The sequence below is a fragment of the Gavia stellata genome, chromosome 27 (genome assembly GCF_030936135.1).
Source record: "Gavia stellata isolate bGavSte3 chromosome 27, bGavSte3.hap2, whole genome shotgun sequence".
NCBI classification, from domain to species: domain Eukaryota; kingdom Metazoa; phylum Chordata; class Aves; order Gaviiformes; family Gaviidae; genus Gavia; species Gavia stellata.
Window position 1 is genome coordinate 7,659,085 of NC_082620.1, and position 121,896 is coordinate 7,780,980.

Consider the following 121,896-nt stretch of genomic DNA (forward strand, 5'->3'; position numbering starts at 1 on the left):
TTGGGCAATTGCTTTCATTCCATGATACAATTAGCACACAATTATGGTTATGTGAAAAATTGTTCCCTCCCTTCCAATTTGTGCCTGCTTAATCTAAGTAGAGAACCTATCTTTTTTGCTACATTACCAGTAGATCTACTTTATCCTTACTGATCAGCTGCAATAACAGTGCCTCTTACCTGACCAATGTAATGATCAAATATTCAAGACAGGAATTGAAATCATGCTATTTGTATAAAATATTTGCTCTTCTTATTTTTTTCCACATCCTAAAAATATACATACTGCTGCGACAACATAAAGTTAGGTGACTCATAGCACAAGCACCAGTAATGAATGCAGCCAAAACTGCAGTAGAATTTATATGCCGCAAGCGCACTGCCTGTGCTCTCTATTCAAGGCTACGCTATAAAGGCCAGTTTGGGCTACAGCGCCTTTTTCTGAGGGCTAGCGAGCAACCAGCAGTGATTCGCTGTGAAGCAATGTGCAAAAAATTTGGGGCTCCGAATGCCAGAAATCTCACCTGATACACTGATTTCACACTGTTTCTGCTATCTCAGTGCGTGAAAGTCTTTCAAGAGCAACTCTTCTATTTCCATCACATCTTCCCTCTACTTTGAGCGAAATACAAAAGACAAGCTGTATTGCTACTGCAGACTGATACAGCACTAGAGGTAGTATGTGCCAGAACTGAAGTTGAAACTCAGAGCTCCTAGGTTCCAGCAAAACACGCCACAAAATTATCTTTCCTCCAAAATGCAAATGTTTTCATCAGCCTTGTGAAAAGCATGTGTTTTTAAATCAACAAACTATGCCCAAGTTACGGCACATACATTATATCCTTGCTTATTTATATTTGGGAAAAAGGCATATTCCATTGTTAGTCTGAAGATAAGTTGTCTCTGAAAACTCTCACTTGATTCACTACCTCAGACCCTACTCCTGAGTGGGGTTTGGTTTCTGTATTACTGCTGTCAGCAGAGGATCAGAGCTCGGCTGCGCACCTCAGCCAGCACGCAGTGCAGACACCAATCTTGAGCTCTAATGCAGTTATCGTCTATTTCCTGCAGCTTGAAAGAAATCCTGAGAGTCCTTCAGTGTGTGGAACTCACCTCTCCAATTGCCTCAGAAGGAATTTTTATCTTTAGTAGAACTGGCTGGATTACTCTTAATCAAATCTTAAAGGAAAAAATTCCGAGTGTGTCTGTTCATACTTCAGAAGAGATTAATGCGAGGACTTCTTGGACTTCGCTATGCAGGAGGGAGGGTCAGGTTATTACCCGATTATAGTGCTGAAGCGATATATCTGTGTCACGGTACTATTTGATATCTACTATCTCCCCCTCTGGTTTTGGTACCATGGTCTAAATTCTAAACGTGTAGAATTTGGAATATGATCTTAAAAGTACAGCGTAAATGCTGCAGGACAAATACTGCAATCCATACTCAAGTAAAATTCCTTCAGAGAAGTCTGGGGCACAACAGAAAGAAAAAGGGCAAGCTAAAAAAAATGATCTTTTAATTTAGTTGTGTTTATTGACAAAAAGAAAGCAACAAAATTCCGCATCATTAAAATGTAATTAATGAAAAGCGTTGAAGAAAAAAAAATGTCGTGGTTGGGAAAAAATACTTACATTTTAAAAATACTTTTAACTGTTTCTTTTTTCTTTAACTATCCCTAATTCTCAAGAGTGCTAGATGGAGACAATATGAACAGATCTCCCACTAAATTGTATCCCAGCTGCCAAGCTATTAAGTCTAGTCTTCATTTTTTTACTGCCCAACCTCTTCAAGTTGTTAACACTCACAGAGTGATCATCAGTCACAAAGAAAGGGCAACTGGCTGGGCAAAAAGGCCCCCGTACGCTTCTGTACACCCAGATCCAAGCTACCCTATGTTTCACACTGTGAAATGGCTGGGATATACCTTCTTACGTCTGTTTGCTAACAGAGAAAAGTTTAAATCCTCTGAGAAATATGAGTTTATAGAGATATCTGTGGACTTTGATAAAAAGAAAACTTATGACACTTCTAAGGCAATTTTGTTTTGTAACTTAAAGGGGTTAAATAATTCACGTCACAATCCAAATGTATAGATGCTACGCCAAACTGAAGAAGATCCTGTGAGAACGCTTGTCCTCTCGTACTGATGAAAAGACACCTCTGACTTTCTGGAGATTTAAAAGTACATCTCCACTGATATTTGCAATTCCACAGTGACATAAAAAAAGAAGCATCGTTGCAAAGCACTAAGTAAATTAACTGAAACCCGTATGATTGTATACAGGGTATAGATGTTAACTGGGATAAGAATCAGACCAGTATAGATCAGAATCTTTGGGTACACACATACTTTTACCCACTCCCATTGCTCATATACACAAACAAGTCTTTCTCCACAATGCACTATCCACAGATATTCCCCAAACTATCCTGTCTCTGCAAACACCTATGTATCTATCACTAGACACTCCTTTTCTCCCTCTAACAGTTACTTCCCACATGTATCCATCAGGAGGGGGCAGGCATGTACATAAATTTAAGGGGGGAAAATGCATTGCAGATGGGAAACAACAACAACAACAACCACCTCTCACATTCTCTATAGTCAATCCTGTGGGAGATATTTTTCTATGGGAAAACCTTTACAAACTCTAAGTAAATGAAAAAAAAAATATTTTCATAACATTTGGGAGGAAATGCATCTTAATGGAAAATAGCTAGAGAAAAATAATAGCAGCTAGTGAGTTGAAGGAACTATATTCTCACTAACATGCAACAACAATAGAAGCTAATGCGAGTCATTTGTAGAAGGAAAAGTGAATAGCTGTGGCATATTTGCAAAGAATATATGGCAGTTTACCAAAGGCAAAGCTCCAAGGAATACCAGCTGGGACATAAGAAGGGAGCTATCAAAAGAGGAGGGAGGTATAACAGCATCATGGAATGGTTGGCACCATTCCTTTAAAGCATTTCATGAAATGAGACATAGCTGCTCAGAGACAGTAAACCAAGGTGTCGGTGTCCCTAGCTATGGCTCATGGCAGGGGGCCAAGGAGTGTACAAAAGACAAACACACACGTGTGTGTTTTTAGCGTGTTTCCACTTGGCAAATTCACCAGTTATTAAACCAAAGTAGTGAATTAGATTTTATTAAAAACTTGTCTCCTATTTTGATCAGAAAGCATTTACTTCAAATAGTATTTAAAAAATCAAATCTTTCTGATTAGAACACATTCCATTTCTGGAAAATTACATCCTACTGACTTTGTACTTTGACCCTATTATCTGAAGACAAGGATGGCCTCTGGTTTTGTACATCAGCCTTGCATCTTAGCAACACAGGGCTAAAAAGCTTAGTAAATAAGCAGGCACCCAAAACGCCATAGTAACATACCATTTATCCTGATGCTTGCAAAAAGTTGATTTCCATGTTTGGATTTGTCTAACTAAGGAAGCTGCTTCTGCAATAAAAAGAAGTACATCCTAAATTTTGAAAAAAAGATCAATAAACTTATTTCTATCTGAATGCAGATTTTAAGCAACGCAAAACAAACTGTGCATGATTTTCGTACCCCAAATAGCATTATATTTCAATTCATCAGTATTTTGTTTTCTCCATGAGATAACTACTGCAGTTATTAATAATTCAGGATTCAGAAAGAGAGCTGCTTGGATTTGCAGGAGAAATTTCTCATTCATTTATGCAAATTGTGAGAAAATACTGGATAACAGTTAGCATCCAGGTGATTTCATCTTTAGTTTCACTTCGAAATAAACAGGCTGTCCTAATAAACAGAAGAGCTCTTGAACTCCTGCCTATATCCTTGGAGGCCAATTTGTCCAGATTTAATACACCACCTGTAAAGGGCGAGGGCATCGTGAGGACAAGTCCGAAGGGCTGGTATCACCACCTGTTGAAGAGCTCCTGAATTAAATTTACAGCAAGACAAACTTGAAGTGTCTTACAGTCAATCCACTGCCCTATATTCTTCATGACTGCGCCTTCATTACAGAGCAGCACAGAATCTGGCCCAGGGACAGCAGCTATCAAAACTCAGACCATGAACACACTCAAGTCCACTTTCAGAAGTACTGAGGGTCTGGCTTTTATACACCAGGACCTCAGTGGCCGTATTTTTTGTCACTTCTTAAAGAACATTTGGCTACGGCTCTAGGATTCCTCTTTTTTAAAGTTTCACTAAGGGGCTCAAAAATTGCAACAAATAGCTTAGAAAAAAGAACCCTGTCGCTCTGCTTCTGGTAGTTAGGGTGCAGTTCAGTATAATGTGATAATTAGTCTCCTGGAAATCATTCCTCAAGTTCATACTGTGATATACCATGACATAAATCTGAGCCAACCATACAGTTCTAATTCCAGTGCGCTGTCGTCAACTGGTATGTTAATTTGATTAAAATGAGCTTGTTGGTAAGAACAGAAGTTACGCTGGTGGGGGGAAAAAGAAGGGGGTAAATTTCATCAGTATTAGTAGAATCCACTTCACATTCACATCAACAGCTCTCTAAATTACAGATACAAGATCTTTGTTCAAATTACTGACAAGGTTACCAGCTGGAACTTTACACTCAATTCAATTATTTTATATTGTACCTTCAGGCTCCATTCCAAAGTGACTCTTAAAGAATAATCAGACTTATTCAATAGGCAATCAAAATGACATTACTTTATGTAAGTACAACAAGGTTACAGACTTGGTGCAGTCTGTAAGTTATATGCTACTAATTTTCAGTGCTTTGAAATTTTTACTCTGATTATCTGTGATGTACAGGCACCAGCAACCAGGACAGAATTTCCTTACAACTTCAGCTTAACCTCTTTACTGTCTCTACCGTGTCTTGGATAAATAGGTAGAAGCCAACAGTGCAAACAAAGAAATGACAAAGCAGCTGAAAGTCATGCTTTATATTGTAACTACCCGTAGAAGCAGTCCTTGATGGACAGCCCTTCTCGCGATAGGCATTCTACAAACCTAACCCATACCTGTAATTCACAAAAAAAGTCAGAGTAATCGTTCTTTAGCTTAAACTTCCAGATACTGCAATAATTTGAATAAAAATATAAAAATGAATTAGTTTTAATACGACATTAAGGTTCAAGTCTTCAGAGTTTGATTTTGAGCCTTTTCAACTGATGTCTATGGTAAAACTCCCACAGAGACTGCTTAAGGGAACTTCCATGAGCACACAAATTGTTATATTGTAGTAATAAACACTTGCTAATATGACTTTATGTATTAAAACCCTTCTGTCTCTTTTTGAGACAATGGAGGATGGGACGCCTTTAGATCTACATTCAATTTGTGAAATATAGAGGAAATAAGTCTATGAAAGAAAAGAAAGTACAAAACTCAAGTGCGTCAAGATTAAAAGGTGGTATATTGATAATAACATTTGAATTTGAGCTGGATTAATAAAAATATTTTTAAAATCTGCTTGATTTTATTTGACACTAAACGGATCTCCAGAGATCCCATTTTCTTTCAGCTTAACGCCATTACTACTATAACTTCTGACTTCTATAAGCTGCAGTTCATTTGCTGCAACTGGCACCATGACCGAACGCATTTGTTTCCAGCCTTGGACAACTGAACCTGTTTTCCGGACAGAATATGAAATCCTTAGGTGCTGTAAATTGAGAAGACGGTGTGGAATTTTAACAGAGCTTCACAGGCGAACCATAGATGATGTTCTGGTCTCTGTATCGCATTTGTATCAATATGAGACCAACACATTCCAGTGCACATTCTGATGTGGTCAGACCCACTGAGACACATTACAAACACATTATACATCCTCCACACAACATTCATTTAGCCCATGCATCACATCCAACTGCTATAGTCACCTGTATTTCTACATCTGCAAGACGGTGCCATGACCACACTCCTGCTGTAACCTCAGTCACCAGAGACAAATACTGAGCCTGTCTTAAACCTGGTGGGCAGTGGCACCTGGCAGGAGAGCTTATCGAGCAGGGTGGATGCTGTGGTGTAATGAAGGAACAACTCCACATTGCGCTAACTAGAGGGGGGCTCACGCAGAGTCCTTGCTGGATGTAGCCTGTTGATGCAGCTATGACAGGTCACACCTGTAGCCTGGCTGCATGAATGTGCCCACCCCTGGCACATGATGACCTATGTAAAGTCTCAGGAACTGAAAGACGAGGATGTTATCACGTGCATGTCACACCACTTCTGCTGTTCACAGCTCTGGGAATGGTTTTTAGAACAGTCCTTGCCTGTGTATGGGTAAATGAGAGGTTTACCTCTCAGCAAAGAGGTACAGCATAGCCTTTAATCACTACCAGTAAAGTCTGTACCCATGTATTTGCAGAGGGTAACCACGTCATCTAGGGTCTATTAAGAGTGGACCACCAGCCACTTTACACTGAGAACAGGGACATTTAACCATGCTGAGAATATAGAACTCCCTATTTTTTCCCTAAGCAGCACGTATAACCGTGGCCCACAAGACCTTCTGCAAGGTACTCGAGATACATAAGTAAAACACTTGCAGAATGAGAGTTCTTTCAAAGTTCTCTATACGTACGTTGTAGCCCAGAAATCTGTCTCTTGGAAACAGAACAACTTCTAACACTATATTTCATGGATGATTCTGAAGCAATCATAGGCCCTACAAAATTCTGAAATGGAACAACCAGTTATGTTTCGTATACTGAACAGCAAGTAGAAATCTAACAATTCTCTGTAGTGTGTGCTCCTTCCCATTTAAAATAGAACCTTTGAAATAAAATAACAAACATAACAACCCACACTCAGTTTTCTAAGATACAGCCCCATCAGACTTTTGAGATGCATGCAGCTGATGACATATCTTCCCCTACGTACGAAAAGGACAGCGTGTAAAATCACACGATGACAGTCAGACATAGCCTCAATTGGCTTTTGTCTCAGGAATTTTCTTCCTGGTTTAGCTGGCTCCACTTCTAGAAGATACCAATCTAAACTCCGAAGTCTGACTTGAGCCCCACCACACTCGAGAAGTCTGGAACGTATCCAGACTTTAACAGTGAAAGCCATCACTTAGGATGCTTGAGCTAAGAGCACCTAAGCATCACAACAGCAGCACATGATGTCTGCATAAGCTGGACAAGCAAAGGTCCAAATGTAGGAGCTATGTAGTATCTTACTCAGTGCTCCTGACGGCTTTTGCTGCAGCTTTCTTTACAGGAATGTAAACAGTTCTCTTCGCAATGTCTATGTTATGTCTCTGGTTTGTTACAATTTCCTGAAAAGCCCTGCTGCCAAGAGCCCAAGGAGTGAAGCCATCAAAAGGAGTGGCTCTTTCCCTACTATGGGAGCAGATTCCCTGGGAGTCCAGGATCACTAATCCTGCAGGACTCGAGCCGTTACTGGAGACACAGTGGGGTTTTAGGCGGTTGTTATTTCTGCTGCAATTTATGTAAAAATTGTGTGGTAGGCTTTTCAGGCTGGTGATTCTTAAACACATTCAGAAAATTCTTCAGATGAGACAGAGCATCACTCTGGGAGAGGCTGCGTGACACGGCGTGGCACACTTCACTGTACATCTCTCCCCATGGGCTTTGACTACAGACTAAAGCTGTGCGAAATTAGCAGATCTGCTTTGTTGGGCTGGCACAAATACAGGGTTGCACAGTATTTTGCCATACACTTTGTTTCATCATTCTCAATTGCACAAAAGGGATATAAGAAATTAATAGTAAAAATGTGAATTCATATTAGAAGTGGCATTTTGCATTTACTTTGACTAAAAAAATAGGACTACAAAAGATATGCCATAAAAAAGTTCTTCATTTTTGGATTAGTGGGATTAGAGGTCTGAATTTTTGTGAAACTTAGTAGTTTAAATGCACTGTAAAATTATAATGTAACATTCGATTAAATCCATGAAGCTTTATTAAAGCTCTCATGGCACTGAGACGCAACTATTCCCTTTGAAGGCCCCAGGATATGCAAACCCAGAGCTTGATATGGTTGTTATTTCTAACCAATCTACAAGGATAATGAAAAATTATTAATTGTGTATCATTTTGATATAAAATCATTAATCTGACTTTGACAGGGGCCGTAAATAGGCTGAACAGTTTTCAGAGACATTGCCTGTCCTCCTACACAGTGCTTTCCCTCATGACAGCAGCTGAAAAAACCAAACTCATCTTCCTAATACATTTAGTCTTTGGAAATGCATTTTCAATTATGTAACTCATTCTTCCTGTTCGTCCACTGGTAATCAAGTTTACTGATAGTGAACGATCCACTTTTTCATCCAACTGGTTGCCTGCAAAGAGATGGATGAAGCTGGGTCAATGAACTGGAGAATCTGATTCTTGGCTGTAGGAAATGTGAGGATTTGCCTGAGGGCAGGTAGATGCCGATGTTGCAGACAAGATTTGGTTGAGATATAGTTCCACCGGTGAAAGCAGAAAGCAATCTCTCTGTCATGGTTCCAGAGTGCAGTTTACAATGCAGCTGAGAACGAGAACGGGAAAAAATACCTCAGAGCACTCCGACGACAACACTGCTCTTCAGCAGCACAAGCCAGTACTGTACAGATTACACAGCAGGAAAGCAATGGGGATTGAAGGCAAAAAAAAGGTTTGAGCAAGCAATGTGTCCTCTGTAATCATGGAAGACAAAGAAAGCAGTCTGTTTTAATGGAAAGCAGAGATAAAAGTATGTAATAATGAATGAAACTGATTGGCTGAGATAAAACATCCTACGGTCTTCATTCTCATCTTCTCCTTTTTGCTGGACCTTCCTTGGCCTCAGAAGGTTTATTCCAGCTTCACATCACTTTGAGAACTTGCTCTGGCTCTCCTTTTTACCATTTTATGCAAATACCAGATCAGTTCTCTATCCTCTTGTACCAAATCACTTGGCTGCTGCTTCTGATTGTAATATTTGGTCTATAAAAGAGAGTTCTCCTTAAAGACCTTGCTTCTGTCTTTTAACAGCTATTAGATAGAATCTCAGAATTCTATCTTTTGCCATTTCGCTACCTCCACAATGGTGCTTCCATCAATGGAGCGGGTACTTCCCATGGCAACAACTTTTAAAATTGTGGATTTTATGATTTTATGTATGCAAGCTGATTTAGCAGGAGAATAGCAACAAATGAGAAATGGCAATTAACACTCCCCGAGTGAAGCCTGTTATTTCTCATGTTCTTCAACCCTTCTCTCATAAAATGCTTTCAGAAAGAAGGCAGCTGATTCTAGCAAACAAGACTACACATTTCATAATTCCACTCCTTTGCTTTTCCAAAAACAAAAATATGTAGGAAGAACATTTCAGCATAACTAATTAGCAGGCTCTGTGTCCTCATCGCTGTTAATTCAAGGGACATCTCTAAAACACTCCTCTGGGAGAGCTTCTGCTGTTACGATTTTACCCCCCTGCTCGAGTCCAGACATCTACTTTGAAGTTCTGCAAGGAATAATCCCCATGAGCACAAAGGGTGAATATCCAGGTGTGATTTGAGAAATTGCCCTTGTCTTCATAGTGGAATTTAGCACATACTCTAAATAATAGTTCAGGGTACGGAGAGTTGCAAAGAATTGGAAAGAAACGTTCCCATCAGTCTGTTCAGAACTAGCAATCTCAATGTTGTTGTGGCTTCATTCTTATAAACCCCAGCTCTTGTGTAATGGCCACAGCAACTGCGCCACTCAGCAACTTTATCCCTAATTCTCCCTCAACATGTCCCTGAGTCATCACATAACAACTCTGTGTGTTGAGTGTCATCAACTCAGCTATTGTGCAGCGACAGGGAAACTGAGGTACGCGCTCCCTGACGGTTCTCAGAGAATACTGAAAAGACCTCCCTTAGCTGTGGGCATCAGCAGTGGGGAGAGCCTTCAGATATTGCCACAGAATAGAGGGAAAGAATTTCCCACTTTTGGAAAGAAGTTCCTTCTGGAAGGCTTCGATAGCAAGATCTGTCAACATGCAAGAAAAGGGGGAGAGCTGCCCAATTCACTAGTTTTCTCTGTTCGGGAGGCTAGAGCCTGACACAGAAACAAACTAAAAGAGCATCTTCCCTGTCAATGATGCAAACTGCTTCCTGATTAAAATATATGCAAGAATCACGCACAATTCACTTCTTTATGTGCTTCTCGCTATGTAAACTTCACTTTCCATATGGTTTTATTACTTTCAAATACGTTTTATTCCCTGATAGTAGGAAAGGGTCTTCAGCAGGTGTAGTGTACATACTTACTTTAAAATGACTGGTTAAAAAAAACATGTTAGTTTTCCAAAGAAGGATTTTTAATAAAAAAGCATCAAAATTTCGCTGAATTTCCTTGTATCTTCTCAACAGAAAAGAGAGATTTTTCCTGACTTTTTGGTAAGGTCACTCACCTGAAAAATCCAGTAGTCATCCAAGTCTACTTCAGGTAATAAAATGACAATGTTTAAAAGATTAAATTGCGAATTTTTATCCACTAAATCAGAACCAAATTGATTCTGGAAAATGAGCACATGTTCCTAGAGAACATAATTCTCTGAAACAGTTTCCCTCCATAGAAGTCACAGAAGTGATTTCCTTTTCTTTATGTGCTTGACTCACTGTATCCCTTCTGCGCTGGCAGCGGGGTGAGGGCTCCCTTTGCTGTTTCACTCATCTTTGGCTGTTAGTACAGATGCACTATGTACAGCGAGTTGTGATAAGATCCAAAGAAGCGTCACTGTTGTGGGAGTTCCTCCAAATCAATTATCTGCAAATTTCAAACCTTTTGAAACTTGTCCATCATTAATCTCTGGGATAACACAGCATGGAATAATATCTGCTTCACGTAGATCGCACAAACGGGGGAAACATCTGTGACTGTGTGACTAAACAGTCTTTCTTCACTGCTACTTTGAACAGAGCTATGAACACATTTGGGTAGGAAAGAAGAGCTTAGTTAAAAAAAAATGAAAATCTTTGGTAATGCAGAGAATTTCTGTAAGCTCCAAATCACTAGAGAGTTCTGGGGCCATTGCTGTCTACTGTCAAACAAGCCAAATACTCGTTTTTGCGTGCAGTTTATCCATGCTGTCATAGGCAGGCCAGCCACCAGATGCTCAGAAATACTCATTCCTCTGCAAATTAGTTCACCTCATTTCATGGCCAAATCATTCACTTGTCGATTTCCCCTTTGGCCTTTGCAGTTAATGGGATCTGCTATTAGTCAGTCTGGGGGGATTTCTTACTCCCATTATGAAAAAAAAATCACTCTGCATTCAAATGGAATTCATTTTCCTAAATACACGACCACAAGTTGCCACTCTTTTGTTTCAGACTAGTAGATTCGGCAGTGGTTTGAGTTGATTACAAATGAAAGATGACTTTAAAACTCAAAATGAAAAATGTGCTGGATTTCATTCAAGTACGTCCTGAAAAGAAATACCATTTTTTTTGCAATTTTTTTGCTTTTATCCCTCCCCTCTATATCCAGGGTTAAAAAAGTATTGTGTAGTGTGGCAGACAGCTAGCAAATGAAAATGCAGTCTTATAGCCATTTGTGACAGTAGGCAAAGCTCAAACCTTTATACTGGTGCAATATATCACACTCCAGTGGCTACAGCTGGACGCTATAAGCCAAGAGGTCTGAGCCCTACAGCTGGCACTATCAATGCAAATGACCTTGAAGGAGTTACTTCCAAGTACTGAAAGAACCTCTGATAGAGGTTCCTTCTGTTTTCTGGGCACATTACACCGATCGCCTAATCTAGCACGCGGTCACCTGGTTCTCACTTTCCAGCTGTGTAAAATGTGACATTTGCCTTGTAAATAGAAGCCTCAAGGGCTTCTTCCAGTGGCACAGCAGCCTGCGCTCTACTGAGAAACTCCGCTACAACCTGTGGCCAAGGGATCCCCTCATTTTAAACTTTATATATACGCTTTTGAACTATTTTATGAATCGGGCCCTGTGTTTCATGCCAGGCATCTTGCCATGTGCCTCATTTAGGTTATATAAACCTCTAGGGCTGGCTTTAGTCCGCTTTCCCAGAGTCCCTAGGTTGGAAAATGTATATACCAGGAAGAAAGAGAGGGGAAGGAAAAAGAGGAAAGAAATCAAGGCACAAAGCGAGTTCACTTCTGTAAATCTTCGTCAACACTGATAGGAGGGCTTATTTAGTTTTGCAGTCCTCACCCCTTCACCTCAGATGCTGGGATTAATGGGGGACTGTTTTTCCCCTTTTGATTGCGTAAATGAGGAAGCTGTTGACTCGCATGGTACTGGAAAGACATATGTGCTTCATTATCTGGATTCCTTGTATTGTTTCAGCTTGTCGTTGCTGGCTGGGAACACGCAGCCTTGAGCTGTTCCCATTTTTAAAATGCACTTTTTTCTGCCCCGGATTATTGCCAAGTGGAGATTTAAGTACACTATTACTTTTATGGAGGACTATTAAGAGTTATTAGATCCCATTAGAGCAGACTATGCTCTTTAAAAAAAGAATCCTTTCCTTTATTTTTGAACAGCCATTTATATTCATTTAAATCTGACAGAATGTTTGTATCAATGCAAACCCAGTTAATTATATCTTAGATCAGTGAGAACATTCCTTGTTTATTTTTAAAAAACGTTTTACTAGTCTCCCCTGAAGACTGTGTTTTACTTATGAGGCTTTAAAGCAAGTCTGAACCATCACGGGTGCTAGGTGCACTGGGTGTTCTGGCATGGATGGCATGAAAAGAGTGGGAGAAAAGTGATCGGAAACTGAACCCCAGCACAATCTGTACCTGTTTTTTTATTAGGTTCAGACGAAGTCCTCAGCTCATGGACACTAAAATATCAAGGGGAATCTTTCTATCAGTAGAAGCAGGATCAGACCCTAAATTACAGTAGGAATATGACCTAATATTATTGGCAGGAGTCACTACCAGTAAGAACTGCACACAGCACCCGTTCCTGGGTGGTTGTGATTTTTTGAAAGACAGGATGAATGCTTGGATTAATTGCTGGTCTGCTCCAAGTTTACTTCATGCCTACTCCTTTCTTTACAGTTGAGATCCAGTTCTCCAAATTTCAGTGCATTACTAGTTTGTCTCAAGCCAATGTCAAATAAAATGAAGGAAACATGTCTCAAAGGAGTAAAGAACTACATGTGCTGACACGGTATTTTCTGAAAAACATCTGAGAGATTAGCTCTGACTTTATCCCTTCCCTTATAGCTGCATTTGTTGTAAGCAACATGCTCAGTCGCCCAGACCTATGGGTTTGATCTGCTTAAGTTGTAATTTGTACAACCCACTCTGGGAAGAAAGATATGTCTTCCTGGAAAACACTCCATTTGTCTCCCTTCCCTTCCTGAAGACACACTGTGAGGAGATGACTAAATGCTGCCACAGGAGGGAGAAAAACAAACAGGAAAGAATTAAAAGGGCCTTGGATAGGGCTGTAAAGCAAAAGGCATAAATTATTCAGCTCTTCCCCTCCCTGAACTCTCTTGCAGCCAGCACATGCACACCACCTCCCTTCTGGATGAGACTTTGGCACGAACGGCGGATCACATTAATGCTCCATCATGTTACCACAGCAGAGCATCGCTTGGCAAGATGATGCAGGATACTCCCTCAAGAAAACTTTGAAAGAACAGTGCTGCACGGCTGAACTAGGTAGAGGAGGGGAGGGAGGGAGGGAGAAAGTGGGAAGGGGGAGAAACATCCTGGTTATGTGGGGAATCATGTTTGAAATGGCTTCTCAGAGCATAAAGCAAGTCCAGGATTAGAAGTAATTGTTTAAAAAACATATATGCTCCTGGAAAACTACCTGGGGAGAGTTTGTGCAGGAAAGAATGCGGTTCCTATTTTTCCTTTCCTTTCCAAGATTGGCTTAACAAAACAATCAGCCACATGAAAAAGCAAAGAGCAGAATTCTCACATATGTTGTTTGACTTTTTTTCATTATTATTCTTAAGGCATGCTCTAAGGAAAGCAGTTGGAAGCACAGTAGTTACGCCTGAATCATAGCTGTCCTGCCTTAATTTTGTCCTGTCTTAACTTGGTCCTTTTGTGCTTGGTTTTTAAAGCCCTTAGGTTTTGTCTAGACTAGGAAAAAGGTGGGTTTTTTCAAGAATTATAGTTCAATTGAACTTGTTTAACTAAACAAAAGCCAACACTTGAACAACGTTAGGATTGTGGTTTAGCAGCTTTAGCTCAGTTCAAGAGGTGGAATAGAACTAAATTAGGTGAACTGTACTAACTGCTTCAGCTTTTCTCCTAATTAGACAGGCTGTATAAGTTTGCTACAAGTGACAGATTGAAAACCTCAGGAAGCTTCTGAGCACAGATCGGGCTGAGCATCAGCAGCCTCCTTCCACCTAGTTCTGTCTGGAAGGAGAAGAAGGGAAGCTCGACCTTAGTGGACCATTCAACCTTAATCTACCCAGCTATCTGTCTAGATATTTGGCTTTTATGATACAGTATTTGGACACTGCCTGACTGAAAAGCCACAGAGGAAGTGGTAATATTTTTCCAGGTGATTACAAAATATACTGGCAACAGGGCTAAGACCCACTTGACTTCTGTTCTGCTGGAGTCCTAGATCTGTGAATCATTCCATTCTTCCCACAAGGAGGGACAATGCAATAGGATTAGCCTTTCCTCCACTGCTCATTTTCGTTTTGAAACCTCCTCTCAGAAAATGTACTGAGTAGATAATAAATTATTCTTCTTATGCCAGGAATTTTCCATTTTGAGTTTTATCTGTTGCTGGGTTTTGGCACCATTAAATTGTTAAGGGTAAATTTAAAAAGAATTGAGAAACTGGCTTCCTGGATTGTAGTTTTGGGCTTTCCTGCAAAATAGGAAAGCTTTTTGATTCAGAAAAGCTCTTTGATTTTTTATGAACCTCGCAAGTATCTGTTGTCACATGCAGATAACTAGCTCTACCTGGCTACCGATGATCCTTCCTCTGCCTTTCCCTCTCTGCATTACCTAAGTTTGCCAGTAAGACTGCTAAGAAAACTTGACTGCTTTACTGTGTTTGGTTTTACACCTTTGTTACTTTAGATCTTTCCTTGGCAGTTGCATCTACCTACACAGATAATTGCTCTTATTAAAAAGCTTAGTCACGGTCTGAAGTAAGTGTAACCTACTGTTATCAGTCCATATACATGTACTTTGAATTTCACCACAGAAAATTGGGGTGTGTGTGAGTTTTTTGCTTGAGTGCCTTTTCATTTAGTACAAACTGGAAGACTCTTGTTTTTAGACTGGAGCAACCTCCAGTATTGATCAACTTGGCAGTATTTGCATAATAGGAGTAGAACTTGGCTTGGATCAAAATCCATCCAACATTACCTGAATCAAAACTTGATTTTTGTTCAAATCAATACTGTATTAAGGGTTCTGCTCAACACAAAGCAGTGAAGAGAAGAAAATGCAGTCTCTGCTCCAAGAAGCCTGCCATCTGAACTGGAGTGATTCCAGGGTAGCTCATCACACAGAAACTATCAGTGAAATATTTTTTATGGGTTAATTTAGTTGGCTTTGTAAAACTAGAAGATTTACACATAGATTGTGACTGTTAGAGGAGTAAGGTTTAGGAGACTGTTTTAAGTAGTATGGTAGAGTACTTCTGGAAGGGTTTCGGAAAGGCAGAGAAGAATTAACACGGAAAACAGTTTGAGGAGAAAGAAAAAAGCAAGGAGCCTTCCGCATTCTGCTGAAAATCTTGAAACTGATGTTAGATAGCAAATGGATGCTAATAAGAAGACACTATGTAACCTAGTTGAAAAGCTGTGGGAAAAGAAAGAGAACAAGGACTTAACACAGAGGTCAAGAATAAGATTTGGGAGAGTCACCAGGTCTGGAAAGAACGTTGGATGAAGTGGAAAGAGATAAAAAATATATTTATTTTGTGTTCTAATGGAGTCTGGAAGTGAATATATCACTGTGTTTTGACAGTGTGCACACACATGACAAGAAAATTGGTTTTGCTGCAGAAAAGATCAAAAAATTATCATCTAATATCAGACTACAGCAAGATAAAACAAGCTATAGTAGAAATCCAGCAGGAAAATAACATGGCTCTAAGGCAGGCGCACCACTGTTTTCATCTGTCCCCCAAATTGTACAATATAGATTTTTACTGAGTTTAAGCTTCAAATTCTTTACTTTCCTGACTAAGTATGTGTGAGCTAAGAGGAACACCATCTGGACAGGTCAATTCAGCAGGAGTGGTAGTTTACAGAAACTGGAACAAATATCGGAATTCTAGTCGTTCTTTTTTTCCAAGGGAAGGAGAGGAATGGAAATGGAAAAATGTCAGTGAAGAAAACCATACAGGGTCCAAAATTTAGAGCTGAGGAAGTCTGCAATGGAGAATCTAGTTGAGACAGCTGTGCTGAGGCTTACCTAACCCAGGGCTGACCAAGCAACTTCCATGATGTCATATTTTACTCTGATGGGCCATTAAATTAGTTTGTTGCTCCAGTCCTTGCTCCTGACACCTATTAAATCTACAGCTTTTGAGTTTGGAGTTGTCAAGGTAGCACTGCATCGGACACTAGCAGAATCTGTGTGGATTTTTGGGAGTGAGACAATTCTACAATGTTTATATTATTAAAAGGCCACATAGAGGATTAATTCCTATTCACAATAGTCACAAGAACTTGCAAGTATTTAGTGTCTTTCATGCCAAAGGAACCCACAGTTACCTACTCTACATTTGCACTGTAGATAACAGAGATCTTATACAACATTCCGAATCCCAAGCTACTTGCAAGACATAGCACTTATTGGATACAGATCCCATCTGCTTTTCTTGCAGCAGGCAATCGTAGGATCTTCTTAAGGATGTTGGAATCCTCACAACGACAGGCCCAACACTGTCCTGTCTACTTCAGAGAAACTGTTCCCAAGGAATATTATGAGTCAAGAGAGTCAGTGATGCAACTATCCTTTTAAATTAATCCAAAATGGTTGGTCAAATGCGCACTTTTGATTTTTATTTTTATTATCCTCAGTAAAGTTTTCTTTGGGGATCCTCTGAATATCTCCTTACCCCTCACTGAGTTTCTCAATGTCTCTCATTTCTAGTCATCAAGAGAACAGCTACATGCTCCCTTCTGTTTACTTCTTCCCACAAATCCAAGCTAAATGTGGAGGATGTGCACCCTACACTCCTTTATCTACCACCAATCTTTAAAGTCCCTGCATCTATTTCCAGTGGCACATCCAGATAATGCAACCTGCTACTTTATGTGGCTGGAGAAGTAGAGATGCAATCTTCAATACTCATTCTTCTCGACAAAGGTCAATTATTTTGAGTAAGTCTTTTAATGAAATAAAAACTGACTAGCAACTAAGAGACTGACTAAGAAGTTGCTTCTCACTTCCACCAGGAGCCTTGAAGTTCAGGACAGAATCCAGGAAAAGATTTTCTGGAAAACAAAGAGAGACCCAATACAGTCTCTAAGCCTGGGCAAGTCAATAAACTGTCACAGTTGCCCAGAAGGAATTGGCTTGTCTTAGATAAACTTACAAAAGGCCCTGAAAAAACAGAACTTTTTTAAATGGCAGAGATTAATTTTCTGACTTCAAAGTAGTATTAATGCAGAGCTTGGCTAAGGTTTCCTGTGCAAGCAGTTTCCCCCCGAGCAATGATTTCAGAATCCGCCTTGTTTTAAGGCTGGCATTTACTGCAGCTGCAGACCTGGAGTATTTTCGATCCCCTCTGAGTGCTGGAACACTATTCAACAATTAAACCACAACCCAAAAACAATCAAACATCTGTTTGGAGGCAGGCTGCTCAGTGACTGACATTCCCCTGCCAGCATAAACACTATAGCTGCTGAGTGATTCCTGTCTTTTGTGTATGCATGTGTATGTATGTGCTGCTTGTGTGCTTTTTCGTTCCTGCAAGCAGTAAGATTTTGTATGTGCAAATATGCTGAAGAGCAATAGGTGAATGTGCTCATATAGTTTATTTGTGGAAGTATTTTTGTTGACAAGAACACACATGTTTGAGTGTCAGCTTGAGATTTGGTTATTTGCGTGATGGAGGTGGCTTTGCAGAAAGCAAATGAGGATGTGGACTGTGAGCCTGGAATCAGGTATGTGTTTATGCAGTGCTGTGTGTGTTGGTGTATGTTCATTTACAGATTTGTACTTGTTTTCATTTGGGCAAAATTAGCATTATAGCTGCATGTAGTTTTATGTAGAGACAAGTATTGTGAAGTGTATGCATGTGTGTGTACATGTGGAACTGTATCTGTTAAAGGGTTTGTGCTTTTTGATGGACACCTATTCTACACTTGGTCTTCAAGTTCTGCCATTGAACTAATCAGCTGCTTGGGCTGCAGGAGCTGATGTCCCTTATTGTAGGCCCAGGAAGGGAGATAACAAACTGCTGGAAGCAATTCAGAATTGGGTTCAAAAGAACAGCTAGGTCTGGCCCTGATGTAATCTCAGTCTCTCTAAATCTAAACCCCCTGATTTCAAGAACGGACTTGGGACTATGGCAGGGAATCCGAGGATGATTTGACTCAAGGGCTTTGGGAATAGGGATGGGTTGATGAATACTGATGTTAGGTCTGTCTGCCTAGAGGACAAATTATGCTCCTTCCTAAAAGCACTTGCAGACTCCATGCAGGTAGCTGCTTTTATCCTATTTTATTTATAGACTTCAAATAACCACGGACTGTTGATGGCCAGGGTAAAGTAGCATGCAAATGGCATTCATTCCCAACAGGAACTCCCTCCCTATAAAACTAAGACCAGCTTTCAGAAAATGCAATTGTTCCCACTCCCAGCCAAATGACAGCTTGTGCTGCTCCTACCAGTTCTCCCTGAACCCCCAAGGTCTAGAGACTGCTGCGTGCCATTTGTGGTGTCGTTATATACCTAGCAATAGATGAGTCACCACAGTAGGTGCTAGCCATAGCCTGCCTGCTTGCACACATCAGTATCGCAAGTGACAGAATCTGGGCCACCCACTGTATTTCTGGAGCATTCCTCTGTCTAGCAGAGAGCGGCTGGAGGTTTTTGCTGTAGACCATTTCCCAAATATCCTATTGCTGAAGTATAAGAACATGCTGTCACAGGAAAGAAAGATTTGATGATCTTCCCACCGTGAGCCCCACAGCTTAACGTATTGTTATAATTACCTATTCTCTTGCACCAGCCTTATTTTTCTTTTTACCAGTTTAAGCTAAGAAAGTTTACTAGAAAACAGATTTGCCTCAGAAATCATAGGAGGTTCTATTGCTTAGCAGAGGGCAGCGTACAGAGCATAGAGTGTAGTAGCAAAGCACAAGGAATCAGTATTCTTCTGCAATGTCTGCTACCCAGGTGCTGTAGAACATGAAAACCATTTTAACTTTGTTCAACAAAATTTCCCCATCTGTCAAATGGCAAAAGGATTTACTGTGGTGGGAGAGAGACTTGTACAACATAATGTTTACTACTTTGAGATATTGAACTCAAAAAAAGCTACAGAAGAACGCTATTGCTATTACATACTGTACTGACTACAGTGAATAAATGACAGAGAAAGCCGACTCTGTTCACAACCGAACGCAGTATCGTGTAAGTTCCAGGATCTGCCTCTACCTCTGACTCCACAATGGTTGGCCTCCACACTTTAGTTAGAGCCATTAAGATTCTTTGAAGTACGGAGCTTGTGGTTAGTCATAGTCTGGAACCGTACCCCTATTTCTGGCTAGAACAAGCTGCACGGTCACTGAATCGTGAAGCTCCTGCAGGTGAAGGTGTTACATGCTCAAGCCACACGTTGCACGAGACATGTCCATGTGCTTGGGGCCAACAGAAAGACTGCTCTGTAACGTGCAACGCAATCTTCATTCCGCACTTTTTCTAACACAAGACCCCTCAATAGGGTATAACATGATGATCAAGACAAAAGGCCCTTCGTCAGCATTAGCAGCTGCTCAATTTCTAACTCTTGTTTTCCCACAAACTCCAGAAAAATATAAAGTGCAACTTAAGGAAGCTCTCAGCTGTCTACCACTTCATTCATTTCCAAAACAGATGTGAAATAAATTTTGGTCTCTCTTCTATTCCTGTCTGGTCTGTCTCTAAATTCTGATTGTGAGACCTTGAAATTTTGAACTGTTCCCTTAAAATTTATTCCTTATTTGTTGCAGGAATTTTGAGTGATATTTGAAGCTCTTTTACTTTTTGGATTAACATATTTGCCCTTCCACTAATTAGTCCAAATCTCAGAAAGCCCCAAACTTTAACTTTTGGCTCACTATTCAGCCAACCAATAAATAATGTGAGAGACGTGAAAACAAACAGTAAGATATAAACTTAGTAAGTGTGTAATGTCTTAAAAAAAAGGAGTGGTATTGCTCAGTGAAAAGAGAACAGGATAAATTCAGGAGCAATGAAATGAAACAAAGCGATACGAAATCTTGGTATGACTGCTGGGAATAATGTATCTGAAGCTAGTAGAATAGTCTCCCATTGGAAAGGACAAAGAAGTAGTCAGCTGAACAACTACAGACAAACTAATAAATGCTAGAAATCTTATAGTTGTGTGCAGAAGTTACTTTCATAAAAACAGGCTGAAGATGCCAAGTGTGGTTCCTGGAGTCAAGAAAAACAAGTAGAAGTCACATGTGCTACCAGCCATTTGCTTATCCAAACTCTCTGATTTGTGCATACATCCTCAGCCACAACTGCTTGCATTGTTCTGTCCATGTTATATAAAATTTTTCTTTTTAGTCAATAACCTGGATCAAAGATCTGACATACATTTCTTTTGGCAGTAACTTGTATAAAAGAGCACCTGACTATCTCTCTGAGAAAGTGAAGGTTATTCAGATCTGGAAAGGTATTTGCTGTGCAAAGTCTCATCTAGGCTGACAACAGCAGCTTCCCATACTCTGTCCTGGGGGGGAAAGGGGGTGGCAAATCCTCACATCTGCCATCCTAGTGCACAGCTGTGAGTTGTTCAGGGAGAACCATCCCTGCTTGCCCAGCTGCCCTTCCATTCACTGTCACTCAACAAGTAACTATTTCACAGTCCTTACTGAAAACAATAGGACCTTTCAGGAATGAAATCAGATCTTGACTCTGATAGGAAGGCAGCTGTGAGACACATGAAAGCTTCTGCTTGTGGTCTCTTCCTTGTCTCACAAGGTTCAGATTCAAAGAATCCTAGTAAAACATCCACAGCCCCTTCAGAAAGGTCAGTGTTGCAAAGGAGATTCTAAACGTTTGGTACCCTGCAGAAAGATATATAGACAAACAGATAAGTAGGTCACTAACAATTTAGATGGGTAGAGGAGGGGGATGAGTGTACACGGAAACAGATAGAATACAAAAAGAAAAAATAGACCAAGAGCGAGCATTGAATTTCACTGCTTTTTTGATTCCAAAAGAATACCCCATGCTTTATAAACCTGAGGTATCATTTCTCCCATTACTGGTATTTTGTCACCTCTGGGGCAGAAGGCAGAAGCTTTTAGCAGCACTCAGTTGTGCTACACACCAGTCTGCCACAAACTCCCCCCAAATTCCTTAGGGTGTTTACTACTTTATAACCTTGGAGGGAAGAGTATCACCTGCTAAAATGGCACCGTTATCAATAATCTCTGCAGTTTCCCTTGAAGGCTGTTTTCTCATCTAAGAACTGATGAGGTCCAACACTATTTTAACTTTCTAATTATTCTAATTTCAGGACATTACTGCTGCTGATTATGAAATACACTGCACCCAGAAAATGGGTGAATTTCATTCCTAAGGGTGTGTCAATGCTGCAAAACAGCACACTTGGAGTTCAGCGTACAAGCACAGCATTGAGAAGGTAGGAAAATTAACCCCTGTGGAGCTTTGTGGTGATGTGGCTAGATATCTCCCAGCACCTAAACTCACTTATTTACAAGCACATTGAGGGTTTACGCTTCACTGCAGCCTGTAGCATAAATTATTCTGAGAAAACCAAGTGTAGGGGAAGAGCTGCTGTTCACACAGAACTACGGTCAATAAAAAGGCTGGTTTTTTTTTTATTTCAAGAGAATATCCAGACTGCTCTTCAGAATGGTACAACACCGATACATACACTGTTTTATCAGGGACTGGCCAGCCTACGGTCTCTTTTTCTCTTTAAATACACTGAGCTGTTTCCAAGCACAGGGCCAGTTCCGTGCTCATGCAGCAGCACGCAATACATGCTTGACTAGCCTATACATTACCCTCCCCTACTGCTATTTCTTCACCTCATCCTTATTCTTGCAGTCTCTCTTGCTATTCTCTTTTTCTCCCATTTCCTGCTTACGTTCTGTCTTCAGTGTGATCCTTCTTCCTTTATTCATTACATTCACCTGCCTCCACCAGCTAAGCCCCATTTTGAACGAACAAAGGAACAAAGAGAAAACTCAACAGAAGTTTTCCGTTCCAGGCAACAACATGGCTTTAGCAAGTAGCCATCTCTTTAGCATGAAATGCCTTCGTCCCCTTCTTTAGGATGCCTGTTTGCCTATCATGCCTACAGAAGTAACGTCTTCATGACAGGGTAGGCAGTAAAGCAGAACGGAGCTGTGATTTACTGCGGTCCTTCAGGACCTGCCTGACGGAGCAGCACGGAGGTCAGTCCCTGGAGCCAGCAGGAAGGTGCCTTGCAGACTGCAGGTCCAATGCAAGTGTGTACACAGGGGAAGGAGATCTAAGGCCGTGAACAGAATTTCTGCTGTACCACATGCAAATATCACAGCCATCCAAAGAAACCGTGAGGCTATTTCCTCCCTTATAACTGGACCACTTCTTCCCTTCATAGCAAAACCCAAAATACACACTTTTCAATTCAAAATATCTTATTTTAGACTAAGAAAAATAATGACAGTAAAGTAGACATAAAGTCTCCAGAGAGATCTCAGTAGCACTTTGTAGGAGAGTGACCATATATGTTTTGCTTTTGTAAGAACCTACAAGGAAGTTATGGAAATGAACCAATTATCCACAAGTGCAGTATTCAGCTGTGATATACAGAAAACAAAACATACGCTGTGTCTACAGCCATATACAAACAGTTCTTGACTGAGATCATTCTGAGCAGTGCTAAGTGAAAAGAATAGAAATGATCCAGCCGAATGCTGATGGCACCTTTATAAGTAAGCTGTGTTTGGCAGTGAGGCACTGAACAAAAAACACACATTACAAAGGTGATATTGCTGACTCTTCTATGGTACTTTCAAGGATATTGGACAAAATTCAGAAGCCACTTATATGCTTTCTCTGTTTAGAATATTATCCTGCCTGTAGAGCTAGTAGGTCATATTTCAAGGCTTATGCAGTGTGACACCAGTTCTGAACTCACATTTTCGTATTGTCTTCCTTCTTTTACCACAGCAACTGCCAGCTCCTACACTCATCCTGGAGCGCTCCTCCACTTTTCCCCCCGCTTCCTCTGGTGCCCACTTTGGACTTAACTACGAGTAAGTCTGCTTATGCAAACACGCCTGCTCTGAGTAGTTACTTATATGACAAATAACACAGATTGTGTGTTCCTTTGTCTTTCCCCTCTTTCATTTCTCTATTTCGTATTTCAGTTTTGATTTGCTCGTACGTTTTGAACAGATTCCTATTTTCTATTCTTGAATACCACTCCTGAAAAAGCATCCTGTTCGTATAAATGCTACCTGCTCTAGTACAACGTGCATCCTGTAGTTACCTTACCAATACTTCGCTGATGGGGGGTAAGATTTTGCTGCTGATACTGGAGGCAAGAGTTCTTCAATTCATGAGGTAAGGATTTAGGTTTGCAGCTCTGAAGCTCAAGAGCTCAATCCCATTTATGACCCAAGGGAGGAGCTGTTATACAGGATCCCATCACTGATTTCCATCATGCTAGCATTGCCTTCTCATCATCATGTATTTGAATTGTTACCCCGTATATCATATTTCCCCACCCTAGAGAACTCACAGGTCCTCACACCAGAGAAATAAACATCCACTTCTTAATAATTTGTATGAAACGGGTAGGAAAAATGTATTACAGTGAGTTATTTCAATCTTTGTACTGTCTGCTGAAGGTTTCACGCTACCAGAAACACACAAAAAATTATTCCTGTTTACAAATGATACTAATCTTTTTCTCCCTCAAAAACTATTGTATCTGGCATAGTGGAATTTTGGAGAAGTGAAAAGAAATTTATTTAATAACAAAAAATTAGTGGTGTTGGAATATTATTTGATTGTATTTGTTCTGATAAAATAAAGGTTGAATCAATAATACACACACCTGCTGCTTTAAAGTGGACAATTTCACTATGACAAAAACAATTATAAAACAAAAAAGCTTAGAGGGAATACAAGAAGAATGTGAATAATATTTGCAAACTATATAAAAGCATTTACTTCTTGGGAAAAAAAGCAATCTCACTAAGAGTAAAGAACACTAAGTTAGTTAAAAAGAGATAAAACCATCTATAAAACAGTAGGGATGCAAAAGTAATCATACAGCTAATTCTAGAAAAAGCATAAATGATATAAGAGAAACTGATAGCAACAACTATAAATTAGAATTAGAAAGTGTAGAGAATTTCGAATAGAAACAAAAGGAAACAAGGAGAATAATGAACAGTACTTATCACCTATAAAAAAAAAATAGGAGTTGCTCTGTAAGGTTTATACAGAAAAATATTTTTCATTGTATTCAAGTATAAGCTTATATATTTGGAAACAATGAGAAACAGCAAAAGATGAGCTCTTAATGCAATACCACATTCCACTTCCAGCACCACTACCGAATCTGAGGCAGGAATGAATAGAGAGAAATTACACCACAGATCATAGTAGATGATGACAACAGCCTTTTCTTGTCTTAAAATTCATATATCTATTAATCACTAGGTAGCTAGCCCGACTATGCTGCTGCTAGCAAAAGTGCAGCTGCATCGTTACCAGAAAATGGGACGAGCTATGTACACAAATAGTGCTAGCGTTCAAGCACGCTTGCCCAAATCCTCTCTGCTAGTCCATTTAGTGCATTCTGCAGCCTTCATCATTCAAAAGGCTGCACTAAAATCTGCTGAGCTTCACTGTGCTCTGGATCAGGGTTAATGCAATACCTCAGTTCTAATGGCAATTCAGCACAGCACTCTTTTTTTTTTTTTATTCCATGTCACACATCTGAAACATAGCATGCTGTAGTAACCCCACTCACAAGAAAACATCTCTCCCGCATTGTTCATGGCTACACTATGGTTGATAGGAGCACTGTAAGAGCCCTTGAAAACCAGCTTGACTGTAAGACAGTAATTAACTTTGCATTTCACTCCTTTGGCTACAGTTCATTCTATAGAACTACTCCACAACAGTAATTTATCTTTGCTCTTCTTAAGCATTAGTGAGAATGAGGCAGATGAGAAGGTGGTTACTTGATTTCTAAGTGAGGAAGAATTAGAGAGCAATATGATTCAATAAAAAGGCCATACTGGGGTCTCAAATATCCTTCAGAGAAACTGATTAAACATGATTTTCAGTAGGTGAAAAAAAATAAACAGCAGTCCCACTGACATAAGTTGTTCTTATTTATTCACTTCCTGAAATTATTCAGGCTATTGTCACTAGATACAGATTTGCCTTTATGACTTGCAAGGTATGGGTGTTGGGGTAGGATTTGGGCAGTGGAGTATCACCGAGAGATGAAACCAGAAAGACCTAAACCTTTCTCTAGGGACTGCAATAAAAGGGCAGAAGGCAGATGTGAAAGTGAAATTCTTTCAATCCTGTATAACAGAAACAAATCTCTTTATTTTAAGAAAATTGTTTTAGACCATTTCGTTATAGCAGAGGAAAAAGATTTTCTTAGAAGACCTAAGCTTTTTTTTTCCCCCCAAAACTGCAAACTTGCCAAAGTGCAATAACTCCCAAGTGTTTTTAGCCTAATTCACAGGGAAAACTTGGCCTTCCCAAGACCACAGCCTTATGCCTTGCTTGCAGTTTGCTCCTTTGGGCTTGATTGCTATGCTAGTTAAACAAGACATTGGTCAGGTTTTAACACACCATCTTATGATTTTTTTATTTTTCTTCCAGCTTTTTGAAAGGTTTCCAAGAGTACCAGGCAAGGAAATGAAATCTTCATCCCAAGGAAAAGATCCCTTTCCAAAACTGTTAATCTTTCCTTATGACATGTTTTGGAATACAAACGTATCCAGAGGGGGTTTATTCAGCAATATGCTGTGTTCATGTAAGTGATCAAACTGGGGGTTTCTTACAGTGGTACATATGTTAACAATAACTCAGACTTTTATTCACCCTGTTTCACCACCACAGCTGCTCTTGGTTTTCCTTACGGCCCCACCCAGTGACACTTGGAACACAAGCAGATACACGTATGTATTACAGGGAGCGATGCTTCACATTGTTATTAGAGAACTAGGCTTCCTTTAGCGTGCAGTATTATTGTAACAAACTCATGACTACACGCTTTCTAACTGTCACTATAATACATTCCATATATGCTGGAATCAGCAGAATTGGAAAGCAGATCTGGTTTCTACATATCACTTCTGATTAATTCTTGCATTGCAGAGACTGAAGACAATTACCGAGCCGCTGGATGATCCAGATTCCAGCCATTTCTAGGTTTGTCCCACCGGCACGTTCAGTGAAGCCATTTAAGGGTTCTGAATAACTGAATGCATGGATAAGTGAAGACAGCAGGGACTTACTGAGTTTAATATTAAAGTGACTTATAAGTGATGAGTATTTTCTGCAAAAAGTCTTAAATAAAATTCAAAATTTCATTTCTCAGGACACGTTGATAAAGATTAAATGGAAAATACTTGTTGCACTTTCCTTTTCAGTCCTTTCCCATGTCTTTTTACTCTAACAAAACATCAGCAAACACAGCTAATGGGATTATTGCATGTATAAATACAGAAATAGGCAGTAGAAGGATGATTTTAACTTCGCACGGAGCACTGGTAATACTAGCGTATCTTACAAAACTTTGCAATAACCATATTTGAAAAATTAGAAATAACACAAAGAACTAACACAGGATGAAATTATTTGAGGTCTGGAGAAAATAGCTTGTACTAAGATAATTATTAGACCAAGAAAACTATTTAATATATCAAAAAAGATTGACAGGTAACTTAAATACAGCATGCAAGATGAAAAGATTAAGCATCAGATGACTCTTGAGCCGAGGAAGAAGCAATGGCTTTAAGCTGAAGCCAGAAAAATTCAGAATTTGAAATACAGTGTTTGGATTAAGCCCCTAGGCTTACCTCTTACCCACAGAGATACACACTTCTCCCGAGCTAAATGCTGAAATACAGGATGTTACTTCCTCTAGTCCTTCACCTGCTCTTTGAGCCTGACTTTCCTACTGGGTAAGCCCTTCATTATAGTAAATAGTTTAGGATTCAGCACTTGGCTGATGGCTCACGCTTGCTTGTGTATCCAGGCTTACGTTCAAACTTCCTCCCACTACCATTTCCTCAGCTGAAATCCCCAAAGAAACATCAAAGGAGGGAAATCTTTTTTTATTCATTCAGAAAGAGAAAGCCTCAAATGGCACTTGTTTTCTGCTTGGAAAAGTAAAAAAATGAAACTTATTACATGGCCAAGCATCTCCTGATGGCTCCCATGCTTTCCACAGTCTCGTCACCAAACTTCTGCTCTCTCTCCCTGCTCCCTCCTCATTGGGCACACGCCTTCAAACAACTGAAATGCACTTGCTTTGCATCCATGTAACATTGCCCCATCCATAACGTTAATGGCTCAGAAATGGAATCCAGAAACTAGGCAACACGCCAGCGGCTGAGTCATCTTCACTGTTTGTCATGAGATAACTGGGCTGCACTGTACCGCAGGATGGTAGGTGCGTTAATAGAGAACGAACTATGACGTACACGTCAAGGAGGGCATGTTTTACCCGAGTCTTGATTCTACGAATGCTTGAGCAGTGCACAGAAGCAAGCACAGAGCTGAATGGAAGTTGTGCTAGGAGCCCTCTGTATTTAACCTCAGCTTCTCTTTTCTCCCTATGACCACATGTCCACCGTCTTACAAGCATGTTGAATGAAACATAAACAGAATATGGATGGAAAAGAGATGTCCCTGCAGTAACTGAGCTATATGTGATTCTGAAGAAATCAAGTACTTCTGAATTCACTCCACATTTTTGCTTTGCTTCTTGCCCTCACTGTCCATGAGGCAAAACAGGATCAGGACACTAATATAAAGGCAGCCAGTTCCCTGGCTTTGAGTTAGAGTTGGGAGAGTCTGCAAAGATGCCATACTTTTCCTGCAGATCTGAGCAAATCAGTTTTCATTTGCCCAGGGTCACTTCTCATTTACTCCAGAATTAAGGAAAAATCGGGACTATTTCTGGTGGTTACCAGTTAAGCGTCTGGTCAGAGCACTGGTAAGGGCAGGAAATCACCAGCAACATCAGAAACAGAATGCAGTTCCCTTACGTCCTCCAGTTCATTTTGGCAACAGTGGTCTCCATATGTACATCACATTAATTTTTTCCTGTATATTTTGAAATGTAAAATAAAAACTATGTTCCTGCCCTTCCTGTATCATAAAAAAAAAAAGTGGGGGGAGAGACACACACTAGCTAAGATAAATGTCATTGCTTTCATCTTCTGGATTGGAAGAAAGATGCTGCTCTCCAGAATAGTCATGGAATTCAGGTTCTTGATTCCTGTCTCTACAGCTGCAATGCTGCCTAAACAAAAAAAAATTAAAGCCTATATTATTTGGTGCTGTACAAGTATGTAAGATGACAGAAGATATGAGATAAAAATGATTTTTATTCCAAAAATTAGATGCTAACTTGATCTTCTCCAACATTAAATGATGCCTTTTATTATCTTCATATAATCTAGCAACAGGTTGTTTTCATCTGTGTTCATTATAAAGAGGATGCAGATCCAAAATGTTAATGTTTTTTATATCTTAATATGAATTGAAATATCTATGAATTCGAGAGCTGAATTATTATAAGCATATGGGCCTTTGCAACATGAACAAAATACTATACTCACTATCGGGCTGACATAGGTCCTGATTACTAATAGAAAATACAGAATGTGTTACAAGTCCCAGAGGAGGAGAAGCTCCCACAGGTTTCAAGACTCTCTTGCTAGATGAAGCAAAACCAAAGAGGGAGTCAATACTACCTGTAAAATCTGTGACTCTGCATCAGCAACTCGATGGACATAGTGCCTGGCAAACCACTATTTGTTGTGTGTGCAATTTATTACAATAATCCCATTGGTTTTGTTGAAAATGAAATTTGGCAATGGGTACAACATGTGTCAAGCTCCTCTGGGTCTTTTAATCTTTGACACATATATATATAATATATGTAATAACAGAATAAGATGATACCACCCCATGAAGAGAGGGGAGTGTCCATTGGTTTGCATGCTAGCTTGTGGTTCAGAAAAAATGCTTCTGTCACAGGGATCCTGAGTGACTTTTTGGAAGCCACTTGGTGAGTCTTGACAGGGACTTAACAAAGAAAAAAGCCCTCTCAGATGTAACAGTATTCTGACACAACAGCAGTTAGACTGTATGTACAGATAGCTGCGGTAGATAGTAGTAAGTTGGAGAAAGAGCCAAACAAGCTTGAAAGTTCTTCCACAAGTATTAGTCATCGACAGTAAAGGAAAAGGAAAATGGAAAGATTGTCAGGCTAAGTAAGTAGCTTTTTGCTTAAATACTCTCGTTTGTCATCCCATCAATGCCCCTCACCAAAATTAATTCAAATAGCTGGGGCTCACAGCACATGTTATGGCAAGATAAATTAAAAGCAAAAATGTTAATACAGATTAACATTTCCTGTTGGAGTCCACTCTATTAGTCAACGTTTAGCCTTGATTTCACTTCTGGTGAAACGTCTTCTGGTCTGAGATTTAAATTATATAAAAAAAAAAGGGGGGGGGAAGGCAGGAAATCTATGGCTAAATCATCCTTTTATTTAACAGATTTATTCAGCTTTGAACAGCTCCCCTCTTTGTCAGTTGGGCTGCCTTGTAACTAATTAAGATGTTGTTTGGCCTCAGTGTAATTGCTGCTGTCTGCTGACAGGGCACTTCTGCCAACCAGATGTTTTTTATTTTGAGGCATGGCTATTTGATAAAACTGTTCTTAAATCATAAATAAAGGAAGAAACTGTTGCATGGGTTCTATTTTTCCCCTTAGCAATTTAGATTATTGTTAATAAAAAAGGTCATGGATTGAATTTGACATTAATGTAAAAGAATGAACACAACACCCTATGCATCAGTTACAGCCTTTCTGTACTTTGGTGGATCTTGCAGATTCCCTTAATAAGCACTTATTTCTTGTTAGATGGCAAAATGGACATCTCATGGATCAAGAACTTGGTGAAAAAACATCTGTTAGGGGCAGAAACTGTTTTCGTAAGTATGCAGTATAATTACAGCTATATGAACTTCAAAATCCTTACGGGTTTAATCAACAGTGAAAAACCCAAGATCTTAATGTTTCTCTCATTCTCCCGAATGTCTGTCTTCTTCAGTGTTATTTTCTCTATTTCTTGGTTTTGCCTTATGCTGGAAACAGGCTTATACGCTCCATAAGATCTTAACTCTTAGCTTCCTATCCATATATATATATATATATTCCTATCCATATATATCCTATCCATAAGATACTAATTCTTAGTTTCTAGGGGCACATGACCTCCATATGCGCAAAAGTTAAACAGAAGATCAACTAAATAATTTCAAAATTAAAATGGCCAATACTGATTTGACATTTTGTCAGTATTCAAATTTGAATGAAATAAATATTCTAATCTGGCACCAGATGATGAAACTGGAGTTTATTATTTTACATTTGCATTTGCCTATTAAAAATGTTTTTATCACCCTGTTGCCATGTGAAAGACTCACACAAAGAATGCTGAAAAGCAACAACCCAGAAGAAATGCTAGGTGGCTGTTCCTAAAATGTTTCTACAAGCAGAGGGCAAATTTTTCTCTACCTACACACAACTTCCTTTTTGCTCTAAGCCTTTTCAAAATACTACTTGACAAACTAATAGGTAAAAAGAATCTTAGACACTGGATAACTGTACCTTTCAGAACCAAACAAGGAATGTTAAAAATTCCCGAGCAGCTGGCTTTGGCAGTATGAATTCTGAGAATACCACTGATTTTTCTTTTATTCCCTCAGCCCAGAAGCAAAAGACATTTTAAACCAGAACCTTAACTGTTTGCTGATGACCGGGTCGCAGACAGTTCAAAAAGACACTTTAAAAACATCAACTTTCTGATAAAGCTAATATTCTAAATAAAGAGGAAAGGAAAGTGCCATGAAAGACAGAACATCATCTTCAAACACAACCTTAAAAGCCAGGCTTTTGAACATGCATGAAATCCGAACTCCCAAATGAAACTGCTTGCTTTTCTCCTGCAATAAAGAACAGCATCGAGCTGAACAATATTTGCAGGCCTTAGTAAGAAACATCAACCTAGGCCATTTCAAAACTTCAGAAACAATAGTTGGTGAGAACGTTGCTAATGAAAGCCAGAGGATGTATCATCCTAGTTACGTACGGGGATAACGTGAAGTATTTTAAAACACGATCGAGACTGTCTGTCTTCCTGAGAACGAAAGGTTCAAGACATCAGAGAGGCACTAAGTGAGTAAGCTTCCCACTTTCTCCATATCTGGACACGTACAGCACAAGGCCAACGCTGAGGACAGAGCAGATACTCGCTCAGTTTTTGTAAGTGCTTAGAAAATACTTGAAGTTGGGATTGTGTTGCGTGCAAATGAAAAATGGCAAGAGCAGACACATTGTGCACGGTTTATACACCCACACACAAAGAAAAATTTTATATCCGTGACAGTTTAAGGAGGGTATATAATGCCTTCATTCTAAAAGAGCAAGAAAAAGTCTTCCAAGATATCCTGAAGGAGCCAGGATACCTACTGGGTGCCGAGAAAGATGCATTACCCCTATTTTTTTCTGCAAATATTTACTCATTATTCTAAGGGAATATGACTTCATTGAAACCTCATTTCATGACGTACAGTATCTCGTTTGTTTTTGTATTACGTTAATGGAGAAATGCAAGAAAACTGTTTCTTATTATGCAATTTTCCAGTGTGTAAGAGATCGGGTCCTGATCTCACTCAGGGTCCTAGGCTGCTACAAGTAAACAATGTAATGAAACCAATTACACGCGTTCTGGTGCAGGCATTTTACTTTTTAATTCTTAGTATCAATAACCTAAACTTCTGGAAGTAAATCAGACACAAGCTTATTTGTTTACTGCCCACGAATTTACTTACAGTCTATCCCATGGTAACTTGCACATGCAGGCTGGCCTTTGCTGTTAGAGGAGGCAGCTATGCCTGTGGAGCCACAAAGGACATTTAATTTTATTTGGTTTATTCCAACTTCGGTATTCTCCAGACAAAAATTAATTATGCACTTGATTGGTCGACCGTGCATTTCCTTAAATCATCTTACAGACAATAATTCCAAGAAGAGAGAAAATGAAAACTAATTGGACTCATGAATCGTAATTGCTTTGGCAAGGGCAGGCAGCTTATTACCACAGACAGTAAGGAGGCAAAGTCCTCTGAGTAACCAGCATGGCATTATTACTACAGACATGCTCCTTAACCAGTGGAGGGGAACTTCTTGCTTTTCTAGCCTACCCATTCAGGCCAACCCGTGCTATCCCGAAGCCCAAACTCATTTAAGTAGCCTTTATTCACAGGGGTAATTGCATACAAGCAGGACTATTTCCTCATGCAACACTGTTTCTAGGCTGCTTCTCATCCAGCTCATAACTGTATGCCAAACCTAGTTCACAGACCTTCATTTCAGAGCCTGTTCTCCCTTTCTGCGTATACAACTTCAATTTACACGTGCATTAGCACAGTAGCACTGACCTGTTGTGATGGCGGCAGGTATGTTGTATTACAAAAATAGGACAGCAAATATGTAGAAACATGCAGTATTTTCAAACAGAAAATACTACTGCAGAGAATAAAGATAAATTAATGGGCTGTAGATTTAGAAAGCCTCTGAAAAGAGGATTTGGAAAGAAACGTAAAGCATCAGGTGTCAAAGTGCAATTTTGCAGTGACTAAAGACATCCGGGGAGGCTCCCTGCTACATGCTTGCTTCATAAAACGCAGGACTTTCTCCTAGGAGACAACCAGCAGTAGCATTCCAACTAAACACCTTACTGATAGCATAGCACAGGCTTCTATTATAATTAGATCTGTATGTCTAAAAAAATATTCTTTCACAAATTAAATAATTTAAGTTAAACTGAAGTAGAAATAACACACCAAAAGTGTCTGCAAATGCTTGCCACTTAAAAAAAAAAGTACCCCGGAGGTTTCACAAAACTCTGAATATTCCCCAAATGGTGTAATTATTCTAATGAATTTGCCTACAGAATAAACAGCTGCTCAGTAGGAACTAGTGAAGCATATCATTGTGAAAAAGGCGTTTTGCAAGTATGGTTGTAACTTCATGATGCCAGCTATGGAAGATTTTGCAGGTATACAGAAGGACTGTATCATTGCATTGCCAAGTTGCTGTCCAGGCAAATTACACATGCATGTGTGCTGCTGGTTGTTAGAGAGGGTCACCACCACAGGAGGCAGGATACATTGGCAGACAGAGGCTGAGCAAACTCCCATTTGCACAAACCCATATATAATGGAAGAAAAGTTAACCAACAGCAAGAGGACCTTTTTCTGTAAGTGCAAGACCATGCATCTGAACAGTAAGAAAGCTTTTCACAAAGAACTATAAAATGAAATGGGATGTTTATAGGAATATTCAGGTATAGGATAAGAATGACCAGTTCCCGACTTGGTAGTCAAATCTTTTAGCCAATAAAAGAAACATGCAGAAAGTATGATGGGCATCAGTACTCTCACAATGCTCTATATTCCCCTAGCATACTGATGAATATGCTTTAGGAAAGTCTTACCATTCACGAAGACGACCCAAAAATCTATCATCCCAACATCAGTATTTTCCACCTATAAACCAGTACTATTGCACAATGACAAGTGACGAATGACGCTGGTCATTTTTAATGAATTCTGATAAAAGAATCTACTCCTCTTGCCCAGATTCCTATTCATCAAATATCTTCCTAATTGATTCTGTACCTAGGTATAAATCTCTGGCCTGTGCTTTGCAGAAAGTCAAACCAGATGATGATAAATCTGTCCTGTAGTTATGGATCTATAAATTTGAGCTTCAGAGCCACATTTACTACAGCAAAAGGCAAAGAACTAATTAACGTATAGTGGGTTAAACTATGTCTGTCTGCAATGTACAAGTACTGCGAGAGTACAGTAAAAGAAGTAGAAAGCACCCCTTCCAGTGAAGAAATTCTGAATATTAGTCTGAAGTTAGGAGCAGAGTTTGCTGACTGAGATACGAAGCAAGCTCATTTGAAGTATTTCCAGAATGATCTACATAAAGCATGTAGCTTGTCTAACAACATCTGATGAGCTACAAAAACAGCCAAAAGTTACAACAGCTCAGAGACAGGAGTCCCACTGAGTCTGGACGAAATCATTACAAATGAGGAGAGCAATGTTTGTGCTAGAGGGAAGGATGGAATTCATTAGAAGTGCAATGACAGTTCATATTCCTGACAATGAGTAACCAGTAAAACGGGGGTTTTGTTTGTTCATTCATTTGCTAGAAAGATATTATAGCAAAATAAACACTGAAAATTGAGAAATAGCTTACAGTGATGAACTCTGGTAAATCCAACCTCTTTTACAAGGGAATACCAAAGCAGATTTTAAACATTTGGCAGCTTATCAGAAGCCAGAGGAAGATTAACTATGTGAGTGCAAAATCAGGCCAAGAAACCAAAACCAGCTTTTCACAACAAAGGAAAGCCAAGGAGGAACAGAGTCTAAGAAGCACTTGGAAAGAAATGTTAAGATCATTTCACTCATTTCCTCAAGAGGAATTTGAATTCCTTTTGGAAGTGTGCAGGTATTTATTAAGTTACTTGTAAGACTTGGAGAGAGTGTCAAAGTACTAACAGTATCAAGACTCTGTCAAACAGACTACAGTCGCTCAGAAACAGTAACAAGTGTACTAGTACTAGTACTGTGGCTAATGTTACTCACAGACAGCACAAAGACTGAGATGGTTTATACAAAAATCACCAAAATGGAATGCCTGACTGACGCTCCCAACCTCCTTGCATGATTTGGCAAATCTATACTGAAGTTCCTAACATTTGAAATGATCTCTGAACGCCAGCACCAGGTCTGCTACTGACTCCCTCTGCGGCCTCGGACATACCATGTTGTACCTCCTGTGCTGTGTTCCATGTTTATGAGAGCTACATAATATTCCTTTGTACAGACTCAAATAGCTTACTGTATCGACAGCACACTGATGATAAGAAATGCAACTTCAAGGTTGAGGATTATTTTGTTTGGAGTGGAATACTATGTGGGGCAGTTCCCTACTGGTATTTAACTCTGTTTCCAAGTTATATATATACCCCTTGCTTTTTGTAGGTTGCTAAAATTGTGACCACCACATCTTAAAAGTGTATGTGCATGTAGGTGAAGGAGAAAATGAGAGCAGTAGCTTTTTCAAGGTGCTAGCAATAGGATTAGTTAAAAAACATGTAATGACTTAAATAAAACTCACATTACAAAACAAATCCCATACAAAATTGGTCTATATCTCAATACTTCTACTGCTATCTCAAAGCTGAAGAAAAGGCACTGTGGGATGCAATATCACTGTATATCTATTTTAACTGATTTTTTATTAAGCAACAGCAGAGACTACCATCTTCTGCTCCCAGAACAAGCCAAGTAACAGTGTAACCCTCCAAGCATCTCATAGCTACAGAACTTTAAACAGCACAGCTACAGAGATTACCAGCTAAAGAAACAGAGGGATATTTGGGCAAGTAAAAAGAGACATTTTTTAAAATACAGTTTGGAGGAAGAGGAGCAGTTGCTGTGGTCTCTTCTCTGCTTGAGACATTTCCAATAAGGCTGTCCCTTCCTTACCAGTGAAACCCCATTATACACCTCAGACGATTCTCCCTTTCCAGGAATATAATGATGACTGAGAATCCCCAAACATAACTTTCAGAAATATTCAGAGTTCTGTGCCTTCTACATTCCAACAACTTTATATGCCAACCACAAAGAGGGCAAAAATTGCAACAAAGTTGAGTCTGGGGCAGCAAAAATTCTCTGTGCGGAAAGAATATACACTGGAGGACTGCACCAAAAGGTAGCATGAAAAAGACTGCCATCAAGAATCAGTACAGTACGTTGCACTCTGAAAATAACAACTGAGTAACCATGACTAATGGAACACTGGCTTCTCTCTAGCAGAGAAGGCACCAAAAGTGTGTTTAGACTGAACAAGACACGGTATTATTAAATAGAGGCCACTCTTTCTTGCTGTGGTATGTCATACTCACAGCAACTTAGGTTAGGAAAGGCTTCCTTCGGGGTGCAACAAAGAACAAAAAATTCATTACCACTTGATGTTATTAAAGAAGTGACAGCATGAAAAGTTTTGGTTTCCAGCTCAGTATTCAATTCCAAATGTAACAAACTTATTCCATTTCCCATATTCCCATGGAAATTCCAAAGCCCATAGACTCTTCACTGTTTTAAACATTTGTGTTTGAAGTTATAAAGTGCTTGCCTTCCCCTTCAGCGGTGGATGATCCCTGCATACCTCTCATACACTTTCCTAGAGGACTGTGACTCGTAAGTGGAGTTCACAACATGCTTCATGTTTTCAGATCTGAATTGCTACAGACACTAAACTATATTACTATGTCGCTAAGACAGTATGGTGTAATAGCTTTTAGACTCCCAAAGATAAACAAAGGTTCCTAGTGAAACCTTGAACTTGCTGTATTCCTTTTAAGGAATTTTAGATTTTTCAGTGGAGTAAGACTAGGCATTACACAAATTTCAGATACACTTCTTCACATGTTAGAAAAAAGAGAGAGAAGGGAAGTGAAGCCAAAACCTCTCTGACTTTTTTCTGGCTGATATCAAATTGTAGGAATTCCCCAATCATGAAAATGCTCTGTTCTAGCTAAGGAAATGATGTTGATTAGAAAAAAAAAGTTCCAGATGTTAACCAAAAGCAATTTCAAGATGAAGGAAAAGTGGAGGAGAGAGAAGGCATGAGAGGTGACCCCATCCTAGGCAGGAAACACAGCTAGAGCCTTGTACCCTGTGTTGGGATGCAGCCAAATGCCAGACAGCACTCACACACACTCACACTAGCCTGTTCTCCTTCCCCCTCCAGGCAGTAATTAAGAGTGTTTCCAGTTTAACCCCATCAATTCTTTAAATCCTTTTAATCTGCATTATTAGGTAAACATATAAATCAATCAGAATTAAAGTTATGGTAGGAAGAAGGGGTTTGTGTTTGTTCTATTTTTTTTCTTCCAGAAGCAGCAGAACCACCCATTTTTCTTCACAATTCCCATGCCATTTCTTCCTTACATCCTTATTAGGGTAGTGTCCCTGATTGAGATCCGGAGGTATCTCAGAGAAAGGGTTAAAATAGTAAGTCCTTCATGAGAAGACACTGCAGTCATAGTGAAGACAAATGTCTTAGTTCTTTGCAAAGTTAGTTAATGCAATTTAACTCTTTGTGGGTTTTGGAAAATGGCCAAAGTAAATCAGCTGTTCATTTCTCTGGGGGTGAACTCCCAGTGCTCATTTAGAGTTCTTCTATTTGTGACGTTTGTACTTTACTACCTATCAGAATAATGCTACTTAAGTTAGATATTTAGGGAAAAGAAAGGAAAGGGAAGGGAAAAAAAATTAAAGCACTCCAGCCAGAAAAGCCTACATGTGTTCGTAAGACTGAGACTTGTCTTATTGTCTTCCTACTGGAAAAATGTTCATTATGCAAAAAAACCTGTTTCCTTTGCAGAGACTATTGCACTGACATTAAGCCCAACCAGAAGCTAAGCTCCTGGGGCAAGCTCTCACCTACTTAGTTATCATTTCACAATGCCCTATAGGAGCGCTTTTTTTTTTAAACAGTGAAATTCTCCTCTTTCCAACAGACCATGAAGACTGTATGACATTATTATTATATAAATGTCCCTCAAAACCTTCTAAATCTGATAATTTACTGCTTCAAAATGACTGCTTAATGAGAACATAAAGGATTTTTAATGAAATAAATATTTACTTTATATATTGCCTTGCGTTCTGCAAGGTGCTAAAGCATCCTACAATGGACACACAAGCTTTATGAAAATGCCGCTGAGCAGCAGCATGGGTTTGGATTTATTATTCCTCCTTCACTTTCTTACTATGTACATGTGGTTTCACAGAAAGAAAGATGATGTTGATTACGGTCTCTTATGCCTGGTGAGACCACCGGAGAGCAGGCTCCTGTAGAGTAACAATTACTCAGCAACCCTGAGGGTCTTCTTGAGAAACGAGTGGCTATTACAAGGACAACCGAGGTTCACTGCAGCCCTGTGTTGGCAGTGCCTGATTCTTTTATCTAGAAATTTAAAGGAAACTTATGAAATTAGGATCAGGAGTGGCAATGACGCGGTTTCATGATGAGACTGAAGAGTAAAAACAATGTAATTGTTTATTTGAAATCCCAAATTTTCATTTAGGACTTCGTCAGATAATTCTGTCCCTTTGCAAGAGAAAAATCCCTGTTTTTCCAAGTTTGGGGCCTTTGTGATAATCACAAAATCATAGGAACATTGTGGTTGGAAAGGACCTCGAGTTCTAGTCCAACCTCCCTGCTCAAAGCAGGATCAAACAGGGGAGGTTGCTCGGGGCCTTGTCTGGTCATATTTTCAGTATCTGCGAGGACAGACGCTTCATAAGCAAGCTGTCTGGGCAAACTGTTCCACTGTTCGATGACACTCACAGTAAAAACACAGGAAATTCTACTTACACATAAGAATAAAGTATTTCAGTTTGTGTCCATTGCCTCTCAAAAGCATAAGCTATTTTTTTTTCCTGTCTGAAAAATTCTGACAGATGAACCCTACATTCACAGAAGTGATGCACAAAGATCCCTAGGAAGGAAATTAGCATACCCTATGAAGAAGGCATTTCTGCCCTACTCACAGAATATGTGAAAATTAACATATGGCTGCAGATTGAAACAAGGGAATTCATAGGCCTGTCTTCTCCAAGTCACAAAACCCAACTCCTCCATGTCTTACAGAAATCTGCTACATTTGAGTCTTCTCACACAGTCTGCTTGTTTCTAATATGCAATTGCTACACTGGAACCAAGCTCTACAAAATTTTATCCGTTCTTGCTTGAGCACAGTGCCCTATATATTTGTACGGACAGCTGTCAAGTATTGCAAAGTCTAATTTAACAACGATGTCTAGCTGTTTGCACTGCAGTCCTTTGCTGGCCTCCTCTCACACTCTTGTTTTCCCTTCCAGTGGATGGGAGGGACTGTGCAATTCTACACTCTGCTCTCTGACCTCGACATGGTCAACACAATACAATAATGCAAACACATTGCTTAATGCAAAGGCGGAGAGAGGCAGTTCAATACAAGGGCACATTTGCATAATGGACAACTCTCATTTGTCAGTCTGGGGAGCAGCAGTACTCACACAACTGATTATAAAAATCTTTCCTCTGGCACTTAAGCAGCAGAGTGGAATGTGGAGATGAAATTTTCAAATCCAAATGAGTTTATGTTATTAAATAATCCTCACAGACAATGGTGATGATCACCGTTCTTCTTTAGCACCATCTATCCAGGAATTTCAGTCTCCCATACCTTCACAAAGGCTTACTGAGAAAGGCAACTTCACTGTCATTTCATCCTCTGACAGTACTTCCATATTGCAAGCTGAGGCACAAAGTGATGAAATTACTTATGATTCAATAGTGTGGCCAGGGTTAAAAATGAAACTTGCCTCCTGCATTAGCTGCCAGACACTCTTTCCCTGCTGCCATGTTTGTCACTTAAACTGGGTTAATTTTAACCTATCCAGGCATATAAAATGTCACATGGTCACTACTTAACCAAACCAGTTGTCATTTCAGTTCTGGGTCACTTGAAGCTGAAAGAACCATAGACCAAGAACTATTCCTAGAAACAATTCAGCAAAATGCCAGTAAATATGCAGAAATAATGAACTTTTTGTAGAAGATACCAGAACAGGTGAAATTTACTGCAGAAATTCTTAGCTGACATTTATTTCCTCAGCCAGTTACCAAAACCAGAAGATGTGATGTAGGCTTGGTCCTAAAACCCAATTTATTCAATAAAACTGCCCATCACTCTTATTGTTATTAATATTTGCATTACAGGAGCAATACAGATACAGTCTGGCCCTGTCATACAAGACTAAAAACAGACAAGTGAAAAATACTTGCTGAGAATCATAGGAAAGGCTTTGCAGTCCTTTCAAAAGAACCGTCCAGAACTAAGCGAAACAACTCACTGGAGAACATACTGCAGGGAGTCATCATGAACTGGCAGAAGAGATGGACAAGATGACCTAATAGGTTTTTTCCATCTCTGATTTCTGTGATTACATAATTCCATCTTGAGATGGGACCAGAGGAGTTGACAGTTACATCTGCAGTCTCTCTTAAAAGTTATTGACTCTACCCATGGAATAGATCAAAAATTTAAGGGGAAAACATCACACGTGTATTAGGAATTGAGGGTGTGTATCAAATTTGGGTTAACAGTACATCTTAAAAGCCATAAATGGGAATGAAGACGCAATGAAAGCAAAGATTGGTCTTGGTTTAAAAGCACAGTGAAGATGTGACCAGAAGATATTAAGCAGAAAGATGGCTTATTAAGTAAAGTTTAGCACTGCTACAAAGCCACAAATAAAGGTTTTGAAATTTTGTGTTTTCTTTAGCATATAAAAGAAAATGTCTCTTTCCAAAGCAGAATTAGTTTCCAAAATTTCAGAATTTTTCTGCTCCTGCAGGTGTCCTTGTGTAATATATTTTCTAAAGCATTTTTAAAATTAAAAATAATAAAATCTCTAATGGTGCTTTCTTGGCTATGGAAATCAGAACAGTTATGAAAGAGCAATAAAGCAGCCTTTCTCTTTTAGCTGCCAACAACTCCAGAAACATGTTTGCTGGAACTCTGACCCCTCACATAGAAAACATTAAAACAACTGCAACTTGATACAATTAACTGGTATTAGATTCAAAGTTTGTGAGGCCAACTGGCTTTTATGATATATTTCTTGGTACTTACATACTAATGGAAACACTCCAAACTTTTGAAAAATACATTCCAGATAGGCTGACTGTTAACTCATTTTTTAAAGCAACTGCTCTAGCAACTGCTCTTCCTGTCTGCAAAGAATGAAAGACAGACAGACATAGCATTCCTACTGCTGTACACCCAAGAAACTTTTTCTATCTGCCTTCAACTCTCCCTCAGAATATATTAACAATGGCAATATTTGAAGTGTTACGGATAAAGCTTTCATTGCACTTCTCAAAATGCTAATACCATGGTTGTAACACTTCCCAATCCTCCTCTTCATTCCCTAGCTTAATATTAACAGGGGTACATAAATCTCATTCTAAACCAGAAAGCCTTCAGCTATAGCCTGTTCTACATGATACACTCTCTCTTTCTGTATGACAGAAAAAGGGGCCATGGGCCAAAGTAATAACTGTGGCAGAAGGATGATGGCTCCAGATTATGAAGCTCCTAAAACTGTAATTCCTGCGCGTTCCTTGCACCTGTGTTAGAAAGGGGACTGCTGTTGGTAGCCACAGAATTAAAGGAGGCAGAATGTTGACTTGGATCCTACTAACCAAAGGACTAAAAGAATCATATAATAAATATCACTGCTGGTTAACCAAAGAGATTCAGTAACAATTGAAATTGATTGGCTTCTGCTGGATATTCAGAGGATTGTTTACAATGATTTGGAAAACTCAACCCAGCTGCTAATTAAGAGGTATTTAAACCACACTGGCACTGGTAAGCAGTCCGGCTAGCAGTCTCAACAGCAAAAACAATGGGACCTTTCCAAGGCAGAAATGACAAGTTTATTCTACTTCTGCTCTTGAAATATGTCATAAAAGTGTCCAGAGCTGTCACTCCAGCATTACCCGAGAGCACGCATCATGTAACGCCGCTAAGCACTCCTGCAATTACAAATCCATGAACAATTAAGACCATTTCTGTGAACAGGTGTGTGCATTCGTATTTCAATTGTTTCCTGTGCTTTCAGCTTCTTCAGGCTAAGTCCATATAGTTGAAAAATGTTGATTAATTTTCTGTATTGCTATAAACATCAGAAGTTTCACGTGATGTTGGTTTATTTTGAAATAAATTGAAAGGAAGCCAAGGAAATCAGTAAAGCAATAATCTGACCATAGTATGGGAACAATACCAAATACTTTGACAAATAAGAAAAAGTCACTTACCTCATTGAGACACACAGCACCGAAGAGAAAAATGAGAGAGACTACTGCTTGGGGATATTTATCTTAGGTACACTATTGCCACAGCATACGACTGCAAAGCTGCTAACAATGTCCGATCTACATGCCTATTTCTATAAGGAGTTAATCTGTCCATGCATCTTATTTTCAGTTAGTAAATTCTCCACCATTGTAGTGAAGTGTAAAAACTCCTCTCACTACAGGCAGATTTTCAGCATGGCTCATCAGAATGAGAAATACCACTAGAAAATTTCACTAGGCTAGAAAGTGAGTGCTGGTGAATGCTTCAGAACCTTTTTAAATCTGGGCTGCTCTGGCCTCTGCAAGGTTTTTCTGATTTAGCTGTTAATTATCTCACTCAGCTGTTAATTATCTCACCTTTCCTTCAGCAAGGTCCCCAGGAATCACACACAGCTCCATTTTCCTTAACTTTGTACATATATTGTTTTGTAATAGTAAGGCAGCCAAGACACTATGCAGTCACTGCTCCTACAGGAATGCAAATATCCCTTCAGCCTTAGCTCATCACTTGAGCTCTATGTTGAGCACCCAGCAACTGACAGCTTGCGAGGAAGGCTTTCATTTTTTAGTAATTATTATGCTGAATCACAGGGAATTGTTTTATATGTAACTTTCCTTTACAGTAATGGAAAAGAATTTCTTACAACTCTGGACTGTGCTCTCTGATACTAAATGACAGCCCAACAGACAATGGAGTTACTTCAGAATTAAAGGTGGTGTAATTGAGAAAATGTGTATTTAGGAATTTCCCCCCCCTCCCGGTTTTCCAAAGTACCCCACAAATCATCAAAAAGGGTTAATTTTACACCAAGTTCACTAGCACTTAAAGAGGACATAGTCTTTCCATGTGGGTTTTCTACTAAGCACGTGCTTTTGTAGCAGCAATTCAATTACTGAGAGCAGGATACCTCTCCTGGTATTGCAATGTCATGCATTAAGAGGCAGGCTGGTTTCTTAGCTTTTCAAAAATTTTACAGGAATGATTAGGCAAATGTTTCCATAACAAACATTTACAGAATTTCCTACAGATGTTGTAGCACTGACATAACAGACAGAAAATCCAGGTCTGCCTTGTTTCTGAATGACGGGAAAACTTAGGAGAAGCTGTAATTGGGGAACAGCGGGTTGGGATGGGAGTGGGTTTCTAAATTTTTTAAAAAATTTTTACCATCATCCTCTTTCAGTCCTGAAAAATTCCTCCCACTAGGTTGAGGTGATGCCAAATTTAAAAAAAAATTGACTGAATTACACAGGAAAACTGATACAATTCTTTATACTCAAAGAAGTGTGGCTATAGCATAAGGCAATGTAACAGTGTTGTGAAAGGCTCACTCTGCAATTCTGCCATTGCTTAGAACAATCAAACTGCAGTGTTGTGTGCCATTTGTTAGCATGAGTGAATTTGGAATTACTCTGACAACTGTTCCTTTTAAAGTGCAGTTCAACTTGCATATAACTTTGAAAAAATCCTGGTTTAACCCTTTTATTTGCACTACTATAAAACCTCACTTGTACACAATGACAAAGAGAGTCCAAATGCACAGTATCAAAAAGTGCCATAGTAATGTTTTGCATTCTTCACCCAAAGATCTCAAACATTGCTGACTTCAGCTTTTCCATCTCAATACGGAAGATATTCTACCCTTTTCTACTGCTTTTGCTTCTCAAATATAGAGAATTACTCAACAGCAGCAGATCTGTGTACAAAGCTCTTATATTCTAAATTTCAGTTCTGGTCTGTGTACATCTACCCAGCAGTCTATACTCCCTAGGTCAGAGATACAGTCTGTGAGTCAGAATGTTGGAAATACAACACCAAAATCTCATTCACAGTCACTTAAAATTAGAAGTTCAGAAGTAGTTACGATTTATGAGAGAATGACTACATATGTGGTAGATACTTCCATCACAGAAATGCACAGATTGTTGTCTTTATGCCCATTTAACTTACCATGTAAATCATCACATAAGGCTTTGTGACCATGATCAAAACTCACAATAAATACAACCAGAGCAGGATCTTCGCTTACGCTTTTGTCCAATGATTTGACTATTTATAGCATTTATAACAAAACGTGTACCTTACCATGGCAACCACAGCACCCATGTGCTACCACTGAGACAAGCACTGCCTTACAGAAAAGCCCTAACCAGTCTCAAATCATGCTTCCGGAACAATTTGTTTCCCAGTTTCCGAGCGCATATTCCTCATCATTGATCGTTACGGAACACTATTTATTGCCTTTCTCTGTTACACATTTGTCTCTTATTTTTATTTACTTCATAGAAGCAGAAAAGAAAGGATGGCAGTTTCCATTTGGCAAGCCAAGTATTCCAATCTTGTATATAATTTCCAAATAGGAATTAACAAGGTTATCTGTTCTTGGAAGCCTAATAAGAGAGGCTTATATTTTGAAACTTTTGTGCTATAGCCTCATCTCTACTAAAGTCAACTGAACTATGCCAACATAATCAGCTGCAGTATTGGACATTCATCTTCAGCTATTTTTCTATTTTCTTCTATTAGGTTGTTTTAACCTTAGGGTTTTTTAGAATTTGCTTTTGTAATCTGAGATGTCTCTAAATATTTGACATTCAGGTTCATAGTATTATGTAGTTCTGGATGTCAGAATTTGGCGAAGATAGAACTTTGGTATTTCTCCCCACCCAGAATAAAACAAAAAGTTTATGACTTTTGATGACAAAAGTAATCAAATTCACTGTATTTCCTTACCTTCTTCAAGACTTCTGAAGAAGTTATTATTTAGGTAAGTACTTGAAACTCAGAAAACATTCACAAAACCCCATGGATAAAAAATTCTATTCAACCAAACAGCCAGAAGACAGTGATAATTTCCTCATCAAGGATTTGCCTTGTGATCTGGGTGAGACAGAAGCTGTTCTGGGGCCTGAGTATATCCTTGCAGCGAAAGCAACACAATCAGAAATGCCATTCCAGACTTAGCCCCAATTTCTACAGTCCCGCTGTTGACTGCAACCAGAAGGGGAAGAATAAAATGAGACAATCCTGCCACAAAGCGTCTTGGCAGATCGAGCATCCAAATACTTTGCAAACTCTTCTTTGATGATAAAAGTGAGACAGAGAATGTGTCTGTCCACTGGCAACTCCCCTTTGTTTGTCCTGCTCCACTCGTACCTTTGTTTCCCTCTTGCTTCTTACCTCTGTGGTGGCTGGCTGTAATTCAAACAGCATGCTAAAGGTTCCCTATATGTTTAAATTGATTAATAGTTTAGGCTATTGTAGGAGAGCGGTAGCATGCTAACACTGTCTTTTACAGTCCATAAGGAATTTAAGGATGAACAATCTCTGTTTCAGTTGAAAGATTCTATGCTTCTTGAATGGGTGCCTAATAAAACAACAAAAACCAGCTACGGTGCTTTCAGCTAGTACCATTCAGTCAGCACCACCTATTCACTCCTGATTTATATTTTCTATTATTCCACTGAGATCATTGGGATTTCATTAAAAAAATCTGACCGTTTCTACAAGCACCAGAATGGATTAAGATACCGTATCTCCCACACGTATTAGTGCCCGGATAACTATTCATGCTCATCTCTAAGTAATGGAGGACTCCAGCATTTAGGTACCACCAGAACAGAACAGCCTAACTTGTTTGTATCTATAAAATGAAAAATTACCGAACAGATTTAATATACTGGTTCCTGAGTCTTAAGCAACAATTGTATTATCTATGTTCTAATTCAATGGCATTGGACAAAATCTTATTCTGCAGGTGCAATGCACCAGTACTTCTTAGCTAAAGGCTTCACTCCAACTCTTCAAAAATGTCTTCCAATCCTGTGTACCTTAAAGGGGTAAAGAGGCAATTATTATGTCTATGCTTCCTATCATCTTTCTGGATTATATGCACATCGTGGCTGGGTACATAGATGCTGTCAGTTAATTCAAAAATTGTGGACTGTATCATTGTTTAATACGTCACCCTGCTGGAACGTAAGATTCTCAAATCAACAACCATCTTGTCATATATGGAAATCTGTCTTCTAGATATACTATAGGACTCTCAGTATTCAATAAATTCTGCAGGACTAAAGAAAATTGAGGAAGAGTTAAGCTTTCCTTTACAGATTTTACTACCATAATGAAGCTCATTGATGAAACAGTATTTTATTCTGAAGTGACAGTGACAGGTCCAAAGACTACAGGGAAGATGCATAGACATTCAGAGAAAAAACAGCTTCATAAAAAGATGCTGTAATTTCTTGGCTTGTATGCTCTTCCCTCTGGCTCTGGGATTGTAATGAAAGGAGCTGGGGTTCTTCTGGTCCTAAGTTTTTCTTGGTCAAAAAAGAGGACTGCTTCTGATACCATATGTTAACAACATGCAGAAGACCTCTGATGCAATATCAAGGGAATCTCTCTCAAGAGACATTTAAATTAAGACTTTATCCTTAAAGAAGTGTCCAAGTAGCAGATAAACTGCTCAATGGAGTCACATTCTCAGTAGCCTATGGTTGCCAAGGGGAGGAAAGAGGCAAAAGTTTTATTGAAATACTGTGGAAATCACTGAATGGGAATGGAAGGTTTTGCCAGAGGAAAAAAAAAATGGCCTATTCTCTTGTAAATCATTTCTGTATAGATTTGCATTTTAATTGGCTTTATTTCCTGAATTAACTGCCATCTGACTCCTATCTTGATCAAGATTTTCAGAATAAGTTACCCATTTTCCTTTCTTCCATGACAGATATATTAGTCAATTGTATCTACTCTGACCTGATGGCTTGAAGTGCTATCGAGAGTTGCCACTGTGTCTTACCCACACGGCCAGGAAAGACAGGTATCTGCACACTCAAACTCCTTCTACTTTCCAAATTAACTCATTTGAGATTTCCAGTCATTGACTGCAGAGCTACAGATGGAATCACCCCCCATACTGGGCCACTGTAAGTCCATTTATAGACTAACAGACTACTTTTGAAACTAGGTGATTGCAGATCAAATGAGGTCTCTTATTTAGGTATTTTCATACTCCTAGACATGATTTATCATGCAAGCCAAACCATGTCATCTGTTCCTTATGTCTCTGCTGGGACCTACAATTAGGGAGAGACTGGCTACAGAATACATTTCTATTATAGAAGAAAAATAACTGTATTTCATTAAACTACTAAGAAAATCTTAAATCAAGATCTTGTAAAAAACCTGAACAATGTTACCTGCTGGCCTTTTCAAAGACTGAAGAATCAAATGGAATCCAAGCAACTGGAATTCTAAACATATCAGAATTGGTCACCTTGATAGCTAGGGGGTGAGTTGTACATATCTGTAATAAAATAAGGACATTCCTCCACAGAAGTTTCGTTTGAAAGAGTAAAAATCAACATCTGGAAGAAGCCAGGAAAACTTTAAACATAACTTTCTGGGTTCACTTTCATTACAACACATGTACACAAGAAAACAAAGAGAACTGCTGCTTTCTTACTACCTTTTCTTTTCTTCCACTCCTGAGTCCCATAGTGATGGGGAAAATACTTATAAAAATGCAGAAAGACTTCAAATTCCAGGTCAGCTTCATCACAATTTCCTGCTAGAATCCCTCTTTCTTCTTCTGTTGCAAATCTATACAGCACCCACTAAAAATTAAAGAGCACAAAGAAATACTGTCCTAGATGTGACTGATTTCTCCAAATAGTACTTTAAAACAGTAGACAGACCAACCAAATTGCAGTGTCATGAAGTACACGCATACAGCCAGTTACTGATTCACTTTAAGATTAAACATAGATTATTGCATCTCCCACAGAGTACTTCTATTAATGAACTGGTACTAGCTTTGCTGGAATTGAAAAAATATCCAGTATCTGGCATGTATTAGCTTGGATAACTTCCAGTAGCATGCCATAATTCCTTGCCTTTCTATTTGCTTAACAGAACAATTTTTGTGCTGAGAACACAAAATGGAGCCAATTTCAACTCTATTGAAGAAAAACAAACAAAAAGATAAAGATAAAAGAAAAAGAAATTAAAAGTTCTAGGAATAGAAGTAGAAAATGATTAAAAAACCCCAAAAAGCACCCTTTATAGCTATCTGTTTCAGTTTTACCGTTTTTATATTTTTATCCATCAAAAAATTATTAATCTTTCTCCTTGCCTCAGTTTTTTCATCTGAGGTTGAAAAAGCATTTCTGAGTTAGAAGACATGGATGTTGCATGAATTTAAGATAGGTAGGTCAGATCCTCAGCAGATGTAAACTGCTGTAGTTCCAACTAAATACCATATACTAGGAACTTACTACATAAGAGCCAAATCCTTGCTCCAAATATAAAAGATTTCATACAATGCCAAAAACTTCAGTTTAATCAACTGAGGAAGCATGTGCATTCTGAAACCAAATTCCTTATGCCTACTTCAATATTTGATCAATATAGAATATACAGATACATTTTTAAAATTTATCACAAAAAGTATCTGTTCAAAGTGTGCACACTGAAGTTACCAATTCTCTTCAAAATATTTGAAAATCATCTGTGAGGAGTGTTTATGGGATAGAATGGGAACAGAGATATATTCAAGTACACTGAAGAGCACTCTTCACATTAAGAGTACAATTTATGTTGGTAAAAACAGTAGAAGTTAGAAACAGTAGAACAGTCAAACACTGTTTGTAGTACTGTAGGATTTAGAGACTCAAATTAAGAATGAAGATCCCATTTTAAGTAGCATAATCATATACAGAAATACAGAATTCCAAGTGGGGAACTAAGTAGACAACATGAACAAAAAGCAAAAGCAATGAGATGAAAGGTCATTTAAGCTGTCTCTAAAAATATGCTAGCTCCCTGAGGACTGCATATTTAAGGTTTCACCTATGTCTATACAAATATAATTACTGACATGAGAAACAGATTACTTAGATAATGTAAAACATCTGCTTTCTATTATAAAAAAAATATCTGGGAGGAATTTAACAGATTTCATTGACATCAGGATTTGGCCCAGTACATTTTAATAAACTATAAACCTGCAGTACAGTTCACACAGAAATCATTGTCTGGAGAATTTATATCAAATACTCTAGACAATGTAATAAACTTTCTTTTAAAGGTATAACAATGCAGCTAATACAACCTATGATTTCTGGACCACCACAGCCCATGAGTGTTTTACAAGATTAGAATAAATGATTCTCTCACTAGTTGTGGTCTGTTATTTTGCCACCGCTGGGGTGTGCACATGAAAGGAGGCTTTGGCTTCAATTGCACATTCTGTAATCCTATAAAATCACTATGAAATGGGAAGGTCATTGATTTTTTTAAAGATCACAGAGTATTTGTTGTACAACCTCCTCAGCCCAACTTTGCATTAATTTATGACAAACTAAGAAAGAGGAATAAAAACAATACTTAGTTGTACATAAAAAACTGTATATTGATGCTAAGAGACACGTTGACTGTTTGCATTACAATGCTCTAAAGGACATTTTAAAATGTGATGTAGCTGTGTCTCCTATGTATCTTCACTAGCAATTTCATCCTGAGTCTTAAAGCATACTGCGTGATAAAGATCCATTTTGCACATCTGCCACACTAAGGAGAGACTTGCTACTTGTAAGTATTGTTAATATCAAAAAAGATGGTAGTCAGCAGGAGATTCAGAAATTTCAATTTAAAATGTGTCTTGATTTAGGACGAACAGCTAGCAATTGCTTCCCACCACGGACTCTCTTGAGACATTACTCTAAGCCAAGTGCCTAAGCTTTACATGAAACCAAAATCCAAATCTTGTCACTAAAATTGTCTGGATGTTAGTAATTTTCAAAAAAAGAGGTTTTACAAAGTGCCATATAGTCAATTAGTATCTGAAAGGCCAAGCCACTAAATATTCTCATCTTGTAGAACTTGTTACTCCCTCTACACCCTCAAACTAAGTGTTCAAACTTAACACATAGCAGCATGCAGTTTCCGCAAGGAGGAAACCCATATGGAAATACTACAAAATACCAAAACGACTCACTTATTGTTACATTTTGAGATCTTGGCCCTTATATCCAGGCTCCTTAATCCTAACACACGATCCAACAAATGTCACTGGGGAAAGAATTATCAGGAATTTTTGTTTTCTTTGTTTTACTGAGCCGGTGTCTGCAAGGTAGCAGGGAAAGGGATACTGATTTAGTTGGGTTAAAGAACATATTTGAAAATTAGACCTCTAAACAGATAGCCTGAGAAAAAGAGAAACCTGCTTTTCTAAGAGACATAATTTGTGTAGTTTTTATTGTCCCAAGAGACACGATGTTAGAGCATGTCGTTGTTCAAAATTAGCTAACCTAGAAAAGGCCTACTGTTAAAACTTGTTTAAGTGAACTGAAAGCACAAGACTGATTCTTCATAGTGAAAGCTGCCATTACATCAATAGCAAATGTAGCTCATTATTCTGGAGTCTAAAAAGAATTCACAAATGGCTGGTTAACAAGGTGCACTGGTACAAAGACTTCATACTCCAGGCTTTCTGCTCATTCAAAAGCGTATTTCAGAGAGCAAATGAAGAGATAAAATCTAGAAAGTCCAGAGAAGGATGAAGCCTTTTTGACGACAGAATTTGATGTATCTTTTGGTCAATACACAGCAGTTGATCGTGTATTTGACAAAGGACACAGTACATCTTAGCTCTGGCTAATAATAAAGAAGTTGGCAGCTGTATATTTACTTGGGGACAAAGCAGCAAGACACCTATGATACTAAGGAGCTCACACATTTACAATACTTGCAGATAAATTACCTTTTTCATAGTGAGGGGCTTTTACTTATCGTTAAGAAAGGCATGCAATAACACTCAATCAATGAAGATCTCATGAAAATGAGATGTAAAATAACAGAACTATCATTCAGTTGCATTGCAGAGGACTACCGAAGTCAGGATTTCTGTCATCCCTTGTATTTAACCAAGTTTCTGTTTCTCCATCTGTAGAACTACAAAACCATCCTTACAGGGAGATTAAAGCGTTAACAACTTCAGAGACATAAATTATCATGGGGTTATCACGAACTTACCGGTTATCACCTCAGCTGATTCACTAAGCAGGTGGTAAAATGCTAGATAATTCAACTGATCTCATTTATCCTTCATTCAGTTCATTAGAGTAAGGTCTGAAAGATCTACTGTGATAACTGAGTCATGCATAATGCAGCTGCATCAAACCTGGGACTTCTTAGTGAACTAGTGGATCTTGGTGTGGAATTTTGGCCTTAACTTCAAGGAACAGAAGGTCTGAGATTCTTGAATGAAGACTGAGGAAAAGTGCCAAATACTGCTGTTATTTGTAACTGCTAATACTAATCAAACAAAATGATTGCATTGTAAGAAAACATGGAGGAAATAATAAAGTTCATCTCTAAAGAAGGAGCAAAGAAGATGATGACGAATCAGATGTAGTCTGAAGGTAAAAAAGTCAAGATATTACAAGTTATGGAATGCCACGGGCATGCCTTGCAATGCCACATCGGCATTTCCAAAGCTGATTTCTACCCTAAGAGGCTCTCGAGGGAGAACTTCGAGTTAAATTTCACGTGATTTATCCGCTTTTACTTTGAATTTTTCTATTCTCCTCAACAACGAACATCTAAGATAAAGCCTAGTTACGGATTTTGATTCAGTGATGTGAATTAACTCTAGCCCTCGCCTTTACAGATATTGTCAACCTCTGATCCACACGCAAAAGCACTGGACTTAAAGTTAGGAGGCTTTCAGAGGATTCCTACCTTATTCTGCAAGTGAAAATTTCTTCATACAGTGAATACATGGGCATTAATATATATAAGCAGATAAGTACATCAGCACAATTTTCCTAATGAAAATGTTCTCTGTTGCTTGCAATCATTAGATAAATTTGAACAAAAATCAGTAAGATTTAAAGTTGATAAATAATTATTTTGAAAACTGGTTGTTTAAAGCTGGTAGATTCTCTACCAGTTTGAGAAGAGTTACTTGGCTGTCCTCATGCAATAGAGGTACTTTATGAATAAGAATTGCCTGAAACAATCTCAACACAATATTAGAGATGTGATTACAATTGTCATGAAAATTAATTTACTGTATTATTTGATCAGAATTCTTCAAAACAAACAGACCCCCAAACATATATTGAAAAACAGAACTGATAAAATTTTTTAATCTGTATCTCAAATCTCTACAGAGAATGTATCTTTTTTTTCTTTTAAAATATTAATAGTAAGACAACGACCATGACGTGGATCTCTAAATCAATTATTTTCTTGGCTATTAGAAGACTGTAATTTTCAAAACTGAAGCCCCATTCCTGCATGAAAAACCTTACAAGGGTGACTGGGATGCAAAGACTGAATCCAGCTTCCACTGCATTCAATGGGAAAAATTCCATTGACTTCAGTGTGCCTTGGATAAGAGCCCTGGCTGTGGGGTTTGATCCTTTTTACTTGCTGGTGACTTTGAAAGAATCTTTGTTCTTGGTTTTGGTTTTCTCTGGAAAAATTCAAGAGTTTGAAGGCAGGTGGGAGAGTCTGGCCCGAGAATGGGGGCATGGTCACTTCATGGACCATGAGCACATACTGGCCTGAAAAAGATAAGGGAAAGTTGGGAATTAAACATTTCAAAATGGGGAAAGAATAAAGCAAAACCTCCCCCAAACACAACAGTTTCAAGTACACAAACAGGGAGAAGTGACAGGAAAAAAATTTACTATCATCACAAGTATTAAAACAAAGTATGAAAAAAATTATACTATTCCAATGCCAAATGCTGTTATAGCTGCTAAATCACGAATAGAAGACAACTGTAATCATTGAGTAGACAGCATGACAATTTGTGCTACCAATTAGGACAATCATTCATTAGCATATACAATAATCTCCCAAGACAGTATACAGTTAAAATAGCAAACACACCTCAATGGTAATTTAAACAGTGATTTAGGATAATATAGGATTTTAGTAATAGCTAGTGTATCTGTAGGATGATTTCTATCAAAAGATCTCAGGTAATAAAATAAACAACAGGGCAAGACCCATAAGCATGTATAGATGTACTCTGCTTTATGCATATGAACGTTAATAGCTCTATGGGACTATTCATATATGTAAAATTGGATGAGTACCAATATATATACAACTCCCATGAAAAGCTGCCATGACTGTGCAAGACTAACACAAACAGGCCACCAATCCACTACAAGATTGGTAATAATAAGAAAAGTACTGAATAGAGAAAGTTCGGCTGAGGACTCTTATGGAAACGGCCCTAGAATCTGTAGTGTCCATGCATACCAGATGTATGAGTTCAAAATCTTCTAGAAAATAATGACAGCCTTCACAACACTGACAAATAGACGAGAAGACAATCGTTGTTCTGCCTTAGCAGATGGAAGGCTAAACTCAAATAATAGAAATGCACGGTGGTTGTGTAAAAAGCCATAGCTGGAAAGTCTGAAAATATTAAAGTAAATATTACACAATGGAAATAATTTTAAAGGAATACTGCTTTCCCCCACAGAATGAGATTGAAAAACAAGAAATAGTGCAACATTTCTGAAAGAAATATTTTAAAGATACGACATACGTTGCATTGCCACCAGAAAAAAAATCCTAACTTATAGATTGATCAATCCCTGACCCTGAAGTCTCTTCACATGCAAATCTTTAATGAGACTTCAGGCTGCACCTTTTGGTGCTAGTTCTGAATTATGAATAGAAAAGGCATTTCTTAAAAGAACCTACGAATCACTAGGATGCCAAGTAAAACAATCTAACATCTCCCAAAACTCTCATCTTCTGCCTGTATCACATGTTTCTTTGCCTTACTCTGTGCATGTAAAAAGGATCAAAATATAGGGTATTTACTATGCACCTTACGGAAAATATCTGCTAGCTGCTCTATTTCTGGTGTATTACATTATCCAGACAAAAATTCTTTTTAAGTATCTGTACGCCATGTACAATATAGATCTTAAACTACCATATATTCTGTATATTCCAGAGATATAAACAGAAGTGCAGATTGGTTTTGCTCCAGTATTTTTTAGAGATAACACAGTAATTTAACTTTTTAATCTGAACGGTTTCTAATTACAGGGTTGTTGGGTTTTTTGTTTGCTTGTGTGTGTGTTTGTGCGTTTTTTTAAGAGTACAAAAGCTCCTGTAACCAGTAAGCAGACAGGCAAAAAGAAATTAGGATCCCTCAGATTAGAGAGAAACATTTGAAACCCTTAAAGAAGTAAAACTGAATGGAATTCATGAATGAATTACTACAGCTCTTTGAGTAATCAATTCCAATCACTATTAATAATATAAATTTCCTGTCAAAGAATTACTTTCACCTTATAAAGTCAAAGCTTGTAACCTCCTTAATCTTTAATAGAGCCTGCAACAATTACTGTAAGACAGAGAAGATTATCTCTTTTTCCAACAGACTCTTTTGACGATCATAAATAACAGTAAAATTACCATAAAAATTAATAGTACTACAGTTAAAGAAAATCATTATGTAAAGGTTTATGAATTTTGCAGCCATTAATAGACATAAGTTAATGAGCCATAGGCTTTCCAGAATATGATATCAGATATTTTTCCACCAATGAAACTTTCAGAGTTCCAAATCCTTCAGAGGTCACCAACTTCAAAAATAGAATAGAAAGTTACCGTGTAATACTACTGTGAGTAAAAATGAAACAGAAGTATTAGAGCAAGTATCATGTATGGTAATTTGAACAGTTTAATAAAACAAGCTAAGGAACTCTACCTTGTCAATAACTTGGAATGAAGAAAGACAAAACTAGAATATTCAAGATTAATAAGATGCATTTTGAAAACACTCTGTATATTTTAAATTCACACGTACGCAGATTCATAGCTTTAAGCTAGAAGGGACAGTTAGAATCGGGGCATACAGACACCAAGGGATGGAGAAATTTATCATGCCCCTTGGAAATACGTTCCAAAAAAGGTTATTGTAAAGCATGACAACAGCAAATAAAGCTGATCTTCCATTCCATTATTCTTATGCTGCATGCATGGGATGCTTCAAGCTCACAGTAACAAAAATACCAAGGAAGCACGACTCCTACAATAACAACGGCCTTTGGTTTTGTCAGTCACATTTTTAAAGAAACGGCAAATATCTGAGTTTTTAAAATGACTAATAAAACTCGCTACAGCACAAAAAACAAGCATACATCATCCCTTTTAAGGAAATAAAAGGGGATTTTTTTAATCTTTTCCCTCCAGTCAGGAGATAATACTACTTCACCTTGGACAGTAACGACCAATTTTGTGACTTAAACAAGTAGGTACAACCTCACCAGCATAATTCAGTGACATTATTTGACATGAACTGATGGTCCGGACTCAGTGGGTAGCATGTAGCACTGCTTCTCCTATTCCTCTGTAGCCTTAAGAACAAGCATTTGTTCATACTTTCTTATGCCATTGCCACATACTTATTTTCAAAGTAAACTTCAATGAAAGCTTCCTTCCATATGTGACTTTGCTTTTTGGTGTCATAAGAGCAGGACACTGAAGGCTCCCACAATCTTGTTTATAATCATGTACAAGATAAATATAATGGTTTTAGAGAGTATCAGAAACAACAGAATCCTAATTAAAAGTAGCACCCAAAATTGTCAGATACATGACATATTTGACACTTATCAAGACACTGAAGGTAAATGTTTTGAAAGAAAAATTCTAGGAAAATTTGACTGGCTTTCTTTGCTAATCCTAGAAGTCATTTAAGAATTAACATAATCTTCATGATCAGTAAGTTCGGTCCTGAAATTATACTATAAACCAGCTTCTACAGCTTTTCAGCTGCTGAATATGATAATACAGACAGGGAAAAAGATCTTTACCTTGTAATGTCTTAGAATTCTTTATGAGGTGCTGATCGTTTTGTAGCTTGTATTCTTTGGAGGTCATGTGAGATCTAAAGATTAGAATAAAGATATTGTCACTACCAATAATGATGCTTGCTTACATGCTGATGAGAGCTTGTTATTAGCTCATGAGACAGTTCAAGACTCTTCCTCCTGTAAAATGTTTTGTACTGTTCACTTTAACGTGAAATACTTGGCCACTTTCAAAGCAATATAATAACAAGCTTCAAATCCTTTAGGCTGGATTTTCAAAAGCATTCAGTATCCTGAGGCCATGGTGCCTTCTTTGTCAAAATACGCCAAATATTACCAATTGATGTAACAATTTAAAAAGGTGTAAAGATATTTGTGAGATTAAAAAACAAGACTTTGAAAAATATAAATAAGGAAGTGTCTAAGAAGTACTAGCTGAGTCACAGTCACAACCAGGTAACACTGTAGATTACAAAGCCACTTATATTAAAATAGTGTACATATTATTCACATTTTATAGTATATGTTGATACTTTAGTGTATGAAAGTCCTTGTAGATAAGAAAGCTTAAAACATATTGAAAAAGCTAGTATTTAAATAGTTATCCTTGTATTTTGTAAAAATAAACACTTCTTACTACTGATGAGCTATGAAAAAGGTTATCTCTTCTTCTACCATTTATTCGCTTTGTGGGAAACTGGATTTAAAGGAGATTATGTGCTTAACTTCCTATTTTACCAGCATTTCAACATCATCATTGAAAAACTCTTGGCAATTAAAAGATTTTGAACCTAGAGGAGAAAGCCAAGACTATTCTATGACACATGATATAAGATTGCATAGGAATGCTATTTTAAAAAGACATAAATCAATTTGAGATCCACTATTGAATGCGGGTGATGAGTAAGAATCATATACAAGTAAACATAAAATGGTTTATGTGACAAAGTTACCTTGTTACACTTAGAATTACAATTACAAAAAAATCAGATACCGCATGTTAAACATACTTATACATTAAAACTTTACATGTACATTTTTGTATGGTAAAACACTAAAGACAAAAGATAAAAATGGCTCCACTTTAAAGGGGGGGAAAAAAAAAAAAAAGAAGATAGATCCCAAGAGTCAAGTTAAAGATTCAGAAGTCAGGGCTAGGAGGGAAAAGGAAGATAAATAATTTAGCACTAAGCATAACTAAAGCCTGTCAGTCTGCCAACTTTAGGAGAAATAAAAAGGTTTACAAGGATCCTGAGAGTTTTTATAGAACCTCTAGGGTTTTGAAAAAACACACCCAGAACAAGAAAAGAGTTCTGAAGTATTACGCATAAACAGATTTTAAAGACACTGATTAGACTGTGAGAATAATGGTATGGGAAGATTCCTCTAGTTCAGAATTAGACTGTTCTCTGGTGTTATGTTTGCCCTCCTGTATCATCATCAACTGCATCATCAGCAGGGCTGTCTTTTTTCACAGATGCATCGCCTCGTCAAAAGCCAGGGAAGATGTGCTTATGGGAGACCAAACATACCAGTATCATTTTAAATAATATGGATAAGCCTATGTTTGGCATTAAATCTACAGGCACTGCACACATATACACAGTTATTCTTTTAAGATAAACCACATGTTCATGCTTAAATACCAATTCTGACTGCCTTTGAGTTATTTCTGTGTTTTGGAGTGTCAATATTCATGGCTTAACATAATGGAACTAAGCAAATGAAAATCTTAGTAAGCCTTGGCCACTCACTCTTTTTATGGGAGGAGGGTAGTGCAGAGGGGAAGAAAGGGGAAGCTTCACATTATTTTCTTCTACTTTAAATTTTTTTTTTGCTCTTACTGTTTTTTTGCAGTAAGAATATATAGCAAGGTCCTTTGAATTGCATAAAAACAGGAGTTAAACTGCAAAACCTGCACCTATGTAAATAATTTTAATTCCATATCATCAACACTTTCTAACTTCAAACTAAGATGTAACCTTGTACTTCATTGCTCAGACAATGTTAACTGTAGGAGAATCACAGAAAGGAACCAAGTTCATTTAAGACATAAAGCAATTTTGAATTGCATTGATTACAGTGATCAGTCTATCACTTTAATGTCATCTCAGCTGGCACTTATTAAAAAGACATACATGTGACAACCCATTGATCCTTAACACTGCAGCTGAGATAAAAAGTCTATTTGCAAAGGAAAATTACTTCTTTAATTAGAAATGGAGTATCATTTTCTCTTTTCTTTGTTAGAACTTTAGCAGCCACGAATCCAATATATCATGGGAGGGGTTGTAGAATCTGCCATCTAGTTTGATTTAAAAGTCTTCATAGTTAATAATTCAAAGTTGTACAAGTGAGCACTTGAGATGGGAAAGAAAACAGGTATATTCCACCTGTATGAAGGCACTCCAACTCACTATTGCTTAGGAAGGGTCTCAAAAGGGAGTGCTTTACTTCCTGGTGGACTCCACTGTAAGACTGAAGTGCAGGGGAGGGGGTCGCTACTGCTTCAAGTCCCTCTCTAGCAAACAAAAATTGCTCCGCAGGCTTTCTCTAAGATTTTCGATGAGTTAACTATGGCTAGGCATATACCTCTCCTAATGACAAGCTATTTAATAAAGTATTTGCTGAAAAAGAATCCAGGAAATATTTGCCAAAGAATATATTGTAGAAATGACTGAATCTTGCCAGTCATTTAATGTACACAGAAAAACTAAAGCTCAGTCTACCAAAAGATATTCCACAAGCAGATAAAATGATAAATGTGTCCGATACACTGTGAATGACATGCTGTTCTATAAATTCCAGGAGGATTCCTTGTTAGTGAACAGAATTTTGAAGCAATTTAATCTGTGGACCTATAAAATCCTGGTTTTAACATTCTCTTTTCTCTTTGTACAAATCCAAAGTTACATACTTGGAAAACCTTACATTTCATACAGTGTCTCTTTTAGTTCTAGGGATAGCCAGTCTGATTCTGTTAGCGGTGAATCTCTCTATCAATTAATTGAATTGCCTTCTTTTTATAAACTGTATTCATGATTTCCTATCAATCTCTCTCAGAAATGCAGGGGCATCTCCACACTCTACAGACATGCATTCCACCACTCCTTCTACTCTTCTGTCAGCATCAGGACCTTCGTGAAACAAAGACGATGGCAAGTTTGCATGACTCACTACAAACTGCTATTCTGGTTTCAACTTTGCTGCTATCTTAGTGCTACACTACTAGTTTTATTTTATACTCTACTCAAAAAGCATGTAATTCAACAGATAGGGGGTTAATTTCTCTAAGTTTTCAGGATGAAAATCACAAACTAATACTAAGGTGGACTACACAATTAAATCTATATACTCTAGTGGCAGTAGGCTTTGTATATCAAGTGGAATTAATTCTGGATAATTAACTCATATTCCATTTTCCCCATCAATTAAAATCAGAAAAATTCAATGCACTGCTGATTTCTTAGCTGAATAAAGAGTCTGTATGGTAAAAAATGTCCAGGCTGAATGATTATTTACAACAAAGGTCTTCAAAACCTTGAATTATTTAGATTCTTTTGTGCAGTATGTAACCGTTGGGATTTACTTAAATTGCTGCCTACAAATAAGCTACCAGTAACTCATCATCTAGTCATAAAAATAACTTAATTGGATTGCTATTAGATGTTTAATTGCCTTCACAATGTTTGTACAGTATTTGCCTATAAAGCTTTAGATAATATTGCCTTACTTCATCTGAGTAAACTATCAATTCCCTTACAACAATAGACAAAAATCTGCATTCCTGATTTAACTTTCCCCACGCTACAAATTAAAACTTTCAGGTGGCAGACCTTTACTTTATTTTGCTATAAACTCTTTTTATGGCAATGCAAGTTGTCACAGATGATGGCTACTGAAACACTTAAGTGTGTATCTCCAGCCATTATGTAGGGAACAGGAACTGTGCAAAAACTCCGTACAAGCTCTGAAAATTTAGCTCTCAAATATCTAGAAATGCAGAATTGGTTCGCTGTGCTCATTCTTCATAGCAAATAATTTTCATCTTTAACCAGACTCAACTGGTGAAACAGTCAGCTGTTACCAATCAGTATAAGTAATTTCAATATGACTACGGCTATTTTACACAAGATACAAATTTGGCCCAAATTCTGTAGTTCTGTTTCAAATAGCTCTGTATGAACATGTACAAATATAAATTAATAATTTACCTGTTGCAGGGTAAGGAAAGGAACCAGCACATGTAGAATTTGGGGTTTAATCTCTCAAACTGGGCAGGAATATCTGAACTGGGATACTAGAATAACGATTGTTCAGCTGAAACAGAGAATCTGGGCTCACAAGGTTAGGTTGAGATTAAGGAGAATTCCTAGTCTTCGTACGTCTTACTGTTTAAGCGGTGTTTTGACACAGAGCTGTGTATTTACAAATATAAGTAAAGAGCCTAAATTACCAAATTCTAAGTAAAGATATCACTTTACGTCTAGAACTTGATGAAATGATTCCTAATACTTCAGAAGTAGGAAGACATTTATATTCAGGATAGTGGACCGATTTGAGTTGAGTGATTTTTATATTACTAGTTTACAAAAAGTGAATTATGTATAGGAGACTAGTTCCATACAATATAACAACAGAAACCAAGAGTCTCAGCATCCAGAACTACTGCTCTAAATACAGGATACAGTTGCTGTACAGAAAGAATGACTTAAATGAAAAAAATTAATGGATGGAATTCATATCTGCTCCAATTCCAGAATCTAGTGTAGGATGATGCTAATATCATCTAATAATATCAGGATCAAAGATGAGTGGAATAAAACTTCCAATTTTAGACGCTCTTTATCTGCAGGTGTGAATGTATAATGCATTCTCGCCACTGGCTCCCTATTATAAATCCAATGATTTTGTACTCTATGACAGCAGTTTCTACAATTTTCTTTTGGCACAACCTGCTTGGAATATATGACAAAACAGCAGGGTGCCAAAACGTTTTTCTAAATGATCTACTTTGCAACACAGCTTCCAAGTGTGGCCCTGATGAATCTTATCATTACTCTTGGAATAGAATAAACATGAAAGAAAGAACACACATATCGTTTACTTAAGTGGGCGTTTCTTTGTTTCTTTTACATATTACTTCGCATCCATGCCAAAGTATTCATTCCAACATACAAAGCATTTTAAACCCAGGTTAAATAAAAAAACATTATTGGGTAGGATAGAATTGCACGATGCCTATTTTTGAATCCTGCTGTCTCAGACAAGTGTAATGAATCACTTGATGTCATCTCAATTACCATGTTAGCTCTAATGAACTGAATTGCTCATCCTATCCATTCCTTGTATGGAACTCTCTAAATTAGATGGCAGAGTTTTTCTAGTGGACAAACACATCCTCTGGCAGCCTACAAGGGTCAGGATTTGACATGATTCAAGCTACAGAATAAGGCTAGATGATTCCATGCTTTAATTGAATATCAGATCATTTTAACGGTCCAGAGAGGCATTTCATTGCAATTCATACTGATGGTTCAGTGTTTACTTTAATTAGGAAGAAGCACTTACGTGCAAAAGCTACGTCAAAAACAAGGAGGGGATCATTATACATCTTCAAAAATATAGCTCTGGATTAAGGCAGATTCCAGTTGGAACACAAATGTCCAAAGGCTTCTAGTTCTCTTGTCTTAGCATGACATGCATTGCTGCAAACACCAAGAAACTGACAATAAGGATTAGTAGAATCCATTAAGAAAGGTTGCTGAGGTATACATATACAAGGAAAAGTGAGCATAAAGAGAGTTAACTGTGGTTTGTTCCCTCCTCCTTTCTCAGTTTAGGAACCCTTCCATATGCTGTGTTCTATTTATTATTTCTGCATTGCATCAGGAGGGAAATATTCACACTGAGCCACAGGGATTAAAGACTGAAGCTCTAGAGAAGTCAGATCATATCCGTCATATCCAGCTGTTTTCAATTCCAACACCTCACACCTGCTTTTATTTATTATTCCTGGGCTAGACAAGACAGGGCTCATTTTTCAATCTTTAAAAGCTTTAAGACACAAATAAATCTATTTCTTTCCCTTTTGCCTCTGCAATAGCCCACCAAGACAACATTAAAACAAGCTACCAACATGGTGAGGATCTGACCCAACGGGAAGCCGCTCAGACATCGAGGCTGGACAGCTCCCTCTTATCTCCCAGCACGGTGACAACACAAAATGGAACAGAAACACCAGCAACTGCAAAACTCTGCTGTTAGCAGAGACTCTTAACCCCATTTACTCCCACAGATTTCAATTGCCTTATTTTTAATTTACACTGGAAATGGACTCAAGAGGTTTGGGCAGCAGTGAATTCACAAACTAATCCATGTACTACTTTATGCAGCGGGATCTCCACTTTTACCTATTTCAAACTACTGTTCCACAGAGCTTGTTTGTTGGCAGTCCAGCTGAATTGTTTTCCTCTTCTCTATTAGGATGTCACACTGCCTCAGCATTTGAGTGTCCTTTTATATCAAGTAATTTTTCCAGACAGGGACTCGTAAGTCATTCTTTTTGCAATCTTCTCTCATGTCACAGGCCAGTCTTACATAAGGATCTTTCTAATTAACTGCTCAACAGTAATTACTCAGTCACATTTAAAATGCAAACCAAATGCACCAGACCTCCTTGTACTTACTGTACCTTCCCACTTCCAGTTCGTCTCATATACCTAGCATACCAGCTTATTATTTGATGGAGCAAATTTGTATCTTGTTTGCAATTCATTCAGTTGTTATGGGATAGACATTCTGCTTCTTCCTTTCTCTGCAACCTGATGATCAGGATATCCACAGTAGCTAGACTGTCTGACTCAGCAAGCACTATGCTTTAAATAAGCATGAGCACCAGAAAACACAACGGAACATGGAGATGTACAAGTGACAGTGGAAGCCAATAAGAAAACAGCTAGTTGCTTTTGAAAATTTTACCCTTGAATACAACTGGCTTTCTTGACAAGTGAAAATATGGATGGATCACGATGGAGTTGGCAGATGGAGTTGTAATACTGCTTAAACATAAACACAGAATACAGACATTTCTATTCTACACTCCTGAATATAAACAAAACCTACTAAAATTATTTTCTGTATGCTTCCTGTACTACTGAAGATTTTCACTGCTCCCACCCCACCTTCCATAGGTCTGCTCAAGTCATACAAACCAGTATTTTCAGGATCTAAGGTACTTTGCCTGTCTCTACAGCATGCCATCCCTGAAAAGCTCACTTCAAAAGTAACAATTTCCGTGCAGATTTTCTTACCACTTTGCATAACTCCACAGTGTTTGTCTGCATGAACAAGCATGAATCCTGCAAAGGAACACTGTGAAGAATCAACTGAAAGGAGGAACAAGGCAACTCCTTGTTGAGGACAGGAACAGATCTATGAAATACATACTGCAGATGTTAACTCTTATCTTCCTCTGACTAGTACTCCCAGATATGCAAAAGTGTTCAATACAAATCATGATACACTTTGGTCCTTCTCAATATTCTAAATCCTTCATTCTTGTAAAAAGTAGCACTGTAAACAGTATAAATAGTTACTTGAAGATTAAACAATGCAGTACTGCTGTTTTCAAACCCATCATAAATTTACCATTCCAGAATTCCATAATAGTGACATTTTGCTTCAGAAACTCAGAATTACAATTCTTGCTCCTTTTTCATGGGTATCTTCATATGTGATCCATTTATTCCCCATCCTACCAGCAAGTGCTTTCTTTTGTCCTCCCAGACACAAATCTAGATTTAGTTTGTTTCTGAATTTAGTTTGGCGGGAGTGGCAAGAGTGCTGATTCAAGACAACACTTCTTTTAATCATTTATATCATATTTCATTCTCAGTTTTATCCACAAGTTATTCTCAAGAAGAAAATCTGGAGTTTCTGTATTTTTTTTAAACAGGGCAATAAGATCTCAACAAATGCACACCACTAGAGACAAACAATGCTGTTTTATGAGCCAACATACAGCAGTCCCTAAAAACATCATGGAAGTTTTATCAGTTCATTAATTTTCTCTGTATTTAATTGCTCGTAGAATAGAAATGAAAGTTGCTTTGTCTTTTTTAAACAAGATTGGATATTGTTTTGCAGTTCTGTCTTTTAAAGAGAAGATATATCAGCCAACCACAACAATAGGTGAAAACCTATTCTAAAACAGTTTTAAGACTAAAAATCTAAAAGAATTCTGTTCTCTTCTTGTCCTGTAAATGACCAACAACTTTGATCTACAGCCAATGAGTCATTTTAAATATTGTTGATCTAACTTGGATGGTGATCACTCAACTCCTCTTACGATTTTTAGCAAGTCACTTCATAGCTATATACACCTCATTTTTTGAATCCGCCAAGTAGATACAAAGTCTTCTCATATCAAATGAAACAGCCCCTTAAGTTCATAAAACATTTGAAATTCTTGCAAGAAATTTAGCACTGAAACACAAAGTATTATCATTTGTAATAACAAAATACATTAGGAGATGCTGAATACATTTGCTTTAAGAGGCAACTCTGCCCCACTACTCCTCAAAAAATAAAGGATGCTCTGTAACAAGAATAATCATCAGTCTGAATTTAAAACCAAACTGATTCATTAAAATTTGGATAGCATGTAATAAAACATACCTACAGTTGCCATAACACTGATGTGCTGCAAATGCTATCCAGTTTTTGGAAGAGTAATGTACATTTACTAGACAGACATCAAGGCAATTGCCCATGATACAATGTTAAAAAAATAGATTGTACGGTTTGCAGTAGCATCAAGTCTCTATTCAAGTGTAAAAAAATTAATTGACTCCATCTGTATTGGCCTAATGACTGATTAAATGACTAATCACGGAAGTCTTAATTAAAATCATTTTTCTGTACAGAAGAGGATGGAGGGAGGAAGGCAATCATTAATGTCTTATAATGTATGTCAGATTCCATTTGTGCCATTTACTAACAGCCATCAAATGAGTAATTATGCACAAGGTCATTCTGTAAACTTTCTGCATACATCAGACTGATTGGATTAGGGCTTGGTGCTTGGCTAGGTTCTGCCTGTGGCTGCTTTTTTCCAATCACAAAACAGGTAATTAATATTGCTCAGAATAAATAATAAAGGAAGTTGACATTTCCTCTTCCATCTTTGCACCAGCCAACCCAGTCAAAGGTTCATATACAACTTTCATACGTTGTTGGGTAAAGTCCCATACCTCGCACATTAAATGAAGCCCATCCTCCTCAGCTATTCAATATTCTTCATGAATTGACAGGGATCTCCGTCACACAGTGAAATTTTGTAATATGCCAGGAACTTTTCCTGCACAAATAAAATGACCAGGCAATTAAAAAAATCCTTTTCAAGTAAAGCAACATGGCAGTATAAAATTAAAAGATTATTTTAAGTTTTATTTGCCAGCCACCTGACTACCCTGATGCATAGTGACCTTTGCTATGGAAAACCAAGAAGCTGCTTTTACCTCAACAGCTGAGACCAATCTATTTAAAACAATGTATTAAAATGAGTAACGGAATAAAAAAGTGTTTCTTGAGATTAGACAAACCAACTTTACACTTGCATGTAACTCATATAGGACCTACACTTTTTGATGAAACGTTGGATATAAAATGTGGAAGTCCAAAGTATAAATTGTAACACAGAAAATATTTTGTTTGATGGCTGCTGTCGTGAAATTTCCAGAAAATCTTATTTGCAGCCACAGTAAGTCTGCCATATCACTAGCTGCAACAATTTTGCATATCCCAGATGACAATACACTATCTCGTGTATAAAAAAATGGGTTTTTATAAAACTAAAATTAAAAATGTCTTAACCAGGAAGAGGTTGGTATAGCCCTCCCACAATTATCAATGAATGTCTGATTCTGGAAACATTACTTTCCTTTAAAATCCTGAAATCAAATGTGTAGCACTGATGTGAGTTACAGTTGTAGAATGAGGTGGCAAAGAAGTTCCAGTTCTTTAAAACAGAACGAACTTTTAGTGCTCAGTAAGTTTCTTAAATTACTGTTACCTCTTTTTCCTAAACAGTAGTATCCTGACCAACAATCCTCATAGAAAAGATATCTCAGCGACACTGAAAATGGACATCTTCCTGTGAACATACAATGTGTTGCTTTAAAGCGTACCCAATTGATCAAATATAGTGCTCAGAATATGGATGGAGAAGCTAAAGGGACAAAAAAAAAAGAAAAGAATTTTAAGTCATGACTGTGTAACGTCCAATTACACTTTTCACATGATTAAATACTATACTGTCTAAACTATTCAAAGTCATGCAAGTAACAGAAAAATGTACGTAAAGCTACGTCAGCCAGCTTCATCCAGATTTCAGGTAAATACATATTTCAATTAGTTTGAATTAATTATAACACAAAATGTAGTCAAACTTGACCCTATTTACCACATAACTGAAGAAAACAAAAATATGTGACAACAAATCTCTGCTTGCAATAACTGTCAGTGTTCACATATGAAAGAAGTTCATTTTACTAATAAAACTGATAGATTTAAAATTAAATTCAGCTATTCTATAAATGTAATTCAGTTTTAAGGTGGTTCTCAAAGCTTAAAACCAGCATTTAGAACAAATTGTGCCACTCCGAGCTTCTAGAGAATTAATGAATCTTAGTTTCATCTTCATTTGAAGACACATACATTTAAAACAACCACAAAATCCATCACCACCAAACCAGAACACTCCAAAATAAACAACATACATATGGCACAGTAAATCTTTCAAAACCTGAAGATATTTTTATGGAATAATTCAACACAATCTGCACTATTCTGCTAATGCAAATGAAAACTTGCACAACTACCTAAATTACAGGGTGGTGTGCCATTCTTAATCTTCATAGAAATGTAGGAGTTCCTGTTTCAATCATTTCTATTGTTTGAAATAGACCAGATGATAATGGAGTGGCTGCCACTGTAGGCAGAGACTGACTTCTAGGCGAAGCTAATTAATGACTCAATGTATGACTTGCTGTAGGTTTGAAGGACTTGCTAGACAGTGGTGAAGATCGATGTGTGAGACAGCTGCAAGTACATTAAGTGACCTGTCTGAAACTTCAGCACTGTCTTTTTTCTACATACATTGATTATATAGGTTATTCCTGATCTTTGATTGTATAAAATATTTAAAACAAAATCAAGCATTTGAAGTACCTCTCAAGTACCTGAAAAGGTAGATCCCCTTCTCAGCACACAAGTACTTCACATCACAGTAAAAAAGTCCAACTAAGCTTGACTGAAAGGCAGCCTTCTCTCTCTTTTTTATTTCTTCAAGCATTTAAAAAAAAATATTAAGGTATCTTATGCCCAAAGACAGACCACAGAAGAAAGATGGCCTCCTATGTGAAGGCACCTCCAGGTATTCTAGATACAGAAATCTGGGAATTTGCAACTCGCTAGACCACTTAATAGGATAAAGCAAAATAGCTTCACACTAAGGGGTTGGAATGCAGCCAAACAAAGCCATTTAAGGAAAACCACAACAAAACAAAAAGCCCAACAGTCTACACTAAATACCCTGGTCACGCTGCAAAAATGAGGGAGACAGTTGCTACATGTCGTAAATGAAGCATTTTTGAAAGTGCTTTAAATAGTTAGGTACATCTGATTTCTTTTATTAGCCAGTGCACATTGTCCTGTCTATTCTGACATAAACATGACTTCTCATATCGGTTAAAGACGACAAAATACCTTGTCTGCTACAGAGAAGCTATTGTAAATCAGTGGGACCAACACTGATTAGACACTGGAATTGCTATGCCTGCTCATGTCAGCAAGTCCCATTGTAATTATTTTATGCTTTACTACTAGCTGAACTAGTGAAAAAGGTGAAGAATTAGTCATCATGGCAATTTGCTCAAGTCAGTATTTTAAAAGGCCTGTAACCTATTGTACAGTAAATAAATTAAAGCAAACACTGGAAAAGTTATCAACAAACAGGCTATAGTGAAAGTCACTTTCATCACAACCCAAATAATGGGAAAGGTAAAAAATACCTTTCTCTTGCTGTTGCAACTGTCATCCATCCCAGAGGATATCTCCATACTCATTTTTTTGGTTAAGAAATGCAAATTAGATATCCCCTATTCTTCTATTTGTTTTGTACAGTGAGCACAATTTCTGCATGAACGTCCAACTGTATTTCCATCCTCTTTGTGTCACAGAAACCTCATTTACCAGTCATTCTTCTCCATATGAAAAGATCTATAATGAGGAGTCTTTCTGTCATTGCCCTGCTCCTCTGAGTCAGGAATTTTCATTTCCCCCTAATACTTGCTGCTGTAGCTGCAATTTCATTTACTGTCATCTCATACCACAGCCTTAATGCAAGCACATCTGTGGCTGGATCACGGAAAAGATTCAGTATTGCTTTCAGAGTTGCATATCGATTAAACAGTTATGAGAAACCAGACTTTTTATTTACTATGTTCTCATATGGTACTTATAAAAAGGAAGGTTTATTCAGTGTACTTGAAACGCCAATTTATTCTTCCAGTTAGTCACCTAGCAAAAATATCAGTATGAGAATACTGAACAGAAGAAGTAGGACTAGGAGGTCTACTTGCACATGCATTCTCTCAGAAAACAATTGAAAAAGGCATGAAGTTATCCAAAAGCTAAAAATATATTTTTAATGCATATCTAAGCAGCATCATGAAACAGATTACTTTGTTTTGAGGAAATAATGCTGTTCAAAAAAATATTTCTACTATTCTTTTTAACACACATATGAAGCAATTTACAGATGCTGAGCAAAATTTAGATTTTCTGTGTTTGCTTAAACTATATTTTTTATGTTGCCACAGTTGTTCAAATCACCCTTGCAAAACTTGACTAACCTAGTAAGCACAGGAGAAGTTTTTCTTCTCTATGTAATCCTTTTCAACTGTCTATCTACACTATACGTAATGCAATTATGGAGGTTCGTTTAAACACACCAAACTGTTTTACACTAGGAAGGTTAGATGTAATTACTCAGTGTAATCACAGCAACAGAGAAATCGGAACAGAGTGCAAAACTAAGCTGAAAGACCAGGTAGCAGATTTGATGGCAATTTTAAAGGTGTAGTGAAACCTCCACACGTACTTCACTGGAAAGGGGAAAAAAGCTCTAATAAAACAAGACAAGCACCTAAAAAAACCCTCCAAACACCCAAAAAGCCCAACACCAAACACTCTCCAAATTGAAGGACTAAGAAACGTTCTTGCGAGCACAAGCCCACGTTATAAGGAAGTAAAAGATGTATTGGCATAAAATGTGAAAGGCAGTTTTATTACAGTAGTCAGCTAAGAAAAAGACAGGGCCATTTGTCCAAGAGAATAACACCAGTTAGAAGTGGTGTATTGCAAAGAGATGAAAACTGCTTTCGGCAGACAGCATTCTCCAGCTGAGCAGCAGGAATACTGATTCACACATACCTGCTGTCTTCCATTTTCTCCTGTGAGACTGTCGTCTTCTCAGCTTTCTCAGCAGATATCCTGCCACTTGGCTTTTTGCCTCCTTTCTACAAAAAAAAAAACAACAGGAAAAAAAGAAGTATTTGTGTAGTGCTTAAGGAAAGTGCCAAAAAATGGTGTAATTTATGATGTGCTAGTGTTTTCCTTTGCATTCAGAAGTTAAGAACAAATGCAAAATCATCAGCACTTGAATATGGTGGATTTTGATTTACATATATTAAGATTCTCTCATGATTTCCCATTATTTCTTTCTGTAAACAAAATTGGATCCTGGTCACTAAACTATTAGCATCCCCTACAGTAACTCAAGCCAAATCATAAAAAAGATAAAAGCCAGAATACAACTCAACAGTGAAAAGAATCTGTAACGAGAACTTGTATCACATGTCAATTTGTCTGATCTGAAACTCTTATCTGCTCTTCCTTTTTAGAACTAAAATCTTACTGTGAGTGAAGTACATAGTTATCTTACCTACACCTGAACTTTCAGAAAGAGCACATCTCACTTTCTCAGTTTGAACAATAGTATCTAGGCTTTTCCCTAGAATTTTCTCAATGCAGTTTCAAGCCTTCAGTTAGTAGACCAAGTTATTTCCTGAACTATTTCCTGAAATTTTTAAATGCCTACCCCATTGTTCTCTTTATTTTACTGTATCAAATCTATGCAAATATAGTATTTTACATTAAGGTTCACATAGGTAGAAGTTTAATAGCTTTTACTTTCCTTCTTTTTCTGAAATATTCTTCAGGATCCCACTGTAAGAAGTACTGCAAAGCCTAAGAAATTATGTTGACAGCATTACACAAAATAGGGTTTTTTCTCCTCTCTTCATTCAGGTGTAACTGAACTGATGCCATCTTGTACGGTTTTTGTCACAACCAACATAGCCAACAATTGCATAATACTGCAATTACTCATGATAATTTTATACCAACCGACCCTGCAGGAACTCAGTTTCACAATATATAACTTCTGTTCCCTGCAAAACCTGCAAGAAGGCTGTTTTGGTCATGTTCTTAATAAGTGGAAACTTGAAGAAGCATTTCATAATACAAACCAAAAGACAGGAGAATGCTTTGGTACGTAATTTCCTATCCTGGCAGGAATATTTTGTGTCGGAAAGCTGTTGTTGAATAATTCAGGACAAAACATTAGTGTTTGTCTCAAATTCTGTGGGGCAAAGTGTGAAAGAAAGATAATATTCTAACTGTAATACTTTATCCTAGCTAGAACACCTTAAAGTAAGAAATTTCTAGTTGCGAATGCTGCAGTTATCTCCACAGTGCCATAACTTTATCATTATATGGCAAGATAAAAGTTAAGTCTTTGCCTCTGCAAGGACATTAAATAACATCTTTCTCTCCATTAGCTTTTGCTGTAGTAGCAGTATTTATTCTCTGGGCAATGAATGAGAACCACACTGCTTACAGAGTAACTCCAGGTTCTTAATGCACTAACGGTTTCAGAAAGGTTCCTGTGTCACTAAATTTAACCTGTTTTTTTATTATTATTTTAATTGATAGCTCTTGTGCCACACAGTTTTGAAGGAAATGTTTAACACCGAGAAGATGCTTTCAGCAGCGCACTATAGTCACAAGGCTAGTATAACTATCATCAGGGATGGGAAATCAAGTTCAAAAGAAGTAAGGGACACCATTCAACTTTTCTTCTTTAACAGTGCAGAGAAGGAACATCAGTGACCCTTTAGGGAAGAAAGGAGATATAAGTATTTCTCGTGCAAACGTTTTCCTGTTTGACACAAGCCTTCAAGAGGTTTGCCCATAACGCACTTATTTGCACAGTGAATGTCAAGATACTTACAGCAGCAAGTAAAGACTGCAGTTGCTACAGTTGTGCGATCTGAGGAAGCACTAGAAACAAAGAACTCTTGAATTCACACCCTGATTCGTTGTATGACCTTGATTAAGTCGCCCTGCACTGATGCACAGGTAAGTAACAGCACATACCTGGCTTATTAGGAATGGCAGAATTATTTAATTGTCATTAAGTCTACAGTTGTAAACAGTCTTTAAAAAGAGTGCCATAGCTGTTAGTCCTACAGAAGACTTACTGCGTCACCTAATCCTTCTCCAATAAAGTTGTAAGTACACAAAGCAAATAATTAAATACAACTTTCATAGGAGACAGTGAGCCCCGCTCCCACGTTTATTTAGAGTCTTCCCACCTTTTCCAAGAAAGTCACTTCTAGAATTTTGCTCCCTTGTTTATTTAAGAGCCTCTTAAACATCAGTGGAAATCCCACCTTTAGATAATGCATTTATTAAAAAAAATTCTTCAGGCCCATCTTTAGCTGAAATAATATCAAAATAAGCAGGTGTTCAAAAAAAGGTGTTTAAGATCAATGGTTTCAAGGTGCCTGAACAGGATTTCACATTAGTCATCTCACAAACCTTACATATTTCTGTTGTCCCACATTACTGCTAATATGGCACAAAGAAGGTTCAGACAGCAAATGAGATAGTATTGTGCCAGGCATTAAAAACATACTACACAGAAAACTACCTAATAAAGTTTATAAATTTCAGTTTCACATGCTTTCAAAGTGAAGCTAAATGTCCAAATCAGAGAATCACTCCTTAAATACGCCCTGCATGTTAATTTTAATTACAACAATTATTACTATCAGCGAGACAAAGATCATGTGCCACCTTCGAGCGATAAGTACCAGCAGGATGACTACTTTCATAGCAACCATTCAAGATAGGGCAGCTTGACCTCTCTGGGAATGAAATATCAATTAATTATCTTTTTACAGCCAATTCAATTACAGCACACTAATCACTTGCATAGGACATCAAGCCAGAAGTTGGGGGTGGGGGGGTGGTTGGGGAAAGGAAGGAAAAAATATTGGCAGTGAACAAGCCTCAGTAAGGATGACAAAGCAGTAACCCTACAGTTGCAGATGTAATGTTTATTAACATCATGCAAACAGTTATTAGCTGTTTGTAGCAGACTAAATGCTGTAATACCATCCTCATTTAACTGAACTTTTTTAAAATAAAGAGTTATTAGTCCTAGGGGTAATAGACATTTCATTTAAAGGTGACCAGACACACTGCATTAGTCTTTAATGTTAGAGTCAATTCACCAAAGAGCTTTGTTCATTAAGGAAAAAAAAAAAGGGAGGAAAGATGATCTGTTCAGCAGAAAGCAAAATATATTTAACTTTTGTTAAATAAACTAATATTAACTCAAGTTACTGAGGACTATTTCACTACTATACTGATCCCAAAGAAAATTACCAAGTGCAATATATCTACAATAATACACTCAGTAGAATATTATGCAAAACATGTATATGCCAACAAAACAAAAATTTGAACCTATTTCATTTATAGCATTCATGAAATAAAGTGGCAGAAAGGAGTATGTTAAAGGATTTCTTCTCACATGAATTTCTGTTAAATGAGTCTTTCACCATTTAGTTCAGCATAGAAAACAGAACCTGAAAAAGTTATCTAGTCCACATCTGAAACAGCAAGGCAAGACTGCTCCTTTCAGCAGTCTGGATGGACAGAAGTATAAGAAAATATTTTGACAACACAGTTGCAGAAGTTAAGCACTTAACAGTAGTTGTGATGCTAAAACTCTCACAGTATGGCCATAGTATAACTGACAATCTCTGTGTAGCAAAAACTTTATAGTCTCCCTTGCCAGTATGGTAACAATAGCAGTGAAAGACTCATGCGTAAGTTGAAAGAATTTACAAGGAACACTGGCAGTTTATTAGCCTACTCTGATTCATCTTCATTACTATAATTTTTAATACAGCCTGATTAAGCCTAGAATACATAACTGTGCTACAGTGAGACCTTCAATTTCTTTGCAGATAGCCTACTGAAAGTCATTAGCACTTATATTCCTAAAAAAGAGAACTCTGAAAATTCCATTACGGACTGCAGACTAACTTCTGTAACCAAAAAATATGATATACCATGCATCCAAGGAACAGAACACAGAGTCTAATCTTTTAGAGGTTTAGGATCTCTTGGGATTTTAGGGCATTCATATTCAGGGTGTTCCATATCACTCAAGAGTGCAAATAAAGTTACAAAGAGTCTGGGTACATAACTCTTCTGAATGTTCCCAAGTGCTTTGCAAAGAGGAGGCTCATACGAAATAGATGTTAACTCTGCAAATGCAAATAAAAAAATTATACTCCAGCAAAAGAGAGGAGCCAGTGTGGACTTTTTTCCCCTCCCTACACTGTAACATTAACAATGTGCTGTTTCTAAAAGGCAGGTTTGTCTTTGCTCAGTGCTCTTTAAAAAGTATTCTGAAAGAAAGTGCTGTTTGTTCCACCTGCAGACTCATGAATGCACGAAAGAACATCCTACTGGAATTTATCTTCTAGTTTTGTCTATTCTGTATCAGTTTTTACACCACAATCACTGCTGCAGTACATAGAAATTCTTCCCTAGTATTCTAAACAATATAACCAACATCGGTCAAGTGTCTGTTTTGTTAGTGTCCCTATTAATAGACATTCTCCTATTTAAGACTTGTTTTGAGACAGGTTTGTACATTCTGTACTGCACCTCAGCCAATTACCAGTACTTTCTATTCCAAAAGACTATTCTACACTTAATGTTTTTTTATTTTTTCTGCTGCCTTAATAGAGTACTGATGTTTGTGCCCGTTTCCCGCAGAGAGTTCTGATACCAACTGAATTTCCTTGAGAAATGGGTTTTGCTGGCAAACCTCTCGAATCTGGTACACAGTAGGAATCAACATAAGAATAATACAAGTATTACTCTGGAATCTAGTCAGAAGGAATATCTCCATAAACAAATATTGGTGTCTTTAGTCACCCAAAGATTAGAAATCCAGGCTAGATTTTCTGAAGCTTTAGTACTCTAAGTACTATGATTGCAAATCAAACCAACTGTTGCTATGGAACTAATTGTCACTATAAAATAAAAGGTTAAAACCAAGAAAGATCATTAAATTGCATTACAGGATTATCAACACCTAAGGAGAACAACCAATTAACATTGTCTTCTCCATGTGACATGACAAGAAAAGTTGACAGCCACCCTCACTTTCTATTACAGCTAAGGACAACTGAATTCTCAGCACCTAGTATAACCTACTTTGGACCTTTCAAGGTGAGGCAGGGTAAGATACAGAAACTTCAGTTTAGATTCTCACACACTGTACAAGCATTACACAAAAGTAGGTATAGTCATATCTTTTTCCATATGTATACTCTTCTCGAAGATGTGTCCTCCCTTGGTCATTGGGAATACATACATTGCCAGCCATTTTCAAAGAGGTAATTTAGGTCTACTGCCAAATTCCATTTATCAATGCTCAGCAAATGGGCAAAACACAGTAAAACTAAGGAACTGTAAAACTGTATTTCCATAGTGAACATCATGACTATTAGAACTAAGCAAATAATTTATTTTTAGAAGAAAGCTACATTTTGCCAATGTTTTGAAACGATAAAATCCCAATCACCATTCAGCCGTAGGTTACCTTTGGGACTAGCAACTGTTTGATACTTGGTGACCAACTTTCTTAGTGTAACGTTTCTGAATGACAAGCTTATTTCTAGACAACCCTTTCTATCAATCTAATATGATGCCACCAGAATAAAATTTACACCTGGCATACCTAGTGGCTAAATCAGAGTCCATTTCTGTCATTTGAAAGGGCTCCATCAGGTGTAAGCTGCACAGGTAGTATTATAACACAGCATAGTTGGTGGGAATGTATGCCTTGCTTATTGATACTGCTTACATAGTTTGTTCTTTTCCGTCATAAATCCAGTCTGGGAAGCTACTGACATTCCAAAACAGGTATTCTCTTAAATCAACCCCCCATTTTTTAAACACACGTACACACACATACTGTAAAACAATTACTAGGTGAATTTATCTCTCAGTGCTGCTTTAAAAATACAGCCAATGTTAGAAAATGGTGTTCAAATGACCTATAATAAAAATGAACCACACACAGCTAGCATGCCAGAGTTTCCATAAGGAAAACACATTGCATGTTTCCAATAGCAAACCCCAAACTTCCCTAATGTAAAACACAGACAACATATTTAACATAGTTTGCCTTCACTGCTGGTTGAAAAACATGAAACCATGAAGGCATCGAGACTGAAATCAACTGTTAACTGAGAAACTTCTGTTCCATTAGTATGTGGCAAAGCTAACTTCAATTAATAAAAAATCCCAATAGCATGTCAGAGCAAGGTTTTAGGTCAATTTGACAAAACCCAAAGCATTTAAAAGTTAAGGGTTCTATATAATCCTTTAGCTTATGCTTTTGAGTCTGAGTTGTCTTGCCACAGGATAAAGACCTTATTTAGCATACTCATGCATTATAAAACTTCAAGTAGTAAGAAAAAAGAACTGTTACTAGCACCACTGTGATTGTAGTATAGGTAAACAGAATCCCCAAAAGCCTGAACCAGGGAGGCTGAGTTAACAAGAATTCCAAGTATGCAGCTCCAGTCAGGATTTACTCCCCAAAATTACCTTCTTCATGGCTGGATTTAAGGTTTCATATGCACACAACATGCATTAGAAGGGATTTAAAACACCATATGAGTTAGAACATACGTTTATATAAATAAAAGCTGCACCCATTTATCTCAACAGGCTCATACTATCTTAGTTACATGAGTAAGATAGTAAAGATAATAAACCTATCCACCAGAAGTACAAAAAAGTCTCTAGTTCAAAAGACCCTTGGACAAGTTTAGTTTACTCATTTAAGAACAGATTTATTTTACATATATATATATATATATATATATGTTCAAGAGGACCTGAAAAGGAGAATTAAATGGACAGTCTTCCAGCAGGAGCTGTAACTCCTAGGCAAAGCAGGAGCTTTACTCCAATCAGCTGTTCATCACTGAAGTTTTTAGCCAATTAAATCTGAATATTCACTAAGATGTGAAATATTACGCTCTAGGTAATTTAACCTCCACAGAATTTTTTCTTGTATTTGCAATATTAATTCATTTTGCTTCAAAATAAGCCAAATTAACTATTTCAGGGTGAGGCTAAAAGAAAAGAAGTGTCCAGATCCCTAGAACTTCAGTAACTAGGTCCAGACAAATAGTTATAAAGAGGCGTGAGGAAACAACAGTGAATCCTGTGTTTTGTATCTTAATGCAAACCCACCGGAGTTAATCACTGTATTACCACTACTAGATACTGCAACAGTCACATAGTTACATCTTCACAACGAAACTTCTACAGCAAGCGACAACAGAGCCAAAACCAAACAGCCCATCCTGAATCCAGTTCTGCTGAGAAAGCCATGCTCCCAGCCAGGAACCTGGAACTCCAGCTCCCAGCAATGATTTTTCACTACTATTTGATCACTGCCTTTAAACTGTTAGAACACCTTTTTAATTCGATCTTTGGAAATTAGTATTGAATTCAAGTGTTTTTAATTTAAAAAAAAAATCTTACACTGAAGACAATAAAATGCTTCTATTTTTGAACCTAAATTTACCTTCTTTCTCTGTATAGTAACTTCAGTTAACCAAAGATTTTTTTCTCCTGAGAGTGACTCTCATCCATATTAAAGCATTCTGTGGAAACAAAGACTTCACTCAGAGGGAGGGTTCATCAAACCCACTAAAATTATAATCATTTAATAAAAGTAATGACTACTCTGTATTTAAAATATTTTCCCAGGCAGCACTTTAGCATATTGTGTATTCCAAACAAAGTGCTATTGCATAATCATTAACTCTGCACTACGTAGATCTTATGAATATAATGAAAATTCTAGTAAAATAAAGAATATTACGTTTTCTTACAGATAGAAAACATATATGCCCATTAAAATTATAGGACAGATTTTTGTTGACTATAACGTAGTTCAGATTAGACGCACTGTTTTGAGATGTTTAAAGGAAAAGCAATGTCATTATTTTATACTGAGAAAAGCAAGACTAGAAGGAAGTAATCTGTCCAATACCACTCAGACGATCTGGGCTCAGAGCACAAAACCTCTTTTTTCCTCCCACTCCCATGTCATACTCACTGGATTATGACATTACACCAAACAACCATATCTTCAGAAACTACTAGACAAAAATTCCTATACACATCCAAAACCAAAGGGACTAACAGACATTTTAAAAACTACACAATAGCTGCTGAACCTTAGAATCTGACACAATGAAGACTGTTTTAAAACTGCGAGTACGTAAAAATGTCTTAGAAATGAAAGGAAAAATTCTTCAAATCTTTTTCTTTATTGTAAATATGATGTAAGGTTATCTTCAAATATGGGTTGTTTTTTTTTTTTTGAAGTGGTCTCAAATCCAATTTGAAAAGAATTGAGACATGTATGCTGCAGCCAGTCAGACAATAGCAGTTCTGCAATTATCGGCACCTGCATTACAATTCAATGGATTTAAATTACCAAGGGGCCATGGCAGATACCCTACTGACAACAATTAGCATAAAAATGTTCTACAGTTTAAAGCTGTGGGTGGGAATTACAAAAGGTTAACAGACTAAATATAAAAATCTTTTTGAATATAAAATCAATGCGCTTTGTTACCAAAATCTGGGTACTGTAATTTGACCAAAATAGGGTTTAGAGTATCTGGCAATCTTCCATATGTGTGAGCTTGGCTTTTCTTTTAAGCAAAATGCCAAGCAGCCAATCTGAAAGTTGAAAACAAAATAAACCAAAGACCCAAAGAAAGGAAAGCTTTTTATATTTTTCTTTCTTATTTTCTTAAGCTTAGCACCAAAATGAACACCACTCATACCAGGGCTCAGAATGATCCTTTTATATGGTCAGATTCAAAATCCCAAATTATTTTACTGCATGATTTAGAAAGGGAAATATTTTAGTGGTCAAAGTATGCTAGAAGTTTCTGGACTCAACTGAACTCTAATAACGGTTTTCTCAAAAGGTCATTACTACATCACAACATCTATATTTTCAGAAGTGGCTTCTACTTCTATGTAGCTACCAGAGGAAACAAAAAAAGAAAATCTGTTTTTCATAATGCTTGGGACCACAGCTTTGTTTTATTTAGACTGAAGATACAAGCAGAACAGATGAAAACAAAGAAATTCTGCTCATTAAAAGTACTAAATCAAAATGTTCAATTTGATGAGAACATAGAAGTATAACAGGCATCAGCAAGAAGCATCTTCAGTAAAAATACAAACTTAAGTCTAAAATTTTATCTAGGTTGTCCTTTGTGGTTTTTGGTTTTTATTGACAAGATAAATGGTCATACAGGAACTTTGAATCTAGATAAATTCAAAGAACTTTGATATGAAAGCTTAATTCTCTTTTACCACCCAATAATTTATCTTTTTTTAAAAAAATTAACCAGTCTCAGAATAACATAATTACCTGGGAAACATATCATAGGCTACAGAAGTAAAGCAAAGCAGATAAGAGACTTGTACAGTTAGATTCTAACTTCAAATTGATGCCTTATTAAATTGAGTTAACGTGGATGTGCTTGACACATGCTGGGACCCCTTTTATCACAATTAGTGCAACATCTCCAGCACTCCTTGCAAGTCTAATAGAATCAGCATGTTTAGGACTAGCCCAAGTTTCTAATTACAAAATTAGCAAACATGTTAATCATCACTTTGTTGCCCTGTTGTTGTGAAATGCGATTACAGATATGTATTAGAAATTATAGAGAGGACTCTAACAAATTGATTTAGCTACTATTTCAACACAGTACTATAAGATGCTTTTTGTAATTACTTCTTTTTAGATATAATTCTGTAAGGCTACTAGTGTACTAACATTTGTCTAAAAGGTGAGACAAGCTACCAATTTTTATACACATTCTAGTATAAATCTGTACAAACAGGATTTTTCTTTTTTTCACAAGGATTTCCTAGTATTATAGCATACTTATTTTTAATTAATATTAATGAATATTTCAATTAAGATTAAGATTACAAAAACCACAGATGAGAAGCGACCTCCTAACTGCAAAACCCTTAAGGAAAAAAAGGGGCTTTTGGGGGAGAAGGTATACTTTATACTTTCAGTATTCTCCCTATAGAAATACAAGAAAGTGTACTCCAAGCTTAGCATATCCTTCCTTTTTTTTTTAAGCATTCATCGCAATATAAACCTTGAGTAAAATACTAATTTGAGATTATTCATCCACACAAGCTACCACATGCAGAATGTGTAAAAATATGCTTAAATCTCATTGTCTTTAAAACATCTTAGACAGTTTATGAAAGGCTTTGCTGAACCGAGATTGAGGAGTCAATATATCCGAGTTTGACTGCAATGGAACTCATTCCTCAAAAGGTCCATTAAAATAATCTTTTCATTATTATTTGAGTAGTAGATTTAAAATGCATGTGGATATTTAGAATGCAGATTTCCCCTATTACTTTTAAAATACTAAGATTGGTCAAACTGTGGACTTACAAACCTAAACAGTGTCATTTTAAGCAACATTAAAAAGAAACTGCAGTAGAAAAGGCAGACACTGCGATTTTGTTATTAGCATTACTTCAAAATCTCACGAGACAAACAGTGAAATACTACATAACCACACTTTGTTCCAGTGAGTACAAGCGAGATCTCTTGAGATAGTACAGATAACCATGTGTGCAGACAGTGTGCTCTGGCCGTGTAATTGTATTGGGTCGCTTGTCCTGATGCTTGTCTCAAGGCAGTTAAATGTGTACGTTTAAATTCACAGAACTTACATACACTAAGAATAATTTGTTCTTTCAAGCAACCACCTTGTGGCATTGAGAAATCAATGGGAAGCAGTGATTCTCAGGAAGAGCTGCAGATCAGTGAAATGCCTAACTGTGGGCCCTAACAGGTTCTCCTTACTATACCCAAATAAGTGTCTTTTCACACCTTTAAGAGACCTAAAAGAGAAACTGTTAAGAAAATAAAGTTGTTGTAGACAATTTAGATACTAAATTTACATATTGTTGCTAATGAAAAATTATTTCTCCCTAAGTTCTCCCTAAGTGACTCTAATTTACATGAGTCCAAAACCTAATATTTCTTTTTCCATGTCACATGCGGAGAAGTCAGGCTTCTTTACTTTTGAAATACGGTAATTACTACAGTGATGGGTTCACACAAAATTCCAGATAAAATGATCAAAATTACAATGAATATCTATCAGCTAAAAGAAGCAGCTGCTTCTAGCAACTGCTAGCTGAAACACAGGCCAGATAATAACAAAACTAAATAATAAAATAGAGGAGTAACCTAATTATAGCTGTAGTTTCCCCTTGCCCCCACCCAGAAGAACATATGAAATGCCAGATTTAAAATAATTTAATTTCACAGAAGTTCTTTATTTATCACTGCCCACAGGAAAGAGGGGGTAGAGTCAAAACCTTTTTTTCAGCAGAATACTTGTCTGTAGTGGAAATTACTAACGAGTCTTCAAAGAAGTCTTTGATGATCCTCAGGCTACCGCTATTGATGATGTCAAGAGTTTTAGCACTATGGGCGTCAGTGGAGAAGTAGGAAACATGGATGGGGAAGAGGGCTTTGAAGTCAGCTCAGAGAAGCTGACACAAAATATAAAATAAATCATGTTAAGGCTTGATCATGCAAACACAGATGTCAAAAGGTAAAACTCTTGTTGACTTCAAACATGAACAGAATCAGGTCCTCAACAACGAATGAAAAAAATAAATAGATTGTTCTGAGTCTTCAAGATTAAAAAAAATCAGTAAGGCTAAAAAAAAACCACAAACCACCTGATAGTGTTGTGATTCCATTGTTTAATACAGATTCTGTCTGGTCAGCTGTCCAAAGCATTCAGTGTTGGGGGGTTTTGTTTTGTTTTTTTTAAACATACTTACTTGCTGCTGCTTCCAGTAATAGCAATGATCATCTAAGAAGCATCATCTTATATTTGATATCAAAACCTTACTTGAGTAAGAAAAAAAAAAATTCTTGCCACCCGTGAAAAAATGTTTCATGCTTTTTCATTGAAAACACTAACATGCATGTGACTGACCTATTACATTTTCTTTTAAGATATTCTCTCTCCTGGAAATACAAGTGGTGAGTCAGTTGTTATGGTAACTATTTTTCTTCTTCCTTTTCTTTTAACTAACATATGACAGCCTCTGTGTCATCTGATGCTGTTCCCAAATTAAGTTACACACTCACTTTTGTCAAATAGTCTAAAAAGAGCTTATTGGATGAAGAAATAGTAGGGAGAAAGCAGGACATTTTTCCCAGGCACGCTGCGTTAGCAGGTATAAAATTGCTCCAAATCCTTTCATTACAACATGTCCAACTACTACAAAAAGATGCAGGTTTGGCTCAGCCCTCCTGAATGCTCCAAAGATAAATCATCATATTTACCCTCCCATTTTTTGAATAAATTTCAATGTATAAATTCCTGCAAAAGATAATCTCTCTCACCATGTAAACTTTCTCATTATTGATGAATCTAAAACTTCAATGAATCAAATTAAGTACTGCCAGTTAAAGGACAATGCCAAAACATTTATGTTCAAGTTATTTCTATTACAGATTAATATGTATTCTCCTGAATTATCAAGGCCATAAAGAAAACTTTAGCACTATTACAAAGAAAACTTTAGCACTACTACAAAGAAAAATTTTAAACATGGAGTGGCACAAAATAAATTTTTTCCTCAGACTATTTAGTTACATGCGCCATTTTAATCCATTAAGGCATTTATTATGTGATTAAATTTATGCATACAGTCAACGTTTTGTTAGCGCAGAGCTATAACATTATGATGTGAAGAGTAGCTCTTTTTTGTTAAACAAACTGCCTGCAATTCCATGAGCTCCAATCTTGGAAATCTAACCTTGTTTGTCTTGTATCCTACTCAGACCTACATTAAAATTACTGGCTATCTGAACTATGATCTTTATGCTTAAATGAACAATTAAAATTATCAGTTACTACTTTACCTAAGTGTGTTTTGTTCCTCATTCAAATCCAATGTTACCAGTTGAATACTCACAATGGTAAAATAAGAAGAGTACCCATTCATCCATAATGAACCTTCAAAAAAGTATCTGAGTGAGATATACTTTTAGTGGAACTCAGTGGAGTTAGTGGGTGAAGGAAGAAAAAGTATCACATAGTGATAAGCTTGAATGAGATGGCAGAATACTTAAGGCTAAGTACTTGCGACCTAAAAAACAGTAGGAGCCAAAACTTGAACTTTTTACAGCTCCAATCTTCTAAACAATGAACCAGCGATACATTTGAGTTGGCTTAATAGGAAAGCTCCATACATTCCTAGCCCTGGTTTCAATTGAAAGCTTGTTACTCAGTCTTGTAAATTCCCCTAAATTTAAGACATGTAGCACAATAACATCCTTCAATCCAGAAATATGAAAAACATTTTAGCTGATGCGGCAGAAATATGATGATATGAAGCAAATGTAAAACAGAGGGATTAAAACAATCTGGACAACTAGCAACACTATGTCACTGATCCCAGTGCCTAGAAATTTCTTTATTACACTGTGACATCTTGTAATAACATCAAGAATATAGAGCAGAACATTGTTGAACATGCACGTGTTGCTTCCATTAGCGTAGCAAACTGAAATAACCAAGTTAACATTGCTACTCTAAGTCCATTCAGTAATCTGTCTAATCCTACTTTAAGTAGTCATTATTATCTGTTTTACAAAAGAGTCTTGGAAAATAATTAACACAGAAACAAGTAATGTTGTAAAAATACATCACTAGTAGTAAGAAAAAAAAACACCCCCACCCCCCCCAAAGAGCTGCATTGATACCAAGCTCACTAGCTTGGCCAACACCATGAAACTACTAGAAATTAATTTGTAAGCGTAAGGTATATGTTACTAGATAGTGACTAAAGAGACTTTCCAGTCAAATTACATCTAATACATCTTCTATGGGTGTGGATCTCATTACCTATTTCAAATATGGGAAAACATCCATATTTAAACCACAGTTCCATTTATGTTATTACTAAACAACAAAACCTCTTGGAACTCTTTCACTGACAGTTCATCAATACTGGATAAAAACTGGATGATTCTCCATCACTGCATGATTATACCCATACTATAGGCAGTGATGCGTGAAAACCTCAAGGATCTCATCATTTATGCATCAGCAGAAGATATTCCCAGGTATTTTGAGAGTTAGCCAACATTTCTCTCCCAAAGCAGAGATGAGAAGAATCAGAAGAAAAATCAGTAGAGCTGAAGAAAAGAATCTTTCAATAGCTCTTCAAGTGTTTTTCATTCTTCTCATTTGTCCTTTTCTCTCTTCCCTCCTTCCTTTCTTCTAGTCTCCTAGGCATCTTTTCCCACTCCTTCTACCTCCTCTGCCTCACTTAATGTAATTTGCCTTCCAGTACCAATCATTGCAATGTCCTTGACCAAACACACAATTCACTCACTGAAATCAATGATGATTAGTTAACTCTGAAAAGTCCAAATATTTGTCTGCCATGAACACTCAGAAAGACAACGCTATCTTATGAAGAAATTGCTCTGGACACAACCTCGACAGAACACCTAAAAACTCAATTTAAAAATTCAAAATTAAAAGCCTAATTCTTCAAAATCCCAGCACCATAAAAACACCGTACTCTTAAATAAAATGCAGAAAATAGAGTAGCAGGGTCCTCATAGTCTGTTGCAGCTGGCATTTTCTAATCACTGAACCCCAAGTACAGAAAACATTTGTGGTTGAGGGATATTTAAGAATAGACTAGAATTCTGAGGTCCAAGAAGTCCTGCTGAAGTAATGATCACGTTAAGGGACCATCACAAACAGGCATGTGTAGGGTGGCTTTGGGCAAACTTGATCTGTGAATAAGAAGAGTCTAAAAATGAAAAATACAATGTCCCAAAGGTCCACATTTGCTTCCCCTGACCTCATGTGTGATCAAAAGCACCTGAGCTTATAATCCTTCTCCCTTTCATAGAACACTGATTACTTAAATACTCAATTATATGAAAGATTTCGAGTCTAAAAACACACAGAAATTAATCTGCATTGTCTTAGTAGAGAATACAGAGTAATACTACTACTACTATTCTCACTTAAAGTGCAACAGGAACGAAGCATCTACCTGATCCGGATTAGGATTTTTGTGGAAGGATGACATCTGGAAATACTGTGCCAGAACTCTACCTCCACTCTTTCTGTTATAGTGTTCCACAAAAGGAAGAACATTATTTCTATGCAAGACCCCAAGATCTTGTAATGAAATGCCCTTGGAATAAGCCAAAGAAAAGGAAGACATATTTATTTGATACTGGTAATTGTGGGATATCGTTAATATTTCGGGTGTTAAGTATGTTTCATTTATTTAGGTGAGTTAATAAAAAAACAACTGAAAAAGAGCAAAATAGAACTGCATGAACTAGTAATTTTTTGCAAATGATGCATGCCTGTGTGACAATCAAAATAAAAAGGGCGGGACAGCGGGAGACAGAGGTATGGCTAGGATGAACGTGTACGTGACTCTTGCACAGTCCCTTTGTTGTTCCATCATTTTACAGGACAGAAGAATATTTCAAAATTATGGAAAAAAGCGCAATCATTTGTACATATATTATTTCATCCTCCTACAGGGCGCAGCAAAATGGATCAACTAGCACAAGTACACATGCACAAGCACACAAATGTGCATTCCCAAGTAGTGACACGGTAAGACTAGAAAACTATGGTTGACTGCCTGTAACAACAGGATGCCTTCAATCCCCAAAACTACCTTTAGCTCAGTGAACTATGTAAAAGAATTACTAGGTTTTGTTTTGAAGTCCTAATATTTAAAGCAAAACACATTTTATATGTTTTCTCTGCAATGCCATCTTTCCAAAAACACTGAAATGCTTCCTCTAAAAGTGCTCTTTTTCTGTTGCAACATATGGTATCCCATCCAGAGAGTCACAAGAGATTTTGTTTCTAATTGATTAAATTGCATGAGTCACAGACAGGATTTGCACATAGACTGCAAAAGCAACTGCTCGTTTTTCATGCATTTCACAAAGTAACACATTGCTAGGACAGTTACCTTTGGAGTCCCAGTTACCAAGTGGTCAACAAAAAGTCTCCTCAGAAGCATCAAATTTGAAACTTCAAATCTAAGTCACTGACTGTTGTGATTTTATTACATGGCCAGCAGTATTTTGTGGTTGTTTTTTTTTCTTAAACCTCTTTGTTGCAATGAGGGGATCAAGAGAAAGTGTTATGCCTTCTAGTGTTATGAATACAGAGCAAGGCTTTGTCAATTCCAGTGTTTGAAATCTCACAATACAAATAAACAGAACCCAAATTCACCACCTTTAGAACCTTAGTATAATAAGCCAAATCAGGTCATGGATGTTTCTGAAGGAAAAGTGGTTTGTTTGACTCTCAACTCCTCACTGCTTGGACTGGCAGTACTAGAACTGGTTACTCCAGCATCAAAGTAACTCACAGGTTAAAGCTTGCTGGCTGTTCACGCACCAAGAATTACAAATCAGATATGTCAGGAAAACGAAGAATATTAAGTCAGGAAAAATTTAAAAATTTCTGCCTGCACCGTCTGCTTGAATATTTTATATCAATGTAAAATGGCTTTTGCGTCAACATAAAAGCTTATATGGCTGCGTATTTCTGATTTTTCCTGAAACTAGCACTCCCACAATTTAAGATACTGTAACTGCTGCATTTATGGGACCAGTTTCACATGCTAGTCAAAGTTGTTACTAGAAGTATGTGAAATACGAGTAGTATTTCTGAACATTAGTGCAGGGTATAAAATTTGGACTCCAGATTCAAATTTTAGGTTCTATTTTATTTTTGGTAAATGAATTAAGACTGTAGAAATTATTACTTGAACTCTTTTGATCTTACTGCACACTAGTATGTTTTGCCTGATTAAAATAACTGAAAAGAAACCCTAAGAGGGATAGGCTTCTCTCATAAAATGGAATCAGTGTCATAAAATTGGTTTGTTTCTATTTATTATAAGAAATTCAGCACTCTGGGCCAAAAAAAAAATCACTTAAGAACTGCCTGTTTGTATTACTGCTATGCAAAGATACTTTTTCATTTTTCAGTTAACTAAAAAGCTGAGCAGTCAACTAATCCATTATCTTTACTTACCACACTGGCTGCTCGAAGCATCTCCTGCTCCATTTAGGGTGTCCGATCCAGATTCTGGCTCTATCTCCCTTAGGGACTGGTAAATCAGCCAGTGCAAATCCAGAATTGCTAATGACAGAAACAGTAGATTTCAGTTCCCAGATGCAACATATGTCAAAAAGATAGCTTCTACACTCAAATCCAGTGAAAGAAAATAGTTTTGACATTTTTGTTTGTTTGTGCTGATAGGTTTTAAAATCTTAATTAAGTCCAAATATAAAAATAAATTCACCATGACAGCCATTAGGTACTCAGTATATTAAATTTACAGCTGGGTATACAGCAGAAAACATACATTAAACATAATATTGAGAACTACCTCTCCAAAAACTTAAGTCTATTACATTTTGTCAGCCTGGAGATACAGTTGACAAATGGGGATGTATAATTCATTTAGGTTACTCCTTGTGTTTTCCAAGTTCTGTTGAAGTGCGGCACAAACTTAAAGCAATGACTTCCCTAATAAACAAAGAATCAAGTTTCACAGCTTCAGAGAAATATTTTACTGAGGATTCTATTTCATCTGGTACTGTACTTCATATAATTATTGTTGAGTATTTACAATTCTGACATCGGCTATTATCCTTGACAGGGGAAAAAAAGAAAATTGTTGCTATAAAAATATATAGAGAAACCAAATGCTGGGTAAGATTTTTGGAACAAATTTCAGTGAGAATTGAAGGTTCTCAGCTTCTTAGAACTACTAACACATCCATCAGTTTCCAAGAACTTGAGTGGATTTATCAATACTTCAGAAATAAATTATTAATTTAGGACTGCAGGTCAGTATTTAGAAGGATGATTTTTATGGTCCTGTTTTTTGAAGACAAAGCTTGCTGTATTTCCTCGATTAGAGAATCCTTCCTTGAATAGTCAGAAGCCACCAGTTGGGGGCAGGGGAGGGCAGTAAACAACTTGCAGTCTTTAAAGGCTGAATGTTACATCATAAAAGTATATTTGACATTCATAACAACACCTCAGCATATAAAAAAAAGGTATTTGCTACTATTTTTAGGGTATAACACATTTGCTGTAAATTATGAAGTTGGCATACTAATTACCCAGTTTTAGATCACTGCATACACATATGAATGAAGGGAAATATATAATGAATTTGGCTCTTCCCCACACTACATACACAGGAGTTAACTGTTTTCCTCTCAGTGTCTTCCATTAACTCAAGTTGGTTGCAGAACTTGATGGGATTTGGTGGTTTCTGGCACCAGCCCAGATCTCCAGACGATGACTATTCACAGCTGATCATCAAAGGAACAATAAATAAATAGTTAGTATGTCACAATTATATATTAACTACCTCTTACTGTTACTGTGTCACAACATTACAAGTTCAGGTAAAGTTTTTAAGTCACAGTATAAAACACTCTTACTGTACTTCTTACTCAAAAAGACAATAGAACGCTGTATTTTGACCCGCAGCCTTAAATAGAGGAAAGTAAATGGCTGACGATGATGATGACTAAGGTTAAAATTAAGAGGAATGTTAAAAATTATGACTCAGGTGAAAGAAAATCTCAACCAAATCAGAATCAATTGAATGGAATGATCCATCGTAGCTTTATTTGTGATATCTTTCATAGCATTTGTGGTGGGTTGACCTTGGGTGGCTGCCAGATGCCCACCCAAGTGCATTCTCAGTCCTCTTCATCAGGACAGTGGGAAGAAAATAAGATGAAAAAGCTTGTGGGTCAAGATAAAGACAGGAAGGTTGTTTACCGATTACCACCATGGGTAAAACAGACTCGGGGAAAATTATTTACTGCAAATTAAGACAGGCTTGGATAGTGAGAAACAGAAGATAAATTAAACCAACATATTCCCCCCTATCTCACGCCCTTTTTTCCCCAAGCTCAACTTCACCCCTTCATTCCCAGCTCCTCTACCTCCCCCCTGAGTGGTGCAGGGGATGAGGAATGGGGGACTGCAGTCAATCCATAACAGTCTCTCTCTGCTGCTCCTTCCTCCTCACATTTTTCCCCTGCTCCACTGTAGGTCCTCCATGAGCCACAGCTCCTGCCTGGAGAATGTGCTCCTGCCTGGAGAATGTGCTCCTGCCTGGAGAATGTGCTCCTGCCTGGAGAATGTGCTCCTGCCTGGGCTTTCCATGGGCTGCAGTTCCTTCAGGATATATCCACCTGGCGTGGGGTTCTCCATGGGCTGCAGTGTGAATATCTGTTCCGCTGTGGTCCTCTTCATGGGCCGCACAGAAACGCCTCCTCCACCATGGTTTCCAAAACTTCCACAGGCTGCAGGGGAAATATCTGCTTTGACACCTGGAGAACCCCTCCTCCTCCTTCTCTTACCTCTGCCTCCACAGAACTGTTTCTCGCACTTTTCCCCCCCCACACTCCTCACTGTTGTGCAGTGTTTTACCCTTTGTTAAATACGTTTACAGAGGCATCACCAGCTTTGCTGTTGCCACAACTCTGGTGAGCAGCAGGTCTGTTGCGGAACCAGCTGGAAACAGCTGTGTCCAGCTCAGGGCAGCCCCTGGCCTCTTCTGACAAGAGGCCACCCATGCAGCCCCCCCATTATCAAAACCTTGCCATGTAAAAAATATTATTCAGAGGGAAAAACCCATGAAGAGTAAAATTTTTGCTCATAATTTTATCCTTACGTTGCTTATTTAAGAATGGACTCAGAACAGCAGGTTCTTGCATTAAGTACCTATAAAATTTATTCTCTCATTATTGTTGTTTCAGGGAACAGGAGAAAGTAAAGGAAATAATTATGATCTTAACTCTCTCCTGACATAGCTACCATAAAATTGAAAGCAAACATATGTTCAAGGTAAAGTAATACAAAGGCAGCTCAACAACTAAACAGTTCACTTATACAGGTAAAAATCACTTGAAGCTTTGGTAGATAAATTTGTTGCAGAGTTCCAACAGAAAGCTAGCAAACACATACAGCTGCATTCAGCTCTGGGCCCCCAACATAAGAAGGACATGGACCTGTTGGAGCGAGTTCAGAAGAGGGCCATGAAGATGATCAGAGGGCGGGAGCACCTCTCCTGTGAGGACATTCTGAGAGAGTTGGGGTTGTTCAGCCTGGAGAAGAGAAGGCTCTGGGGAGGCCTTACAGCAGCCTTCCAGTACCTGAAGGGGCCTACAAGAAAGCTGGAGAGGGACTTTTTACGAGGGCATGTAGTGATAGGACAAGGGGTAATGGCTTCAAACTGAAAGAGGGTAGATTTAGATTAGATATAAGGAAGAAATTCTTCACCATGAGGGTGGTGAGGCACTGGAACAGGTTGCCCAGAGAAGCTGTGGATGCCCCATCCCTGGAAGTGTTCCAGGCCAGGTTGAACGGGGCTTTGAGCAGCCTGGTCTAGTGGAAGGTGTCCCTGCCCATGGCAGGGGGGTTGGAACTAGATGATCTTTAAGGTCCTTTCCAACCCAAACCATTCTATGATTCTATGAAAATGCTGCCCAAGACATCCAGAATCTCCAGTCCTTGTGAAGGTGAATGTCTCACAAAGACAGAGCAAACAATATAATCTGTACTTGGCCTGGTCAATCATGACATTAAAGTAAACTTGTCTTCCCAGAAGGATGGAAAGAAGATACACATTAATTCCTTTTAATGAAAGCAGTTTCTTCACAAAAGCCAAGCTATAGTTCTGCCTGAAACACTTATCTAGACATTTTTTTAAAACTGAAGCCCTGTGAATAACCTTGACTTCCACAAAAACGCATTTTAAGAAGATTTAAAAAACAATTAAGTTTTAGCGATAAATAGGAATATCATGCTTTCTTAATACAGAATGTAAATGATTGCATTGCTGAGAAAAGGAAAAATTAAGTCTTCTAAGTACCCAATGAACAGGAGTGGAAAAATTTTCTCTCTTCAAATATATCCTTATAGTAATCTGAAGAGAATACTTCCATGATTGTGTAGAGATTTCTTCAAGACCTATTCAATTTCTTATTGTTCAGCTTACAGTGCCAGAAAAAAAGGCCTGTTAAAGTTAACATCTGCTAACTAATCATGAAACAGACCATCACAAGATTTTACAGGGTTTGAACATAGCTATGAATTTTGATTACTACCAAGTTTGACTTGATTAAAGAAGCACTTTACTGCAAGACTTATGAAACCTACAAAAACTTACTCCTTTATAGGAAATGCTTCTAAAAATAAACATTTTCATTTTGGGTTCTGAAAATATGATCTAGCATTACAAGTATGTCTAATATTAAAGACAGAAATAAGTCAATCAGATGAATTATATTCTTCTGATTTTTTGATTTAATATTTCATTTTTGGAGTGTTAACACCCTACAGTAGAGATTCTGACATGCAAATATTAAGATGGGCTGCTGCACAGTTCTGTTCTTCCGAGTTCCATTCCATATGTTTTGCTGCTTGACACAAAGAGTACATGCATATATGCTGTATTTCAAGGTTTTTTGGATCATTTCCTTTGAGGTGATACATTCCTATCTGAGTGAGACAATACAAAAATTTACTTATGAGCATCTCTTGACCAGCTGCACTCAAGTTGGAACTACTATGTTACGTGTAAACAGTCCCCTCACGCAGAAGTCAATTGGATTAGAAAAGCTTTCTATAAAGCTATTGAGTCCATATCTTTGCATTATGATGGGATTCATTTCTGCTCTGTGCTTAACAAATTATAACCTGCTGAGCAATTCTTTACTACTTCCAATGACATAATTTAAACTAACCGGGATTACTCTTATACACATGCATACCATGCATGTACACATAGTTTGTTTCTTTTGCTATCTTTCCAACTTTTTATTCCAAAATACTTCCACTTTAAAATTAAAAATCCACATTATTAAAACCAAAAAACTCTCCCTCATCACAAGAACATTCAATACCTCACTGTAGTTCTGCATTTAATTTGAATGAACAGCTCCCTCCCTTCAGGATACGTCTCAGTCAAATAGCTATCCCCCTTGCTCCAGAGAACTATGCGTTCTAGGAGAAATGAGTACTCAGAGGATGCTAAACACTATAGTCAGATCATATTAATCAAAAGAGGGACAACCAAAGCATTATGTCAAAGACTTGTTAATAACTGGAGAGCATAATGAATGTACGTACCAGCAGGGTAGCCATTGATACACAGTCCATCACAGATGTCACCAGAACAATTAACTACAGCGCCCCGTTCATTGAATACGTCATTTCTCCACTGCCCCTTTAAACAGAAATACACACGGATTTTAAATTTCAGCAACACCACAGCTAAATTATAAAGAAGGGATTATTTCAGCCAATTTTCAATAGCAAAGTGGGTGGTCCTCAAGGCTTTTTATAAATACCCTTCCAACATTTGTGTGAAAAGTTGAATAGGAGACCACACAACAACCAAGGATTACGCGGCACTCCTCTAAAAGGGAAAGGAGGGAGAATCAAACATTTCTTGCCCAAGGTTTGTTACTGTGGGATACTATTATGTGAAGTCCTTCAGTTCATATATTACATTGCATTAAATTACATGGCAAGAATGAATAACTGCTTTGTCACGTACAGAATCACACATTATTTTGCTTTTTAAAGATTGTGAAAAGTGAAATAGTGTACCAAGCTCAATTCCAAAAAGCTTTGGTTATTCAAATCTGGACTGCATTCGACCCAAGATATACCCTTTACATAAAATAAAAGTTTAAAGATTCTTAAGACTGAAAAGCCAAATACCACAGAAGCTTCAGTATGAGCCAATTAAAGTTTCTAGCAACGTTAAACTTGCACATGCAATCATGCAATTTAGTATTATGTCATGACAAACATGCAGTTTTCCTAGTGTACCCATTCCTACTCAATATAGTAAAATCTTGAGATGATTAGTTCACTGCTGTCAGTTAATGTTAGTAAAACTGTGGCTGAGTCAACCGATTCCTCTTTGTGGTCCTGTACTAGGGGAGGATAGGAAAATTTGTCAGACATTTCACCAGTATTTGCTGACAGGACAGGGAAGGTCACAATCAGGAATACTGGTTTCAGTTTCAGATGTGAGGAGAGTATAGTACTGTATATTGTAGTACGCGCTTTTAGCCCAAGATACATGTAAAAAACATCTTGAAGCATAGAGCTGGCACTGAAAATTAGTCTGAATTGTTCCCATATTATTGGAAGAGTTTAGAGTTGAAACCAATAAGGAAATAATCAGACAACGATCAAAGTACAGTCAAAAGTCCAGGTAAGGGAAGCAAAATAACTCAGTAACAAGTGTCACTTGTTTTACACTGTACTAAATCCTGTTTAGCTATCAGACAACATTCTTTCAATGCTAGAGTACATAAGGAACTAGAAAACATTTGAAATCTAAAGTTATAATTCTTCTATTAAGCTGGATATCCAGCTTTTTGTGTTATAACAGCAGAGGTACCAAATAAAGTGCTACTATAATTCTAAAATGTGTGCGAACCCAGTTGAAACTTCAGATGGATTCAGCGGCTAAAATTCTAGCACCTTGTTTACACCTTTAGCAATTACAGACGTAATCTGGAAGATAAAAGCAAAGAAAAAGCAGTTCTTTGGAAATATGCTTCTGATACTATTAGCTTGGTCTATTCCTTCCATCACTTCAAAGCACATGATGTGACACTAGATATTCAGCAGTTAGCCCAATGATAGCAGTACTGTTGGTAACTCTAATGTACACAAGCTTCAAGCTCCACTAGCATTTTCACAGTCTGCTCTGCCTAGTGGAAGAGACCTTTAAAACAGTAGTCAGCTAGTTATACTTCTGAATGTACATAACAACTGGAAGAAGGTCTAGAAAAAACTCACTGAAACTGTATCTAAATTATGTACTGAAATCATAGGGGCCTTTATCCTGCATGACTGTATGTAAACATGCAATAGGATTCAGCTGTGTACCGCTTCCTGTAGGGAAGGAAAAAGGACAGGGGGTATAAAATATGCAACCTTTCTGAGTGGTTCCTTATTGCTACCTGTAAAGGCATTGTGCTTGCCTTCAATCAATTCTGATGATTGCCTACTATTAATGTCACTCATTCTCTTAAGTAATTAAGCCACCTCTTTCTTAGATTTGCCTTTGTCTCTCTCTGGCACATTTCCTTGTCTAATCCTCTTTTCCAGATGGCATAAGGATGAGAGATAAGTGTTGCTAAAAGTTGCTTAGCAATGCAACACATGCAAGGTTTGGAAATGCTGACGTCCACATAAGCACTATCTATACATCACACATTTATGCAGAGAAACAAAGGCGTGAACAACCAGAGTGACATAGGGGCCTCCAGAAAAAGAGCTACCAGTTAGTACACAAAGGGGAGCAGGAAACAGAGAAAAAGAAAAAGCTACGAGCTTCCAGTGATGGGCTGTATTATGCTGTGCAGTTTTTTGTTTGTGTTTGGTTTTGGTTTTAAACTAGAACAGGAAATTCTGCTTTAAACAAAACAAAAACCTTGAGTTTTAGAGAGGTTCTGTATTTTCTGTGATTCAGAGACATGTCAGTAGACATAAAGACATTGTAATCTACTAATAGAGACCAAACCAGAAATAAAGAATTTCATGAAGAACAGTAACTAATGAAAGCAAAGTTGTTTATCATCAGCTAGGTATCAACCACAGAAATCCTCCTATCCTAAGAATCAGTGATAAGGAATTTATTCTGATAACTGCACAGTGTAATTGTGGATTGTTTCTAACCTCTAAAGTAAATGTGTTTATATGGAATTCATTTAAACCACAATTAAATGTTACAGGTAATAAATAAGAACATTTAGTACATGAACAGGAATAATTTCACAAGGTCATATTATCATAATAATTCGTTTCTGCAACAGCCTACTGAAATGGGTTAGCATGACTCATTTTGTGTTTGAAGAAACTTGAGATGTTCGGAATTTATTCATCACGGGTGACAACTTTGAAACAACTCGTTCTAAAAAAACCCAATTAAACAGTAGTAAATTAACTACAGAAATTCACATGTAGCTTTACTTGGGGTAGTCTCTTAGAAGCAAGATTTTCAAATATTAACTTTGATGGATACAAATTTTGTCAATTTTTATTCAGCAATTAACAACATTTTTAATGTTAGTTACTCCCAACATTGTGTGGCAGGGCAAGGTGTTCAAAGACATCTGTTTATGAACATAGAAAAAGATGTTGTAAATGGGTCATAAGCACTTACCACTCCTTTTTTTATTTCAGGAAGCAATTTCCAGTTAATTGATGAGGTTTCCATTTTTCAGTTGGTGGCTATTACACTTTTTATTGCAATTAATTCTGTTTATTTCAAATTCAAACTTGCCTGCCTCTAACAGTATATGATTTCCACATCCTCTAATTTGGGCTTTTATCAATCATTTTCATTATTTGGCTTCAACCATTCTTCAAACTTATTTGCATGGGCCTGATCTTCAATATCACATTATAATTACTTAACAGATTCAAGTAATGACTTAACCACGCTTTCCTTTATAAAAATCTTTGGCATTATAGCATACAGCCTTAGCTGACATTAAGTTAGCCAAGCACATCTATATTCAAATACACACGAGTTATTCCAGTATATCCTGACTATTTATCTTGCTATGTTCAGATAGTTCATGCTGTATGTCCTGTTTTTAGAACTTGGAAGAATCTATGTCTATTCCAAGAACTATAGTCCCAAATGTAAATCAGTTTATGTCAAAAGACACACAAGATTTTATTTCCCCCTCAAACTTCAAAGTTTCTATACAACATTTCAGAAAGTTATTGACACTCAAATAGTTTTAATAAAAGAAAATAAACTGGCTTAATATACATAAAAGACAACAACAAGTTTTCAATGCTTTTGATCCTTGAATAGGGAAATAAAGTATCAATATAATTTTAAATCAAGACATATTAGAGAATAATGTTTTGCTGGCATTTTTTATATAGGAATGTGTGTGATCTGACAGACTACCTTATTCTCAAATCAGCATGCACTTCAGAATAAGACCAAAACCTCAAATTCTGCAGGCACTTTAGCACCCATTTTAAGCACAAGTTTCCTCCCTGATTAGTTTTTTCATGGGTTTATTTCTGGTCTGATAATTTTTATCAAAACCTTACTTTATCCTTCTCTGAATGCCTTTTATTACCTGTCTTCTAAAGTGAAGGTAACAAGCAAAGCCCTGATGATTTCGCTGTTAGGCTGAGTCAGGAAAGCATTCAACAATGTTTCTCTTCAGCCAGACAGACTACCGTAATACACGATTTTTAACAAATCCTCAGTGTAAGATGCTGTATATCATGGCAAAATCTAGATAAACTACAGAAATAGTAGTTTGGTGGGGTTTTGGTTTTGTTTTGCTTTTTTTCTTTTCCATTACTGGTCTTTATTCTTACATGAAGACTGCTGATTACATCTTCCCACTGTCTTCTTGTCACACCTTATTAGCAAGCATCAGAACCATGTATCAGCTAAAGATCACTAAAAAACACTCAAAATGGCAATTAAATATACAGATTATGCATTCAGAATCATGTTCAGCACACTTCCAGGCCACTACTGGGACACAGGAACTTCCAAAAAGTACGACAGCTATGAGTGATGCAGTAGCCAGCGGTCCTATCCATGAGCAATTAAAATAATAGAGCTCAACATTTACTAGTGGGGAGACTCATTCATTGTCTTTATATCAGCAATAGCTTTATTTATATTTTTGTATCATATAGCATTATATTGTAATTATAATAATAATCAAGATTTGAGAAGATTTATTGTATCTTCACATTTCATATTATCCACTAGTATGCAGTATAATTCTGAGCAATTTAAATTCCAGTAATTTACATAATTTGCATCAGAACTGAAACTATGATTCTTCCAAACAGGTAACTCAAATGGATTCGGGGGGGGGGGAGGGGGGAGGGAATAAAAACCTGCAGGTGAAAAAGCCCATAAGGCTTGCCACCTGTTTAGTGTGGTTAACAGGTGTATCAAACAGCAGGCCTTCCTCTGGGAGAGACGACAAACCAAACACAGCCAAAACACACAAAGGAGTAGCAACAGGGACAGAATGGAACACAGCATCTGCTTACTGGGACTTAGGCAGCAGCCAGAAATCAGAAATCACAGAAAGGAAACACTTTCCTGAAGAAAATGAGTGTTTTACCTCATTAACCTCTGCAAACTTAATTTACATGTCATTGTTTTCTTTCATTCTCAAATGTGTGCACGTACAAATGCACTAAAACCAGACAGACCACTATGGGTCACTGGGTGCTTTGGTTTTTTTTTTTTTTTAAATCAGCAGCTTTCAAGGGCTTTTTGTTATACATTCCCTAGTGTTCAGTAAGAGTTTCTATCCTGCATTGCTTGACAACATTTTTACCCAATGTGAAATCAGTTTTATGGTTAAGCAGTAGATAAATCAGAGTTGTTTGTTATTATTGGTCTCCTCTGTTAATACAGTTATAATTATTGCTTGTTTACTGGACATTTGATCGACCTGAATCTCTGAAGGTTTGCAGACTACAATATGCTATTAACTGACAGCATCCACTTACTAAAAATTTATCACTTGCAAAAGATTGATCCAAAAATCTAGCCCTGACATTATTACAGTTAAAACTGAAGAGGAAAAACGGACAAATTCAACATTCATGCCATTATTCAATCTATTCTATACCACAGAGAAGTAATACTAGAAGAAGATACTAGAGCTCAAAATATTTGCCCATGTTCTTTTTGTTCTAGCAGATTATTTCAGTATGTCCAAGGTATTATTTCAGTAAAGGAAAAAAAATTCAGATTTTTTCAAAATCCCTACAGTTACACACAGTTTACAAGCATAGAACTATTTGTACAAAGTATGGGTACACTAACTGATTAGCAATAAAGTTTGATATTCACCAAGGTATCTGACCATACTAAACAAACTTCAAAATCTCACGTGCAAAAGTTTATGTGGACAAAGCAAACAGAATTTCCAGATCCTTGAGTTTCTTAGTAACTTGCCCTTTTCTGGGCACTGAACCAAGTCCTACCATTTGTGTTACGACTGGGTTTACATTCTCTGTGCTGCCCATACATAATTCCTCTAATTAGTTTTCACAAATTTCCTGTTTACTTTCATACTCCGTAGGTTCATGTTTTACTGGAACTGTGCCTTGATTTTTGTGGGACTTCAGTGTATACTGATCTATTACCATATCTGCTGGGAATGTACTGGTATAAACTTAATAAATGCTGTGTACACAAACCCAATGGCTAACCGATCACGTAGTTTTTCTCAATTCTTCATGGACAACAACAAATCATTAAAGCAGGTGGTAGATTCGGCTAGTTACTTGTACTGTGTCAAAACTGACTGCTGAAAAAACAAGGAGTATTGAAAATTTTATATCCATTAAGTTAATTATTATTATTCTCAAAGTATATTATATTGTCAGCTTTCTAATCGGAAATGAAAGAAGCGACCAGGCATACTATAAATTTTGTCAGAGAATAACAAAGCCACAGAAGACTTAAGATCTGAGACCCTGTTTGGGGCAGAAAGACAGAAAGGAGAAGAACACTTATATAACCACCTCTCAGGGGAACGGCTCTGCAAGCAGTGTGCTGAAAGAGATTAAAATTGCAGAAACACATGGCTAAATCATTCACCTGTGAGGTGTAGGTCACAGGTATGTCTTAGACCCTTTCCAGAAGGCTAGTTAGCTCTTTCATAATTCTAAATTTCATAATTCTTTCACAGTTCTAAAAAAGAACTTTAACCTATTATTTTGCCTGAAAAAAGTATTTATATGCTTTTATTGCTTTATGTTAAGTTATATAATTTGAAAGCAGTATATGCTGAGTGAACACTTGCATTAAGTCGTTGTCTTAAGTTTGTTTTCTGCATAATATAAATACTAAATCAACCAACAAGATACTGTTGTCAGTACTGTCAGGATTTTTTTTTTTTTTTGCCAAAGTGTCTCGTCACTTTTGAGCACATACCCAGGGTAAACTTAAATATAATACTAAATGCTTACCACTCTACACAGACCAGTTAACGAACAAGTGTAAGCCTGAAGAATTTGATAATTAAGCCTCAAAACAGATGCTAGAGAGACACCCAGTGGTACAAAACTGTGTATGCACACATGCACATACAAATATATGTACATAAAATACCCTCTCTTCAGCATCTCAAGAAGTGAGAAGCTATTATAACAAGACCATTTTTGTCTAACAGTGTTTAGGTTATAATGAAACAAATGCATAACAGCACTTGCACATATTTTTGCCATCTGTTTCTTGATCTAGCAAGCATTTATTATCTTGTCCTACTGATTTTAATTCCCAACTTTCATATGTTCACGGAATAATAATGTAAGATTTTTAAACTGTATTCAATAATTAAGCTTAGATTAACAGATTTAAATATACATTAAAAGTTTCTAGTTAAAAGAAATCCGGGGGTGTTGACAGGTGCAAAAAAAGAATCAAACCCTTACCTGAAAAACCAAGATACCTGCTTATGTATATACCAATAGCAGACCGAACTGCAAGATATCTAAGTGCTTTATGCTCTATTTGAACTACCTAAACACTATGCAGTAGAATTTTAGTTGTGATTTCACATCCATAGGAAAAAAATGTCATTTGCCTATAGACACATAGTAAAGTTATATTGAATAGCCTTCTGCATAACTTTTAGCTTCTCCGAACATGTATTACTCTGAATTTCCACTAAACCTAGGGAGACTCCTCCTTTTCAACAACAAAGAAAACTGAATGAGGACCAAAGTCAGAAAGAAAAAGAGACTTAAACGAAGAAATCAGTACTAGGTTTTTGAAGTTCATTATAACTGGGTAATGAAATAGTTTGTGAAGTGCCTGTTCCAAATAGTAATATGTATGAAACAATTAAAAGTTACTGTTTTCAAGTTCTAAAGTTACTACCAAAGTATAAAATGCTACTTCTTCAAAGAATATCTCTCTCCAAACACTTACCAGGGAAATTATGTCAAATTAAAAAAAAAAAATAAATCCCAAGACAAACACAGATTTGATCTCATTTAGTTTCTCAAAATTTCAGTAATAAATATCAGATTTTTTTTAACCCTCAGACACTGTGATAGCAATAACAGAATCCTATTCTTGATTTGTCATGCAATAATTCATTTACATGCTACAACCACATTTAGTTCTTAAGTCCCAGGCCTCAAGGTCATCTCACTGAATTACTGGAAAATAATCCACAGCACATCTTATCCTGTTGTTTAGTTCACACTGAAAATATATTCCCTGATCTTCCTACCTTGACGTAGGTGTCAGTGAGTATGAGCATTCATATGCACTTATACATATATACACATACATTTCCTCCCACCCCCAAATCATTATGTTTACTCCTGTCCTGGAATACTCCAACTAACAATCACAAGAAAACTCCCAAGTAGACTACATAGCAACAAAAAGTTAAACTGGAATTGAATCTGAAGTTCAACTATACAAAATACTATCAGAATATGTTGAAAAAAAAAATTCAAATTTGAAATCTCTTCATGTGTTACTCAATTAAAAATGAGGACTGAATTTGTTAAAGGAACTAACAGTATTAGTTCTAAACACAGACCTTTTCTGTTTATCTGCCTGAAGCATCCTCTACCATGATTCTTTGAGCTTTTCCAAACAAATCAGTACAGTTTCTCATAAGTATTCTTTATATACCTCATATACTGTTCCAACAGCACAAGGCGATATTCCATGACCTTGACACTTGTCTAGAATCCAGGCTCCTTCATAATTATCCTCATTCCTGAAACAGTGAAAAACAATCAAGAAATTCTTAAAGGAAAACAGATTTGGTGACCTGGTACATCAGACTATCAGAGAAAGTGAGCCAATAACAATAAGCAGTGGCAGTCAAATCTAGTCCACACTCTTACGGTCCTTTCCCTGAACTTCAAGCAACCAGTGAAATGGCACAGTTCAGTTCTCGAAACACAGCATTCCAACCTTTCATTAGGGAGAAAGAGAATTATACGCCCCTCGACAAGTTGGAAATAAAAAAGTCTTGTTTATTTGTTCATTCATTCATTTTGAACCTGATCATTTCTGGTAAGAACTCAGCAACTTTTCAGTCAGAGCCTTCTGATTTTTTTCCAAATTACAGTTGGCTTTAATTAGCATAATGTTATGAACCTTCAATTAAAAAAAAAAATCACGGTGATTGGTACTACACACAGTAAACTCCAAACATGAGGAAACACCCACACACCCCCCTATTTTTTATACAGGATGAATGTCTACAGTAAAATCAGAACAGGCAACTAACTGCATGCACAATGAAATTGCTGCTCCAAAGATCTTACTATTCAGTGCTACTGCAAGCACTAGTACCACTGAGTAACTTTACTTCAGTGCAAATACCTTAACATGGAGCTTGACAGGGATACTAAATTGGTTACATTTGAGTCAATTAAGAAATTATTTACAAACCTGAGTAACTGTACCTAAACTCTGTCTTAAATACCTGCAAGATCCCAACTGTTTTAGTCCTGCTAGACTGAAACTGAATAAAAACCAGAACAGCATTACTTCAACTTTCAGGAGCCCTCAAATTCATTCCAATTGTTTCAAAGGCTGTAACAAATCAATTAGCACATAGGCTGTTAAAATACCAGCTTCTCATATGATGTTAATGTTACCAATTCCGTCAACCAAGCTATACCATCTCTGAATTTGGCCAAAGTATGAGAGTCCTAGCATTCACCAGTAACCTTTTTCATTTAAGCATATTTTAAAATTTACTTAATTCCTAAATATGAAAAAGTGACTAGAAGTAAAGAGAGGCTGGATATAAAACTTCTCCTGATTAACAATTCATCGTGTTTGAAAACTAACCAATTGTATAGAAGCAATTCATTTAAGGCAACAGTGTTCCATTTCCCATACTATGTTACTAAACTATTTGTATAACTGTGACAGTGCCAGTTGTTTTCTGAATCTTAACATGTTATCAGTACAGCCTTTTCCCTTGTAGATTATAGAGATGGAAAAAAAGCTGTTACTGGCTAAATTTTACTAAATATTACTATTTCTAAATACTTACTCAAACATTACTCAGCGTTCTATAGCTCTTATTTTTGAAACAAAAACTAATTCTTATAGATGAAGTCAACATAAAGTGAGAACAAGAGCTTACTTTCCTGGCTTTCAGTAGACCAAAGCCATCTTTGAAAAATGAAATCATTAAATAATTGTATTTATGCAGCATAAACAGGTCTGTTCAGTCTTGACAGAGTAAATTTTAAACAAAGCTTACTCAAAGAGCCTAACTTACCTTCTCTCATTCCATAGAACACTCCTTCATATTTCCCACCACCTTTATATTGCAATACTTAGTGTCCACGGAGCTTTCCGGACACAAACTGACTGGAATAAGTGTTCCCTTGAACCAAATGTATGAGAAAGTGAAATACAGAAAGAAACAATAGATCTGTCAAACACAGTTTAGTTTTTTTTATATATTTAAGATTCACCATAAGTGGTATTTTGCTTATAGAGCACAAATAGAAGACATTCTAAAAGTCTAGAAGTTTATAATGAACAACTACTTTTTTTATTATTAATGCTGTCTAATGAATACTATAAACGTGGTCATTCAGTCTATTTGAAAACTAATGAATCATAATCCTTCTGGTCTTTAAAACTGACAGTCATGTGTTAAAAAGAAAAGATTCATAGCATGTTCTTTTATGCTTAAGGAATGTATAAAAATACTTGAATTTCATAGTCACCTTAACAGCTTTTTGATAGCATGTACTTATTCTAATCTTCTTTGTCAAAGCCTGAAAAATCAGACGCTTAGCACTAGAGGTACTGTGAAATTCCTGATGTATGTGTGATCTTCGAATAACATATGACTATTTTTCTGTCAAGTATTTACCCAATTTATTCATATAATACACTGTATTCCGTGTGGTCACCCTTTATTTTCTGTCAGCCTCACAGGCTGTTGACTAAAGGGGTTAGGCAGGTGGAGAAGTCACTGACTTACCTGTACAGGAATAAACAGAAACAGGAGACATTCTTTTCTGGAGCAACTTCCTGGGGCAGATCCTTAACCAAAGAACTTCTTTCTGCTCAGGATGCTAGAAGAGAGATTAATTCATTGAAATGCATTACTTGGCAAGTAATGCACGAAATGTCCTTCCACAATGGATAGTTTACTCAAGTTCTTCAAATCCTTTAGCATCTTTGGCCTGATGTTGTGGAGCCCTTCATATAAGCACAAGTCTGCATATGTGTCTATCTTTGAAGGACTGAGACTCTTATGAAGAACTGATGATACATGTTTCTGGTTTCTACCATTAACACCTTTGATTAACTTTCTGACATGACTGAAAGTTAACCCAGCCTAAACTGAGAGGCCAGCAAGAAAACCTGAAAACCACAACTCTGAAATAAACATCATGGAAGTCTGACAACTTGGACTAAATCACTTTGGCTGCTTATGATACATATTTATATATCAAAATTTAAGGGGATAGGGATTTATTTTTTTTAAAAAGGGTATGTAATAGTTACAGGCTCACCTGTTGATGCCCAGTATTGAAATCCATTCACCATTATTTCTCCACTGACAAACTTGCCCTCATAGTAACTTCCATCTTTACAAAACAGCTTGTCCTGACCTAGAAAATAAAACAATACTTCCAACCCCTTTTAACAGACAAATGTCCACCTCTGTTTTCAACTCAAGTCAAAAGTTGAAAAATCCTCCTATTTTTCTCCTTTATATGACTAAATTTATATCTATGTATTGTTAGCACCTTCACATGCTTTAGACTCTTCTTAAGACTTACTATCTTAGCATCTAAACATTGACCCCAGCTGAAGGCATTTACAAAGTATATACAAGGCAGAAATGCTAAATCCATGAAATCACATTTTTCCCTATTGGCTCTAATAGAACAGAATGGAATCACATTTACTAAAACTCAGGGAGTCAACGATCTGATGTTCACAGCAGTCTGTAAGCTCTACAGCCATGCTAGTTTTACAGGTAATGATAATTTACTGTATTGTCTAAGAAGGGGGGATCTGTTTGCCTTCTTGTTCTGTCTTACAGCACACAAAAGGTTTAATGACTACAACCGACCCTATTTTTAAAAAAAAAAAAGGGGGAAATGGAAAGTATTATTGCAAGCTCAGTTCATTTATGCTCCTCAGGTCTGGGAACTGCGTACACCCAATAGGCCCCAATTCCTCTGACAAGACCCACCTGAGGCCCCTACACACACCCCTGCCCATCGTGTTAAAAAAGGAGACAAATGAAATTATTTTAACAGTACACAATGACCAGGTTGAATATTGAATAATCAGTAATAAAAAAGTGCTAGTTTTACTGAGGGATACCTGTTTTAAAATTTCAGTATAAACAACATTTATGTGAAGATAAACATATTACTTTGCTCACTATTTATATTCACTTTATGTGGCAATGGGAACCCACGCTCTTAAATATCTAAAAGTCATTACAAGCGTTACAGACTACACAGAAACAGCCAGAAGCTAAAGCGTTAGCGACTGCGCTACCTCTGCATAAAACAAGAACGCTAGCACTGAAAGTAAAGCAAACCCGTAAGAGAAAAAGCGTTTGTATTTACATGACACAGGAGCGCGGGCCTAGCGTCTCTTCGTCTTAACGAGAGACCGGACCTGGCCGCCGCAGGAAACCCGTCCTCGCCCCTCCAGGCGAGGGGCCAGGCTGAGGCGCCAGCGCGGGAGGCCTGCGCGGCGGGGTCTGCCCCGGGGAAGGCTCACTAGCACGCGCACACCGAGACAAGGCAGGGTGGGAAGGGAAGGGAAGAAGGGAAGGGAAGAGGGGAGGGGAAGGGAAGATGGCCGGGGCCGATGGCCGGGGCCGATGGCCGGGCCGGGCCCCACCCGCCGGAGCTCTCTCCCTCTCCCTCTCCGCCCGCCACCACCCCTTCGTCCGCCCCGCGCAAGCCCCGAGCGCCGGCGCGCGGCAACAGCCGCCTCGCGCTCATTGGCTGCGCGGGAGCGAGGGGCGGGGCGCCCCCCGAGGGCAGCAGAGCGGGCCTGCGCCTGCGCGGCCGCTACAGGACGCGCGCGCAAGCCCCAGCGGTATTGGCGGCGCAGGGTATCCCCGTACTGGGTCTCTCCTGGCTGCGTCCCGCCCGCAGCGCGGGCCTGAGGGCACGCTTCGTCTGCCGGTAGCGCAGGTGCTGCCTGCAGCCGGGACCACAACGGCAACCACCTTTCCGCCCGCCCCGCTTCCCCAGCCCGTCCTCACAGGCGCCGCCACCCACCTCCCTCCTCGCTGCTCGGCGCCGTGGTCACGCCCCCTTCCCCCCCCGGGGCCAATGGCGGGGCAGTACCGAGTCTTCATCCCGCCCCCCCTTGCCCCGGAAGCGGAAGTGGATTTCTCCCCGCCAGTGACGCCATATTGGGTTTTGTGGAAGTAGGGGGAGGGGGAACGGAAGGAAGAACCCGGCTCGGGCGTCTGTGAGTAGCTGCTGCCCCGCGTCGGCGCCTGGGGCCCGGCCGGAGCCGAGGGCGGCGGGGGTGGGAGCTTGCGCCTCCGGGCTGGCGGGCGTGGAGGCAGCTCGGCGGGCGGAGGCGGCGGCGGCAGTCCCCGGGCGGGAGGTGCCGTGAGCGAGGGGCCCCTCTGGGAGCGCGGGGGCTTCTTCGGGCTCGGCGACCACTGCCGCGTCCGCGGCCTAGGCGCTCCTGCGGGCCGCGCTGCCGGTCGCTGCCTCCCGGCTGCGGGGACCGTGGGGCTGCTGCTGGGCGGGCTGGGCCGGCCGGGGCCTGCCGGCGGGCTCGTTTTCCCTCTCGCCAAGCCGCTGTCGGTCCTAGTGCTGCTCCCGAGCCCTCCTCACCTCAGGCCGCCCCGCCGCTGCCCCGAGGGCCTCTCGTTCTGGTCTCTGTGCTAAAACAGTGCTAACCTTCCTGCGCTTTGTTTTTTCCCGAAGTGTCTTGTATCGCTTTTGTCCCCCAGCGTTTGGTCTTAAATAGTGCTCAGGGTACGGGGAGTCCCTGTTTCCGGGTAAACGGGAGGAGCGCAGGTGCCCCGCAGCTGCTGCTGTTGAGGCAGTAGCGAGCTTCTGACAGACCATGCTGCTGTTGTAATGGATAAAATTAAACAGTCTCTTTTTAAGGATAAAAAAACAGTTTGCACAAGCAATGGGTTATTTTCCTGTGGTTGTCCGTTCACCCTGTTGTTAATAAATCACTTTAGTGTGTTGCTCTTCAAAGGCGTTTCCTCAATGAGATACAGAAACTTACATGAGCAGTAAAGTGTTTTTGCTAGTTATGTGCTTCATTTGTATTTAAATTTTAGAAAGATCTATATTATGATCAGAGAGTTGTCTGAAAATTCTGCACCTCTCTCTGTGTGGTGATGTGAGGCATAAGTTAAATGACTTTACTGCCCCGGGTCCTGTCATTTTTAAGAACTCGGCGATGCAGTGGTATTTGTAATGATATTACCATAACAATTGTGGTAAAAAGCATAATTGTTTTAAGGTCATGCATTCGCCTACTTGGTACTTTTCAGCACAGAAAAACATTTTAATATGGTTTAGTTTTAGTAGCAGTCTGTATTCTGCTACTAGCAAACCATTCAATTGTTTGTTATATTAATCGTTGTATATCTTTCTGATTATTGGCCTTGCTGAAATGGCTGAAGGGTTATCATAACTCATTATGCTGAACAGTAAAGTCTTATGTTACATTACGAAAGAGGGATTGCTACTGTTTAGATTTAATTATTCCCTTAAACCCATGAGATCTGACTTGTGTTCTTGACTGTAAACTACCTTCAAAGCAATGCCAAAGACTGCTTTTCTTGGTAATTGCCTAATTACAGTTGTTATTTCAGTAAAGTTTTAATGTGATAAGAAATATGAACTTAAATTCTGAACTATGTCATGTGATATACTTCAGTCTATGCTACTTAAACTGAGCCAGTGAGAGGTTTCCTGTCAGTAAAACAGACAGTGTTGGTTAATTTTCTTGGTCTGCTATGGAAGAACTGTATGTATGATAAACAATCATACATAATTACATATAATGTAATTTTTTTACACGGAGCAAAATGCCTACTCCATCATAAAGCCATCAGTAGCCTTACATACATAATTCTTCACTTGATCTGCGTAGGTTAACATTTACAAGATTGTAATGTTAGGTCTGCTTATAACCCATATTTGTTATGGATGTATCTGTAAAATTAATTTTGAGAATACGAGCGTCTTTATGTTCATGATCTTTAGAGAATTGCTATCTGGTCAATACATTGAATATCTTTTTGTTACAGCTTTATACTTCAGGACATTTCAAAAAAAAACAAAATAAAGCACAAAATTATGCTCAGCTAATAATGCTGAGTAACTTCTTTCTTCTGCAGTGCAGTGAATGAGAGAATAATAAATACTTCCTTTTGCCTGTAGTGAAAAAGTCTGTATCTATATTGTATGAGTTTCTATTTGATTTTTTTTTTCTTTTTAGCTATAGCTTGAATTAATGTGGGCTGCAGCTCCTGAAGCCTCATAATGAATCCCCTTATCTTTTGAAATGTAACAGGACTCCTTTTTTCTACTTACTAATTATTCCGTAGGATGTAGTTTTCAGATGTTTACAGAAAAAATACACAACTTCAAGGTTCTGTGCCTCCCCAGATTGTTCTTGGTCTCAAATTATTTTTTGCAGCAGTCACTGTATTGCAGCATCTAAGATAATTTAAGTTTTTCTGATTTAATAATGTTTCATATGCCTTTATTATTATATGTGGCTCTCGAGGTATTAATACAGTGCTGAAAGTACTCCCACTATCCCAGAGTTATGTAGTCCCACCCACAGATGAGGACTCCAGGAAGTAATGTCAGGGATTGCTTTTGGTGATGTGGCAAAAATGTTTCTGTTTAGAATCCATTTATTTTGTTTGGTTTGTATCTTGAAGTGAACTGTAAAACTTAGTTGAGCTTAACTGAAAAGAAAAATAAAGATCTTAAATTGGTAGCAGAAGCATGTACTAAAAAATTATTCCCTTGGTTAATTTTTTACCCGAGTTCAGAATCCTGGCCCTTTACTATACAATTTTGCTCATGCATAAAACTTTTCTGTGACTGCTAAGCTCTTCCTATTCAAGAGATAAAGTCATCAAATAATTCTAGCAGTGGGCAGTGTTTTGGTTTAGGTACTTACTGTAGAGGGTTTTTTGTCTGTAACCACTCGTGTACAGAGTCCTGAACTTAAACTTTGTCGCTATCTAGTTACTCAATATTTTAAAATCCTAAGCAGCTTTTAAAAAAAATATTTATTTTGGTTTTGTTCTTTGCCTTTAGAAACTGAGGTGACAGGAGGGTGGTGCTGCAGTTCATATCTCAATGCTTAGATGTTATAACTCAGCTCCTGCCTTCTCAAGGTGAAGATGTCTAACAAGGCTCATTCCTGCATTTCTGTATGGACTTGTTTTTTCCCCTCCCTAAAATGGATTGGATCCTGTCTTGCCTTTGTAAAATACCCTGTTCTTTGCTTTCTTGACAATTTCTTTTGGAAATTATTTGATTTTGGAACAAATGTCCTCTCTTTAAGAATACTTCATTAAAAATAATTTGTTTCAAACAGGGCAATCCAAAAGATTATCATATGTAAATGCTGGTTCAGATAATGTACTGTAAAGCTTCACTGAGCTTAGATTTTTGTTTTAAATGTTACCTATGTATCATGTTTGTTTCCACAGCAACCATGTCAGAAGGGGACAGTATTGGTGAGTCTGTTCATGGAAAGCCTTCAGTGGTCTATAGATTTTTCTCAAGACTTGGACAGGTTAGTTTTTGTAGGGTTTTTCTGACTCCATTAGAAGCAGGTCTCAATGCAATTTCTTAAACTCATTACTTTTTGGATGAGTTGTTGAAATACTAAAGTCTGTACAAAAGACTTCTCTTGAAGCCTTTTAAAAATAGATAACAAATATTATAATACATAGCTTAATGGAATATTTAATGTGTGTATGTGTGACATTGCACAGCGAAAATATATGTTGTTATTTTCAAAAATGAAGGGTGACTTCAGTTTTCATGTCAGATTCATCTTAAGGAACGTAAACTTGCGCAAAATATTGAAAATTTAAATTGCTTTATGATGCCCCAAGCATTAGGAAATTAGGTTTTTTGCTTTTATAAAAATACAGATATTTTCAAATGCTTGCATGTTTATGATTAATTAAGTTTATTTCTAATAAAGACTACAAATGTTTTGCGTTACTCTCCTTCCCAAAATACTCTTCACAAATGCTTGCTATTTCTAATGCTACTCTGTAATAAACATTATTCATTGTGCATCATGTATTTTACAGATGTACACTTTGTATTTCTTCCTAGATCTACCAATCCTGGTTAGACAAATCTACTCCATATACTGCAGTGCGATGGATTGTAACTTTGGGTCTGAGTTTTATCTACATGATTAGAGTTTATTTACTGCAGGTAAGAAAACTGGATTTACTGCTAAAGTAGTTTTAGGTATCATTACTGTTCTATTTTTTGTCTTAAGAGAGTTTTTGAAGTATGGTATTACTTTGGAATTAAATATGGTATCATTTAGCACACAGTAGAAGGTAAATTAGTCTGAAGAAAGAACACGTCTTGTTGCTGTTACTGCTTCAGAATGGAGAATGTGTGAATACTTGAGGATGTTTATCTGATGGCTGCAGAAAGTGGAAATACTCCGTTAGCTCTGATGAAATTACATAATAAACCTGTGAAAACTCTGTTGCAATTAAGTTTTTACTTTTATTTTTAAAGCTTTGTAACAACATGTTCGGGGGCCAGTGGTTACCTTCTATCATCCAAACCATAAAGAATTGCTTTTTCAGCATCTTTATCACCGCCGGCCAGCGGCAGACCATTTCTCTACTGATCAGATGCCTATTTCATGCCAATCTGCAATTCAGTTAAGAACTTGAAAATTGTTATTCCCAAACCCCAAAGATTACAGATTGAATGCGAAAGCTGTGCAGGTGGTAGTAATAGGAAGATTTAAGAGACTGAAGCCTTGCAAAGATGATTAAAAAAGTGATGGTTTTATGCTATTTACTTCTTTTATGCTGCTTTTATGATGTCTACATCTTGAACGTAGAGCCCAGACGCCTGAGAAAAGCTTTCATATTAAATCCGTCAATACATGAGGGATTTGCACTACTCTTGTGTTCTAAGGCTTGTTTTTATTAATATATTAGGTTTACAGTAGTACACCTTAGAAAACATGTAGCTTAAAAAGGCTGATAGATTTTTTTTTTTAATCTTGCTTATTTGTATTGCAGTAAATTTAGTCAGTATTTAGGTAGCTTTAGATGAAAACTGTTGCATATGTTATCTGTCAGTACACGAGTAAAAGAAATAGATTCATAAAGGCAATTTAATCTTTTCATAGAGTCAGAATGCTTATTTTATACACTAAGAATTTTTAGTATTTTTTTAACAAGTCCAGAAAACTTTTTGTGTTAATCTGAGGATGTAGAGAAGCACTTCTCAAGGAAGCAAAAGACCGGGTTTTTCAATCTTGTTGAAAAATCAGTTTCTGAAAATGGTTTTCAGGAAGACTTTAATCTGAGCTCTTTTTTCCTCCCTTCTTCAGGGTTGGTACATTGTGACATATGCCTTGGGAATCTACCATCTAAATCTCTTCATAGCTTTCTTGTCGCCAAAGGTAGACCCCTCTTTAATGGAAGATTCAGGTAGGATCAATAGTTCATTTTGCGGTAATTCTGAACTTAGTCAAACTTCCAGCTCTTCTTGTCTGATACAATAGTGTAAAGATGTGCTATTTTAGCATGACACTGTATTTTTAGACTTGCAGAAAATCTATACAACTTCACATCAGGAGTTACTATAAAATTTGTCTCTTGTTTTTCAGGGCTTGAACATATTCCATTTTGTATTAGTTTTCTGTGTTTTGAAAAAAGGTTTATGTGACTTAAGTTCTCCCCATAGTAACACAAGTGACCTGGCACTCACTTCTATCATCTATTTTCTTTTGGGAAATCAATGTTAAGTTACATTAAAACAGCCACTGTAACTGGAATCTATGTGTAACAGTGAAAGTTCTTCCTTTTTTTAAAAGATTAAAAAATAAAAAAAGTCTGGAGTCTGAATAGTGTGGAAAATCAGTGTGAGGGGGTTTGTGGTTTGGGTTTTCTTCTGTTTTTTTTCAGATGATGGTCCTTCCTTACCTACAAGGCAAAATGAAGAATTTCGGCCTTTCATTAGAAGGCTCCCAGAGTTTAAATTCTGGTGAGTAGGATCCACTCTGCCCATGCTCTATTTTTGAAAAATATATATATCTGCATCAAATTAGTGGTAGCTGGGGTTGAAGGATTAATTGTTAATATTATTTTTAAGGCACTCTGCCACTAAAGGAATCCTGGTTGCTATGGCATGTACATTCTTCGAGGCTTTCAACGTTCCTGTTTTTTGGCCAATCCTTGTGATGTACTTCATTATGCTATTTTGTATCACTATGAAGAGGCAAATCAAGGTAACTTGCCAAGAATAGATAGTAGCATTTGTGATGTCAGAATTTACAGTATTGTTCCAAACTGTCCATCCAGTTGAGCACTTCAGAGGTATTAAATGTATTGCACACACTTCTTTACTAGAGGAATGTGAACAACTAACACTTGAACGTTAGTTGAACATTAGTTCAAGTGTTGCATATTTGCAACTTTGAGCAAATATTGACAATGGGAAACAAAAATACTTGGTAAAAGAAGTCTTCACACACTACATCACAAAATTTTATGCTTGCTTTCAAAAGGTTTCGATCTTAGAATTCAGTATCTGTTTTCTATACAGGATGAGTCTTAAAATTTCTCATCCACTTTCTTTCTATGGCTATTTTTAATGAAGAGGTCTTGTAGGATCTCCAGTGGGTGAAAAGGGAAGTTCTGACAAGTTGATGCGAGAAAGTAGATGGAGAGAAGGGGAATAAGAACATAGGCAAGTCATTCAGACCATTTTTAACAAATTACTTATGGTTTGTTGGCATTTTAAAAGGAGAACCAATTTTTTTCCCAGACATTCAGAATTTTGGATAGGTACTGTTATTCAAAGTTGTAAATTAAAGACTAAAGGGTAGTAAAGAATTAATATCTCTATGCTCTCTCCAGTTTCCTGTGAGCCCCCAATCAGTAATCTTCACTGTACTGTATAAGTTGTTGGGTATACCCAAATTTGAGATTTGTAAGACTGGGCTCCTACCCCTATTTTGATGTAAACTGGTATATGATTAGCTATTTCATTACCTTTACAGTACTGCAGAACTGTCTTTATAGAGAACGATATAATTTACAATGTGCATTATAAAACAATTTTGTAAATATTATGTAAGTTTCTTGCCTCAAAACCTGATCTTTTCTCTTTACAGCACATGATAAAGTATAGATATATACCCTTCACACATGGCAAGAGGAAATACAAAGGGAAAGAAGATGTGGGAAAGACCTTTGCTAGCTAGAAGATGCAATCAACCTGTTGACCAATTCTACTTCTAACTAAAGGAACGATTTTGAGCCATTGTAACAATGCCTTTTTTCTTCATAAAAAATGATTATCGGAGTGGTGACAAAGCAGTTGAATTTTCATTTTAAGAGGATCTTGCTATTTTTATCTGAAATACCAGTTTCTTGAAGAAACTGGCATTCTAACCAAATTGCATTGAGTTTATTATCTTTTGTAAGAAGTTTGAGAAACTTCGGATAATCCCATGGATTTGGGATAATGCATTTCTTTCAAGATCCATTACACTGGAGACATTAATGGCTTAGAGTTGGATATTTTTACATAGTTCTCCTGCTCAATATCACCCTGAAGTGCTGTGCACATACGTGGAGGAAAAATGTAAGATGGCACACGTGATGCTGTTTTCTGCTTCATGGCTGTGTGCTATTTTCATAGAAAAATACAGTAGACCTAACTAGATGCAGAACTTAAGCCAGTTTCTTAAACGCATGATACTATTGAGTTATAATCAAACAAATATAGGTAGGAATAAGAAATCTACTAAATTATGGGTTGTACAGTAGGGAAAAAATACTCGTATAGCTTCTAAAGTAACTCACTTGTGTTGGGTTTTAATGCCAGTTTCACCATTACATCTCCTAGCAGATGCTAAAATTGGGCTCTTTCTTGATGACTCAAAACTTTATTCAAACTCTATCACAATTTCCTTTGAGGACCTAGAATTATAAATATATATATTTTAATTGTTATTAGTTGGAGTTTCCTTCATACTTAAGGGTTTCTTGATTAATTTAAGCTGACTTCATGCAGCCCCTTCAGAATATATCCAAACTGGCCATAGCAGACAAACGGTGTGGGTTTTAACACAGCTTTTCATTTTCTATGGGGAAAAAAAAGAAAAAAAAGAGATAAATGACCTGCATGTAAACTTTTTCATGTGATACAACTGCAGTTTTATTAAGTGACTTTTTAATTCAAAAATTTATTAAAAGACAGTGTCCCCCTTTACTTGTTCTCTATCTTTATATACCTATATTGATCTAACAGTATTTATGGCTCCTTTTCAATAATGATTACCCTCAATTTATTTTCATGCAATGCCTTTTTCAACTCTTCAGGGAGCATTCACTTGCAGAAAGTAGGAAAAGATTAGCTCTGTGAAGATTCTGAATGGAGAATAGTGGCAACTTCAACAGACACCTAATTGGAAAATGTATGTAGGAACCCTTTCATCTGATTTTGTCAAATGAAGTCATTATGGAGCTCTGGAATCCAGCCTTCAGTAATCCTGGGAAAATGACAGGTAGTTTTAGTTCACATTGACCTGTTGTTTTTTGTTTGTTTGCGTGCGTTTGTTTTATTAGCCGTATGGAAACTAGTAATGTCAAAATTTAAAATTATGGAAACACAGTATCCAAAAAGGGCCTTATAAAAGTACCAGTCATGGATGCTTGCAGTTAGTTGCCTAAAAATCTGAAAGCCCTGACTTGGAGAAGCTGTGTTCAGGTTTGCTGGAGTTTCTGAATAACGTGGGCAAATGGGGGAGAAAAATATTATGTTCATTATGTTTATTAATGTTAAAATTAGCAACTGGGAAGACTCCTACTAAACAACAGTGTTAACAACATCCATTGCAAATTAGACATTTTTACCATGACTCAATTTTGAACTTTAGTGGCAGCTTAAGATTAATGCCTTCTCGTTTTTAGGTAGGCATAGATGTTCTAGATTCAGTGGGATTAACAGTTTTCAAATATGGATTGTAGATGATGTTGGGACAACGGTATAGTTCCCTGACTCTCAGCATGCAACGGCCAGACAAGTTTGAAGGTATTTTGTTAAACTTTGTTCTATTTTTATCACTTACAAGTGATAAATTACCTTTACAGAATGCATGAAAAATTTGGCTTGACAACTTCACAAATACTTCCCAGTCTTTGATTGCTTCCTATTTATTTTTATGTGCGACTAAATGTTTTTCTTTACTATTTTCTTAATAAGGAGATCAGGCAGTGATTTCCTTAGGTAGTTATGTTTTTGATTCATGAGATGGACCATTTTTCTTCCACTGTTGCCTTGACAGTTTTAAATAGGTGAGGGATGCCTGAAAGTTCTCTTGGTGCAAGAAAGAGATGGTATTGCAGCTCTGAAAATCACTTCTGTGCAGTAATGATGAAGTGTTCGCATAGTTACCAGCAACTATCTTCAATTACATTTATAGATATGATGAAAAGTTAAACTGATTTTACTGGAGTTTTTATGATAACACTTGGCGATTGAATTGTTGATTAGCAAACCAGGATCTCTGCAGTACAAATAACCATCTTAGAAGAAGTGCTCTTACTGTAGCACACCTCCCCTGCCACCCCAAGTCCATATTCAGTGCCATTTGTGAGAGATTTATTGGAACTGTAACTCATGATCCACAGAGTGGGTCATCTGGCTGTTCTCCCCCATCTGCATTTAAAGAATACAAATAAAATTATCTTGTACACTTTCTATCATGCAAGAAGGACACGATAAGTTAACAACTAACAATCTTCTTTTTCCCTGCTGCTGCCAATACTTGTATAACTGAACTAATAATAACTTACGGGAATAAACCTTGACGAGGTGGAGGTGATGCTGCTGAATCCCTCCTCCTTTATATTCCAAAATACTGGCTTAGTTGAAATAGCCCCTATTGCCATATAGAGGGAAAAGGGTCTTGTGGCTGAAGTCAGCTTCTTCCTTATCTGTGTTAGACTGTAGAAAACACTACACAGACAAAACTTAAGCTGTGTTATAAAACTAACATTTTATAGTAGAGCTTGGTTTCTATTAGCATACATACTAGGGCTTTTTTGAAACAACACTTCTTACATTGCTATGGTCTAAATGTTTAGAATACTTGATGAAAAGTCTTGATATCTAATAGTGACAGAAAAGCTTTGAGTTTGGAAGCTGAATGTTAATCGATCAGTATGCAGAGTAGTCTGCATTACTGTGGGTTTGCATTTGTTGATTCTGTTGATCTAAGGGAAATTCATAGTTTATCAAATCAAGAAAACCTGCTTTATTGTTAACCTTGTTATGAAAACAGAGAAGTGACATACATTTATCATTAGAACTTGAACTGCAGTTAAACTAAGGATTTGTGTACAGCTTTTGTCCTTTTCCGCTGAAGTCTACAATGTGGACTCATGTTACAGGAGATGGGGAGTCTTACAGATCATAGAATTTTACTAATACCCTAAGCATGCTATGAAAGGTTGGAAGACACGTTATCCACACTTACATTTAGAGAATGAGAATCTGATTTAAATTTTTCATTGTCCAAAGTGAAGAAAACATTACATTTGTGTTAAATGCTTTTTAGAAAGATGTATTTTTAATATGGTCAAGAACCACGTTAGAAGAAACAAATACATTTATTCTGTAAAACAGGAATGAAGTGCCACCTTGCACAGGCAGTTACCAGTTTTATAATAAAGTCTTTTTCCTGGACTAACTCAAGCTGTATGACAACTTTATAAAGGGTATGAGAGCTGAGGCCCTTGTGAACCAGAATAGATTTTTCCTTTACAGTTGGTAGTGACGTAGGTAGATCAGTTTCTGAGGATGAAACTTCTCTCTGCACAGTGGACATTCTGTCTACAAAAAGAAAAGAAATTAGATAGATGTACTGAATTGCTGTATTTAAAAGTTAAAAAGAAATCCAGATATAACTGTTTAGCTACTTCTAGAAAATAATCAGCATCCATAATTTAACATTTTTTTCAGTCCAGCTTGTGATGCAAGCTTAACCATGTAAAGCATTCTAAGCTAGCCTAATTTAAAGAGCAACTTGAGGTGACATGGGTGCTTAAAATATGACCTTAAAACCATGGTCATTGTACACAGCATACACCACCTTCACCTGGAAGTAACTTCTTCATCTTAGGTAAAAGTGACCTCTCAGATTTTCACCTTCAAGGAAGAAAGCCTGTCTAGCTAAATCACTCAAATGGTCACTGATGTTTTATTCAAATATTCTATTACCCTTGAATATTGCTAAGTAATGCTGCCATATACTAATTTCAGAGGTAATTTGTGGTTTATTTTCCTTTTTCATACAAAAAATAATTTCCTTTATTTTTCTTGCAGCTGAACTAGAACTAGCAGACTGCTAGTCTCTTTATTGCCATCTTTACCCAAAATATCTAGTATTGCATTATGCATGTTTTTACTCAAGAGTATTACAGGCCAGGTTCATTGAAGAGTTCATTTGTCTTAGGATTGCAGGCAGTTTTTCCTCAGTTGCTTTGTCCCGAGTTTATCGTAAGCAGTTTCCCAACGAGGGCCGTGGTTTTACCTGCTATTTAACAAGCATTTCCTGAAGCAGTAAGCCAAAACAAACTGGATGGATTTTTAACAGTTCTTTTGGTGTTTGTTTGGGTTTTTTTTTAATCTAGGTGGCAATACTAGTTCTTCAGTTAATTTTGCTAACAGGTGGAATCAGAAAAAACTGCAGTTAGAGCCAGTATGAGGAAACATTTATTCATGTACACTAGAAGTAGTATTTAAAGATATTCACTGTGTGTTATAAGATACTCTTAGTTCTCTAGAGCAGAGCTCTTAAATTTTTGTATCTTTACTTGGTGAATCCAGGAGGAGAGGCAAAGGATTTATTAGGTCGGCACATTCCAAAAGACTAAAAGTTACTAAAATAGTAACAATTGTTGTCAGTGTTAAGAAAAAACAAGCTTAAGTGTCTGTATCTGAAACATAAAATCCTGTACCATGGACGTTGAACTGTTCCGAGTAGTAAATTAGTCACCAAGCCTTTAGGGCAAAGAATAAGGTAAAGATGCAATTATAGTGAATTGATGTTTTCAGATCTGAAACATCACTGTGTAATGCATTTTTAATACTGTCTGCCTACAGATACATGTATCTGGGACAGCTTTAGAGTGGACAACAGTGCAAAAAATGGCCTAAATAAATGTCCCCTGACAGATACAGCTCTGTTGTCAGCTAGTACTCACATTGAAAACTGACAACTGAAATTGCCAGTAGTCTTCTAAGTATACTTCTGTTATATTGAAATTTCTATTGCCTCCATGTTATTTGAAGATACTTCAAGCAGGGAGTCAGTAGGGCAATTTCTAAAGCTAGCTCATTTGAAGTTCTTCCTTAATTTTCCAGTCAGAGGTGTTACGGGAAGTGAGAACTAATCTTCATTGTAGATTACAAGAATTTTTTTTTAATTGATGCCCAACCACATAAGGGACCAAATAAGCTTGAATAAGGCTACAGTGCAAAAGGATCATTTACCTAAATTATTCTCATCAAACTTTGAAAATGAGTGTGAAAACTTCAGTTCATGATGCTTCAGCTTCCTACTGAAAACTATAAAAGCCCAAACTAAAGTTTTGGGAGGTAGATACAAATCCTTTTTGCATCTGCTGGTTAATTATCAGCTCCGAGTGATTTTTATTTGATTCTGTTCCACCACAGCCATACTAGTATCGGTGCAGGAAAATTTAAGTAGATCACACCACTCATTTCTAAGACAGCTGCAGTAATACATCTGAGTTATAGCACAGACATAGCCTCTGTGGCAAAGATTTTATTTGAAAGTAACACTTGATGCCTTTTTTTCCTGGCAAGCAGTTTTCACTCTTTAGAGAAAATAAATGGACAATGTCTTATTCCACGATGTCTATAAAATCCTTAATGGATGAAAATTCTGTTGTATTTCATTAATCCAGAGCAAAATCCAAGTTTAAAATAACATGCATAAGAGCTAGCTCAGTTTGGTTGTAACTTATTTATTCCTTTTTACTGGAAATCAGGTGCAGAAGGCTTCAGAACATTATCACTTTTGTTGTTTCTTTGCAGGCAGAATTATAGCCTAGGTCTGTAGAGAAAGGAATTATCTTCATGTCTCACTTTCACAGCAGTCAGATTTGCATTTCAATGGTTGGGACAGAAAACTGCTTACCTTCTTTACCTCATCTATGTAATGCATAGTCATTCTATTCTAATAACATATATATAGGTCCTGGTAAACGCTCCTGTGGGGATTTTGGGTGCCTTAGTGAGAGAAAGGGTATTATTTCAACACCCAGGCTGACAGGTATTTTCAAACAGAAATTTCATCACGTTCACCCCTTCCAGCCTCCATTTGTCCTTCTGTACTTACTCTGGTGTTACACCACTCCGTGATGCATTCCCAGCAGAACAGGTGGCCACAAGGTGTGGCTGTTGTATGTCTCCGTTCTTCCAAACACAAAGTGCAGCAGGAGTGGCGCCCAGTAGTTTTTTCCTTGGTCATATTTCTAGTTAACATAGTTATATATTACTTAATTTTATTTAGCCTACTTGTAAGAAATATTTGATAACACAATCCTAAAGTAAACCCCATCTTCAAGTATTAAATCTTTTTGTGAAGATACCAAAAACATGAATGCAAAGTATGAAATCTAAGAGATGCTTAAAAGAGTGAGGAATGCATCAAATGTTAAATTACATCAGGTTCTAACTTAAGCCAAAGCGTCACTCCAGTGTTCTCCCCGTTCATGAAAGCTATTACACTTCCCACCATTGCTTCCACCTTTTTCTTAGTAAGTAAAAATCATCATACTTCTGATGCGCTAGGTTGCGGTGTAGTTTCCATTCCTGCCTTGCTCTCTGCTTCTGTTTGAAGCTGTACATCTGAACACCAATTGTCAGAAGAAGATGGAAGAGTGAAATTATTCCAAGAAACTTGTAACTTGATCGAATACTCTGATCTTCTCCTTGCAGTCCTCCAAAATGCAGCTACATAGTCACAGAAATAGAGATGTTTTGTTAATGCAGTTTCATGGAACTATGCTCCCCCCCCTCCCCCCCCCCGCCCCCAACCTCTTGATTTGGGATTATTTCTGTCCAAAAAACTGACATGTTTCTAGGACTTATCAAGCTGCTGTCTCTTAAGAGGTCTAACGTGTCCTGCATGTATCTCATTCAGTCAGGCTACACTTAACTGCTGTTTGTACAAGGATCAGGTGTCTTGTCTGTCCATCAAAACAGCTCATTAATTGGTTTGGTTTTGTTATGTAGCTCTGAGCAAATAGTCAAACACCTCTTTTCCACATTGACATTGGGAATTGTTGAGGAGTCTTCTGTCTATACACATTTCTGGGCCAGTGGCTGATGGTTTTTGGAAAGACACTCATTGAAAAGACCAAGTGAAATTAAGCTCTCCATACAGAAAAATGCTATCTGAATGTGTACTGATTTTTGTTCAAAGCTATATTTAAGTATTTCCCATGGATTTATTATGCCATGTCTCACTTTCTGTGTATCCGCAGAAGACAGACTGGACTAGATAGTGTTCTGGAGTTACATAGGGTATTAACTTCTGACAGCACATTTCCATTTATTAGCTGTAATCTTTTGACTGCAGGGACTTGTACCCCCTCTACATAGTTTTAAAATTTTCCCTCTCACCCAGTCTGCTCTGCCCATATTCTACTCAGCTACTGCCAAATTCTATATCAGATTTTACACACATGGCACCCCAGAAGAGGCCAAAATACTGTAGTGGACACCACCTTTGAACAAGAAATACATCCACTTACATATGTGATTCCTGTGATTCTTTTGGACAGGTGATAAAAAGTGCCACTTATGTAGAATACTGCCAGATGTAGCCGATGAAGCAAAGGTATGCTTTGTTTAAGAACATACACAATTTGTAAGACTCTCTTCTTCTGCTGTTCTGTAAGCTCCCCAACTTGTTTCTGTATCCAGTTTCGTATTAAGGTCCTACTGGATAAGCCAAGTGCTGGGTTGCTCTGCGAGGTTCTGGACTCATCAGCTTCTCTCTGCAACTCATGTTCCAGGTGCAGCAATGCCTTTTCTAAGCAATAGGGTACTACAGTATGAAGAGAAACGAAGATGGCCCGTCGAAGAAAAGAAGGTACCCTTTTCTTGGTTGAGTCAACTTGAACAATGTTTACATACTCTTCACCCAGAGTCTGATAACCTAAATAATGCGTGTAACAGAAAAGGTGCAGGGTGAGATGGCGATTGCAGTGTCATTCTCTGTACAGTTGAGCAGTGGTGACAGGCTGCTCAGGTCAGAACACATCAGGTTTCAGAAATAGTTGCATTTTTTTGGTGTTGAATGAGGCAAGCATTATGTTTACATCAGCATCTGCAACGGTTTTAGGCTTAAAGCAGGGATACTTTTTCATAGTGTCATGCATCCCTTTTTTAAAAAGAGTTTTTGCTTTTAAAAGAACGTATATCTGGGTTGATAAACTGCTGCCTTTGAACTCACAGCTCCTGACAATTTAGTGGTTTCGTATTTAATGAAAGGCATTTGTAGAAAAACAAACGAGCAAGCCCCTCGCCTTAAAGAGAACCACTGTGCAGCAGTCGTGCTCCAGCTGGTGGTCGCCCCAACCCGCAGCCGCCCAGGACAGACACCTCATTCTTCACACGGTTAGCAGACATGCCAAATACGAAGTCACTGGGCGCGTTACCTGACAAAGTGGTGAGGACGAAGTAGGCTACATCAGAAAGCAGTTCAATCTCTTTCCTCCATTCCAGCCACTTCTTGGCACCTAAGGGACGGGGATCGCTGCAGTTACTTGATGTCAAACTCACGCTGATCCGAGCCCTTCTCCCAGACGCTCCAACACCGGAGCGGCACCCCCCTCGCCCCCGCGGTGGATCGGCCCACCTCCGTCACCCGCTCCGAGAGCTGTGAGGTAGCGCGGAGCTGGGGAGGGGGTCCGCCGCCATCGGCGGATTTCGCAGCGCTGGCGCTGTCACTGCAGGCCCGCCCGCCCCCACAACGCCGAGCGCGGCGGCCCAGCCCCTCGGCAGGGCTCGGGGTGGAGAGGAACCCCCCCGGGAGGCAGTACCCGCCAGCCCGTGCAGCGCGGCGCCGGCCCCGCTCCGCAGCCCGCTCCGGTACAGCTCGTCCTTCTGCCCGCAGCGCACCAGCTGCGCCGGCCCCGCCGCCGCCATCGCGCGCGGCGGGTGACGTAACTCCGCGCGGAGGCGGTGCGGCCCTCGGAAGGGGCGGTGCCCCGCCCGCGCGCCGGGAGGCGCAGGGAAGTTGCGTCATTACGGACCTCCCACGAGGAGGGCGGGCGGCTGAGGGGACGCCTCGTGAGGGGGCGGGAGCCGCTTCCCTCCGCCTCCTCAGCGCCGCGGCTGCTGCTCCTCCTCCCCGCTGCACCGCGGGCGGCTCTGACAGCCGTTGACGCTGCCCCGCCGCCGGCTGCCCGCCGCCTCGCTCCCGGGAGGCGGCCTTCTGGCGGGGCTCCCCTCGGCTGCCGCGGGGTGGGTGCCCAGCGGCCCGGCCACAGCGCCTGGGCTCGGCCCTGCCGCCGGCTGGCGGCTCCGCAGCCCTGGCTGCCTCCCCCAGCGCGCTGCT

The 121,896-nt window shown here is 37.8% G+C and overlaps 2 protein-coding genes and 1 long non-coding RNA gene across 4 annotated transcripts; 1 reads left to right on the forward strand and 2 right to left on the reverse strand.

Moving 5' to 3' along the window:
- Nucleotides 1-69,822: 69,822 nt before the first annotated feature.
- Nucleotides 69,823-88,261, reverse strand: LOC132319349 (uncharacterized). Its single transcript, XR_009484504.1, has 3 exons — nucleotides 88,153-88,261; nucleotides 86,976-87,083; nucleotides 69,823-69,899 (listed from the first exon to the last, which is right to left on the reverse strand). It is a non-coding gene; the product is annotated as an uncharacterized LOC132319349 (long non-coding RNA).
- Nucleotides 88,262-105,459: 17,198 nt separating this feature from the next.
- On the forward strand, nucleotides 105,460-114,043 carry RER1 (retention in endoplasmic reticulum sorting receptor 1). Of its 2 annotated transcripts, XM_059830015.1 has the most exons (8): nucleotides 105,460-105,480; nucleotides 108,324-108,403; nucleotides 108,722-108,807; nucleotides 109,362-109,466; nucleotides 110,617-110,716; nucleotides 111,194-111,272; nucleotides 111,381-111,516; nucleotides 112,405-114,043. In XM_059830015.1, the coding sequence occupies exons 3-8, from the start codon at nucleotides 108,727-108,729 to the stop codon at nucleotides 112,492-112,494; spliced, it is 591 nt and encodes a 196-aa protein (XP_059685998.1). In that variant the 5' UTR covers nucleotides 105,460-105,480; nucleotides 108,324-108,403; nucleotides 108,722-108,726; the 3' UTR covers nucleotides 112,495-114,043. The 2 variants fall into 2 exon arrangements, with proteins under 2 accessions (XP_059685998.1, XP_059685997.1); XM_059830014.1 differs by lacking the exon at nucleotides 108,324-108,403 and having other exon boundaries at nucleotides 105,464-105,480.
- Nucleotides 113,353-121,484, reverse strand: PEX10 (peroxisomal biogenesis factor 10). Its single transcript, XM_059829868.1, has 7 exons — nucleotides 121,379-121,484; nucleotides 120,995-121,075; nucleotides 120,086-120,492; nucleotides 119,107-119,282; nucleotides 118,666-118,801; nucleotides 115,094-116,132; nucleotides 113,353-113,379 (listed from the first exon to the last, which is right to left on the reverse strand). The coding sequence occupies exons 1-6, from the start codon at nucleotides 121,482-121,484 to the stop codon at nucleotides 116,061-116,063; spliced, it is 978 nt and encodes a 325-aa protein (XP_059685851.1). The 3' UTR covers nucleotides 113,353-113,379; nucleotides 115,094-116,060.
- Between the last annotated feature and the right edge of the window lie 412 nt (nucleotides 121,485-121,896).

Coding starts and splice junctions, on each gene's coding strand:
- PEX10 (XM_059829868.1), bottom strand. CDS start 121,484: ATGGCGGCGGCGGGGCCGGCGCAGCTGGTGCGCTGCGGGCAGAAGGAC. Junction 120,493..120,994: donor CGTCCTCACCACTTTGTCAG/GTAACGCGCCCA, acceptor CGCATTATTTAG/GTTATCAGACTCTGGGTGAA. Junction 119,283..120,085: donor GAATCACAGGAATCACATAT/GTAAGTGGATGT, acceptor GTGACTATGTAG/CTGCATTTTGGAGGACTGCA.
- RER1 (XM_059830015.1), top strand. CDS start 108,727: ATGTCAGAAGGGGACAGTATTGGTGAGTCTGTTCATGGAAAGCCTTCA. Junction 110,717..111,193: donor CTCTTTAATGGAAGATTCAG/GTAGGATCAATA, acceptor GTTTTTTTTCAG/ATGATGGTCCTTCCTTACCT. Junction 111,273..111,380: donor CTCCCAGAGTTTAAATTCTG/GTGAGTAGGATC, acceptor ATTATTTTTAAG/GCACTCTGCCACTAAAGGAA.